This window comes from Desmodus rotundus, chromosome 3, assembly GCF_022682495.2.
Source record: "Desmodus rotundus isolate HL8 chromosome 3, HLdesRot8A.1, whole genome shotgun sequence".
In the NCBI taxonomy this organism is placed as follows: domain Eukaryota; kingdom Metazoa; phylum Chordata; class Mammalia; order Chiroptera; family Phyllostomidae; genus Desmodus; species Desmodus rotundus.
This window is the reverse complement of record NC_071389.1, coordinates 115,979,506-116,103,655: the sequence shown is the minus strand read 5'-3', so window position 1 is coordinate 116,103,655 and position 124,150 is coordinate 115,979,506. Positions and strand designations below refer to the sequence as shown.

General features: G+C 37.7%; 2 protein-coding genes and 1 pseudogene across 3 annotated transcripts; 1 reads left to right on the top strand and 2 right to left on the bottom strand.

Annotated features, from left to right (window-relative positions):
- Positions 1-2,642: 2,642 nt before the first annotated feature.
- RAD51AP1 (RAD51 associated protein 1) lies at positions 2,643-33,676 on the bottom strand. Of its 2 annotated transcripts, XM_045191156.2 has the most exons (9): positions 33,547-33,676; positions 31,379-31,428; positions 30,083-30,224; positions 25,329-25,432; positions 21,359-21,445; positions 20,698-20,847; positions 10,043-10,201; positions 6,396-6,545; positions 2,643-3,831 (listed from the first exon to the last, which is right to left on the bottom strand). In XM_045191156.2, the coding sequence occupies exons 1-9, from the start codon at positions 33,561-33,563 to the stop codon at positions 3,695-3,697; spliced, it is 996 nt and encodes a 331-aa protein (XP_045047091.2). In that variant the 5' UTR covers positions 33,564-33,676; the 3' UTR covers positions 2,643-3,694. The 2 variants fall into 2 exon arrangements, with proteins under 2 accessions (XP_045047091.2, XP_045047042.2); XM_045191107.2 differs by lacking the exon at positions 33,547-33,676 and having other exon boundaries at positions 31,379-31,454.
- Positions 33,677-33,804: 128 nt separating this feature from the next.
- FERRY3 (FERRY endosomal RAB5 effector complex subunit 3) lies at positions 33,805-82,742 on the top strand. The gene is made up of 14 exons (XM_024569637.4): positions 33,805-34,093; positions 35,430-35,624; positions 37,008-37,153; positions 45,067-45,248; positions 49,599-49,698; positions 49,793-49,914; positions 56,811-56,917; positions 57,278-57,475; positions 58,540-58,668; positions 61,623-61,697; positions 65,557-65,759; positions 80,938-80,995; positions 81,574-81,641; positions 82,240-82,742. Exons 2-14 carry the CDS (start codon positions 35,447-35,449, stop codon positions 82,330-82,332), a joined length of 1,659 nt encoding a protein of 552 aa, XP_024425405.2. The 5' UTR covers positions 33,805-34,093; positions 35,430-35,446; the 3' UTR covers positions 82,333-82,742.
- A 37,226-nt stretch (positions 82,743-119,968) lies between these two features.
- Positions 119,969-121,137, bottom strand: LOC112306980 (large ribosomal subunit protein eL8-like; annotated as a pseudogene).
- Between the last annotated feature and the right edge of the window lie 3,013 nt (positions 121,138-124,150).

The following is a 124,150-nucleotide window of genomic DNA, read 5'->3' as shown; positions in this document are numbered from 1 at the left end:
ATTAAGGATTGGGCTCTGGTTGAGCTTGGAGGGGCAGCGTTACGGGCTGGGTGGGAACAGTTTAGTATCTACCAGACCATCAGCGGAAGGTCGGGGACGCACTTGGGGCCAAAAGGACGGGACAGGCAGTGAACACACACAAAGGAGGTGAGAGAGTTCTGTGCCCAAAGTTGCTGGGATCAGGGCTGTTAGCAGTTTCAGAGTAGGTCTTAGGAGTTCCTAATATCCACCTCTCCCCACCACACTCTGCGATGCAACGTTCCATTAACAGAAAGGTTATCAAGGTGGGGTTGTAGTATGCAGCCGCTCGGAACAAGATCTAATACTGTGTTTGCCTTCTTTCCGCACTCTCACCTACCCCTCTCTCTCCTCCGACCCGCACGCCCTCTTTTACTTTTTTGCATTCAGTACGCCCTTCATTCTCCCTGCTTACGCCACCTCCTTCCCCCATTGCCTCAAATGCCTCTTCCCTTCGAAAGGCGGGGCCGCTGGGACCTACCTGGCAGGCCCCCAGCGTGATCACGAGCCCCCGCGGGGCCTCTCACCCTTACTTTGCTCGGTGGGGGTCGGAGATGGGAAGAGCTGCTGGAGGCTGGTGCGGACCCGCAACCCCGAGTGCAGCTGGGGGGCCACACCCTCCTCTCGTCGCTATAGAAATTGCGTCCGCCCGTTTTATGACTCTGGAGCTGAACTTAAGGCTCTGGTCTAGTCCCCACCACCTTTCACATCAATCTGAAAAACTCATCTCTTTTTGTCTGCTCCCATTCTCTTGCCCCCGTTCTTTCAAGTTTGGGACAAGAATTGAAGGATTTCCGGAGGAAAGAGGTTAGAGTTGTCAGAACAGACCAGACTCATGAAATTATCCTTATCCTCTTCCTTTTCAGTGTGTGAGGTTACCAGAAGCTCATAGCTAAAGTTTGGATATAATGTGTTCATCAGATGAACACTTTTTGAGCACTTGCTCTGCACCAGGTTTTAAAAGGAAAACTAAGGAAAGTTCTAGTTGAATGACAGTATCATGGCCTGAAGGAATGAACAGTTTTGTCCATAGAAGAAATAGACATCCAAATAAAGCTTTTTTTAAAGAGACTTTATTTATTTAGAGAGAGAGGGGAAGGGAGGGAGGAAGAAGAGAGAAACATCAATGTGTGGTTGCCTCTCGCATGCCCCCTGACTGGGGACCCAGCCCAGAACCTAAGTATGTGCCCTGACTGGGAATCAAACCAGCAACCCTTTGGTTTGCAGGCTGGCACTCAATCCACTGAGCCACAGCAGCCAGGACCAAAGAAAGCTTTTTGAAAAGCTGAGTTGAATTTGAGGTTTCAAGGACAAGTAGGAATTAGCATGTAAAGATGGCAAATAAGAGCCAGTCTGAAGGCTCAGGGAGGCCGAAGGACCACACAGTACCATAGGTGTCGGTAGGGGTCACTGATTTGAATTATCTTGTGAGCTAAACAGGCTAAGGTGTATGTGTGTGGATTTGATTTTATTTATTTATTTTTAGATAAAGAAGGGAAGGAGAAAGAGAGGGAAACCCCCTACTGGGGACCCGGCCCATAACCCAGGCATGTGCCCTGACTGGGAATCAAACCAGTAACCCTTTGGTTTGCAGGTTGGCACTCAATCCACTGAGCCACACCAGCCAGGGCCTGGGTTTTAAGCAGAATGGTGTTCATGCTGACTTTATTTTAGAAAACTCTCTCTGGCAGTAATGGCATGGAGAGTAGGCTGGAGTAGGTTAAGAATCAAGGCAAGGATGCACAGGCAAGGGACAGCAAGAAGAAGGTGAAAGAGTTTTGAGCAGCTGAAAAAATGAAAATAGAGCTTGGCAAATGAAGGTGGTGACGATATCTTAGGCACCAGAGTTTGTGGTGGTGCCATTTACTAACAGAAAATGCAGGAGGGAAGACTTTGGGGCAGGGGGAGATAATATTTAGTGATGACTTAATGAACTATCAGTGGGCCAGGAAACAGGTCTTGTGCAGAGCAAGATACGGACTAAAGATCCTGACTTGACAGTCACTTGTCACATAGGTGATCACTGGAGCTTAAAATCACCTAAGCTTTTTTATCTCCTTTTTTTTTTTTAAGGGGCAGAATTAAAAAAATAGAATCACACACTATGACACTATGGTGGGAGGAATGGGGGTAGGTGACACAAAAGATTAGAAGCTGCAAAATAATGAAGAGTAAGCAGGGAGGTGGGGAGAAAATTATGGAAGAATATTGTTAGTGAGCCCACGAAATAAAATGTATTATGCAGAGTATGATGAATAAGGTCTATAAGATTAGATGAGAAAAACATGCACTGGATCTGTCGACAGGAAGCTCGTTAATGCTTTCTACAAGGCCAGTTTAATGCATTTTTGGGGTAATTTTCAATAGAAACTATGAATAACATGGACAAAACAGGTTCATCAAGCTGGTACCAGATGATTAATCAATGACTTCAGTACCTAATACAGGGTGGGCCCTTAATACGTGCTTATTGTTTAACTGTATCATAGAGGACATCTCAATACTGTATAACTGGAAAATGTTTTTTAAAAAGGAGTGAGGGAGTAGGTGAGGTGATATATGACAGTATAAAAATTTACACCAGATAATAAAAAAATGAACAATAGCCATAAGTAAATGCTCACTTTAATCATAATCTAAATTACTTATTTTCATATTAACACAGATGTTTCCATAATCCAAGAACGGAGCTACATATTATACATTTTGTAATGGTTAATGTGACTTGAAGAATTTTTATTAAAAAGTGATCAGGAGTTGGTTGAAATTCTTGCTATAAATATAAAATATCTATTGCTATTTTTATTCACAACAAATTCAGGTGTAAGTTTCCTGAAATGCTAAATTATCTAATATCACAATAGGGATGTCTAGGTAGGTACTTGACTGCTACCCTCTAATGCAATGACTTAACAAAAAGTGATTACCACCACTTATATTTACCACAAAATGCTCTTGTTTTTTGCTAAGCATTCATTTCATCATGAAATGCAGACAGAGACAGATGGAAACAATGGTGTAAAGGAAAGGAGTATATCAAAACTTTTTCATGTTTATTAAAGGTTTTGACAATGAGGGCTTCATAAAATGTCATGAATTCTATTTGCTATACAATAACCGTCTGTATCTAAGTAGGAGACATATGCCATATTATAGCAACTGTTTTAATGTGTAAAATCATTCTGAATTCTTTAAAAGTATTTGGCTAAAATAATAAACATCTTGGCAATAAAACTGACAATATAGTTTAAGTAACATACTTCAGAAATGTCTCCTACAAAAGATGGGGATGTTTGCTTTTGCCAGATAAACTCTGAACAAAGTTAAGGAGCCATAAACTAGTCAAAGCTAGAAAGAAACCTCATGTTGCTAGAAAAAAACAGCATGTAATGTGGACTTCCTCCATTTCAAAGAGACAACCACTTAATGACAATGACTTACTACACATAAGAATACAGAAGGAAATGACATTACAAGAGAATTCTTATAAACAAACTTGCTCTAATTGAAGTCTTGAATAGCTTTTCAGAGAACATAATCACAAACCGGGTAGAGATAATTTATGTTAAACGATTCATTTATAATACAATATCCCCTTCAAATATAAATACAAATCAAATATAAACACACTGTCAAACTGTGATTCTCTTAACCAAACATTTCTTTACCACCACATTCAGCTACTAGCGGCATTTGGATGAAGAGGTTTAACTCGTGCTAATCTGGACAAGCCAAGGCGGAGACTCTGATTTGGAGACTTAACAGACACCCCTGCCAGTGGACTGCTGCTGGTGCCGCTACTTCCAGATACCGCTGAAAGAAAACATATCACCGATGCTGATAATGTTAGAAATCTCTTAACAAAAATGAATTTATAAAATAAATGAAGCAATAAATGTAGTTAAGCATTATTCTGCTATACAGGTTCTATCAAGTTATAAACAAGATCAAAGTAATGGAAAGTACTAAAGGGTAGAAAAAATATAGTATCACCTATTTTCAAACATCCCCAGAAGGCAAGGTCATGACATCAAAATTTTAAGCGTAAAGGCTGAAGCAGATAAACTGGGAGCAAATAACATTGGTTGTAATGGGGAAAAAAATGAATGCAATCGTCATTTCTAAAATAGTAGAAAAATCTAATGTATTTTTTAAAATCCTGCAATTTTTACAAGTACTCCTTTCAAATAATCTATTTTTTCAAATACTATATGACTAAACATGACAAGTACTGTTTTTATTTATTTACACTGGCTTCATTTATACTACCACTCTAGCATAGCAATTATTTCCACTGAGTATTAAATTTCAAAATTTATCCACATAATGGCTCACGGTTCGTCAGGACCGTACACGAAGACTCACTGTGTGCACTTTACTCAAGTGAAGACTTGCACTCCCGTGTTGCTAACTGCCTGACTCATCAGTGCTAATTCACATATGTGCCATGGTTCCAATTTTTTGGAAAAACTTGCAGACTGTTTCATTTGTCACCATTTTTATATAGTTATACAAATCTGACCACTTACTACTTTTCTCTTCTTTTGAATTCTTTTTAAGGAATGAATTCCCAAAAGACAGGTTTATTTTTATGAATCCTGTCAAGCTGTCCTATACAGGGGTTATAAATTTGTAGTAAATAATTATATCTGCTACCCCAAAGCTCAGGGTGTCCTGGATTATACTGCTTTATTACTTTCTATTTTGATAGATATAAAATGGTATTTTATTTTTTTAATTTACATTTCCTTAATTACCAGTGAGACTGAAATTATTTTCACATTTATTTCTAGTTGTATTTCTTGGGAGCATTAGTATGTTCGTGTTCTTGGTTGATTTTCCTACTGGGATCCTGGTGGTCTTCTCACATTTAAATAAAACAGTAATTAACGAGCAACCTGATGGTAAAATCTAGCTCTCAGATATATTGTTTGGTCCACATGATGTAGAAAAAAAAGTTGAGTTTTAAAAACTAGATTTCACATTTTAAACAATCTAGATTTCTAGCTTCTCCTGAAGAAAAATCAGGTCTGGAAATAACAGGCCAATAATCCTGCACGTAAACAATTAGCTGGAGCCGAGCAATGGCTGCTCCCTTCCAAAGGGCATGGACCCTACTTACTCAGGTTTGCGACCCGGGCCCAATTCCTTCCCGTTAGTTGCCCTACCCTTTCACACAATGAGTCTATGAGCACTTTGTGCTTTATGATATTCACTCTTTATCCATCCATTCCATATCATTCCTTTATTTCCTTTTTATATTTTGGATTATGCTACCTTTGAGTTTCTAGTCATTTTTTCACTTCTTTTTAATTCCTTCTTTGGGGAATCACTGATTGTCCTCAGAAATACACTAAGGATCATCCTTTAAATGACACAGCATCATTAATTCACTAACAACCTTTCATTCTCCAAAACACTTTTAAGTCCCCATTAAAATCTTAGATTTTTTAAACCAGAAAAGACTTTAAAGATTATACAGTGCCTAGTATTTCTGATGAAATGAAGACTGAGAAATTAAATAATCATGTCTCAGGCCTAAATCTGTCTATTAATACCTAGTTATGACTAGGGGAGTTACCACTGTGCACCAATCAAGAAATGTCACTGGAAAGAAGTAAACCTGAGCAGCCATGGGATGACTCAGAGGAGAGGGGACAAATGAAGAAAAACATGCTAGAAAAGGAAAACTGGATGAAGAGAGGCTCTGTGTTTACGGAGCAATTAATGATTGACAAGGGAAAGTGGAGACAGAACTAGTTAGGAAGCAAGTCACCCACAGTTCAGGTAAAAAATGAACAGTGCTGGATTAGGGCTTTAGTAATGCCAAGTAGTGTGAGAATCAAAGAATCCTGGAAGCATCAGTGATACTTGGCTGTGAAACAAAAAGAAAACAAAAAGAGGTCAAGTTTGTATGAGCTGGAGGTTGAGTTTGCTAGGGCATTTGTTAAATGCTGGAATTCCCGTGTATAGGCCCTTATGCTCCAGCTAGACTATGGAGGTCAGCAGGTCGGGAACAAACAGATTTGCTGCCAAAAACACGAATCAGAAATCTTAAATGCTAACACTCTTTGACACTGTAATTTTCCTACCAGGAATTTATCTTAAAAAATAATCAGGATGTGACCACAGACTTCTAAAATAAGGTTGCTTGTGCTCATTGCAACCTTATTTATAACATTAAAAAACTAATAAACAATCTGAATGCTCAATATGAGGGAATGATAAAATGATGAGTAAAGGCAAGACCTTGGTTTTGAAGAAAAGGTAATAACATTACCTTATACATTATATATGTATAACATTTACAACTAGGAAAACAATCAACCAGTAATAATTTTCCAAGCACCTCCCCTTGATCAATAAATATACCATACCTGGTGGGACCCACTTAGGTCTCTTGATTTCAGCTGAAGGACTGCATATTTGCAATGGTTTCCTAGAAGCCTCTGAAGAACGAGAAACCTTTTTTGGTGAAGGCTGAGATTTTGATTTGACGGCAGCTGGGGCAGAGTCTACTGAAGTTGCTTAATTGAAAAATACAGATAAAATAGTTTGTCTTAGATGAAGATTAAACCTAGCATGAATACATAAAAGTTATATAATCTTATAAATATTAAAAAGGCAATATCATTTTGAAAAACTCTTATTAATCAATAAACATTTATTGAGAGCCTCAGAATAGCCATCTTTTATGAACATTTATGATAGGCAGTGCATCCAAAATATTATATACTTTATCTTTAATCCTTAGAGCAACTCTGATACAGAGATCACTATCTTCACTGTCAGAGAAGGAAACAGAGAGGTTAAGCAAAATGCCTGTAGTTTGATCTCTAGTAAATGTTATAACCAGGATTAGGAAACAGGTCTGACTCCAAAGTTTATCATTCTAAACATTACACAATGGTTACTCATCAGGATGGACCTGTGAGACAATGTATTAGGCTCCAGGGCCACAAAGAGCATAACTCGTGGATCCTGCTCCCAAGGGATTTCCATGGTCCAGTCACCGGACTCCAGGGAAAGGGCATCGAATAATGAGATGTGTATAATGCAGTGATAAGAGAGAGATGACAGACTCTGGAGATACGCACAGTCGGAGGGAACCTCTACTCTGTGTGTATATCTGCATAGGTTGAGAAGTCAGGGAGGTGGGTGAGGTTAACTTCAAACAAATCAAGGCTGGAAGGTTAGAGGAAGTTCTCCAGGCAGAAGGAGTAAGAACAAAGCCAGAGGATGCACCAAGTTCCAGGATCAGTTACTGGCTCAGTATGGCTGCAGCCAGAACGGCAAGGGCTGGGAAGGTGAGAGGTATAGAGAAGGTGCAGATTGTTGATGGAGAGCCTGCATACCAGTGAAGGAGTCATGCATTAATTTCTCTCAGGAATACTTGCATTTTGAAAACATCTTTCTAATGGTAGTGTATAACAAGTAGACCTCTGAGAAGGCTCTTATGGCAGTCCAGGTGAGAGGTGATAAGGGCCTGAACTAAGCGGGAGAAGGAGGGAAAAAAATAGCAGATTAGGCATCTTTTAGTAATTAGATGGGGGGAGGTGGTGATGGACATGAAATAATCATGACTTGAAAGCTCCTATCAGGGGTACACTGCTTGGTGGTGTATGACCCCAGAAAATAAACACAAGAATGGGAGTCAGCTTGCTTTTTTTTTGCGGGGGGTGGGGTGGAGAATAAAGGGAGGAAGACAGGTGAAATATAAATCTGCTTTCAGATTATGCTTGCTTTGAGTTACCTAAGGGGCATCCTAAATACGTATGAATGTGAAAATTTTCACTGTATAGTCTTCTTAATATTAACACATGTTCCCTAGATCAGCACTGTTCAACAGAACCTTTCTGTGATGATGGAAATGTATATTTTGTGCTGTCCAGTGTGATAGCCACTAGCCACATATTGTTACTGAGCACTTGAAATGTGACTAGCAAAACCAAAGAACTGATCTTTAATTTTACTTAACTTTAATTAACATAAATGTAATATAGCTACAAGTGGTCAGTGGCTACCACATTAAACAGTGCAAATCTTGAAATTTTCTCTACCAAGGAAAAAAACTGTAACATGTGCCAGATGGAAGACTCTCAAAGGTTACTCATTATTAGTAGAAAGAGAAATATAACCCATCTTTTCTCATTCTTTATCCCATTACTTGGGAGTTAAACTATACTTCTAATACTATATATTAAAATTCTTTGTGAAGCAACTTGTTCCAAAATATATAGAAAACTTTATAGAAAGTTTTTTTATTTACTTATAGAAAGTAAATTACAACTTGGAAACTAAAATTTTATTTTTAGTATTTAGTGTCTTGGGGAAGAACAGACATCTAAAAATATATAAAATAAATTCATACTGTTAATGATGTTTTTATAGTAGTTCCTGTAATCCCCTCTCCTCACTGTCCCCTCCCCACTCCCCCCTGACTATTGTTAGATTGTTCTTAACTTCAATGTCTCTTTGAGTTGGGGTGGAGGGATGGGGAGAAAAGGCACACAACTGTAACTGAATAACAATAAAAAATTAAAATTAAAAAAAATGATGTTTTTATATTAGCTTATGATAGGCAGAAAAACGGCCCTTCAAAAATGTGTATATCCTAATTCCCAGAACATGTGCATATGTTACCTTACACAGCAAAGGGTCTTAGCAGGTGCCTTTAAGTTAAGGATCTTGAGGTGGGGAGATTTTCCCGAATTATCTGCATGGGCCCAATGTTCTCACAAGGGCCCTTATAAGTGAGACTGAGAAGCAGGGATGAGAGTGAGCGCAATGTGAGGTGGAAAGGTCCCTGACATTGCTGGCTTCAGAGATGGAAGTGGGCATCTCATCAAAGCACGCAGGCAGCCAGCCTCTAGCAGCAGGAGAAGGCAGGAAGATGGAGTTCCCCTACAGCCTCCCCAGAGCACAGCTTACTGATAGCCTGACTTTACCCCAGCAAGAACAATTTTAACGTGTGATCTGCAGAACTGTAAAATAATACATTGTGGTACTTTCAGCCACTGAGTCTGTGGCAATCTTTTACAGTAGCAGTTGGAAACTAATACACAACTTTATCTCTAAAAACCCCTACACTGGAAATGTAATTTCTGGCTAACAAATCTATTAATTGAAAAAACAATAATTAAAACCTCATTAATTCAGAATACAGTGGACAGAAGACTGTAACTCAATCAGTATATAATTCTTATTTCTTAGCAAGTACTCAACACCATGGTATTTAAGGCAAGAACAATTCTCACCATTAATAAATGCAATCTGTATAATGGAAATTTTAGTTTCAAAAAGCATTTATATTGAGCAAATAGGACATCAATATATATATCAGTAAGTAAAACAAATCAAGTTAATGAAAGTTACATGTTATAATAATCTATCATATATTGTCAGTTAAAAACATCCTAACTTCTTTTACAGAGGAAGCAGGTGTTCTATGTTCAAATTATCACAAATCGCAAAAGTTTTCCTGTAAAAATGGTTTGTAACAGAATTTGTTTTGAAAAAAACAAAAAGGCCCTAAACATGTGGCAAAAGTGTTCTCAAATCAAATATTAATCAAGCATGAAAGCAAGAAGTTAGAATCATGCAAAGTTGCCTGTTTAATTGCCTGAAGAAAATGTTGTCCAGTAGATGGAGTTCTGGCCCTGAATGGACAAACCGGGATGCAAATCCCAGCCCCTCACTTATTAATTGTAAGAATTCCAACTAATTATTTAACCTCCCTGAGCCCCAGCCTTCTCACTGTAAAATGCAGGTGATAACAGCTATCTCAGAGGGTGGCTGTTAGTGCTAAAGGGAGGTAATTATAGAAAGTGCTAGACTTGGAGTGGAGCTTACTAGTCTTGTTTGTTGTTCTCCTTTCCCCACCCCACCCTGCTTTCTTCTATGTATTTTAACTACACAGAAATGACACTGGCAAACTTTTAAGGAGAACAAAGGCAAAGATAAGAAAAATCCATTAAATAAACCAAATACATTTTCTTTACAAAGTGTTTTGAACGAAGCTTACCTAATGCATTACATTTCGATTTAGGTTTCTTCTCTTTCCTTTCAACTGGGGATTTAACATTCACTTCTTTCTTTTTAATTTCTTTACTTTTTCTTACAGTGAAGTCTTCATCATTATCTTCACTCTCACTAATATCAGAATCATCCTCAGAATCTTCACCTAAAACAAAAGATAATATACTTTACCTTTGTTATAAAAAGTGAGGTTTCTATGGCCTTGACTTTATCTACAGCTCTTGCACCAGATTCTTTTTTTTCTTGTATTATTACTTATTAATTATTGTATTCTTTTCTTTTTTAAATTATACTTTATTGATTTTGCTATTATAGTTGTCCTGATTTTCCCCCTATGCCACCTCTACCCAGCAACCCCCACTCCCTCAAGCAATCCCCCCACCATTGTACATATCTATGGGTCCTGTGTATAAGTTTCTGGACTACTCCATTTCCTCTACTGTACTTTACATCCCCATGGCTATTCCGTAACTACCTATTTGTACTTCTTAATCCCCTCACCTCTTCACCCATTCCCTACACCACCATCCCAGCTGGCAACCATCAAAACGTTCTCTGTACCCATGATTCTGTCTATTCTTGTTTGCTTAGTTTATTTTTTAGATTCACCTGATGATAGACATGTATTTTTTGCCATTTTATTGCTCATAGTTTTGATCTTTTTCTTAAACAAGTACCTTTAACATTTCATATAACAATGGTTTGGTGATGATGGACTCCTTTAGTTTTCTCTTGTCTGGGAAGCTCTTTACTTGCCCTTCGGTTCTAAATGATAGCTTGTCTGGGTAGAGCAATCTTGGCTGTAGGTCTGTGCTTTTCATGACTTTGAATATTTCTTGCCAATCCCTTCCAGCCTGCAAAGTTTCTTTTGAGAAATCAGCTGACAGTCTTATGGGAACTCCCCTGTAGGTAACTAACTGCTTTTCTCTTGCTGCTTTTAAGATTCTCTCTTTGTATTTAACCTTCGGCATTTTAATTATGATGTGTCTTGGAGTGGACCTCTTTGTGTCCATCTTGTTTGGGACTCTCTGTGCTTCCTGGGCTTGCATGTCTATCTCCTTTACCAAGTTAGGGAAGTTTTCTTTCATTATTTTTCCAAATGGGTTTACAAATTCTTGCTCTTTCTCTTCTCCTTCTGGCACCCATATGATGCAAATGTTGCACTGCCTGAAGTTGTCTCAGAGGCTGCTTATACTATCCTCATTTTGGAGGATTCTTTTTTCTTCTTGTTGTTCTGTATTGATTGTTTTTTGTTTCCTTAAGTTCCAAATCATTGATTTGATTCTTGGCTTCATCCACTCTATTGTTTTTTCCTTGTAAATTGTTCTTTATTTCAATTAGTGTATCCTTCATTTCTGACTGGATCTTTTTTATGCTATTGAGGTCCTCACCAAGTTCCTTGAGCATCCTTATAACCAGTGTTTTTAACTCTGCATCTAGTACATTGCTTATCTCTATTTCATTTAGCTCTTTTGTGGAGTTTTGATCTGTTCTCTCATTTGGGCATGTTTGTCTCCTCATTTTGGCAGCCTCCCTGTGTTTGTTTCTCTGCATTAGACAGAGCTGTTTTGACTCTATGTCTTGATAGTGTGGTTTAATGTAGTAGGTGCCCCATGGGGTCCAGTGGCACAGCCTCCCCTATTACCCAAGCTAGGTACTCGAGGTGCACCCTATGTGTGGGCTGAGTACAACCTCCTCTTGTAGTTGAGCCTTGGTTGCTGTTGGCAGGTCGTTGGGCAGGATTTACCCAGGTCAAAGATTGGCAAAGATTGGCTGTGACCACTGACCACCAACCTCCGCCCTCCATAGAGGATCAGCAGTGCAGCGACAGGGTAGTGGTGCTCCAATGTGGTCTGTATCTGTCTACTGGGTGTTCAGGCCCTGGGGTTTCCCTGGATGGTGGAGGCTAAGGTCAACCCCCACCTATGTTTTGCCTGGAGTCACCCAGTCTGAGCTATAAAGCAATCTGAGATGGCTGCTACTTAGCTGGGTTTAGAGATTCCCATGCAAAACCAAGCTATGAATCTAGACTGGCTGCTGCTAGTGCCATGCCTAGGGCTAACTGAGGCCAACTGTTGCTTGTTTGAGAGGATTTAGGAAGTTATAAAGCTTGACTCAAGACCAGCCATTCATATGGAAAAGCAGCTTGGGTGGGCCTGTAAGTTGTGTGGGGCAAGTCTCTGGGGAACTCCAAAGAAGGTCAAACAGTGTTAGCCAGGTTGATGGAGTCTCAGTTATGGCACCAGTTTGCCAGCACTTTGGGGGGAGGGTTTAGAAAAGGGACAATGGCCTCTGCTCACCTTGAACTCAGAACTTCGGTTTTTCCCAGTATGCCTTTCAAGCTGCTACCCCGATGCTGGAGTTCAGAAGGAGTAAGTCTGAGTAGGTGAGTCCGTGTGTGGGTTCTTTAAGAGGAACTGCTTGGGGCTCCAGCAATTTCTTCCACAACTCAATACCTGCTGGTTTTTTCAGCCAGAAGTTGTGGGGACTTATCTTCCTAGCACTGGAACCCTGGGCTGGGGGCCTGTCATGGGGCTGACCTCCTCTCTCCCAAGATATCCCTCCTGAATTTTTATCCACCACATGTGAGTGTTGGACAAACCCATTCCATGTCTGTGCCCCTACTACCAGTCTGGATGGATGTGGTTTCTTTAGTTCCATAGCTGACTTCCATTCATCTCAATTTCTGGCATTTCTGAGTGATGGTTGTCCTATATTTTAGTTGTAATTTTGATGTGGTTTTTGGAAGAGGTGAACCATGTCTGCCTACGCTGCCATCCTGACCAGAAGTCTCACACCAAGTTCTTGTGTACCATTGTGCTAAGCTATTTCCCATGTGAAACAATGTAGTTATGGAGAACATGGTGCCTGGGTTTGAATCCTGGCCCCTCCATCTACATATTGTGTGACCTCTGACAAGTTGCTCACTCACTGCACTGTGCCTTAGTTTCCTATGTATAAAGAGGGGATAACCACAAAACCTACATCACAGGGTTGTTGTGTGGATTAAAAGAGTTAATACAGGTAAAACATGTGGAATAACATCTGTTATACGGCAAGTAAAATAGAATTGTTTGCCATTACTATTAGCATTATAATTTCCCATTAGTAATCTTTACTTCTGATTTTACCAGTTTAACTCAGTAACTTTTGGAAAGAATGTTATGATATAACATTAACTACATTTTCTACAATGACAACCTTGATGGTATCAATAACAGTACACCTTCCATAATCACATAAACTTCAACATTCTAGAACAGAAGTGCATTGGGAATTGAATGGAGATTAACCATACCACAACAATCTTAACAGATACTGCTTTATGATTTCATTTGGGACATACTTCTAATTCCCCACAAACTCTTTTCTCTGCTGCAGGGGATGATATAAGCCAGTGATAGAATGTTAAGTAGGCACAGCTGTTCTGGAAGAAGTATGGAGAATACCTGATAGGTAAGCAAAAAGAAGGTCCCCACCCTATCTCACCACTCAGAGATAACCACTGTTACAGCCACCATACATGACATCTACCTACCTGTCTATATGAAATATATTTTATATAAAAAGATAAAAATGTATGAAAACTTTCAAACATACATAACAGTAGGTAATAAACTCCTCAACAGTCCTCAATATTTTGGTGTATTTGTTTTATCTACCTCCCTTTTCTTCTTTTCTCTTCCCTTTCCTTCTTGGAATATATTACACCTGAGGCATCATGTCATTACATTCCTATATACTGCGGAACGCATCTCTAAATATCATGGACTTTTTAAAAAAACAAAACAATGTCATCATCATATCTAACAATGTTAATAATAATTTATTGGCATCATCTTCTATCCAGTTCATATTAATCACTTTTAATTTAGAACAACATCCCCTCCTTTTCCCCCAATGTATTTGACTTGTTGAAATAACCAAGTCAGTTGTCCTATAAAATGTCCCACATTCTGGATTTGTCCTATAAAATGTCCCACATTCTGGATTTGTCTATTTTCTTCCTCATGGTGTCATTTAATTTATTCTTGCATTTTCTGTGAGCTGGAATTTTCTCAGGACTCAATCAGAATCAGGCTCACATTATTATTTTTTGGTAAGAATACACCTCACAGGTGATGCTCTATACTTCGTTTTATATCAGAAAGCACACGTGTGGTTGTCCCACTCTTTGTTGGTTCAGTTGAGGCCAGCCTGAATTCTCCACTGTAAAGATCCTCAACAGCCTTCCATTGATGATCTTTGCCTAAATTAACAATGGTCATTATGATTTTCAAAGCATAATTTCCTTATTCCATCATTCTTTCCACACGAATATAATTTTTTTAAATATATGAGTAATTAACTCACATGTTTACCTAACGATTACTGTGTTATATAGAATTAGCCATCTAAGGTCAGCAGATGGCTTAAAGGCTGTTATAAATAGTACTTTGCAAAATCAAGTAATTATTGCTAGAGTCCCAAGAGCATCTAGGTTCAGGGAGATGGGAAGTAGGGGAGAAGTTTCTCCAAAAGTTTAGAATATAAAATATAGGAGGACAAAACTTGCTATGTATTCAATAGTTCTGGTATTACAAGTGTTCTTTTCTTGGCTGGAGAGAATAAATGGTAGGAGCTGGGTGTAACTCTACCGAGCAAGCTTACCTAAAGATGGGGTCAAACTGATCTTCATCAGTCAACTGAGAAAGTGGCTAAATAATTTGGAGGTGGAAAGATGGGGATCCCAGAATCCCAAGTAATTAGTATACCAGAGTAGAAAATCTGGAAGGCCCAAACACTTTATAGATTTTGGTTATGTTTGCTTCAATTTTCACTTTCATCTAGGGTGAGCCAATGCAGGAGGAAAACCCTGACATGTCACATAAAGAAAAGAATGCTGCTTCAAAAAACAAACAAACAGAAAACAAAAAGAAAAAAAAAAACCCTTCCAGTTGCCTGAAATGACACCAGTCGCACATTCAAGTATAATAAAAAGCAACTCCGAGGGGTTTGGAGAGTTGTTAGTCGTTCTGGGCTTAAGGTGAATGAAAATAAACTGACTGCATTGCAACTGAAAGTACACTAAGCAAAGAGGAATATGTTTATATTTCAACTTAAAGTAAAACAGGCTTGGCTAGAGTAGATTAAGGAGGCTTACAAGATAGCGTAAGACTCTTGTGTTCTTGGGTGGGGGGACAAAAGAGGAGTCAGAAAGTAAGAGAGGCGATGAAACAATTTTACTTAAAGCTTAATTTGTACATCCACACCACAGGCTAGATGGCAGTTATCATTCCCCAAGCTAATGAGCTAGCCTTCTGTAAGGGCTGAGGGCCTGCTTGTCAGGGCTGGATCACACGTCTTTTTAAAGGAAGAATAGCTGTACTTGTTGTTTGGTGGAAACCATAAAAATGAAGCAGGGAAAAAAACCAAATCAGCACACAAAGATCTAGAAAAGAAACAGTCATTTTAGTCTACAAGTGATGTGAGAGGATCAGAACTTTCACATCTTGCAAAACAGAACACAAGAATTTTTAAGCATCTATTACTACATAAACCACTAGCATCATTTTCTCCCAAAGTCTTAATCAGTCTAACATCCAGTAACTCAAACATTCCATTAACTGACAAATCAATTTTAACCACAATGGCTTCCCATTGTGATTATTGTCCTGGTTACAGTTAAAACAACCCTTATTACCAGAGCTAAAAGTAAAATCACCATTCGACAACCACATTTTCCCCAAACAACAGGTCTTGAATTTAAGGAAGAGTAATTTTCAGTTAGAAATATTCTTTGCATTCCTCATATCCAGCATAACTTCAGAAGCACTCATATTTCAACAAATGTTTTCTTTTCTACTTTCCTTGTTTTCTATATCCTAATTCACTGCTTACCTGTACAGAACTCAAAACCATGACTCATATTTCATCTAAAAAAGTACTTGCTTATGCAGATTTAAGTAAGAAAACAACCTGGAACCAAGCTATTTATTTATCTTTATTTTTTTATTGTTTCCTTAAATTTTTTTTAAATTGTGGTAAAAAACTGTAACGTAAAATTTCCTATCTTAACCATTTTTACGTGTGCAGATCAGTAATGTTAAGTACGTATATTCTTTGTATAACAGTCCTCCAGAATTTTTATATTTTGCAAAACAGATGCAGTACCACTGAACAACTCCCCATTCCCTCTTGCCCCAGTCTCTGCTAACCACCATCCCACTTTGTTTCTATGAACTGGACATTTTAGTTATCTCATATATAAGTGGAATCACAGTATTTGTCTTTTGAGACTGGCTTATTTCATTTATACAAAGTCTTCAAGGCTCATCCACGGTGTAGCATGTAACAGGACTTCCTTTTTAAGGTTGAACAATGTTCTACTGTATGTATATACTACATTTTGTTTGTGTATTCATCATCAATGGATATTTGGGTTGCTTGCACTTCTAGGCTACTGTTAATAAGGCAGCTAAGGGTGTGCAAATATTTGAGACCCAGCTTTCAATTCTTTTGCATATATACCCAGAAGTAGAAATGCTAGATTATATGGAGTTCTATTTTTTATTGAGTAACGCCATGCTGTTTTTCATAGCAGTTGATCATTTTACATTCCCACCAACACTGCACAAGAATTCTAATTTCTCCACATCTTCATCAATACTTGTTATTTTCTGCTTTTTAACATCCTAATGACTGTGAAGTGAAAGGTCATTGTGTTTTGATTTGTATTTCTCTGATTAGTGACATTGAGCCTTTTTTCATATGCTTTTTGGCCATTTATGTATCATCTTTGTAGAAATGTCTATTCAAGTCCTTAAATATTTACTTTAAGAGTAGAGGGGTGCTCTGGCCAGGTGGCTCAGTTGGTTGGAGAATCATCTCATACACCAAAAGTTTGCAGGTTCAATTCCCAGTCTGGGCATTTACCTAGATTGCATATTCGATCCCCTGATTGATGTTTCTCTCCCACATCAATGTTTCTCTCTCTCTTTATAAAATCACTAAAAATATCCTCAGGTAAGGATTAAAAAAAATATATATATATATATATATATATATTTTTTAAAGAGTAGAGGGGCAATTTTAAAGTCACTATCCAAATCATGATTTTCATAACTGAAGTTGGAACGCAAATAATATAATGGTACTCTTTTTAAGTATCTTCCTCTAGAAACATAACCCACAAAGCAAACCTAAAGCAAAGCCAATGATTTCAATTCCACACACATAGCAAACATCTTGATCACTTATTAATTTCATTAGTGTGCTAAGTAGTCTTGCAATTTATAACATCAGAATTGTTTACTGATTTTTCTCACAGGCATTCATAAAATAATGATAACAACATTCTGGGGTGCTACAATTATTACCCTTGGAAAAGACACTGAAACTGCCAAGGAGTTATTTTGATTATATTGGGTTTTGGGGGGGGGGGATGGGGGTTTGGTATCAAGCAACCTTAAGTTGGGAAGCATTTAGCCCATGTTCTGCTAGGCTTCTTGAGGTTATTTTCTTTCGCTGGCTCCTACTTTTTGGTGTGCCACTTATATTAGTGTTTCTCAAAGTAAGATCCATGGACCACTTGCCTTAGGATCACTGCTATGTGGAGGGGCAGGAATTGTTAATAAGAAAGATTTCTGGGCTCTTCCCAGTTTTCCTCTTCATCATAGTTCTTCCACAATGGCACCTAACACACTATATACAGCAGGTCCTCGAATAACATTGTTTTATTCATGTTCAATGTCATTTTGGTATAATGTTGAGGTGCAGTAGGAACTTAACTCGTATCACTTATCCTATGGTAAAATTGTTTTTTTATACATCATTTCACTTTAAGTGAGAACTTACCATATTTAATTATTGTCTGTGTCCCGTCACTCAAATTTAAGCTCCTTAAAGGATCTCTGCTCTATTCACTGCTGTATCCCCAATGTCTAGAATATAGTGCATATAATGGTACTCAAATATTTGTGGAATAAATGTTGATGAACAAATTTGTTATTGTTTGTTGATAGCATGTTAAAATCTATTAAAACATAGCATCTGATTTGGTATACATTTATGGAACTATTCATTTTAATTAATTTTTAATTAATGTTGTAATGTACTGTCAAAGTCACTATGCTTCCCATTTGCCCTAATTTCTGAATGAGTCTGAAAACAACTGTCACAATAAAATATAGATTTCATATAACTTTTTATTTTAACAATTAGTTTTATTTGTTTCTTTTTACTTTCTTACTGAAAATTTAAAATTACATGTGACTCACATTCATGGATTGCATTTTATTTATTCATTTATTTTTGTATATTTTATTGATTATGCTATTACAGTTGTTCCATTCCCCCCGCTTTATTCCCTTCTGCCTTGCACCGCCTCCTCCCTCCAGCATTTCCCTTATCTTACCTCGTGTCCGTGGGGCATATATATAAGTTGTTTGGCTTCTCCATTTCCTATACTATTCTTCACTCCACCGTCTATTTTGTACTTACAAATAATGCTTCTTATTCTCTGTACCTTTTCCCCCTATTCTCCCCCTCCCCCTATCCACTGATAACCCTACATGTGATCTCCACTTATGTGATTCTGTTCCTATTCTAGTTGTTTGCTTAGCTTTTTTTGTTTATTTGTTTTTTAGGTTCAGTTGTTGATGGTTGTTAGTTTATTTTCATTTTACTATTCACATTATTGATCTTCTTTTTCTTAGATAAGTCCCTTTGACATTTCATATAATAAGGGCTTGGTGATGATGAACTCCTTTAACTTGACCTTATCTGGGAAGCACTTTATCTGCCCTTCCATTCTAAACGATAGCTTTGCTGGATAGAATAATCTTGGATGTAGGTCCTTGCCTTTCATGACTTTGAATACTTCTTTCCAGCCCCTTCTTGCCTGCAAGGTTTCTTTTGAGAAATCAGCTAACAGCCTTATGGGAACTCCTTTGTAGGTAACTGTCTCCTTTTCTCTTGCTGCTTTTAAGATTCTTTCCTTATCTTTAATCTTGGGTAACTTAATTTTGATGTGTCTTGGTGTATTTCTTCTTGGATCTAACTTCTTTGGGACTCCCTAGACTTGCATGTTTAGATCCTTAGCCAGATTGGGGAAGTTCTCCTTCATCATGTTCTCAAGTAAGTTTTCAATTTCTTGGTCTTCCTGTTCTCTTTCTGGCACCCCTATGATTTGGATGTTGGAACATTTAAAGTTATCCTGGAGGTTCCTAAGCCTCTCCCATTTTTCTGAATTCTTGTTTCTTCATTCTGTTCCAGTTGGATGTTTATATCTTCCTTTTGTTCCAAATTGTTGATCTGAGTCCCAGTTTCCTTCCCTTCACTGTTGATTCCCTGTATATTTTTCTTTATTTCACTTTGCGTAGCCTACACTGTTTCCTCTATTTTGTGTCTGTACTCAATCTTTTCTATGAGCAACCTGATTACCAGTGTTTTGAACTCTGCATCTGATAGGTTGGCTATCTCCTCATTGCTTAGTTCCTCTGGAGTTATGATCTGTTCTTTCATTTGGCCCATATTTCTTTGTCTTGTGTACCTGTTATATTTATTATAAGGGGCAGAGCCTTAGGTATTCACCAGGGTGGGGCAACCCACGCCCCTGCACTTTGGCGCTGTATGTGGGGAAGGGGTCAGAGAGAGAACAGTGCTGATTGCTAGGCTCTCAGCCAGCTTTCAGTCACTTCCCTCACTACCCACATGCAAATTGGGCCCTTCTGTTGCTGATTCTGGGTTGATGGTTTTGTGTACATTCTAGGACCCTATGGGTCTCTCCAATGAAGGTCTCTCCTGTGAGGCTGGGAGTTTCTCCAGCCGCCGCAACCCCCACAGATTTTTACAGCCAGAGGTTTTTGAGACTTTAGTTTCCCCATGCTAGAACCCTGGCTTGTGTTGTCTGTCTCGCTTCCCAGTCGTCCCTCCTGGCTTATCTGCTCATGTACATGGGACCACCCGGTCTGTCAGTTGCCACTTGCCCAGCCTGGTCTGTCTCATTGCAGTGCATCCTCTCTGTGCCGGCTGCCTGTCTCCGTCCCTCCTACCAGTCTGGATGAATGTTTCTTCTTTAACTCCTTGGTTGTCAGAGTTCCATACAGTTCAATTTTCTGTCAGTTCTGGTTGTTTTTTGTTTTTAAATTTGCTGTTGTCCTTCTTTTGGTTGTGTGTGGAACCTAAGTGTACCTACCTGTGCCTCCATCTTAGCCAGAAGTTCAGATATCATATCACTTCTATCCAAAATATTTCATGAATTTCTACTACTCACAGAAAAAAGTCCACACTTCATAGAATGGGTCTGAGATGCTTCACGATCTAGTGCCTGCCTGCCTGCCTCTTGGGCCTTTTCTACAGCATTCTTCCCTACAGGCCTGAATGAACTCTGGTACATGTACTCATCTATCCCACTGTTTATGCCTATCAGTCAGAAATGCTATTTTACATCTGTAGTATGCCAAAATGCTACTTTTTTTGAACACATGGCTTACAGGTCATCTCCAGTTAAAGCTTTTCGCCCAAATGCGATAGCTGAATTTAACTGTGCCGTGCGTTCCTCAGGTTGCATTTAGCACAGCGCTTTGCATACATTAATGGTCTCTAAGAACATTTTACTGAATTTCCATAGAATTAATTTTGAGGTAGGATGTAACTTACCAGTGTCATAGTCTGGTTCGGAGTCGTTAGCACTGTCACCAACACTGCCTTCCAAAAGAATCTTCCTCTGTTGTACCACCGCTTTAGACGCTGCTCTTCTTTTCCCTTGAGCACCATGAGAATCCTCCTCCTCAGTAATCTTGTCCAAGTCTTCAGGGGAGGCATAAAATTCAATGGAAAACTTTTTGTGATGGTAACATTTAAAGAACTGAGAGTAGACTCCTATTGTATGTTGTTTTTATTTGCCCAGCTTCATCCTTCCCCTGCTTCTACTAACACACCACGCAGCCCAATCTGGGCCAATCGTAATACATCTGCCTCCTGGCAACACTGTCTGGTTTAAGAGTAAGTATAGGACCCAAAATGAGAGAGTCTTTCCCCATGAATTTTCAAACTAGAGCTGGGAAGGTATAACCCCTTTCTTCAGTGGCCAACTGCTATCGTTTAGAAGCCATGGATGGTCCTGACCTTCACCAGGAAACGAACTAGGTCTACAGTTAAAGAGAAGAAAGCCAAAACAGAGAGAAACCTAGAAGAGAGATTAAGAGAACTTTGACAAAATTTAAAAACCTGGTTCTAGCTAAAATTTCAGGAATTTAAATACAAGTTAGAAAAATAGCATTGTTGTAATAAATAAATATTATTACTATAAAAAACTTACCTAAATAATCACTGGCTACACTGCAATTGGAGATATGGGGAGACTTATCCACTCTTTCTGTTTCACTGTTGCCACGTTTCTCATTGCCTAAATATAAGGAAGATGTAAGAAAAAAACAGATGTACCTTAACCTACCAATGTCTAAAAGTAGGAAGATTAGTGCTAAATGTAATAGTGTCCAAGTATATATAGAAATGATCCAAACTCAAAATAGACCTTTACTTGGAGAGGCTAGCATAGTGTTATGAGTTTGGGCTCTGAAATCAGAGCTAATTAGATTGAAGTTCAAATTTAGGCTCTACCACTTCAATTGGCTATGTGACCAAAGGAAAGTTGCTTATCCTCTCCTCATATATAATATGGAGACGAAAATAGTGTGGAGTTTAAATGGGGTTATTATGGGGGATTAAATGTCAATCACATGTGGAAATTGCTTATTACAGTGCCCAGTACATAGGAAATAGTCACCAAATTTTAGCTGTTTTCTCTGTGTAGGCAGATTCATGTTTTCACTAGCATAGAGACTCTTCAATCATTGTAATAACCTCAAAATGATCTAAAGTGTTGTGAAAAACTTTAAGTTATTATAATCGGTACTGTTAAATCCCAGTTATAAAGTATATTATTCTATGAGAAGTGGTACTTCCAAAGAAATCCTGCTATACACTCTATAGTCTCTTATAGGAGAAAAGATGAACTTTACTTTTTTAATTTTGATATATAACAATTCACTTTTTAAAGTTTCCATGGTTCCTGATTACTAAAAGGCCCCCTAATCAACACTGTCTCATTTATTTTCATATAGGAAGCAATACTGATTTTAAAAAATCCATACCCCTACATGAACTAATGGACTAAAAATATCCTCCAACCAAAAGGAGGTTTAAAGCAAAACAGTTTAATCAAAAAAAACATTTTAAGACGAAGGTGTAGGTAAACATGGCTCACTTCCTTACACAACCACATCAAAATTACAACTAAACTACAGAACAACTATCATTCAAAAATCGAGGTAAATGGAAGTCCTACAACTACGGAATTGAAGAAAAACTACAACAAGGCTGGTAGGAGGGGCAAAGCTGTAGAATGGTCCCATACCCACAACTGGCAGATAAAATCGGGAGGGCTATCTCATGAGCGAGGGGTCCCAGCTCCGTATCAGGCCCCTCAGCTCAGGGTTCCAGCACCAGGAAAAGAAGTTGCCATAACTTTGGCTGTAAAAACCAGAGGGGATTGAGGCTGTGGAAGACAAACTGCTGGAGTCCCAGGCAGATCCACTCCCTCTGAGCTCCAGCGTGGGGACAGCAGACTAAAAGACATCAGAGACAAATGGGGAAGAATGGATCTAACTGTCTGGCACCAGGCAAGAGCTGGGCAGCAACTTTACCCAGAGAGTTTTGGCAGTGGTCACTGTTCCTTTTCTGAGACCTCCCACCACAGAGCCACAAAGCTGGGAGGCAGGCGCCATATCTGAGACTACATCAACCTGGCTCCTCTGTTTGCCCCACCCTGGTGACTCCCTGAGGCTCTGCTCCACCCAACTTCCGGACCATGCAAGTTGATTGCAGTGGCTTTTCCATATGAATAGCTTGTTTTGCCTCATGCTAAGATTTTCCTAAATTATCTCAAACAAGCAACATCTGGGTTCAGCAAGTTCCTGTACCTGGCACTAAGTTGCCCCTGGCTGAGCACTAGCAGCAGCCAGCCTTGGTTCACAGCGCACCTGGGGACCTCAGAGCCCAGCAAAAGTAGCAGCCATCTGCAGATCACTTTCCAGCTTATGTTGTGTGACCTCAAACAGAACATAGGCGGTGGCTGACCTTGGATGTACCAACAGCAATCAAGGCTCAATTACAACAGGAGGGTGTACATAGCCCATTCAGTGGGCACACCTCAAGTATCCAGCTTCGGTAATAGGGGAGGCTGTGCCACTGGACCCCAGGGGCCCCTACTATATTAGGCCATTCTACCAAGCCTGGGACATGTAGCAGCTCTACCTAATACATAGATACAAACAGGGAGGCTGACAAAATGAGGAGACAAAGAACCACAGCCAAAATGAAAGAACAGAACAAAACTCTAGGAAAGGAGCTAAAGAAAATGGAGACAAGCAAGCTACTAGATGCAAAGTTCAAAAGACTGGTTATAAGGACGCTCAGTGAACATAGTGACAACTTCAAGAGCATAAAAAAGGGCATGGAATTCATAAAAAATAATGAGTCAGGAATGAAGGAAACACTAATTAAAATAAAGAACAATTTACAGGGAATCAACAGTAGAGTGGATGAAGCTGAGAACCAATCAGTGATTTGGAATGTAAAAAAGCAGAGAACACCCAGCCAAAACAGCAAGAAGAACAAATAATCCAGATTTATGCAGTGGCTGTATCATATCCAATGAGGTTTATCAGAGGTGCAATTATTGCTAACTGAAAAAAGAATGCAGAAAAACGAAAGCAGTGTAAGGAGCCTCTGGGACAACTTCAAGCATTCTAACATTTGCATCATAGGGTGCTGGAAGAAGAGAAACAGCAAGAAATTGGAAACTTACTTGAAAAAATAATGAAAGAAAACTTCCCTAAACTGGTGAAGGAAACAGACATACAAATCCAGAAAGCACAGAGAGTCCCAAACAAGATGGATGCTAAATGGCCTCTCCAAGATACACCATCATTAAAATACCAAAGATTAAATACAAAGAGAGAATCTTAAAAGCAGCAAGAAAAAAGAAGTCGGTTACCCAGGAGGGAGTCCCATAAGACTATCAGCTGATTTCTCAGAAGAAACTTTTCAGGCTAGAAGGGATTGGCAAGAAATAGTCAAAGTGATGAAAAGCAAGGACCTACAACCAAGATTGCTTTACGCAGCAAAGCTATCACTTAGAATGGAAGGGCAGATATAAAGCTTCCCAGACAAGAAAAAACTAAAGGAGTACATCACCACCAAACCAACATTATATGAAATGTTAAAGGGTTTTCTTTAAGAAGATCAAAAATATGAACAATAAAATGGCAACAAATCCATATCTAACAATAATTGAATCTACAGGACAAAATAAATAAATAAGCAGAACAGAAACAGAATCATAGATACAGAGAACAGTTTAATGTTTGCCAGAGGGAGGGGGTAGGGAGAATAGGAGAAAAAGGTGAAGGGATTAAGGATTACCAATTAGTAGTTACAGAATAGTCATGGGGATGTAAAGTTCAGCGTAGGAAATAGAATAGCTAATGAGCACATATGAATGACCCATGGACATGGACTATGATGGGGGGATTGTCTGAGGGAGTGGGGTGGGGGGAGGAGTGAGGGGGCTGGAGAGGAGTAAAAGGGAAAAACTGGAACAACTGTAATAGCATAGTTAATAAAATATAATGTTACAAGCAAAAGCATTTTAGAAGTTCAAAGTGTCTTCCAGCAATAATGATTTCTGCCTCTCCAGAATATCAATATTGGCATCTGTGACAATTGCCAGAAAATCAAGAGAGAAAAATCCAGAGAAATCCAGTAACCCTAGATCCCTTAAGTCTACTGAGCTTGCTAACCACATTAATACCTCTAACCCTTGTAGATAATAAAAATTATCATCATTAGGTCATGTTTAACTGATTTGAATTTTGAGAGAAAGAGGCAGATTGTTAAGATTGTATAGATCAATTCATTTGATCAAAAAATGAAATTTTCATTGTATACAAGAATGTAATTTGAACATCACAGCTCATAGTCCATGTCCTCAAATTTACTTTGGGTGTCAAGCAGAGTTGTATGTATGTATGTATGTAAGTATGTATGAGATTTGTGCAACAGAATAAACAACTGAACCTAATTATACCCTGTTCAAATTGCACTGTTTATAGTCCAAAGTATTACAATATTACTTTTTCCTCTGTGAAGGCTCATCCAAAGAAATGATTAGAAAACCAATGAGAAGGTTACAGAGATAAGTATATAGAAAATAAAGTTACTTTTACCTTGAGATTCCTCCAAATCAATGGTTACTGTTGGAATTTCCTTCACTGATAATGCCAGTGCAACTTCTAAGTCTCTCTGATAGAGCTTGTCATCTAGAGCCATCCTAGAGGAGACACACAATAATAATAATGAGTTTTTTAAATGATCAATCTCAATTAAACAGAAAAATCTGAGAATTTCCTGAACTACTATTTAGGAACTGCTAACCTCACAAAAATGTTTTTTAAACAATAATCATAATCATAATTGGCCTTAAAGTATGACATCTAAAATGTCACAATGTCATGTTATATCTACTATAGGAGGTTTGAAACAGGAGCAGCATGTGCTGTTGCACTTGCTACTTCTGTTCACTGTAATGTTTGTCCTTATCGCCGGTTCCACCCAGGTGGGAAGCACCTGCTCGACCTAGAATAAAGGCTCGGCCCAAAGATCACCTCCACTTGCAATCATGCTTGATTTCACCCACACCTCCTCAGGCAGCTATCATAGGTCTTATATTTAATTTAAAAAATGTTTACATTTGTTCCTCCCAATCTAGACCTTAACAAATATTTTTCCAAGTACTTATTGTGTATGGGGTACTGCAGTAGATAGGATACAAAAATACCATCAAGGACTCTTCAATTAATGAGGAGGGTAGGGACATACTAATAATTATCCCACATAAGGAAATTATGTCCCCTACTCAAGGTGGTGAAAAGTGCTATGGTGTGCAAGAGGAAATCAAAAACAGATGAGGAAAGGTTGCAAAAAGGAACTGAGATGTACCTTGAATGATTTATTTTTTTATTTTTACTGTCATAAAAACAGACATATAGATCAATGGAACAGAATAGAGAGTGTAGAAATAAACTCATGATTTTATGGTCAATTAATATTTGACAGAGATAGCAAAAACATACAATGGAGTAAAGATAGTCTATTCAATAAATGGTGTTGGGAACACAGGACAGATACATGCAAAAAAATAAAACTAGACCACCTTACAGCAAACACAAGAATGAACTCAAAATGTATTAAAGAAGTAAATGTTTGACTTCAAACCATAAAAATCCTATAATAAAACGTAGGCAGTAAAGTCTCAGACATTTCTCGTAGCGATATTTTTTCCCCACTACATCTCCTTGGGCAAGGGAAACAAAAGAAAAAATAAAGAAATGAGACTGTATCAATCTAAAACGTTTTTGCACAGCAAAGGAAATCAAGAAAATGAAAAGACAACCCACTGAATGGGAGCACATATTCGCCAATAATACATCTGAAAAGAAGTTAATATCCAAAATTTATAAAGAACTTATACGACTCAAAAAACAAACAATCCAATTTAAAAATGGGCAAAAGACCTGAATAGACACTTCTCCAAAGAGGACATACACATGGCCAATAGACATATGAAAAGATGCTCAATGTCACTAATCAGAGAAATGGAAATTAAAACCACAATGAGATATCACCTCACACCTGTCAGAATGGCATCATCAATAAATTAACAAATAACAAGTAGTGAGGATGTGGAGAAAAGGGGATCATTGGTGCAATGTGGTGGGAGTGCAGACTGGCGCAGCCACCGTGTAAAGTAGTATGGAGTTATCTCCAAAAGTTGAAAATGGAACTGCCTTATGACTCAAGAACCACTTCCAGGAATTTATCTGAGGAAACCAACAACACTATTTCGAAAGAATACATGCACCTCTATGTTCATTGCAACGCTATTTATAATAGCCAAGATTTGGAAGCAGCCAAGTGTCCATTAGTGGATAAAAAAGCTGTGCTACATTTAAACAATGGAATATTAGTTAGCAGTAGGAAGGAAATTTTACCCTTTGCAACAGCATAAATGGAACTTGAGAGTATTATGCTAAGGGAAATAAGCCAGTCAGAGAAAGACAAATACCATATGATCTCAGTCATATGTGGAATTTAATGAACAAACTGAACTAACAAGAAAAATAGAGACAGTCTCATAGATAGAGAGCAGGCTGACAGCTGTCGGGGTTGGGGGGTCTATGTGTGGGAAAGGGGTGTTCGGATTGAGCAAAAAAGAGAAAAAACTCATGGACAAGAACAGCAGTACGGTGACTGCAGAGGTGGGGTTCAGGAAGGGGGCAATGATGAAGTAGGGTTGGCGGGGAACGGTTATAGATAAAGACTTAATTGGGGTGGTGAACATTGTAGATGATGTGTTGTAGAATTATGCACCTGAAATCTGTATAATCATCCCCCAAAAGAAACCCTGTATCCATTAGCATTCACTCCCCATTTACCACTACCCAGCATCTGGCAACCACTAACCTTTCTGTTCCTATGGACTTGACTATTGTGGACACTTTGTATTAATGGGATCACAAAACATGTGGCCTTTTGTACGTAGCTTCTTTCCATCAGCATGTTTTCAAGGTTCATCCATGCTACAGAAATCAGTACTTCACTTCCTTTTGTCACTAAATAGTCCCCCACTGCATGGATATATACCATGTTATCTTTTCATCGGTTGATAAGACATTTGGATTGCTTCCATTTCTTGGCTATTCTGAACAATGCTGCTATATTCATGTACAGGTTTTTTGTGTGGACATGGGTTTTCATTTCTCTTGGATATACAAGGGGGGTCCCCCACAAAAACCGGAACTTATTTATAAAAAATCATGTGTTATTCTTACCTGTTTAAACTTTAGTCACCTTCAAAATACTCTAGACTTGATGTAATACACCTAAGAGATGGTTTTTTCACTGCTCAAAACAATTTTTGAACTTGTCTGTTTTGATGCCTTTTACTGCTTCTGCCGTTTTTTGTTTTGCCTTTTCCACATGGGCAAAACAAAGTCACTTGGGGCAAGATCAGGTAAATAGGAAGGGTGGGGCACGGGGTGGGGTCATGTTGTTTTGGGTCAAAAACTGCTGAACCCTCAGCATAGTGTGAGCAGGTGCACTTATAAATCACCCATCATGAAATGGACACACACATGGAAAGAGTCTTCAAAAAACAAGTCACTGAAGCCGCACTCAGCCTCTCACAACGTCAGCTGGTGCACTGATACAGATGGGTTTCCAGAACATTCACCTAGCGAGGGAAGCCTATACTACAAGGGGCCCGCCCTCCAAAAGATAATTCCGTTTTTTGGGGGGGGTCCCCCCTCATATGTCTAGGCTGGATGATATAACTCTGTTTAACATTTTGAAGAAGTACTACTCTCTCTTCTTATGTAGCACCACTTTACATTCCTAGCCACAACATATGAAGTTTCTAACTTCTCCACATCTTTCTTAACACTTGTTATTGTCTATCTTTTTTAATTATGGCCATCCTAGTGGGTATGACATACTATCTCACTGTGGTTTTTGATTTGCATTTCCCTGATGGCTAAGGATTTTGAGCATCTTTTCATGTGCTTATTAGCCATTTGTGTATCCTTTTTTGGAGAAATATCTACTCAAGTCTTTGGCCCTATTTTTAAATTGGGTTATTATTCTTTTGGTTGTTGAGTTGTAAGAGTTCTTTAAATATTCTAAATACAAGTCCATCATCAATTATATGATTTGCAAATATCTTCTCCCATTTGTGGGTTTTTTTTCCCCCACTATATTTAAAATGTAGTCCAAGAAGCTCAAAAACAGAAACAAAAAAATGAGAGGAAGAAAAGAGAATGACATGAGCTAAGTGTCTCTTTTAAAAAAATATATTTTATTTATTTATTTTTAGAGAGGCGGGAGGGATAAAGAGAGGGAGAGAAACATCGATGCACAAGAGATACACTGATCGGTTGCCAACTGGGGATCTGGCCCGCAACCCAGGCATGTGCCCTGACCAGGATTCCAACCGCCAACCTTCTGATCCACAGGCCAGCGTTCAGTCCACTGAGCCACACCAGCCAGGGCAGGGTCTCATTGTTAATTAACTTTTCTCATACTTGTAGCAGTAAACCGTCACATGCCCCGTGTTCCACTTAATACTCTTCTGTCCATCTCCTCTCCGTACTGCAAGTTTTGCCCCTCTCAGGACTTCCCTCACCCTATTTTCTCTCTTGGTGCTAACTGATGGAATTCCAGGATTAGTCTAGACACTGCAGGATTTTCTCACTGCTGACAAGTCTTAGCAATATAAAGAGAAAATATCTTATTTGTCAAAAACACATGTTTTTAAACTTTATTAAACTTTCCTCACAAATGTAATTTTTAACAAAGTAGTAGCCTTGTAAGACTTGAGGGCTTCAGAGAGAGAGGGACAGGGTCCTGTAAAAGTAAGCTATAATCTCAAAACTTTGTAAGTATAATTGCCTTAATATTTAAATGGTATTTCCTTACATATTTGTGAATTTCTTTTTTAAGCCAGAAGGGGATAAATGGTCCAACCCTGTTCTCCTATAGGGTTGTACCATATAGGTTGTACCATATACCTATGACTGTACTTGAGCTCACATTTAAACCAAAAGTTTGAATCTGTTTCTTTTTATTTATTGTTTGTTTGTTTATTTTAAATCTTCACCCAAGGATATGTTTATTGATTTTTTTAGACAGAGGAGGGAGAGAGGGCGGGAAAGGGGGAAGAAAGGGGGAGAGAGAGGGAGAAAGAGAGATAGAGAGAGAAACATCCATTGGTTGCCTCCATATGTACCCTAACCAGGGATCAAACCCACAACCTTTTTGGTATAAGGGATAACGCTCCAACCAACTGAGCCACCCAGCCAGGGCTGTTTGTCTTTTAAATTAACACATATGATATCATATATTTACTGTATGTCTTACCTCTCACCTTTTTTTAGGCGTTTTCTCTTGTAATGGGATGTCTTCTTTCTGGAGATTCTTTAATTTAGGTTTTGGCCTTTCTAGTTTTAACTCCTTTGGTATTGTTCTGGATTTCTTATTTAAAGGTCCAGTTACAGAAACAAAATCATCTATTCGTGTGTGAATTAAAAATAAAAGAAGATATAAAATTGCTCTAAGTAAGAAATAAAATTATTTTCTTAGCAGTTAAAATTCATTACAGTGTGTTCAAGTTATAAGGTTAAGCAAATTATTTTTCACAATTTAAAAAATATTGTTGGTATATTGTTTTTATTCTCACTCATTTATTCTCACTAATTTTGTTTTAATGACCTTTATTTATTAAAATATCAATCTATCCAAAACCAATTCACTAAAAAGCTGATATATCTCTGTTGACACTCAACATAAAAGTGCTGCTGTAGCTTTTAAACTCGCACATGACACATGTATGAGTACCTTTAGGTTACCCGTAGTTTTAATCACATACATTAGCATTTACTAATACGTGTTATATGTATTATGCTTCCTCATATAGGAATATAATAACTTGTCACTTGTCTCCACCTCTACCCCATGATGTCTAGAATACAACTGGTAACTTATAAATATTTGGTGTGAGATTCATGACAGTGATAAAAAGCTACAAATTATATTCCATATTATTTTCTCCGATGTCTTAACACCCATTTAAGCCTGTGCCCAAGAGAAACAGCATTCCTTCAAACCTCAGAGTTACTAAGTATTTGACTTAAGAAAGCTCTGGTGGCTGAGAAATACAAAACCTGTTTCAAAGATAACATAACCTAGCCCCATATTTCTCAAACTTTTTGACCAAAGTTCCCTTAATAGCAGAGACAAGTAAACATATAACTGAATAGTATATAACTTAAGGCTAACTTTCTTCGGGGTCTTGTTTTATTGTATAATTAATGGAGATTTCACATTATATTCTGTAACATATTTGTGTCTCAAAAAAAAAAAAAAAAGAAAGAAAAAAAGCAGTCTCTACTCCAAAGTAAGGACTCAAACCTCACTTTGAGGTATAAGGACCCATAGACCTACTTTACCTGGCCCTCCAATTTCACCCACATAATTCTCGTTAGTGTAATTATCAGCACAATTGCACAATTATCCCAAGTGCTTAGAAAATTATTTTTCCAGACCTACGTCATATGCAATTGGGTACTACGTTCAGCACTATACACACACACACACACACACACACATATTTCTGAGCAAACGATTTCCAAATCTTTAAAACAAAATAAGAATCTCTACGTACCATCGTCATCAGAGTCCTCGAACTGTGAGTAATTGACTGGCTTCTTATTCCTATGACCAAGACAGAAAGTTTTCATTTACACAAAGGTGGAAAAAATCATGTCCTTCCTCCTTCCTCTAGGCACTAAATGAAACGGTATTCTAGTTTTCATTTCTGTCTTCTGCCAAATTCCCAACTGTGAATAATCTAATATGCTAGTTGTTCTATCCAGAAAAAATGGTTTTCTGTGAAAAAGAGGCTAGTTCAGCTCACAAATCACAAGTGTGCGTCCTTAAGACAACTGTAGAAGTGCTCTGAGCATACGTCTCCTTTCCTCATACAGAACATTGAAATGAAACATAGTCTCGTTACTGTCCTACTCTTTGGAATTAAGGAATTTGAAAGCTGAATATAGAAACCCCTTTGGAAATCCTGAGATTAAATAATAGTAAAATAAAATCAACACTTAAAAAAGTATGCTCATGGTTAAACTATGACAGTATAATTCTTCCTGCTTCATCAAGCACGTTCTTTAGTGAAACTGGCACTTTTTTTTTTTTTTTTTTTTTTTTACTCCGAGTGTGTAGCAGTAAGAATACAATGACTGCTCCTACAGTCTGGTGCCGCTGCCCTGACTTGTACTAAGGTACCAGCCATTTGATCACCACTGCAATGAAAACAACAGAAAATGAAAAACAGCAGTAATGACAGTATTATGAAAATAGCTTTGACCTCACAGACCTCCCGAGGTCTCAGGGACCTGAAAGGGTCTGCAAATCATACAACTGCTATTCCAGGCAAAGGGATTATGTCTTCGCTACTCTTACATTAAAACTTAGCACATTCAAAACAGAACTCTTGATGCCCCCTACCTCCTGAACCTGTTCCTTTTCATGATCTTCCCCAGCTCAGCTAGTGCAAAGATCAATCCTTTAGTAGCTCAGGCCAAAAATATGTAGTCATCTGTAATTCTTTTTTCCCCTTCCCTTCACATTCACTTCATCAGCAAATCCTGTGAGCAGTAACTCCAAAATGCAATATCCCAAATTCATCTGTCCCATTCCATGTCCATGATAACACTCCAACCCAAACAGTATCCAATGATATAATAGCCTCCTAACTGATTTTTCTGCTCCCCTTCTGGTTACCCAGTGTCCCATTCATTCTCCACCAGCAGCCAGTCATCTTTATAAAACCAAAGTTAGATTTCTCTCCTCTACTTAAAACTCTCTATCGACTTCCCATTGTACTTAGAATAAAATCCAAACTCTTTCTAAATCCTGCAAGGCCCTACCTATTCCTCTGACCTAATCCCCTACAATGCTCCCCACTATTAGCTAATGCTGCAGCTTTAGTGGCCTTCTTGCTGTCCCTCAAATATGGTCAAGCTCAGGGCTTTGGCTCTCGTTCCCTCTATCTGGATTGCCCCAGATTTTCATTGGCTATCATCTTCTTGTCATTCGTGCCTCAGCTCAGGGGTTATCTGCTCAGAGAGACACATCCCACATATCCTGTTTAAACTAGGGCTTTCCTCCTCACTCTCTCTCACATTGCAATGTTTATTTTTGCCCCCCCCCAACCTCACCTCTTCGTCAGAATGTAACCTTCTGCACCTAATGTATAAAAGTAAATATATTTCATAACTTTACTAAATGAATGGCAGACCATAGGCCTCAACTGTGGTTAAGTAGAAGAGTAGTTTCAAATAGTATAATGGAAAGCACACAGTATCTGGAGCCAGGTTGACTTAGGTTTGAGTATTACCCTGTCACTCACTAGCTTTGTGACCCGAGTAAACTGGTCTTTATGCCTAGAAGTTTAGCTCAATAGAACAGGGATGCCTAAACTGTCATATCCAAGGACTATAGTGATGAACAAATGAAATAGCACGTAAGTAGGAGCTCGGTGAAATGCAAAGGGCTGTTGGAATATTACCATAACAAGGACTTACTTGAGAGGAGTGGGTACAAGAAACGACAACTGCTGCGAAGGGAGGCAAGGAGATGGAAAGAGAGCAGTGGGTGGCCCTCAGCGGAGGCTGCAGTTTCCCAGTAACCGTCCACCCCACCCCACTATCGCTATCCTCGGTTCTACTTGGCCCTTTCCCCTTAGTCGTGTGTAGGTGAAGATACCTACAGCATCTTCCTGCTCTTTCTCCCCATCCCCGCCGTGTGTCCTGAACTACTCACCGCACTGGCCGCACCATCGTCACCTTCAAACCTGGATATTTGGAACTCTGAAGTTTTTGTAGGCAGCACAGGCAGTTTCAATTCCCGCCCAAACCCAGACACCAGAGCTCTCCGCCCCCTGACAACAGTCCTCCAATGATTACCAGCCATCCTTACGAACGCGCATGCGTCCTCAGAAGACCTCATTCGTTTTCACCCTCCTCAATTCAATGCCCTTCCGCTTCCGTTCTACCAGAGTCGAGTTTGTACTTCGCCGCTTCACTTTTGTCACTACGGTGGCTTTTGTGCATACTCTGAAATACGCAACATCAGTAGAAATACCCTTTCTTACACTTTAAATGGTTAAATTGAGACAGAATGGAACAAGGAGGCACTTAGATCGAAGAATTTTCTACGTGCTGCCGGGAAAGGAAAAGGTGTGGGCGAATCGGCCGAAGCGGATTTGCTGGCTGTAAAAACCAGTCGGTAAGTCAGCTGACGTTCCCTACGCCGCGGCTTCTTGACAGCTCCGAGGGTGCGGATCCCTGGGACTTCGGAACTTGGAGAGGTGAGTCCAGAACCCAGAGCTAGGCTGCCCCTTCAGAATGCAACCCGGTAATAGAGCGGTTGCCCCCTCCTGGATATTCGCAGCCCCGCAGTCTGCCCTCAGAATCTCCACTCCGTTGGAGGTGTAAGTTCGGTCCTGCTCTCGTCTTCTCATCCCATTTTTAAATGGGAACCCTTCTTTGATTTCACCCCTGCTTAAAAAAAAAAAAAAAATGGGAGAGAGAACTAAAGAATTAATTTGTTGAAACACACGTCTAAATGTTGAACCTATTGAAACAAAAGCTAATGGTTATTATTTACCAAAAATATTTAGCCAAGTAAAAAAGGGCAGTAAGTGTTCTAGGCAAAGGAGAAGCATTCAGAAAGGTTGGGAGTGGGAAAAGAGGTTTGGTATTGAAAGGAGTTCAGTACGGCTGGAAAATAAAGTTGGCAAATTTGTGCCTTGGGGAGGAGAGGTGCAGGTGCTGAAAAACAAAAGACCTGGAGATTTAAGCAGAGGCATTGTAAATTGGGTTAAGGAGTTTGAATTTTATCTTGAGACCAATGGAATGTTAAAAAAGTGTTTAAGCGGATGAATAAATGATCAGGCATCTGCTTTGGAAAGATTCCTATGGGTTCACTGTCCTGTTCTGACTCAGAATAGTGTTAAGAACTGCTTTGATGAGGAAAAAGCCTAGACATTGAATCTAGGAAGGAAGCTGATAAATAAACCTTTACTTCATGTTGATTCTTACTCTTTTTGACTAGATTTTCTTCTTTCTGAACAGCATCCTTGTGGGATATTTTGTCTGAACAGCATGCCTTGTGGGATATTTTGTCTGAACAGCATGCCTTGTGGGATATTTTGTACTTTCTATTTTCTGTGTATCTTTTTCCCAAATGGAAATCTTTCCAAAGCACATCTCCCTTCCCTGTACCCCCAGTCTGATCTCATACAACAGAAGATCTCCAAGATCACTTCTTGGTTCCTGATCTGTTACTTTGACTTTATAGTCACCAACTGTTTCACAAATTCTATTATCTGCCCACCCATGCATCTCTTCCTAAGAATCCTCTCTGCCCTTTTCTCCATGTTCTTTTCCTGTTCTTGAGACCCCTACCTAGGATTGCAAAGTACTCCGTGGGCACATTTTTTCCTTAAGTAAAACTTAAACTTTTCATTTTAAAAGGAAGCACTTCATTTTCCTCATGAAGATGAAAATGCAGGATAAAAGTAGGAAAACTAGAGTAATTGGCTCAGAGTCACTCAAAATCTGTGAATGGCAGAACATTGTCTTAGGTGTGTCATGTTTTTGATGGACTTATACCCCGCTGCTTATTTTTTGTTGGTTCTGTAGAGATCCTGGCAAAGAAGATGAAGAAAATCAGAGAAAGCTTCTGCAACAGAGAAAGGGAATTTGTGTATAAATTTAAAATAGGAAGTCAGTGCTTAGAACTGAGGGTGCCCCTCAAATTTCCTGTTCAAGAGAATGCCAGTGATTTACATGGACGTCTGATGCTGCTGCACAGTTTACCATGCTTTATAGAAAAAGGTGAGAACTGATGTTTTTTAATAACACTTTATTATTTTCCTAGAGTCTCTGTCATTAAAATTTTATGTTAGAAAGCATAAACCTAAGAAACATTGGAAAGAGCCATAAATGTAAAGTGTTTAACTTCTTTTAAGAACAAAAATGTTCCCCAGACCTGTGTTTTATTTAGTGCTTTTTCCTATAACTGTTGTAGTTGTTTATAAGGCAACTTAGTATAAAAATTAAGTTACATAATGAAAAATTAGTTACAAAGTCTGGAGTAAAACTTAACCTCTTAATTTAGTTGGGTGGATTCATAAGCACTGCAGCTATCACTTATTATATTATAGAATTATATTGCTAAGTGCATTGCCCCTTTATGATCTGGTTCTCAATTCCTGAGATGTCATGGAAGAGAAAGAATATAAATCTTTGAATAATTTTTGCTTACCTAAATTACTTCCATAATCTCATCTGTATTAAACCATTTTTAAAAGTCTATATTCCATCTCACAGATGAGAAAAAAATTTTAAATTGAGAATGTGTTGGGTTGTACACAGTTAGAGCTCAAGGAAATCTAGAAACTTTCTAGCACAGTATCATTGTGGAAATAAGGAAATCGGTACATAAAGAGGTTAAATTATTTGCCTACAGCACTGGTTCTCAGTATTTGTTCCCTGATGAGAAGCAGTAGCATCACCTGGAAACTTGTTAGAATAGCACATTCTTGAGCCCCACGCTGTTCTTGCTGAATCAGAAACTCGGGGGGTAGCATGCAGTAAGCTAGTACTGTGAGCCAGTTTAGGAAGCCCTCTAGGGAATTCTGATGCCTGCTGAAGACTGAGAACCACTGGTCTAATGTAACACTGTGGACAGAGCCAACACAGGAACACAAGTACCCTCACTTTTATCTCAGTGCTCTTTCCATTATATCAGTCTCTAAGTATTGTCTCTAAAAGTGGAATTATAGAGAATCTGAATTACATCAGTTTTAATATACTAATTGAATTTCTTCAAAATCAAAGAGAATAGCAGTGCATGTATAGGAAACGATTTCATTTATGTACAGTACCCTTCAAACTCTCAAAATCTGTAGAAGAGTTCTATATGTGACTTTACCTACTCAGTTTCAAACTGAAGCATCAGGCTTAAGAAATTCACAAATTATATCAAAGTTATGCGTAAGAGTTAAGAATTGTGACTATTCTTCAAGTAGTAACCTATAATAGTAAAGAAAAATGGTTGTTAGTGAAATGATCCCCTAAGCTTTTTTTATTTAGACATTTTATTAAGGGGATAAGCTTGTTGTAATGCGGTTTCACACTGGAATGCTTAATCAGGTAAAACATTCCCTGTTTATGTCTGGATTTTGCTGCTGATGGCATTTCTTGACCCTGTTACAGACTTAAAAGAAGCTTTGAGCCAGTTTATAGAAGAAGAATCCCTCCGAGATTATGATAGAGAGGCCGAAGCATCTCTGGAAGCTGTGAAATCAGGTGAAGTAGATTTACATCAACTGGCAAGTACATGGGCCAAAGCTTATGCTGAGGTAAGAAAATAGATCAGATTGTAAATTTCAAGAATATTTTGAACTTTGATGAGGATTTTTAAATTGCTAAGATAATACTAAAACAGTTGAAGAATCCTTTTTTCTCTAATTACAAAAATTTATCCCATAACATACGATATATATTGATGCTTGAATACTTCCTTTCTATATCAGGGTGAGTACCTAAGACTCAGTACTTTATGTAATGCCTTTATAACAAGAGGCTACTTTTGTGTCTAATAGCATAGGGTTGCCAGATTTAACAAGACACCAGTTAAATTAGAATTTCAGGTAAACAATAAATAATTTTTTAGTAAAAGTATATTCCACATATTCTACAGAACATATTTATAGTAAAAATTTATTCATTTTTTTATAAATGAATAAATGACCTGTGTTTTATCTAGCAACCCTACACTAGCAGTAGTAGCTTATTTTAATCTGGTTTACTTTGTCCTCTCACTTACCTTCACTGTCGTTAGATAGTTATGTAATGTCACCATTTTTCTATTAAAATATTATACCTTATTTCATAAAGTCTAAGATGCCATTGGTCATAGCACACCATTATTTTATTTACTACTAAGAACACCTCCACCTTTAAACTGTGATAGAATGCCAAGAGGCTATCAAATATAAGATATATTCTGATTGTTTGAGAGTTATAATATGAAAAAATATGTATCTTAGAATTGATGAAATACAGTATGTTGAGAACCTATTATATGCTAGGTACTATATTAGGTATTGGGTATAAAATAGTGAGCAAGACAAACACAAAATGAAATCTATATTTTAGTTAGAGAGGCAGATATAGCACTACGTAAACAAACAAATAAATTTAATACTTGCAAGCTATAATGAGTGAATTACATTCTACTTTAAGCAACTCAGTCTGTCAGAATAAAAAAGAAATCAATTTTATGGGATCACATTTGTCATTCCAAGGAGTTTGGTCTGTGCCAGAAAGTTTTCCTAGTTTATATAAAAGATAACACTACTTATACATATTATTTTAAATTCTAAAAACATAATTATTTTATTTTAAAAAGATCTGTCATAATTACAATTTAAAGAAACTAATCTTTTTGCCGATAAAAAGAAAGAAAGCTGTAAGATATATTAAAAGAATAATTTCACTGAATTTATTCAACCAATAGTTTTTGTACCTCTAAAATGGGTGGGGTATATTGCTGAGGCTAAATTTTTGCCCTCTGGAAGCATACAGTCTAGTAGGAAGACAAAGAAATCCAGAGACCGTTGCAACACTGTGCAATTGGTGTTAGGATCAGGGTAAAATACTGTGGGATCATTTAGAGAAGTTGGAGGAAGAAGGAGTGGTCAAGAAAGAGTTCTTGAAGAAAGCAGTTTCTCCTCTAGGATTGCTTGTTTTAATATAAAATCTGGAAGCAGAACCTCTCCCATCCCTGATTTTATGTAACCAAAGAAAGAACTTCCTGAATACTAATTCAATAAATGCTTCCTTATTTTCTTAATTATAAAAAATGATTACCATGTATACTAAATTTATGCTTTTGTGCTTACCCATTCTAAAAATAGGAATTTGACTATCTTTCAAATTAATGACCCTAACAATAGTAACAATAACAGTAACATCAATCTAACAAAATAATAACAGTTTATACTTATTAACTTAATCACAAGAGTACAGATTTGCCATGAATTAAAAATCATCAGTATCAATTGAGCAATGCTCTATTCTACCCTATACACATTTAGTAAGTACATAGCACTTTTTGTAGAGGTCAGATTTCTAGCAATGCCAGGATTAGAACTATAGTAGCTTGTTCATCTTTAAAGAATTAAGGAGAAAGAAAGGGCAAAGAAGTGATTTTTAACAGTAAAAAAGGAAATATTGACAGGAAAGTAAATGACAAGAACCAAGTATTGCTATACCCACTGGATATGTTTGAGTTCTCACTGGCTGTGAAAATTATACTATAAAAGCCACGCAGCTCAATACAAACTTAAGAAATATGGGAATTAGTGACCAAAAGGAAGGAATTAAAAAAGAAAAGGGAACTCTGTAGTAGGTTGCAAAAGGGCCTGCAGAGTTTAGAAGCCGCAGACTTTTGACGTTTAGAAGAATCCAAGTATAACTAGCAGCAGACTCTGATAGTGGAAGGAGAACGGAGCAGTCGAGACAGAAGAGCACTAAAGCATCTCTGCACCATATAGGTAAACAGTATTGCAGTAACCTAGAGACGAACAAGGAGCATTAATAAAGAGGTGAAATAACAGGATGTTTATAGTAATTCCAATTGCCTAGGGTTATAAGGGAATGAGCTCCATTTTTTATAAATGGATTTACTAGATATTTCAGATGTAACATACTTAAATCATGAAACTTTTATTTTAACTACCTTTCGATAAAGATCTTTTGAAAATGTAATACACATTTCCTTATTTTCTTAAGCATGGTACATCAAATTCAGTTCTAACTTCCTGTTGACCCCGATCATCATTATAAATATAAGTGATTATACCTTTATACAATGATACAGCGAGGCCCTGCTACAGAGGGAGGCCTGTCCCATCGCCGCAGAGATGTGCTGAGTATGCTGCTGTTATATAAGGATTTTTCATTAAAGAGGACCCGTGACCTTCATACACAGACCTGGGCTTTAATAGATGTGCTTTATAGTGTAAGGGAGTTTTTTTTGTTTTTGTTTTTTAATAAAGATTTAATTATTTATTTTTAGAGAGGTAAGAGAGGGACAAAGAGAAGGAGAGAAACATCAATGTGTGGTTGCCTCTCACGCATCCCCCACTGGGAACGTGGCCTGCAACCCAAGCACGTGGCCCAGACTAGGAATGAAACCGGTGACCCCTTGGTTCGCAGGCTGGCACTCGTTCCTTTGAGCCACACCATCCAGGGCCGTATAAGGAGGTTTTGATGGTTTACTAGAGTGTATGTGACTGTTAATTCCTACCTTGTAGGGTAATGCTGTTTTCTTCTGCATTTCCTTTTCTTGTCTACTGTCAGAGGATCTATTACTTGTCTTTTTCTGTTTCTAGTCCCTAAAAATCTAATTATACTGTTTCTTCTAGTCACTCCTGTATCATTTGTTATTACATTAGATTTCTTCTTTTTTAAGTAATGAGAAATAACCTTTGATAGGTAAGGAAAGGCAAACAGAGGAATCATTGACAAAATTGTGAAGTTTGCTGTCTGTTTTTGGTGGTGCCCTGTCTTCCATTTCAGCACTTAGTTCTCTTTGCATTCATTGATTCAGCAGATGGGTACTGAGCATCAGTTACATATCAATATTGTATTAGGCACTTGGGGTATAACCAAAACCAAATAGACACAGTTCTCACCCTCACAGAGTTTACAGTCTAACAGGGAGACATTACTCAAATTCAGTTCAGTGCAGTGTGGTAAGTGCTGTGAGAGGGGACTCCAGGGTGCTACGCGAGCACAAAGCTGGTACACATGTGCCAGTCTACAGCACTTTGGGAAAGCTTCCCAGAAGACAGAGAAATTTAGTTGAGACCTGAAAGATGACTGGAAGTAGGTGGGTGAAAGGTGTATGGTGGGGGAGTGGAGAAAGAATATCCTAGGCAGAGGATGTAACTTATATAAGGCCGGGAGGTGAGAGAGCCTGTGGCACATTAGAAAAATGGAAAGAAGTTCAGAATGACTAGAAAAGAGTCTTGCAAGCCATCTTAAATTTTGTCTTTATGCTGAAGGTAATGAGCAGCTTCGAAGGAGTTTAGCAGAGGAGTGAGAAGATCATGTTTACATTTTGGAAGAATCAGTTTAGTGTATTAGTGTGAAGAATATCTTGGAAGGGAGAAATTTGGAGTGACTTAAAAGACTTAACACTTTTAGGGAAGAAATGATGAAATCTTAGTCTAGATAGTAGGAGTGGGGATAAAAAGATAATAAATGTTTTTTTATTCATATATTTACTTATTCAACAAATACTGGATGTGGGTCCTGTGCTATGCATTAGGGGTATATCAGCAGAACAAATTTGGTTCTTATTCTTAGCGACTGATAGTGAAAAAGAAAGTTATTATACAAGTGCATGACTAATGAATGTGTAATTGTAAACATGTTATAAGGAAATAAACATGGTGCCAACAGAGAGAACTGGGAAGTGAGAGGCTAACTGATAAGGGGTTAGCGAACTCTTCTCTAAGGATGTAACATTTAAGCTGAAACTTAAATGATAAAAGATCCCTTGGCCCAGATTTCTGTTTTGGACTACTGGGTAAATGGTGGAATGGGGTCTCTGCTCATTTGAGGAGAGGCAAGTTTTGACATAAAAGTGATGGGTTCAGTTTTACACCTATTGAATGTGAACTGCCTATAAGACACCTAAGTAAAGATGTTTCATAAGGTCTTAACTATATAGATCTGGCACTCAGGAAAGATAATTGGACTAGAGACATGGGTGTGGAAGTCATTCATATACAGATGAATTTTGAAGTCATAGAATGAACGTAATTATGCAGGGTGTTTATGTGAAATGAGGAGATTAGATGCCTAGAAAGAACCCTGAGAAAACCCTGTATTATAATTGTGTATTGACTTACTTGTATCCTTTACTTGTGGATATCTACCTGGAATTGTCTCCTTTATTGTCTGTTATAACTCTGGTATGTAGCACAGAGCCTGCAAATACAGGGCTTTGGTATGTGCTGGGTAGATGGGATGGATGGATAGGAAAAAAAAAAAAGATGAATGAATATACAAACAAATGAACAGACAGTAGCACTTAAAGGATAAACAGAGGAAGAAGGACCTGCAAAGGAAAGAGAGGAACTGGCCAAAGATGTAGAGAGAAGGCAAAAGATTATAGTTTCATGGAAGTTAAGAAAAAGGCACCAAGAAGGAGAGAATAGTCAACAGTTTCAAATGCTGCAGAGAAGACCAAGCAAGGAAAAGACTCAATAATATTATTTATGGGGTTTACCAAGTTATCTTATCTGCAGAAAGATCAGTTCCAGTGGATTGGTGGGGGCAGAAATTAGATTTCAATGACATTAAGAATGTGTGGGAGTATGGGGATGGAATGAGTATAGACCATTCAAGGGCTGTATAAAGAAGAAGGATGAGGCACTTTCAAAATGGCAACACAAGGTCAGACGTTTGTTTTTTTAAGATGGTAGAGATGAAGACTAGAAGGGATAGAATCCAGAACTCAGGTAGAGAATTAGTCTTTACTGGGAGGAGGGACACTTCTTTCACTATAGCAGAAAGGGTGGATATAAATTAAGAAAATGTTACTTCTTTGATAGCAGAACTTGAGGATATTCTCTTCTAACTGCTTCTACTTTATGGAGAACTAATAAAGATGGGCGATGTTTTTGGATGCGGTGGGGGACCAATGAGATAGCGAGATATTTGAGAAGAGAACTAACCAGAGGAAAATAGATTGCCAGGCATCGAGGGGAAGGGTTAGAGTCACACAAATCTGCCACTGTAAACGTTAGAGTTTTTGTAATTTTTCTGCTTCAGCTCTCTACAGCCTAGCTGTAAGATTTAGAGTTTTATTAGGTGAGCAAGAGAAAGAATATCAATCAGGGGAGTTGAGGATTTTGACAAGACAGTGGTTGAATGCTGGACCATGGAATGTAAACTACAAAGTGAAGAAAGTAAAGTTAGGTGGGAGCTAATGGCTGGCTGATAAAAAAGAGAGAGAGAGAGAGAAAGTGGAAGGGCCTATGGAGTAGAGGTCCTGATGAGGTTGGAAACCAATAGCTTGGGAGTAATTGAATGAGGTCTTGATTGGAGGTTATACTCAGAGACTGAATGTGTGAATTTTCAAGGTTGAGTTGTTCTTAGTAATGATATAGAATGGGTGACTGAGGTGGGCAGGCAGATGTATTAAAGACAAGGAATTCAGAGAAGAAAGAAGGCAAGGCATAGGATGGGTTGTCTATGAGACATCCAAGTGATCAGGGCTGGTGACAGGATGTGGGTCAGAGAAGTATTTGAATGAGGGTGAGGGACAGGTAGGTTGTTAGGTAACCGTGGCTGCTAAAGATAAGGGATGCCTAATGGTTTGAGTCTCAGAGAAGCTGAGCTTTATTTTGTGGAATGTGGAGGTAGAGAAATAATAGCCTGGACATTGAGTACTTTTCTCTCAGCAGGCCTTCACTCAGTGCCCCATTCCTCTCAGCTTCCACAGTCTCCTTTCTCGTATCCTCTCTCCTGAGGCAATGGAAGGGTTATGTCAAGGGAAAACTATTTAAATAGTGCTTCTCGTGTAGGCAGTTTCTACCTATTCTAAAGCTTGCTATAGGCTGAGTTTTCAATTGATGCTGCAAATTGTTAGTTAGCTGATATGGCTAGTGGGGGACTGCATGTCTGGTGTTATGTACGCCAGACAGATCCCTATGATCTTGCACTTGTTTCTTCCTACAAAATTTTAGCCTGAACCTGACGTGAATTCTGAACTGAGTTTAAGTCACATGGGCTGATTATATATAATTCCTAGAGGAGTGCCAGGTCTAAAGATACAGAGCAGCTATCAGAATGTGGTTTCAGGTTTTTAGAGGCATAGAGTAGGTGAAATCTGTGTTCTAGATTTGAGTGCATCATCTTAAACCCTTCCCTCCTGATCTGCCAAATTGATTGAAGTCTAAGTGAAAGAAAACCAGGGGGAAAGTTCCCCTACTGATTGACCAAGTTCAAAATACCTGTTGCTGTGATTTATCCATTTGTTTTCTTTTTAAAGTAAATTATTTCTGTAGTAAGGTTATAGATTAGGGGTACCAGGTCCATGGCCTGTTAGGAACTGGGCCACACAGCAGGGGGTGAGTGGTGGGCAAGCCAGTGAACCAGTCCCTGGTGGCAAAAACTTGGGGACTGCTATCATAGATTATGGTGTTTAATTTTTTCTTTGGTAAGAAAAGGGAAGCATTCAGATTTTTCTTTTTTTTTACAATTGTGTGTCTACAAAGATCAATAATGGAAAACATTGAAATCTTTTTGTTATTTCCACTTTCGCCATTAAATTGTATGATCCTTGACAAGGGATGTCTCAGCACATTAGTTTCCTCACTTGTAAAGCACTGTGTCTGTCTGATGTGTCGATAATGACATGTCTGTGGGACAGGCTTCTGTACCTGCCTGGGTGGATTTGTGTGTTGTGCTGAGCGTATTCTATTTTGCCTCTCCCCGGGTTTCTATTTTTGTTGTTTATCAGTATTTACTCAGTTGCTTTATCATTTGATAGCTGCTGTTTTCAAGTACCTATAAGCGTGCTTACATTTTAAGAAGAAAGCAGAATACTAGAAAGGATCGAAATAAGAAAATTATACATATTTATCTTGATATAAAATTCTATGCATGAATTGGGTTTTCAAAGTCATTGCATCACCACACTGTGGACCACACCGGTAACCTCATTTTCTAAATGGATAGCCTACAAACACTTGCAGCAGTATGTTTCTTAATAATGGAAAGTTTTTTCTAATTATGTAATAATACATGCAAATTATTCTTCTATACAATACCTTACAATGTAAAGAAAGCAAAGGACATGAGCAGTCCCACTGTCCTGAAATAGCCGTCATTAGCATTTTGTTGATCTTCCTTTTGTGTACATATTGCTATTTTACAGAAATTGGATATAGCATACTTAGCCCCACCATCGACACTTTCTGTCTTTCCTCCACATTAGCCCCTCCCCATCCCTGCTTCCGGGTAACCCATATTAACAATTTAGTTTACATCTTTTCATTTTTTTATGTGTACTCAGAATCCCAGATAAGCAATATATACACATAAATAAATAGATGGTCTTTCTGTCCTTGCCTGAGGTACAAAAGTAAAATCATAATATACTTTTCTAGTAGTGTATTAAATAAAAATCCTACATCATCATTTTAAAATGTCTGTGTATCATTTACAAGTGTCTGTGTATTATTTGTAGACCACACTAGAGCATGCAAGGCCTGAAGAACCAAGCTGGGATGAAGATTTTGCAGACGTGTACCATGACCTAATCCATTCTCCTGCCTCTGAAACGCTCCTAAATTTGGAACATAATTACTTTGTTAGTATCTCAGAACTGATTGGTGAAAGAGATGTGGAGCTGAAAAAATTACGAGAGAGGTATTTCAAATTTCTTGCATTATCATAATAAATGTTACATTGTCAAATAGGTGGCCTGCAAAACTTGTTTTTATTTTGTTATGAATAAAATAGAAAAAGTTTTTAATATTAGAAATTAATTATTTTTGCATGTCAAAATCTGTAATTTCAACTGGGAAATCCTCATAGGTTTATAAAACTGCTCAAGTGATTTACCTAAATAAGTTATGGCACTTTAAATATTCATATTTTCCATAAGGGGAATACCTTACTTCTGTTGAAGATTTGCTTTGTTCCAGGCACTGTACAAAGTGCTTTGAATGCTGTCTTAGTTCAGGCTGCTGTAGCAAAGTGCCATAGACTGGGTGGCGTAAACAGCAGAAATTTACTTCTCTCTCCTGGCTTATAGACACTGTACCTTCTTGATGTGTGCTCACATGGCCTTTCCTCAGTGTGTGTTCCTACTATGTCTCTTCTGGAAAGAGAACTCTAGCTTCTTTTCCTCTAGGCACTAATCCATTACAAGGACTTCAACTTTCTAAACCTAATTATCTCCCAAAAGCCCTACCTTCAAATTCTATCACATTAGGGTCTTAGGTTTCAACATGAATTTGGAGAGGATGCAAACATGCAGTTCATAACAGATGCCCTATTTCATTTGATCCTAGCCACAACCCTACTATTATACCCATTGTGCAGATGAAGAAACTGAGGTTTGAATATGTCTAAGGACTTGCTAGAATTTGAAGCCAGGAAACTTCTGACTCTAAACCCCTTAAGGACTATGCCATACTGCCTCCGTGTTTAGAACCTTTTTAAAACCTTGCTGTGACTAAGTCCATAGTCTCTTTCAGTTCATTTTGTAAGCTTATTTACATTATGAAAAAAAAACACATTGAAAGAAATTTTAATTAGATTTGAATTTATTTTGTATGGATTACCTGATACAGTATGCAAACTGTTTTTATGGTCCATTTTTTTTCTTCAGAGTAAGTTAAATTGCTAACATTGCTTATTTTAAGTAATGACTTTCTAGACTGCTTCCTGGTAATTCCATAAATGCAGTAATAAATCAGGACAAACTTCTTCTAGATAATCCATTTTGATCTAGTTGATTCTAATAACACCTATTGCCTTAAGAAACATTTACTTAAGACTTTAGGTTTTTGTGGCATTAAGATAATTTTTTTAGTGTGACTGATATAAAATTTCTCTGATTGTGAAATTATATTAGGAACAAATTACATCTTATGAAATCAGTCCCAAATAAGTAAATTTAAAATGATGGACTCGTTTGCTTCTGTCCTTCATTAGCTCCGCATTAGAAAACTTGGGCTAGCAAAATGAGAATAATGTGTTATTTTTGAGGGTTGTCATAGTTAAGAAAACTTAAAAACAAAAATCTTAAGCAAATGGATATAATCACTTTTCCTGTGGGCTGCTGTCTTTTGTATAGCAGATCAGTGTTCTTCTTATATTGCATAGATTTGTAAACTTCCACAATAATTCCACTCCTCTGGACCTTTGATTCTCATGTCCAATAAGGTATTGGAATTGTCCCTGTGTCCAAAAAGAACATGATGTTTTCTGACATTTGTCACTCTTTATGGATTTGGGTTTGCTGATTAGCTCTTTTGAAGCAGCTTATTTTTTTCTAGATGGGATACTTACAGTATGAGTAGTTGCCACCGGGTAAATAGTTGAAGCTGTGTCCATGGGGGATACAAAAATTTAATTTTTTTCTAGTTCTTTATTATGTAACCAATAAAATTGTGAATATATTTTTAAAATAACAAAATAAAGGTTAGATTTTTAAGAATATATAAAAATAGAATTACCTCATACTAATTAATTACCTTCAGTTGAACTTCATTCATTTGTTTTTCTCCTACCAGGGCTTCAAATAATATAACTCATTCTGCATCTGTTCTTGGATATCAGGTTTTTGGGGACTACAGTCATTCTGCCCATTTAGGTATATTTAAAAAAATTCGCAACTTGACCATTTATACATAGTTCATATCAATAGCCTTTACTAGTCCTTTTATTCAGTCTGGTGAACTGCTCTGAAGTGTGGCCCACTTTGCTGCCTACTCACTGCACTGCCCAGAAAATTACATATGCGGCCATCAATATTCTGTGACCATTCACCTCTTGAGAAACTGAATTAACTTACTAATTTTCTGCATTTACTGGAAATTTACACTTTTTTTTTCTATCATGGAATAGTTTTTAGTAAGGGTTTGTTTTAATTTATGTTATTTTTTGAAATGTCCTTTGGCCAAACTTATTGTTGAGACTTTGCTTTTTTTTCTTTCTAAAATATAAACAATATTTGAATACATTTATGTTAAAAAACAGTTTTGTAGTTTATCTTTCACATAGCCACACCATTTGCTTGAAAAGGAAAAATAAGCTATGTTCCTCTTAAAGTACATAATACTTATTGCAAAGGTGAACAGTATATTTAAGGTAACTTGGAATTCACTGGTATCTGTGGAATTTCACCCAAAATTTTGGTGTGTAATTCATTTATCCAATTCATGAGCAGAAGAGACACATTTTCCTATTTCTTTTATTTTAATTTCATTGTACATCTTTAAAAGACAGCTTCTAAATACAGCATCAATACAGTTATAATGATTTTTTTTCCAAAACACATTCAAGATAATATATAGGTTGTCAGACTTATCATACCTGACATACTGAACCAATACGTAGTAGTTCATCTGAAATACAATAACATTCCTTTGATCTTAATCATAGAAAATATATACTGTGTTATTAATACAGGGTGGGACAAAAGTAGGTTCACAGTTATGAGTATGCAAAAGTTTATTCTTGTATTATTTATTAATTATTGTATTATTTGCCATATGAACAACTGTAAACCTACTTTTGCCCCACCATGGGTATCATTAGCTACTTGTGTTTCTGACATACATTTAGGGTAAAATAAATGTTCATGAAATTTTATTTGTTGAGTTCTTATTTATTAGTCTTTCTTTTTCCTCACTGGAAATTAGCTGCTTTTGGCAAACCATATTCAAGTTATTTTTTATAACTCGAAAATAACAGTGATTTTTTTATCCACTAGAGGGAACATGTGTAATGTAAAATATTAATATATTCATATGGAAGTTTGTTTTTATAAATATTTAGCAGTTATTTCTGTTTTAAATAAAAACCTTACTTGCCAGCATAATCTTCTCCTGACCTGTAGTAGTTAGTACAACAATGTAGTCCCCACTCCATTAGAACTAAGTGGGGACTAAATGGCATTGAATGTTTAATAGTAGAAGGTATATATAGAAATGTGTAAATGTATAACATATGAATGAGTTTCATTTATCATATACATATAATTATCTTAATCAGTTGTTATAAAGAAGTATAAACTTTTCTAAGAGCAATTTACTTAAATTATCTAGAATGATGCAAAATTCTTTAGTTGGTGTCTATTTCACTCTTTCCAAGTTTGTTTGAAATATGTTTTAGAACAAACTTTTTAACACATTTATATTAGAAGATAATTTTTTGATTTGAAAATTTTAATGAACTTATTAATTAAAATATAACATTACAGAATAGGCAAGAAACTGTAGGTGTGCAGCTCACTAAACTTTCACAAAGTAATTACACCCATGTAATCATCACCCAACTCAAGAAAAAAAATATCTCCAGCACTGCAGAGGCTCCTTTATGCCCATCTAATCACTAATATCTCTCCTGTACATAACCGTTATAGGAACTTATAATGCCATCGATTAGCTTTGCCTTCAGGGGAAACCATTTTTAATTTCTGTATGTTATTTATTTGGGTAAATGAAGAAGGTAAGACTAAAACATATCTTCAGAAGTATTTTATATTCCTCTGTAAAGGGAACTTGTAATTTATATCAGTTCAAATTCTTAGAACCTAAGTGGCAGCTTCTGGTTATAATATAAACTAACTTCCAAAGGTTGACGGTGCTTTAACTCGTATACAAATCAATAGAAAATGTATTTAAGCTGGAATTGCAGAGTATCTTCCTTGAGGAAACGTGCAGATGAAAAGGGGTCTGGACTTTTAAATATTAGCCATGGAAATTGAAAGATGACCTAGATTTCGACTGCTTTCCTTTATGCATTAAATTTGGATTAAAATTTAGGTGCACAAATGATATTTATATAAAATTATATGAAATTATCATCATAATTTCCACACTCTACTTCTAATGTTTCAAAATGCTTTCCAGTTGCCATTCTTGGACATATTCCTATAAAAGAAAAATTTTATTGTCACTTTGCAGAGATTGTACATTGAATCTGGAGTGTGCGTATACCTTCAGATTCTGATGAATATGTCTGATCTTCTTATTTATGTTTTAGACAAGGTATTGAAATGGAAAAAGTGATGCAGGAATTGGGAAAATCACTGACAGATCAAGATGTAAATTCACTGGCTGCTCAGCATTTTGAATCCCAGCAAGTAAGTGAAGTACAATGACATTTAGGTATGCAGTTATTCTTTTTTACTTACTTATTTTTGTAAAAAGATTATTTAGTCAATATACTCTTTTTAGGATTTAGAAAATAAGTGGTCAAATGAATTAAAACAATCAACTGCCATCCAAAAGCAAGAGTATCAGGAATGGGTGATAAAACTTCATCAAGACCTAAAAAATCCAAACAACAGCTCTCTCAGGTATGAATCATGTATTATTCTTATTAGATTGAAGTTTATTGTTAGTAATAATTTGTGTTTATTGTAAAATTGAACCTTTTTAGTTGTTGATATTTTTTAAGTTACCAATGAAAATTTAAGATGATTTTATACTTTAAAAATATCTTTCACAGATTTTATGTGGATTGAGAGGGGGATTAATTGGATGATTTAAAATAGGGATTTCTCCTCTAGAACTTAGCCTTGTAAGTCTCTTAGATGTGTATACCTAAATACCCCAAGTACTATCTCTTGTTTCTTTAAATTGGTTTCCTTTAGTTCAGTAAACATCAGTTGAATACATCTTAAATACTAAACATTCTCTAAGCAGAAAATAAAAACAATAACTGCCCATATGGAACTTATATTCTAGAGAGACTGATCTGTAAATAAAACAATACTGTATAGAGTGATACACGCAGTAGTAGAAGCATGTACAAGGTACAATAATAGTACAGAGGACTTTTTGTAATTCATAATTTGTATGGTACCTTGTGGCCTAAGTACGTTGTGTTTCGTATATACCGTATTTTTCGGACTATAGGACACACTTTTTTCCCCCAAATTTGGGAGGAAAATGGGGGTGCGTCTTATAGTCTGAATGTAACTTACCTGGCTGGAGGAGGGGGGTGGCGGTAGAGCAGGGGTTTTTTCCTGTTTTTCCTCCTCTGGAACCTCGGTGCATCTTATGGTCCGGTGCGTCTTATAGTCTGAAAAATACGGCAACCCTAGACCCTGACAGTGCCTATGTTATTTCCTGGCCATACATTCATATATTTGAGAATGTCTTCTTCCATGTCCTAAAGTATGTTCAATTGGAAATATACTTAGTATGGTATAGTAATCCTATTCCTAGCATTAGCTGATATATACTATAAACATTTAGAAATAGCATTTTATTTGTATAATGTCAGTTTCCCCCATTAGTCTTACCTTGAAGACAAAAACCACGTTTGTTTTTTCTGCTGTATACCAGATCCTTGTCAAGTGTCTAACTCTTGGCACTGGTACATAAGACATACTCAGTAAGTATTTATGGGCTGGGGGCAAACAGGCAGACATACAGGCAAACTGTTTACCTGATACTTATATCTCCTCTTATCTAGGTATCATAATCTTTCATTTGCCGTATTGTTTCCCCCAAGACAACACCTTAGAAATATTTAAACAATTGTTACGATTAGAAATGGGATAATATTCTTGACACTAACATATTTGTGCTCATTTCAAATGAAAATAATGATGAATAGAGTAAAAAGGGAAAGGCGGGGGGAAGCTGGCCTGGGGACATCTGTGTGCCACAACATTACAATGACGTTTCTCAGACTGCTAGTTGCACTCTGCTAGGGACCATTCTAGATTCTTTACTTTCTAATCAGACTTTTAAAATAACAGTAAGATGAAATGGAATGGAACAGAGTACAGTAGAATAGGGGAAAAAAATCAACATGCATCATGCATGAAACTTTCTATAAATGAATGTATGTATTGAGCCAAAATGTAAAATATATACTGTATATTATCAAAAATGTGGAAGTCACTAATTTACTTAGGGAAGCTATGAAAACTCCATTCTGCAAAAATTATCTCTCACTTTATTGCTGTAGTTACAGAAATTCAATATATAGGATCAATTATATTGTGTAAGTATTGACCTCTGGCTGCTGCTCCTTTTAAAAACCAAATATTCCTAGGAAAGGGTATTTTTACCATGACTTTGTTAATTTGCTTTCCCTGTTTTGGTAGAGGTTTTCTTGGGCAACAGAAATATGTTTTCAATACAACTATGTACAGGATAGGGCAAAAGTAGGTTTATAGTTGAGTGCACAAAACTATAGTTTATTTGTGCATCATTATTTAGTAATTCTTACATTATTTTTCATACAAAAAAAACTGTAACTTTAACCCCAACTTCAACCTCACTCAGTATAGACTCCTATGAGCTTGATAAAAAATGTATTTTATTTTTATTCATTTATTTTCACCTTTTTTCCCTTTTTATTAAATTTATTGGGGTGACACTGGTTAATAAAACTATATAGGTTTCAGGTGTGCAATTCTATAACACATTATCTGTGTTTTGTATTGTATGTTCCTCACCCCAAGTCAAGGCTCCATCCATCATCATTCATCCCCGCTATACTCTCCTACACCTCCCTTCATCCCCCTCCACCAGCAGTCACCAATTACCACACCGTTGTCCCTTTCTTGAGTTTTTTCTCTTTTTTCTTTTTTTCTCAATCCCTCTACCACCCCCTCACCGAACCCCCCAGTCCCATCTCAACAGCTGTCATCCTGCTCTCTATACGTCTGTCATTCTTTTGCTTGTTAGCTCATTTTGCTCATTAGATTTCCCATTAGAGTGAAATCATGGCACTTGTCTTTCTCTGACTGGCTTACTCACTTACCATAATACTCTTCAGGTCCATCTATGCTGTTGCAAAGGGTAAGATTTTCTTCTGTTTTTACAGCCAAGTAATATTCAATTGTGTAAATGTACCACAGCTTTTTTATCCACTCATCTACTGATGGGCACTTGGCTGCTTCCAGACCTTGGCGATTGTAAATAATGCTGCAAAGAACATAGGGGTGCATACATTCTTTTGATCTAGTGTTTCTGGTTTCTTTAGGTAAATTCCCAGAAGTGGAATCCCTGGGACATAAGACAGTTCCATTTTATTTTTCTCCTTACCCAAGGACATCTTTTCATTGCTCTTTAGAGAGAGATGAAAAGAGAGAGGGCTTAGAGGGAGGGGAAGGAAGGGAGAAAGAGAGGGAGAGAAACATTGACTTGAGAGAGAAACATCAATTGGTTGCCTTTTTGTATGCGCCAAAAAGCGCCCCAACCAAGGACTGAACCTGCAACCCAGGCATGTGCCCTGATGGTGAATTGAACCCGCAACCTTTTGGTTTGTGGGACAACACCCAACAAACTGAGCCATGTGAGCCAGGGACCATTTTTTTATCTTTTTGAAGTAACTCCCTACTGCTTTCCACAGCTGCAGCGCCAATCTGCACTTCCACCAACAGTATGTGGGGATTCTCTTTTCTCCACATCCTTACCAACACTTGTTTGTTGGTTTATTGATGATAGCCATTCTGACAGGTGTGAAGTGATATCTCATTGTGGTTTTAATTTGCATTTCTCTGATGATTAGTGACATTGAGCATCTTTTCATATGTCTATTGGCCATCAGTATGTCCTCTTTGGAGAAGTGTCTATTTAGGTCCTCTGCCCATTTTTTAGTGAGATTGTTTGTTTTTTGATGTTGAGTTGTGTAAGTTCTTTATAAATTTATTATTTTAACCCTTTAACAGATGTATCCTTGGCAACTATGTTCTCCCATTCAGTGGGTTGAGTTTTCATTTTGTTAATGATTTACTTTGTAAAAACATTTTAATTTGATGTAGTGCCATTTATTATTTTGTTGTTTCCCTTGCCTGAGGAGATATATCAGAAAAAATATTGCTATGAGAATTGTCCAAGATTTTACTGCTCATGTTTTCTTTGAGGATTTTTATGGTTTTGAGACTAACATTTAAGTCTTTAATATATTTTGAGTTTATTCTTGTGTATGGTATAACAAGGTGGTCTAGTTTCATTTTTTTGCATGTATCTGTCCGATTTTCTCAATACTATTTACTAAAGAGACTATCTTTACCCCATTGTATGTTTTTGCCTCCTTTGTCAAATATTAATTGACCGTAAAGACTTGAGTTTATTTCTGGGCTCTCTGTTCAGTTCCATTGATCTATATGTCTGTTATTATGCCAGTACCATGCTGTTTTGATTACTATGGCTTTGTAGTATAGTTTGATATCAGGTGTGTGATTCCTCCAACTTTGTTTTTCTTTCTCAAGATAACTGTTGCTATTTGGGGTCTTTTGAAGTTCCATATAAATTTTTATAATATTTGTTCTAGTTCTGTGCAGTACACCATTGGTATCTTTGTGCTGAATCTGTCTATTGCTTTGGGTAGTATGGACATTTTAATGATGTTATGTCTTCCTATTCATGAAGACAATATATGCTTCCACTTATTTGTATCTTCTTCAGTTTTTTTCTTCAGTGTCTTATAATATTCCAAGTACAGGTCTTTTACATCCTTGGTTGAATTTATTCTTAGGTGCTTTATTCTTTTTGAAACAGTTGTGAATGGGATTGATTTCTTAGTTTCCCTTTCTGATAGTTTATTATTGGTGTATAAAAATGCAACCAATTTCTGGACATTTATTTTGTATCCTGCTACTTTATTCAATTCATTATTAGTTCTAGTAGTTTTTTTATGGAATCTAGGGTTTTCTTTTTTTTAATTTATAAAAAAATCTATTAAAATTTTTTTAATTTATAAAAATTGTGTATTCTTTGTTTTATTTTTTTATTATTGTTTAGTTACAGTTGTCCCTCCTTTTTCCCCATTGCCCACCCCAATCCTGTCCCTCCCATATACAGTATCATGTCATCTACAAATAATGACAAGTTTTACTTCCTTTCTAATTTGGATGCCTTTTATTTCTTCTTGTCTAAAGCTATGACTAGGACTTCATCATAAGTCATGATGTATATCATATTATATATAAATACTAATAAATAATTTGCTATAAAATAATGAATAAATATATCTGTATATGTTGGTCTGTAGTTTTTTTCTTATAATATCTTCATTTGGTTTTTATATTGGGGGAATGGTGGCATCATAATATGATGGTTGGTCTACTGACGAGCCTGTCAAAGGAGCTGATATCTGTTATCATTGATCTGATACCATGTTTTATTTCTAGTACTTTCATTTGCTTTCTCTTTTTGCTTAAATTCCTTATCTGCCCTTGTGTGTTGTTTTACACTAGATCTTTTAGCATTTTATTTATAGTTATTTGAAAATCTTTTAGTCCCAAACTCTGGGTCATCTCTGTTTTTGTTGATTGCTTTATCTCTTTACAGTGATTTTTTGTTTGCTTATTTGTCTGCTTTTTGGGGGGGGGTGTGTCTCTCTCTCTCTGAATGTTGAATTTTGTATGTATTAGAAAAGAGACCAAGGTAAATAATATTTATATCCAAAATGAACAAGCCATTAATGTGAAGGTCATGCAAATGTAGTTAGCAGTTGAGCTGAGTTTGGTTCTTGCTCCCTCAGGACATCACGAGCTTCATTTTCTATAGTAGTAAGCTGCCACCACTTTGTGTTTAGAGTGGGGCTTTGGGTTTTAGAGGGTTTTTCTCTGTCATTCTACTCCATCCTTAGCTTATGGTAGTCTGTGCAGGCCTTGCCACAGCATGAGGTCTCCTCTGTGCAGTTGCTTGATTCCCCCAGCAATGGACTGTTGTTTGTTACCTGGTGTTAGGCGTAGAGTTGGGGGTGGGAGACAGATCTCTGTTGTCTTTGTCCAGCTTCAGTCTTGGGCAAGCCTTGTATACTTGGGCCTTGGGCTTAGGGCATTCTCAGCACTTCTACCTGTGCCACCAAGGTGGCGCTCTTGTCTCCTGACCTGCCCCCATTGTTTTCTTGGAAGCACCTCATGGAGTCCAAAGAAGAGTTTGCACATGCATGCAAACCTCCCTTATGCTTGGGATACATAGCTATTATAAATTTACATGCTAGCCTATACTTGACTTTTAAGAATTTGTTAAAATTTTAGCTGCTTTCCTCTTACCCACTTATATTACAGCAACACATTTCTGTCATGCTCTACCAAAAATGAAATGTGTCCTGTTTCTCCTTGGAGGGTGTGCCACACTTTACAATTAGTTATGTGGTTGCATTGTTATCTCAAGTATCTGATGAGCTCCAGAAAAGTTATTTTATATGCAGGGTCCAGCAGAAGTAACACCATTGAGTGTAATTGGGAGGGTACATGAATGTCTTGCACAAGGTGGATAGCAATTTGAATATGTCACCTAAAACATCACACGGTGTGCTTGAGTGTGATATTGTTATGTTACAGAATCATATGATTGTGATTTTGTAATAAGATTTTTATGTAATAAAAGAGGGGCATTATTTGTGCTGGACCCAGTATTTGACTTTTTTTTGAGTGGGAACAACCTCCTTTTGTGGCTTTTTGTATCCTAAAATGATATTTTATTAATAAAATTTATGTTTAGGTTTATATTTGCCATATACTAATGAAGTCAGTGAGACTAATGAGACTGGATTAACTCCACAGTGTAGGCAGGGGAATAGATGACTATCATAGGCTTATATTATTTTCAGTGCACTACGAAATTTGAATTGAACAGTTGCACATTTCTAATGCTTCACGGAAACCTTTTCAGGAAATCCAAGAGCAGAGTAGAGCAAAGAGAGAAGTATTTTTAATGGAAGGAAAATGTTGATTGGAGAGGGGAACAAAACAGGAAATGGTAAAAAAAAGAGGATGTGAATACATCCAAATGAATTTCATTTTTTTCTGTTATTCCTTATTTGATGTGTTAAGTTTTAATTTTAATTTCTATCACTTTGCCTATTTTCTAGTTGCCTACAGCCAACCCTAGTAAGGGTATATTTGTACATACCCTTATTACATAAGGGTATGATTTGTATATTTTTAAATGTGCCATTTTAAAGTAATGTTAGTCACTTCTTTTAATCATTCTCTTCGGCTATTAAGAAATATTAAATGATACTATATGAATCGATATTATAGCAACTGAAAATGAATGACATGCATTACTAACTGAGGAAATGAAAGAATAAGTGCAAATTTTAGAACCTCTTGGTAGTTATTATCTTACTTGTCATTATAGATTAAGGATAAGTTTAGCAATAAATGAAGTGCTACTTTAAGCTGTTAGTCTTGTGTCATTTCATTAGAAAGCTTTCTTTAAGAAAAGTTCTTGACAAACATGCCTAAAAAATCAATAATTTTGTTAATTTCAGTGAAGAAATTAAAGTTCAACCGAGTCAGTTCAGAGAATCAGTAGAAGCAAATGGAAGGATTTATGAGGAACAGAGAAAGTTAGAAGAAAGTTTTACCATTCACTTAGGTAAGTGTATTAATTTTTTGTAGTCATAATTTATTGTAACTTGTGAAACCTTTTATGATGTAAGAAAAATTCTTAGCATATGAGTAAAACATACCTATGTTATTTATAATTATGAAGTATATCCTGTTCTATGAAAGCCTATAGATTGTTGGCTATAAGTTTTCTATTTTAGCTTATATGTTATTTTTTGCAAATAGCAAGATGAAATATTAATAGTTATTAAAATGGGAAATTGCAAGGCCCATTTTTTAATTATTTGTAGCACAGATTTATATGAATTCTTGTCATAGAGAGCTGTATCCTGTTATACTGGAGTTTGCAGCTAAATATCTTTCTGGGGTTGTTGCCTATACCCCCCAGGAGCTCAGCTGAAGACCATGCATAATTTGAGACTGCTGAGAGCAGATATGCTTGATTTCTGTAAGCACAAAAGAAATCATCGAAGTGGCGTGAAACTCCATCGACTCCAGACAGCTCTGTCTCTCTATTCCACATCTCTCTGTGGCCTGGTTTTATTAGTAGATAATCGAATCAATTCCTACAGTGGTATTAAAAGAGGTAAGTTAACATTATATGCATTTATTTCATTAAATACCATTCTTACAAAGAAAGATTAAATTATGGAAAATTTGAAAAAAAATTTTTAGTTACCCCAGTGTTCAAGTAGACTAAACAATAACATGCCCAGCAACAGCTATTTTATATTTGTTTAATACTTTAGCATGGGTAGGGTGCTTCAGAATGTCTGATTTTTCTTCTTAACAGTGTCTTTGTTTCAAGGTATTAAAAAAGAATAATCAGCCCTGGCTGGTGTAGCTCAGTGGATTGAGTGTGGGCTGCAAACAAAAGGGTTGCCGGTTCGATTCTCAGTCAGGGCACATGCCTGGGTTGCAGGCCAGGTCCCCAGTGGGGACTCATGAGAGGCAACCACATATTGATGTTTCTCTCCCTCTCTTTCTGTCTCCCTTCCCCTTTCTCTAAAAATAAATAAATAAAATCTTTTAAAAAAATAATCAAGATATAAATGTAGTTTTCAATTTAGAAACAGATCCTGGCTCAGTGAATTTTAATTATTCCATTTGTCCTTTTTTTGTTTTTTTTTTTAAACACCCTACTTCTTAAATGTGCTTGATAAAATTCTTACCTTCCCTCATACTGCAACTCACTATTTATTATTATTTTTAAAATTCTAAATATGTAAAATATTTTAAAATGAATAACTTTTTAAAAGAAGCTTGAATAGAGTTTATTTGGTATCATAAATATAAGGACCTTATATATATTTGGGGATTTTTTTGTTTTTTTCTTTATTTTTATTGTTGACACTTTTTTAGCACTCTTTGGGACTAGATTATGATCAAAGTATCTGTTATTTAAAGAAGGCTTGGAATTACATTAAAGTTTCCTTGTCTATTAAGTGTTTACTCTTTTGAGTGATTGAGAGATTGTTTCTGATCAAAATTTCTGTACCCTAACTTCATAAGACACAATCATTGAAAAGACAAGTATAAGAAATACTTGTAAATTTTATATTCTCTTTTACCAGATCTCCTTGTCTGTAAGTAAATACTAAATATTTGATAGTTCACCTTTAAAGTTTGTAAATGTTTTGGGTTCCTTAGATTTTGCCACAGTTTGTCAAGAATGCACAGACTTCCATTTTCCCCGAATTGAAGAGCAATTGGAAGTTGTCCAGCAGGTGGTACTTTATGCTAGAACCCAGCGCAGGAGTAAGTTGAAAGAATCACATGGTCAGTAAAACTCAAATTTTTTAAAATTTCACTTGCAGTATTTTCTGTCCCTACACACTTTAATAGCATATGGGCCATCACTAAAATATAGAAAATTGTATTGGTGGAGAAGTGGAAGAAAAGAATGAAGAATAAAATTCAAGGTCTTTAGGAGCTTAGATTCTGTTCTTAATTCTTTTTTTGCATGATTTTTTCCAAGATCCTTAGCAACAACTGTTTTTAAATTTCAGTTCTGTAGTTACATTTGAAATAGGCACTTAGTGGAAAGCAGCTTATCTTTAACCTAAGTTCTGTATCTAAAATGAATATAATTATCACTGCAGATGGCATTGAGATCATAGAGTAAATAGTAGCACAAAATACATACTTTTTATATATTTCACCCACTTAGGTAGCATGATGTCAATAACAAGAATTATTTTCAGTTGTTCTTTTAAAAAATTGCTATATCCAGAACTATGTCTTGCTTTTTCTCTGTCTTTTTACAATATGAACATCCTTTCTAACTATTTAGGAAATTTACTAGAAAATGATTTCAAAGCTATGGAAATGTTCATGGCTTCTCTCTTCAGATTTCTATGTATACAGAGAGACTTAAGGGAAGACATAGGTAAAAGAAAAATCTCTGACTCAAATTACAGAGTAATTCTGCTTTTTTTCACTGAGTAATTTATCTTGGATATCATTTCATATCAGTACATAAAAAGCATCCTCATGCCTTTTTAATGGTGTATAGTAGTCCATTGCAGGATATCTCATTATTAATCATTTCCATATGGATAGACATTTAATCTGCTCCAAAGTTTTTGCTCTGGTAAGTAATAATGCATGAATAACCTTGCACGTGTATCATTGCACATATGACTACGTCTATAGAATAGGTTGCTAAAGAGAAATTCCTGGATTAAAGGGAACATACATTTATAATTTTGATAGTGTTAGCAGTCACTCTCCAAAGTGGCTCTACCATTTTATGTTCTCACTATAGGTAACTGTGGCTTTGCTGGGACAGTACCTGTTATATATGGCAGAGCCAGGCTGAGTACTAGGAAATCAATGTGAAGTCACATCCTAACAGAAGATCATTCGGAAAATTTCAGGAGGTCCCCTTACTCATCTACCATCTTCTTCCTCCATCTCAGCCAGACTAGCAGTGATGCGATCAGTAACATTTTAATATTATTCTTAGTGGTGACTAAAACGTGAAGATTGAGATCATGACAGGTGTGGGAGAAGGAGGATTCTAAGTATATTTGTGAGTGATAGAAAGTGTGCAGTAAATGACAGGAAGTTTTTAAACCACGTACAGTTAAGGCAGTGTGTGTACATCATGGTATTATTTTGTTCTTGTTCAAGCAGCTATTTTGTGGTTTAAATGAGTCAGTGAAACAAGTAGGTTTGTAAAAGACAACTTTCTTAAAGGAAGCATCGTGTTGTTACAGAAGAGTTTTGTGAAAATACCACCTTTTCATTTTCTGTGCGTGCTCACGTATTTGTTCTACACGTTCATATCCTGATACACAAGTACCTGTTTATTCTAAGACATGCCATTGTTTTCTTTACTGTGTTTGTATGAGCATCTTTATATTCCTATAAAAACAATTTTGTTTTTTGTGTACATTTCATATACATTTTTTAAAACTGAAAAATAGCCATTTTTTTTACTATTACAAGGTGTTGCCATTAGGACATGGAAAGGGAAATGGACTGTGAACTGTCTCTTGTTTACTTAATAGTGATTCTATTCATAACCCATACGAACAAAATTAGTCCTTATTTATTGTTTTTTGTTTTCTGTACTATGATCAGATATTTATTCAGAGCCTATCAATTACATGGCTCTGTGTGAGAAATATTATGTTAAATATGAATTCTGGCAACACAGAACCCTCTCTTTGTGCCTCTCTCTCCTTCTGTCTATAAAATATGTGCATTAACAAGGTGCAGTGTTATAAATCTATTTATCAAAGTGGTCCTTAGATAAAGATATTGTTACTTTTCTTGAAACCATAATATTTCCTTAGTATTTGCAGTTCACTCATTTGAAGTTCTGACTCTTTTCAAATGATTTTCTGATGTTGAAGGCCATTCCAAATAGTTTTGTATTAGAATAAATATATAGTTTCTTAAAGAGAGTTACTTTGAATGCTAATACTAAGTCTGCATTTTTTGAGTTCTGATAGAGCTATTATAAAATTCATATGTATCTTCTATTAAAATTACATGTATGTATGTAAAATAATTAGTATTCAACAGCAGTAATGTGTGGTCAGTTGTGATGTATCTTATTTTTACCAACATTTACCAACATTTTTACCAAGCTTTGAATTAATATCATGCCTTCTACAAAGAACAACTATTGACTATTTGAAAAGAAATGCTCCATTTGAAACAATCTTACCTATATATTTGAAATGAATTGTATATGATGTCAGATAAGTAACAAAGTGATTCCTGGTGGTACTAACAATTTGTTTTTAGATCTGAACAAGTTATATCAAAAAGAGTGACTCAGATCCTAAAAATAAATATGGCCACATGACAGCTATCCAATGAAGTTATTTTATATGCTGTTAAGTTAGTGCCTTGAAACTCTTAGATGAAAAATAGGGTATTGGCAAGTCTAATGTGGTTAAGATACTAGAATTTGGAATCTATGTAGTTTCAAGACCTGGTTCCACCATTTACCTGTGCATTCTTGGTTAAGTTAATTAACCTAATTAAGCTTCTGTTTCCTCATATGTAAATGAAGAAGTAAAAATACCTCATAAGATTGTGGTTTTAGGCGTTTTGTAAGAATTAAATGAGGCCATCCATGTAAAGCATCCATCAGAATGCCTGCCACCTGGAGATTCTTAGTTAACGTTTGCTGTTATGATTGCTTGAGAAGTAGTAGCATTGATGTGCTGTCACATGTTGTGATGTTCTTTCATGTTGCATTATCTTATGCATAGATTCTGGGAGCCAAAACGGAGAAAGTGATGATAAGACTAAAAATGCTGATAGGAACTATTTAAATATTTTACCTGGTAAGTATTATTTTAAATTGCAATTTTCTTATAGTCATATGCATTGAAATCAGATTTGAAACATAAGTTCTTATGGTGTAGTTTATAAAGTTTGTCAGAACATTGTATCTGTATAATAAATTTTCACAGAAGGTCTGCTATTTAAATTTTATACTAGTATTGACTTTTCTAGATCCATAAAAGAAAACCTGGTCAAGCAATGCATGCACTTTATTGTTATTTGCTATTTCACATTTCCTCTTTTATACATTGTTTCTTTGTTTCTTAAATAAACCAATAAGTAATTTTTACTCTGAAATGCAAACAGTGGTATGTGAGATGTAAACATTTGAACTTGTAGAAAGAGCATAGGTCATCTGATTTAGAATCTTATTTCCATTTCCCCATCAATTTTTTTTACTTTTTATTTCTTTAATTTCCTTATTATTCTTGAATATATAGTATGTAAACTGGAAATGCAGTCTCTTTGTCCTCCTCCAGACTGAGCTCACTCTGATGATCCTTAGTCGTGCTTGGGTGACAGGGCGTACAAGGCAAGGGAGGCCTATTGGTTTACTGTGTAAGTGTAAAGTCTTTTAAACTAAATGGTAAATTTTGTAGCTTCATAAATAACCAAGACTTTTTTCTTCACGTTTCCTTTCCTGTGTTTTCTACATGTAGGTCACATCCCTTTTAATCTAAGGAAATAGCATAACTATTTCTGGTATTATCTTGTCAGTCCCTGTCAGTTAACTTGTGGTCATCAGCTTCCGAATTTCCTTCCACCTTCAGATATCCTACCTTAGTGGATAATGTTAGAGGCAGGATTGTCTTACCACATGCTGTTTCCTTCACTTTGTGGAACAGGAAACTGTCCTCCTCTCCATCTAAAAATACCTTCATTGAGGCAGGATTCATTGTATTTCTCATCATAGATCCATAATTTAAATCATCCGTATTTTGTGGCTTTCTTAAAGCTTGACAATCTTATTATCTATTCTGGAAGTACCGGCGTCTTTAAAAAAAAAAACAACTTAACTCCTTATTGCTATACTTATTTCCTTCCTTGTTCCTTTTTGGAAAAAGCCTTTAGGTTAGTATCTTGTTATCACTACCAAATCAGGAAGTTATGTTATAAGTCTGCATTAAACAAAGGAATATTAAGCTACTCAGTTAGATATGCTGATAACATCTGGGTTTCCATTTAGTTAAAGGATGCCTTACACAGCTAGGAAGTAGACAGGAGAAAGAAAGGATCCAAATCACAAATGCTTTAAAATTTTTAAATTGCAAAGAAAAACAGTTTTAGTTCTATAATTTTTAACCTGTAGTTTTGCTTTGTTGGCATCTGAGTATTTACAGTGTATATGATCTAATTTTCACAACTACTTTGGAGGGAAAGCAGTCAGGCAGTATTTTTTCATTTCTTACACAAAGTACAAAGAATCCATAAAGTGAACTGATTTATCCGAGGTCACTTATCCAATAAGTGCTACAGACCAGATCTTCTTATCACCCAATCTAGTCCTTTTTCTACTATGTTATAGTACTTTGATACTGCCAGCTCCATGACCCTCATTTTACCAATGGGTAAAATGAGGCCAAGAGACAAGTCATCTAAGGTCAAATGAAGCCGTGCAGTTTGGGGATTAGCAGCACCTGACTGATTCACTAAGTCATCTGCCTCACTACTGGACCATAGCCTATATTTAATGCTACGACTTCTATCACCTAAATTATCAGTAGTTGGACACAGAAGAGTATTCTCTCTGAGGGAGTTTACTAGGTTCCTGATAAGCTGTCTCTGTTTTGTGTTGCCTTCCAAGAAATAGTAATCAAACTATCAATATATTTCATCAATTTTTTTAACTTTTTATTTGACTAGTTTATTTTGATACTATGTCATTGTCCTTTCTTCAATTTATTTTTCTGTTTAATTAATTCTTTTATCTTAGTTAGAAAAAAAAGACCCTTTCCTGGGGCCTATGAGCAGCATCCTTGGGTATAGCTTATGTACACTGGTAACTAGTAATGGTTAAACATTTTGCTAAAGTACATTAAGTACTTTTAACTGTGTTATGTATTTATAAGTAAATGTAAGTAAAATCCACCCTCGCTGATGTAGCTTAGTGGATTGAGTGCAGGCCTATGAACCAAAGGGTCACCGGTTCAGTTCCCAGTCAGGGCACATGCCTGGGTTTTGTGGGCTAGGTCCCCAGTAGGGGACATGTGAGAAGCAACCACACGTTGATATTTCTTTCCCTCTCTTTCTCCCTCCCTTCCCCTCTGTCTAAAAATAAATAAATAAAATCTTTAAAAAAAAGTAAATATAAATAAAATCTGAGATAATGACTTTGAAGCCAAGGTGGAAAGATTTTGTAAGGGCAGGCATTAGTGGTAGAAATGTATTTCTTAGAAGAGAAAAAGCTTTCCTAGAAGGACATATCAGAATTTCCAGGGAACAATGTGATTTTTAAAAACATATTCTTTATATGTTTTCTATTTTATTTATATCGACAGAAACTGCAGAATATAAAAGCTGGTGTAGCTAATGTGGCTACGTAGACAGTGGAAAAATGATTATAGGAAGCATGGATTTTAAGGTTCAATAACTATTGCTCCAACATTCAGTCTAAAATATTTGTTCATTTATTCAATAAATATTTATTGACCACATTCAATGAACAAGGTACTGTCCTATGTGCTAGAGATAGAATGTTAAACAAAATAAACAAAATTCCTATAGTTATAGAGTGTAAACAATGGTCTCTTTAAAATAATCTCACAAACAGTAAAAGAATTTCAGTGCTAAGAATAAAACAGAACAATGTGAAATAGAATAAGTGAGGGGTGAGAGAGTCATCCAGCAGCTGGGACAGTCAGGAAGACCTCTCTGAGAAGGTGACCTTTGATCTGAGACATGATTAATGAAAAGTCAGCCGTACAAGAATCTTGGGGCAGCCTTTTATGAAGCAGCCTTGAGTTGGGAACAAGCTCTGCATGTTTGCAGAACTGAACAAAAGCCATTGTGGCTGGACAGGAAGAGGGAGGTTGAGACAAGAGGATGCCAAACAGAGAGGCAATTTTCAGATCATACAGGCCTTGCAGACCACAGTGGAGTTTAGATTATTTTCTGTATGTGGCATATGCATGTTGGATGATTTTAAGGGAGTGATATTATTTGATTTATATATGAATCATTTTGCTTGCAATGTGGAAATGGTTTGTAGGTGGGCAAGAATGGGAGCAGAGAGATTCATTAGGAGGCTATTGCAAAAAGCTATGTGGGAGATGGTGGTAGCATGAACTAGAGTGATGGCAGCAAAAATGGAGCTCTCAGATTTGAGATATTTGTTGGAGATATTACTGAAAATATTTGCTGGTGAGTTGGTTGGATTAGGGATTGGGAAGAGGCATTGAGAGAAAAAAGTAGTGAAGGGCAACTGCTATCTTCCTGTCCTGAGCAAATAACTGGACAGAAATTGGACCCATAAACTGAGATGGAGAAGAAGAGATTTAGGGTGTGGGGATGACAGGTAATCAAGTAACCTGTTTTTACATATTAAGTTTGAGTCAAGTAGGACATTTTGAGCATTTACATCAACATAGAGATGACAAAGACTCTTTTGATATACTTACTAGTTGTTGGTCACTTCATACCAATTTATGAACCTAATGCAAAATTAGCTATTGCCTCTTTTTTCATCACCTCTTTCCAAGAATTTAGAAGCAGTACTTACATTTGCTTGCTGAGCCCAACGTAAGTTGCTGATACACCTCTACTAGTTTAATACATCAATTGCCCATTACAGTCATTTATACAGTCCATTGAGGGCGGTGATTTATCTGTTGGAAAATCATGATTGTTTGTTGTTCACAGGAGAATTTTACATTACACGGCATTCTAATCTCTCAGAAATCCATGTTGCTTTCCATCTTTGTGTGGATGACAATGTGAAATCTGGAAACATCACTGCTCGTGATCCTGCCATTATGGGACTCCGAAACATACTCAAGGTTTGCTGTACCCATGACATCACAACAATAAGTATTCCTCTCTTGCTGGTGCACGATATGTCAGAGGTGAGCAGATATGAAAATGCCATAATTTTATGAATATCTTAACCCTTAATGTTGTATACTAATAATTACTTTACATTTTAAAAGCATTTTTTTTCCTAATCCACCTTTGTATTCCTTCTGGTTAATAGAATTGAGTGGCATATAATACAAAACAATGAGTAATTCTTAACCATTTACTTTCAGAGAATTATAGCATTATTCTATAGAAGGTAAACAAGAAAATCAAAATTATTTTTAGCTTTGAATAGGGCATATGTTCCTACTCCTCCTCTACTTCCCCCCCTCCTTCTATTTCTTCTCCATTTTTTTCCTAAGTAGCATTAGATTTGCCTCCACATTTATATTTGGCTTTGGTTAACATTAAAATTAGTTCGTATTCTCTGAGTTTGCATTAATAGACAAGGGAAAGAGATGCTAGGTGACAGGGAGAAGCCAGCTTCACTTCAATATTTTGTCAAGGATGCTCTTTGGATAATAGAAATACTGACTCTAAAATTAAAATGTGGTATAAGAAAATATTCATTTTATTAAGTATTGTACTTTATATTTAAAAAAAGTCTCTAAGACTCTGCTTTCTCTCCTGCTGTCTTCCCTCACTCACATAAAAACTGTCCAGAGGAGCTAAGTTGTAAAAATAATATAAGGACTAAACATTCAGCTTCAGATGGTCTGGAGGAACAAAGCAGTCTCAAAACAAATGGATGCAGGCAAGTCCTTCTAGGAGAGCCAGGGGTCAGCCTGGTGATGAAGGGCCCATAGCAGCAGGTTGGTGCTTGCCTGTCTTGAGGTGCAATTTTTAATTGAATTTATTAGGTTGACACTAGCTAACATTATACAGGTTTCAGGCGCACAATTCTACACCACATTATCTGTATATTGTATTGTGTGTTCACCACCCCAATCAAGTCTCTGTCCATCACCATTTATCACCCCTGTACCTTCCTCCACCTCCCCCTCCCACCTCCCTGGGCAGTGACCACACTGTTGTCGTGTACATGAATTCTGTCTCCTTTTTCTTTTTTTGCTCAATTGCTCTACCACCACACCCAGCTCCCACCTCCAATAGCTGTCAGCATGCTCTCTACTGATGAGTCTGTCTCTATTTGGCTTGTTAGTTTTATTCATTATATTCCACATGTGAGTAAAATTATGTTGTACTTACCTTTCCCTGACTGGCTTATTTCACTTAGCATAGTGTTTTACAGTTCAAGCCATGCTGTTGCAAAGGGTAAAACTTTCTTCTTTTTATGGCCAAGTAGTATTCCATTATGTAAATGTACCACAGCTTTTTTCCACTCATCTACTGATGGACACTTGGACTGCTTTCAAATCTTGGCTATTGTAAATAACACTGCAATGAACATAGAGGTGCATATATTCTTTCAAATTAGTGTTTCAGACTTCTTCAGATAAATTCCCAGAATTGGAATTGCTAGGTCATAAGGCAGTCCCATTTTTAATTTTTTGAGGAAATTCCATACTTTTTTCCACAGTGTCTGCCAATAGTCTGCATTCCCACCAATAATTCATGAGGGTTCCCTTTTCTCCACATCTTCACCAGCACTTGTCTTTTGTAGATTTATTGATAATAGCCATTCTGACAGATGTCAGGTGATATCTTACTCTGGTTTTAATTTGCATTTCTCTGATGATTAGTGATATCGAGCATCTTTTTATATGTCTATTGGCCATCAGTATATCCACTTTGGAGGAGTGTCTTTTCAGGTCCTTTGTCCATTTTTAATTGGATTATTTGTTTATTTGGTGTTGAGTTTCTTTATAAATTTTGGATATTAACCTCATATCAGATGTATCAGTGAATATGTTCTCCCATTCGATGGGTTGTCTTTTCATTGTGTTGATGATTTCCTTTGCTGTGCAAAAACTTTTTATTTTGATATAGTCCCATTTGTTTATTTTGTCTTTCCATTGCCCGAGGAGATATATCAGAAAAAAATGTGGCTACAAGAAAAGTCCAAGATTTTACTGCCTGTGTTTTCCTTTAAGATTTTCAAGGTTTCAAGTCTAACATTTGGGTCTTCAGTCCATTTTGAGTTTATTCTTGTGTGTGGTATAAGAAGGTGGTCTAATCTGTCTATAGATCTGGCCAAAATGGAGGAATATAATGAAACACTTTGTTTCACACAACCAAAAAAAGGATAACAACCAATTTAAAAACAAACAACCAGGACTGCCAGAAAATCATTTGCATGGATGTCCAACAACCAAGGAGTTAAAGAAACATTCATTCAGACCGGTAGGAGGAGCGTAGTTGGGCAGCGGAGGTGGAGAGGATGCGCAGTAAGATGGCAGCTGGAAGACCAAGCAGTCCCACATTCGCGTGCAGATAAACCAGGAGGAACACGGGGGAGTGAGACAGACCATGAAACCAAGGGTTTTGGGGCAGGAAACTAAAGTCTCAAAACCCCTGGCTGTAAAAAAGCTGTGGGGGTTGCGGCAGTGGGGGAAACTCCCAGCCTCACATGAGAGTTTGTTGCAGAGACCCACAGGGCCCTAAAACATACACAAACCCACCCACCTGCATATCAGCACCTGAAAGGACACAATCTACTTGTGGAAAGCAAGGGAAGTGACGGAAAGTGGGCCGAGAGCAGAGCAAGCAGCCTCATTCCCTCTCTGACTCCTCCCCCACAGACAGCACCACAAGGCAGTAAAGAGGGTTTCCCCACCCTGGCAAATGCCTAAGGCTCCACCCCTTACCACATAACAAGTGTGCTGAGGCAAAGAAATATGGCCCAAATGAAAGAACAGATAAAACAAAACTCCAGAAAAAGAACCAAGTGATGAGGAGATAGCCAACCCATCTGATGCAGAATTCAAAACACTGATAATCAGGATGCTCACAGAATTGATTGAGCTTGATCTCAAAATGAAGAAAGAAAGAGGCTACACAAAGTGAAATAAAGGAAAGTATACAGGGAACCAACAGTCAAGGGAATGAAACTGGGACTCAAATCAACAGTTTGAAACAAAAGGAAGAAATAAACATCCAATCGGGACAGAATGAAGAAACAAGAATGCAAAAATATGAGGAGAGGCTTAGGAACCTCTGGGACAGTTTTAAGTGTCCCAACATTCAGATAATGGGGCTGCCAGAAGGAGAAGAGGAAGAGCAAAATACTGAAAACTTATTTGAACAAATAATGAAGGAAAACTTTGCCAATTTGGCAAAGGAAATAGACTTCCAGGAAGTCCAGGAAGCTCAGAGAATCCAAAGAAATTGGACCCAAGGAAGAACACACCATAATTAAATTACCCAAGATTAAATATAAACAGAGAATCTTAAAAGCAGCAAGAGAAAAGGAGACAGTTAGTGTACAAAGGAGTTGCTATAAGACTCTCAGCTGATTTCTCAAAAGAAACCTTGCAGGCCAGAAGGGACTGGAAAGAAGTTTTGAAGTCATGAGAGGCAAGGACCTACATCCAAGATTACTCTATCCAGCAAAGCTTTCATTTAGAATGGAAGGGCAGATAAAATGCTTCCCAGATAAGGTCAAGTTAAAGGAGTTCACCATCATCTAGCCCTTATTATATGAAATGTTAAAGGGACCTACTAAGAAAAAGAAGATGATCAAAACTATGAACAGTAAAATGACAACAAACTCACAACTATGAACAACTGAACCTAAAAAACAAAAACTAAGCAAACAACTATAACAGCAGCAGAATCACAGAAATGGAGATCACGAGGAGGATTATCAGTGGGGAGGGAGGGGGGAGAATGGAGGGAAAAGGTACAGGGAATAAGAAGCATAAATGGTAGGCACAAAATAAACAAGGGGAGGGTAAGAATAGTATAGGAAATGTAGAAGCCAAAGAACTTATTTGTATGACCCATGGCCATGAACTAACGGGGGGTGCGGGGAGATGCTGGAGAGGGGGTGGTACAGGGAGGAAGGGGAGAAAGGGGAGAAAAAAATGGGACAACTTTAATAGCATAATCAATAAAATATACTTAAAAAAATTTAATCAGCCAATAAGAAAAAGAAGTGTAGTATAAACACAGGCAAAGCATGAATTAGAGGCCTAAATCCCCCCCAGAAAAGGTGGTCTAGTTTCTTTATTTTCTTTTTTTTTTTTTTTTTTGCACATATCTGTCCTATGTTCCCCACATGAATAGACTCTCTACTTCATTGTATATTTTTGTCTCCTTTGTCAAATATTAATTGACTATAATGGCATTGGTTTATTTCTGGGCTCTCTATACTGTTTCATTGATCTATCTGTATGTTTTTATACCAGTACCATGCTGTTTTGATTACTATGGCCTTGAAGTATATGTGGTTTGATATCAGGTAGTGTGATTTCTCCAATACTCTTCTTCTTTCTCAAAATAACTGTTGCTATTGTGGTTCCATACATGTTTTTGTAATATTTTCTCTAGTTCTATGAATTATGCCATTGGTATCTTGATAGGCATTGTGTTGAATCTATGGATTGCTTTGGATGGAATGGTCAATTTAACAATGTTAATTCTTCCTACCCATGAGCACAGTATATACTTCTACCTATTCGTGTCTTCTTCAGTGTCTTATAATTTTTTGAGTACAGGTCATTTTACATCCTTGGTTAAATGTATTCCTAGGTATTTTATTCATTTCGAAGCAATTGTGAATGGGATTGTTTTCTTAGTTTCCCTTTTTGATAGCTCATTATTGATGTATAAAAGTGAAGCTGATTTCTGAATATTTATTTTGTATCTTGCTACTTTACTGAATTCATTTATCAGTGCTAGTAGTTTTGGGGTGGAATCTTTAGGGTTCTTTATATGAGGGGAGGGGAGAACCCAAAAAAAACAGAATTATCTTCTGGAGAGCTGGCCCCATGTAGTATAGGCTTCTCCAGCTGGATGAGTGTTTTAGGAGCCCATCTGTTTCGGTGTACCAGCTGGTGGTGTTGTGAGAGGTTGTGTTTGGCTTCAGTGAATTTTTTTTTTAAGATTCTTTCAACACATTTGCCCATTTCATGATGGGTAATATACAAGCGCATCTGCCCACACCATGCTGAGTGTTCAGCAGTTTTTGACCAAAAATGACATGACCCCTGTGCCCCACCCATCCTTCCTGTTCACCTGAACAACTTTTTTTGTTTCCCTGGATGAAAAAAATTCCTCAAAGGGAAACGTTTTGCTGATATGGAAGAAGTGAAATAAAAAATAGCAGAAGCACAAAAAGGCATCAAAATCAACAGGTTCAAGAACTATTTTGAGCAGTGGAAAAATGTCTGAATAGGTGTATTGCATCACATGGAGGGTACTTTGAAGGTGACTAAAGTTTAAACATGTAAAATAAATACACAATTTTTTATAAATTCCTTCTCTTTTTGGTCCCCCCCTCATATACAGTATAATGTCATCTGCAAATAATGACAGTTTTACTTTCTTTCCAATTTGGATGCCCTTTATTCCTTCTTGTTGATTGCTGTGGCTCAGACTTCTTAGTACTATTTTAAGTACGAATAGTAAAAGCAGACACCCCTGTCTTGTTCCCTATCTTAAGGGAAACACTTGTAGTTTTTGCCCATTGATGTTGGCTGTGGGTCTGTAACATACGGCCTTTATTATGCTGAGGTATGTTCTCTCTATTCCCACTTTGCTGAGAGTTTTTGTCATAAATGGGTGCTGGATTTTATCAGTTGCTTTTTCTGCATCTATTGATATGATCCTGTGGTTTTTATCCTTCATTTTGTTTATGTGGTGTATCATATTTATTGATTTGTGGATATTGTACCAACCTTGCATCCCCAGAATAAATCTCACTTGATCATGGTATGTGATTTGTTTAATATATTGCTGGATCCAGTTTGCTAATATTTTGTTGAGGATTTTAGCGTCTGTGTTCATCAGGGATATTGGCCTATAATACTCTTTTTTTGTAGTGTCTTTCTCTGATTTGGGGATTAGGATAATGCTGGCCTTGTAAAACTAGCTTGGGAGTGGTCCCTCCTCTTGAATTTTTTGAAATAGTTTGAGAAGAATAGGTGTTAGTTTTTTGAACATTTGGTAAAATTCACCTATGAAGCTGTCTGACCCAAGACTTTTGTTTGTTGGGAGTTTTTTGATTACGGTTTCAATTTCATTAGTTGTAGAGGTAGCATTAAAAAAAAAAAAAAAAGGAGAGTGCCAACCTGGTAAGTGCATATTGTGAATGTCAGAAGGAAATTTGATCATTGATTATTAAAAAGTATTTACCAAAATGAAAGATGTGTGTTAATGCTATATGGTAAAGTGCTGTATGCAGTGTAAAAGATTTTGGGTTTGCTTTTAGAGTGACTGAGTCTCCACTTAGTCTGATTATGAGAGGCCTCTTTTTTAAATGCAATCCCTATGTAAACACACACACACACACAAATCAATGCCATATAATACAAGATGATTTTGAATGGTTTTCCATTTATAGTGCATTTGTATTTTCACCAGAGCCATCATTTTGATTAAGAGAATCCTGGCTCCATCCTGAAAGTTGCCTCATACTTCCTAATCTCTCCTTCCATTCGCTTCTGTAGAGATCAGTCATACCTAATGTGGTATCAGGGAAGAATAACATAAACATGGTTTTTTTCCTCCCCATTGTAGCTTTACAAAGTCTTAGTTCCATCTTGAATTTTTAGCCATTGTTATTATCACTTACTAGTACATCTATAAAAGTATCTTCGGGGAGTAACAAAGAAAGTTTGTGATGAATCCCAGCCACAAGGAAACATCTAAACATTCCTGCAGCTGGACTCCTGGTTAACCAGTTTATAAAAATGGTCTTATGTAGGTGGGAAACATCCTCAAAAACTGTGTTTCCAAAAGTCACTAAGTTCAGATTTACTTCCAGACATCTGATAGTACCAGCATTCCTTCTCCCACAAGGTTACAAAAGTTACATGTTTTAAATTGGGACAGCCAGCTGCAGAACATTAAGTTTGTTTCAAAGTATCCATTTTAATTCACAAAAGTATATTGAGCCATGATCTTACCATTTGTTGTATTTAAACATCTGTTCAGGTCAAGAAGTTTATTCTGTAAACTCAGACAGCACTTCCCAGGATATGGTAGTAATATTTGTCTCGGGCTTCCTCAAGGATCCAAAGCATTTTGAGGTGTTGTTTTCTTCTAACTCACACATTGAGTTAGAAGACACCAGTTACCACATTTTAGTGTGTGTGTGATGATAATGTCTAGAACAGTCAATATCTGGTGGTAAATAAAAAGAGCTGTAGAAACTAATTGCAGTTTTTTTAAAACAAAAGAAAGGAGACAATAATCTTATCAGCAAGAAGAAAGACATACTGATACCACTAGCTTTATCTGTGCAGGTCTCTGTGATTTGAAGATAGTGTTACACTGGAGTCTAACCTGATGGATGTGGAATGAACCTGCACGTCAAGCACCTTGCGTTCTTGACTTTCCTTTATTTTTACTATTGAATAATTTGAGTCTTAGGGAATTTTAGTTGTAATTCTTGTGGTTGGCAATGTTTGTTTTTAACTTTTTATTACAGTATAATACACAAATAGAAAATACATGTCATAAATGTATATCTCAAATTTTCACAAATGGAACACCAATGCACCCGGACCCAGATCATTTAAGAGAACGTTACCTGCACCCCGGAAGCCGCCCTTGTGCTCCCTCCCAGCCCCCCCCCATGCTGCCTGGCAGTCACATAAACCACAGTCCCTCCAAAGGGGCAGCCACTATTTTCACTTTGAAAGGCATGGATTAGTTAAGTGTGTTTTTTTAGTTTGTGTAAGTGAAATGAATTATATAGTACATACTCCCGTATCTGGCTTCTTTCACTTAATATTTTGCGAAATTTATTTATATTACTGCTTGTGGTTGTAGACTTCATTCACATTGTTGTATATCATTCCACTGTGTGACTAGAACACAATTATTTAGCCTTCTTACTATTTATGGACATTCGGGTAGTCTCCAGGTTTTGATTATTATGACGAATATTGCCATGAACATTCTAATACATACGTGTTGGCATTGCTATTGGGTATATACTTATGGATAGAATTGTTAGGTGTCAGGGTGTGCATATGTTTCACTTTGGTAGATACAGCCAAATACTTTCCCAAAGTATTTGGGAATACTTACACCATTGTTTTTTAATGTGAAAAATGAGAAAGCCAGACTAGTTCTCACCTTTTGATAATGGCTGTGAAGCGAATTAATACATGCACTTCAGGTACCTCAGCAGCACATACTTGAGAGTAAAGAATAGTCTTGCAGTTTCCTTCATGGATGATAAACTCAGAAAATAATTCTGATATCTAACTTCCCAGACATACAGTCAAGACCTAAAAGTATTATACCATTTAAATCTGAATTACCTCTGCAGTGTAGCCTTACCCTAATCAGAAGATGCAAGTTAAGTAGTCAAAGTGTGGCCATGAACTTTAGGTAGATGGTACTGTCTGCAGTTATAAGCAGAATCGACACTTTAATTTTAATTTCACAAGTTTAGAATTTATTCTGTGTATTCAGTTCCCATTTACCATCTACAGTATAGCCATAGTGTTATCTAACAAAAAAAACCGAGATTCAGCTGCCTTTCGCCACAAAAAGCCAAACTCGTGAGGCAGGTGCAAAAAGGAAAGAAAGAGGCTCATTCAGGTGCCACACAATCTGGGAGAATGGTGGACTCCCCTCTCAGAGACCATCTCAATCCTCCTGCTCAAGCCTGCAGTTCTTACAGGGATGGGGAGAGGACGGCTTTTTTCCTATCCAGTTGTCTTCCTAGCTTTCCACGGGCTCAGTGTAAGAACCTCCCCCTGCTGCCATCTTGGCCAATGGGCAGTGACTCCCCTGCCGCTTGACTGACTGTTTTACAGTAACAATAGGGCCCGATTTTCTGCCTTAATTCCAAAGTCTGAAGGGTTTCACATGATCTGTTCTACTTTTTTCAATGGATTTCTTTCATAATGTGTTCTCACAAGTGTGACAGTATGATTGTCACTTTGCCACTACTTAGAACTCATGATCCAAAACTTTCTACACTGTTACCTGACCCACTATGTTGTATACCCCATCTCCTGTGTAATGTATACTAAGATTTGTTTCCAGAAGAAAGCTCCATGTGAGACTGCAGGCCATATCCCATGATGACATCCAATAAACGATGTCTTTTCATGACCTTGCAGATTTAAAGCCTGCTTTACCTCTTCCAAGTACTCAAAGCCATTCTTTCTGGTGCTGGTTTTAATCAGAGAAAAACTGCAAAGATGCTCGGGATGGAGTCTCTATGTAGACAAATGGGAGATTTAAAAACGATGAGGGTTATATATGTACAGATGTACGTGTGTGTAACTCTAACATTTCCTTTCAAATTCATGTGCTGCTAAGCAGAATTAAAGTAAATGGAATATGAGAGTTTATATCATCTAAAAATTAAATGTCTCTTCAAAAAGGGGCTGGGATCCTGTCATGAATTAGTATTTTGCTGTGTTCTCTATGTAACACTGATGAAATTATGCATTAATTCACACCATTCTGTAGAGTGTCAAGTTCTTAATTTCATCTCATAGGTATTTACTGTGCAGCCCATGCTATTAACCACACATACAGAATAGCCAGAAAGCATGGTATAATTGAGTAAAAGGTGATGATGATCTTTGGAGAATGGAGGCATTGAAAGGACTTCATTATCTTTTCTCATCTACTTTTGGTCAGACCTTTAGAACCCTCCCTGATCTAACTTGTGCTTCAGTCTTTCATCATTATCATTTTTATTCTTATTTTAAAACATTGGAGTAATGTATTCTGTATGTTGGTGTTCAAAGCTAGCCCTACTGAAGCTCTGGGCGTAGATTCACATTAGTTATACTCATGTGAGTAGTGATGCTTAGGCTCAACCTTAGCCTGAAATAATTCAGAGGCTAATCATAAATGTCAATAAGTTACAGATTATAAAATAAGTTACTGTCAGATAATGCTTTGTTATATATAAAAATGAGTACCTTGTTTATAGTAGTATAAAGAGTAATAATTCTATTACTAGTAGTAATAGTAGTAATAATTGCTTCTGATTCTTTTCATGGTATTCTGAAAAATGGTATGTGTTTCAGTAATATTTTAAGGTGATGCAAATATTCAGCTATACTTTTAGTATTTGTTCCTTAATAAGATCCTTCAATAGAGCATTTAACATAAGTGAAAGATAAGTAAGCCCTTAAGGAAATAAAACAACATGATTGAAAACCAGCAAAAACAACCAAACATATAAACAGATACACAAAGATTTGAGGCACTGGAGTTGTGAGACACATACCATAAAATAGTTGACAACTGCCTTTAAAAAACTTGAAGATAAGCTTAAAATGTCTTCAAGTAAAAAGATGCAAAAATAGAAATAAAAAATAAATAAATTTTTTAAAAGATGCTATGAAAAGTGACCTAGCAACTACAGAACTGGGCTTTTGGTTGCTGAAAGAAATTTTAAAAGACCTAAATAATTGGAGAGATATACTGTGTTCATTGGTTGGAAGGCTCAATACTGTTAAGATACCAGTTATCCTCAAAGTGATCTATACAGACTTAAATATTCCTCAAAATCCTTCAAAGGCAATTTGGAAAATATTAACAAGGTGATTCTAAAGTTTATATGAAATACTTAGGACCTAAAGCAGCCAAAACAATTTTGAAAAAGAACAAAGTTGGGGAGCTTACACCAATTGATTTCAAAACGTGCTATAAAGCTATAATAAGCGATACAGTGTGACATTGGCAGAAGAATTGGCTGTGGATCAAAGGAACAGACTAGAAAATCCTGAAATACATCCATGCATAATACGGTCATTTGATTTCCAGCAAAGATGCCAAGGCAGTTCAATGGGAGATAGATAGTATTTTCAACCACTAGTGTTGAAGAGTTGGATATTGATATAGAAAAAAATAAGCTTGACTTTTACCTCACATCATGCATAAACATCAACTTCAAATGGGTCATAGACCTAAACCATAAAAGATAATACTATAAAACTTCTAGAGGAAAACATAAAAGAAAACCTTGGTGACATCAGGTTAAGCAAAGATTCGTTAGGACACAAAACAACATAAGCCGTAAAAGAAAAATAAGAAATTGTACTTAATTAAAATTTAAAACCTTTGTTCATCAGAAGGTACTGTTAAGAAAATGAAAACACAGGTCTCAGACCATCCCATGACCTTGGGTGGTTCACCGTACCTTTCTCAGTGTCTTTTTTTTTTTTTAAATTTAGAAAGGTTTCTTGTGAAATGCAAATTATGTATATTGTAAAATTCCATGAAAACGTAAAATATTATTGTAGTTGTAAGAGCTATCAGCATTTCTTCTTAGCTGTAGGTGGATATTTCTCAATCACCTTGTTCTCTCCATACATTTTTTTTTTTTTAACTAGGGAGCAGCAAACCAGAAGACAAAACCTTGCCACTCTGTGCATATGTGTACTCCTATAAAGCTGTTCCTCTTTGTGAAATTTGAAGCTTTAAACATCAGAAAATTCTACTAGTCATTTTTATAAGTTTCCAGAACTTGGGAAAAGAGGATTCTTTACTTTTTAGCCCTGTCAGCAACTAGACCCTTTTATTATCAATCTTAAAATATCTTGGTCACAAACAGTAGTTTCCTGTCAAAGTTTTTTTTCTATAGAGTAACTCACTTTCTTTTTAAATTTCCATAAATGAAACAATGATTCACTCACCCTTAAGTTTAGAGCATCTACATGCTCAGTATTAAGAAGTATTGTAAAGGTAATAAAGATGAATAAGAAGTGGTTCCTGCCTTTAGAGAGCACACAACTTAAGAAAACGTAAATCCCGTCTCCCTACCTATTATTCCTTCTCCACACACACACACACACACACACACACACACACACACCCAAAAAGGACAGAATAAACTGTGATTGTTGAGATAAAAGAAAAACAAGTACTTTTGGAGTTCAGAGAGCAGCAACACCATGTGTAGCTGGGGGAACACTTTATGAGGGAGAAGGAAGTTAAGCTGGACATTGGAGAATGAAGATCAGATTTCAACAGATGGAAATAACAGGAAGGGCACTCTAGGCAGAAGAAATGGCTTAAGGCAGAGTGGGAGGAGGTGAGGTGGGGGACAGGCACTACAGATCATGTTCAAGCAAAGGAGACACATGCTTGAGTGAAACAGTTTTTTAATGTAAAAGTCTAGAAGCTGTGGTAGTTTTGGTCCCAATGTAAATAGCCTTGAACACTGAAAGAAAGTCTTAGATATTATTCATGAGACAACAGGAGGCAGTTGTAAGTTATTAAACAGGAATATAATATCATAAATGTACTTAAGATAAAGTAGCCAAATTCATGGTTTGAGGGCGGGGAGTATTGGCATCCAGGAAACTAGATAGGAAGCCATAGCAGTAATTGGCATGAGGTCCAAAGACCTTTAGAGTTTGGTGAAGAACCAGGATAATTTAATGACACGTCAGTCCCCAAGAGGGGTCGGCAAGTTTCATGAAAAAAGGGAATGGTCACTAACGTGAATTATGTCAGAAAGGTCAATTAGAATAAGATTGAGAAACAGTTTGGTAATTGCTAATCATTGAATTACAACCCAACATCTAAAGAAAAGATCCTTGAGTCCATACTGATTAAACAGATGATTGAATGAATGAATGAGAATGAACAAATCTCCCATATAGAAGAATTTCAAATACTTTTTGTACCTACTCCATTCTTAAGGAGGAGGCCAAAAAAAATCCTCACCTGTAAAGTGTGTGCTGCTCACAGTGGATGACTTCTTTCCAAAGAGTATAGTGTGAAAATGTCAGGGGGTGGGGGAAGTAAATTTACAGTGGAGAAATGTGAAAACCACTACCTTCAACCACGTGATCCTGGTCAATAGCAACAGTCATAAATCATGATGATAGTGTGTTTCCCTGGTATGATGTATTGAAAATGACACTTTACCCCTGTAGTCTTCCTACCAAAATCCATACCTCAAATCTAATCACCAAAAAAAAATCAGACAAATTCCAAAAGAAGCCATCCTGCAAAATACCTGACCAGCATTCCTCAAAACTCTCAAAGTCATCAAAAATAAGTCTGAGAAGCTCATAGGCAAGGTGGCATAATGATCACATCCAGGATACTATATGACATAATATCGTATAGTATCCTGGATGTGATCCTGGAACAGAAAAAGTCATTAGGTAAAAACTAAGGAAATCTGCATGAACTGTGGATTTTAGTTAATAATAATGTGTCGATAGTGCTTTTCTTTTTGGCTGTGAATGATTTCTTCATTGTACTGCATTTACAAAGAAAACAATACACTCAGTACAAAGAATAAAAATGTATTCGGGGCTTTATTTTTCATTGACAGCAAATAGAAACCCTTTAGTGAGATCACGACAATTTGACAGTGTTATGATTATATTCTGTAAAGGTACATAGGGTACTTGGAAGATCAGATTCTACAGCTGCTTCTTTCTGTGGCTTCTTAATTCTCTCTGGCTCTTCAAATAATAGGGAGACCTTACTTGTTTAGAAACATTTCCTAAATGAAATTATAGGTTCTTTCATTAAAATTTCTTTTTAGTTAGTTGTTAAAATGGGGCCTTGTGTGTGTGTGTGTGTGTTTGCTATTTCACCTTAAGATCATGACCAGAAGAATTTCTGTAATTCCACAACTATTATTTTACAGTGTAGAAAAGAATTTATTGAAAGCCTATAGTGAATTAGAATTGCTGAAGGATTTCCCTGTCATTATGTGATACAGTCTGTTCTCTTTATTCTTGATAGGTAGCTAGAGGCCTCACTTTTGGTAATAAACTAATGTATATAATAGGGGAAACTGAGTATGGGAGTATATAATTTTTTTGTAAACCTAAAACTATTTCAAAAAATAAAGTCTCTTTTTTAAAACTATCAGCTAATGCCATTTTGAATCTATTAAATTACTAATAATGTTGAATAATATTTTAAGCAATAATTAAATGTCCAGATGCTGGTAAACATATGGTGAGATTTGATGATTCACACATTACTAATGGCTAATGTAAATTGATAAAACCTTTTAGGGAAGAACATAAATTTTATTTCACTAATCTGTAGAAATCAGGATCCCAAGAAATTACTCAAAAACAAGATATAAATAGATGTACATTTACAGATGCATATACATCAATATGTTCACTGCAATGTTATTAACAAAAATGGAAATCTAGCTATAAAGTACTGTTTAAATAAATTATGGCATATTAATTCAATAAAACAAATTTTTAAATTGTGTTCTGGAGATTCCCCAGAATCCTGGCCTCTTCTGGGTGTCAGCAAGACTTTTATCAGTTTTAGTTTCTAATGCAATAAATATCAGGAAATATAATCCACATGAACAAAAGCTCACTGGAGTACTCAGTGATTTTTAAGAGTGTAAAAGAATTCTGAGGCCCAGAAAGACTGAGAATCACTGTGATGAAATAATAAACATTTTATTGTTATAATTATGAAGACATGGAACATGAGGAAATAATTCTGATAATAGTGAAAAGAAATAGAATTAAAAATGGTATAATCACTCATCATAACTGTGGGAAGGTATAAATGTATTGGTTAGAGTCTGGCGCTGGTATTTATGTGCTTACTTGGCCAAAGATTATTAGACAGAAACATAGAAAAATGAATGCATTTGGTTTGTTAGGTGGCTGGGATGGGATGTTTGTTTATTTTTATTATTTCTGTAATGACATAATAAAAATGTTTAATGTATTGCTTTTTCAAATCCTGTATAATTTAATAGACTTACATTAATATATTGAGAGTAGTAGGTGGAGTTTCTACATCATTTATATTTAGAATTATCTAGAAAGATTTTTTAATCATTTTTTGTTATTCTATTACAGTTGTACCAGTTTTTCCCCCTTTGCCCCCCTCTGCCCATCCCTCACCCCCATTCCCACAGTCGAGTCCTACAATGTTGTTTTAAAAATTATACTTATTAGGCTAATTAGCATTTTACAAGTACAGCATAACAGTATAACAGATGGAAGAAGTCATATGCCTAAAAAGTCAAAAGAAATCCAGCTGAAATTAACTGAGTTACCTAAATCTGTTCACAAACTGGATGATCAACCTTATGTATTAAGTCTGACTGTATATTTTTTTACAGAGTTCTTTTAGAAACAAGACTCGCTTTGTTTCTTTTCTTAGGAAATGACTATACCATGGTGCTTAAAGAGAGCAGAACTTGTGTTTAAGTGCGTCAAAGGTGAGCGTAACCTTTTATTTTATGAGGACCTGCATTTCTTCCTCCCAAATACTGAAAGGAAAGCAACCCAGGAGAAAGAATGTGAAAGTTTCCTGTCATCTAGCGCCTCAGTTAAATGGTTTAACAAGCAAATATCTCATGACGTGCTTTTTTTACTTATCTTTTTGTAGTCACAAAATAAATATTCAACCCTCTTATAATACAGGATATTTGGATGTTAATTATAGTTTGCCCTGATTATAGCTTGTTCTTTATTGCCTTTTATTTTCTTTTAAAAAATTAGAGCCACATGTTGAATTAGGCCTCAATACCTGTTTTGACTGTGTTGTATGGAGAGTAAATAAGACTTGAGAAATCCTAAGTAAGAGTGTGTTGACACAGTGACAGTAAACCTCTCTGGCATAGAAAATTCAGGATTGCAGAAGTTTGTCCTTTAGGCTTAGCCTCTCTTACAGTGAGTGACTACCTAAAAAGTCAATACATGAAGCCCCACAATGAAAATTCAGTTTATTTCATAAGGACTTTTAGGTTTGAAGACCAGGACTCATAATTCAGCAAAGTCTATTGTTCTGTTTTAGGTTTCATGATGGAAATGGCTTCATGGGATGGAGGAATTTCTAGGACAGTGCAATTTCTGGTACCACAGGTGTGTTATCTTAATATAGCTCACCCCAATTTAATCTCTGTTACACTACTTTTCTCAGATACAGTGAGCACACTGCCCTAAACTCAGTATAACATAACAAAATGCTAACAGATTCCTCTTTCTTATGGGGAAAGTGTTTGGATGCCATAAACACACTTAGTTTATTGTCAATGATGTTAGTTTAGCATCTACCACTCCTGGGATCTTTTTAGTTACCCCCAAAACCAAACTTATCTTTCCTTTTTTTTTCCACATTTATGTTACATAGATTTTGAAGAGTTCATAAATAAAGGCATTAACAGAGAATGGTTCTGTATTCTGTGCAGACCATAGCAAATTAGTGGTATTTTTATTATTGATTACACTAGTGTTATGTAGGGGTCTTTCTGGTCATCAGACCTGTCATCTGATAGAACAACATAGGTTCTTTGAGGACAGAGTCAGGAAATCACCCCCAGCCCCTAGCTGTGCAATAGCAGTCATGAAAGATAATTTTTACATATTGTCCTCCATACCTAGAATTAGTTCCATAATTTAAAATACTTTAAAATTTTAAAAAATCAGCAATGATTTAACAAATTTTTTAAACCTCTTACAGAGTATTTCTGAAGAAATGTTTTATCAACTTAGTAACATGCTTCCTCAGATCTTCCGAGTATCATCAACACTGACTCTGACATCCAAGCACTGAAGCTCCGTGGATCAACGTGCTGGCGGGAGAGGATTGTCACGCTCTCCCTCCAGGACCTTGAGCTATGCTGGGACTCTGTCAAGCAAAAGATGCCCAGAAAGAGAACTTACAACCCAAGCTACAAATCAAATCATGATAGATGTCTGCTAAACCCTCCAAAAATTCTTCTACCATACAGGCTAGTGATCAGCCCCTTACGTATTTGTTTATTGTTGAAGTCTCTTTATGAAAAAAGTGTCTCTTTTTTCCTGTTGTCATATCCTATCTGCAGATATTAATAGGATAAAGCTTCCTATATATCACTCACGGACACTTGATGTAGGAGAGTGTTCACTGCATTTTATGAAGACACTTGTCTTTTCCCAAAGGTATGAATCCTGTCAGGTACAAGGGTTAATTAAGCATACAAATAAAATCTTTCCTCTATCTTATTTGTCAAATAAAAATTAAAAAGCACTTAAATATACATTGCAAGTATGGATGTCTTATGAAAATCATTTTGTAGAAACACAAATATAGGAGATATACTTTTTAAAATTATCCTATTTCGACTTGCTTTTAATGTACTCTTTGTAAGGTTTTATAAGTTCGTAGTGAGAAAAAGACATTGATTCTTTACCTCTGACTCATTTTCCCCATGTGACTTGTCCTTGTCTGTTAGTAACATTTCATGATCTGGGAAGATAATGTCCTTATTTGTAAGCCCAAAGGAAAGTTGGTCTAAACCAGCACCTGGCAGTATTTCAGCGCCCATCAACATTGTGACAGTCAGACAATTAGGATTATTTTTATTTCTCCATCTGCTTTCTGCATTTTCAGCTTCCTTAACCATTCTTCTGTTTGCATTTTTTTGCTGATAATTATGTCCCTATTTCTGTCTCTGCTCTGGTTCCTCTTTTCCATTGTCTTTCCTTATAGAAATACTTCTTCAAATGCAGCTTATCACTTCTGTGTCCCATCTATAGCATTTGCAATGAGGAGTGACTACATTGACAAAGGCATTTACAAAAGTAATAGTTTCATCAAATTCTAATTGTATGGATGTTGTAACCATCCAATGGAATGATATAGAGGACTTTTGACATGATAAAATGGCATATCTTGATTCCAAGAAACAAAAAGAACTCTGTTCATGTGCCTAAATATAATAACTTGGAAAAACTTTTGGCATGCAAAATGCTTCCCCATAACGTACAATGTGTCTTGATTTTTTACTCAAGGAAATGACTATTACTGCCTGTCCAAGTAACAACACTATGGAGTACACCCACTCCAGACTGTATCCATTACACACTAACACTTTCCAAATTCTTTTCCAAGGAAGCTGATGATCCCATCAGGAAAAAGGTAGGTATTCTGCCATTAGAGCAAGAAATCATCTTCTAGGCACTACTGTTACCATTAAGACTGATTAGATTGCAAAGGAAAGTACACAGAGGTAAAAAATAGGGCTGCACTGGAGCAGCGTCAGAGACCGTATGAGTTTATAATGTGACAGGTTATGTTAGAGGTGGGTGTAGTAGGGTCAATCAATAAAAGGCATTGAAAAAGAGGTGTTGAGAATCTTTGCACGGATTTCTGTGACTAAGTGTGTAGTCAGCAGCTTCAAGGATGCATCCAGGGTCACGGTGTAGGAATTAGGGTCCATTCACAGAAGCTTGGTGACAGCAGCTGCCCAACGCTTCCTTTGTGTTGTCAAGGATGTTTTATTAAATTATTTATAAAGTGGTGGCTTTCACTCCAGGGCAATTTAAAGTTTCTATTTGGCCTTTAAATGAAGATGTGGTTTACATATCCATTACTCACATGGTCCTACATTATGAGACATACAGAAATGGTGAGATTAGAATAATGCTTATGATGTTACCACTGATATGAAGGCACACCAAACACTAAGCTAATAACAAATACATAAGTTAAGGCACTAATTATATACATTTATTTTTTATTAAATATTTTATTATTGTTTTATTACAGTTGTCACAACTTTCCCCCTTTGCTCTCCACCCATGCCCTGCTCCCACAGTCAGTCCTCACCCTTGTCCATGTCCATGGGTCATTCATACATGTTCCTTGACTAGTCTCTTCACCTTCTTTCCACCCTTAGTACCCTCCCCCTGCCCCTCTGGCCGCTATCAGCCTGTTCCTTGGGTTCCATGCCTTGGGTTCTATTTTGCTCATTTGTTTCTTTTGTTCATCAGGTTCCTCGCACAGGTGAGATCATATAGTATTTGTCTTTCATCACCTGGCTTATTTCACTTAGCATAATACTCTCCATTTCCATTCATGCTGTCACAAAAGGTAGGAGTTCTCCTTTCTTTTTGCTGCATAGTATTCCATTGTGTATATGTACAAGTTTTTTTGATCCACTCATTTACCGATGGTCACTTACACTGTTTCTAGCACTTGGCTATTATAAATAATGCTGCTGTGAACATATGGGTGTATAGGTTATTTTGAATTGTGTTTCAAAAGAAACAGTGGAATTGCTGGGTCACAAGGCAGTTCCATTTTTAGTTTTATGAGGAAATTCCATATTGTCTTCCACAGTGGCTGCACCAGTCTGCATTCCTGCCAACAATGCACTAGGGTTCCCTTTTCTCCACATCCTCACCAGCACTGTTTGTTGATTTGTTTATGATGGCCGTTCTGACTGGTGTGAAGTGGTATCTCATTGTAGTTTTAATTTGTTTCTACAAATTTGTTGTTTGTGCCCAGGTTGTCCAATTTCTTGGCATATGTTGTTCATAGTAATTTCTTACTATCCTTTTTATTTCTGTGGTATCAGTTGTAACTTTTCTTTCGTTTCTGATTTTATATTTATTTGAGTCCTCTCTCTTTTTTTCTTGATGAGTCTGATTAAAGGCTTGTCAATTTTGTGTAACTTTTCAAAGAACCAGCTGCTGGATTTATTGATCTTCTGAATTGTTTCTTTAGTCTCTATGTCATTTAATTCTGCTCTGATCTTGATTATTTCCTTCCTTCCACCCACTCAGGGCTTTGTTTGTTGCTGTTTCTCTAGTTCTTCTTGATGTAGGGTTAGATTATTTATTAGAGATTTTTCTATCTTCTTTAGGTAGGCCTGTATTGCTATGAACTTCTCCAGGACAGCCTTCACTGTGTCCCATAGATTTGGGGCTCTTGTGTGTTCATTTTCATTTGTTTCAGATACTTTTTGATTTCTTCCTTGATCTCATTGTGAAGCCATTCATTATTCAATAGTATGTTAATCAGTCTCCATGTGTTTTAATGTTTTTGAGTTTTTTCCTTGAGGTTGGTTTCTAGTTTCAAATTATTGTGATCCAGAGGATGCTTGACTTGATTCGACTTTCTTGAATTTGTTGAGGCTTGTTCTGTGTCCTACCATGTGGTCTATCTTTGAAAATGTTCCATGTGCATTTGAAAAGAATGTATATTATGCTTCTTTGGGGTGAAAGGTTCTGTGTATATCAGTTAAGTCCATTTGATTTAGAGTGTTGTTCCATGCTATAATATCTTTGTTGATTCTTTGCTTGAAAGATCTGTACACTGTTGACAATAGAATGTAAAACCCCTTTGATGAGTGTGTTGCTGTCAATGTCTTTCTTGAAGTCCTCCAAGATTTTCTTTATATATTTTAGTATATTTCCAACATACTCCTATGTTGGATGCATATATGTTTACAAGGGTTATATATTCTTGATGGACTACTCCCTTAAGTATTATGTAGTGACATTCTTTGTCTCTTTTTATAGCTTTTGTTTTGAAGTCTATTTTGTCTGATATAAGTATTGCTACCCTTGTTTATTTTTCCTGTCCATTTGCTTGCAGTAGTTTTTACCATCCCTTTACTTCAGTCTGTATGGATCTTTTGTTCTGAGGTGGGTCTCTTGTAGACAGCATATATGCAGGTCATGTTTTCTTATCCATTCTTATCCATTCAACTACCCTATGCCTTTTGATCAGAGTATTTAATCCATTTACATTTAAGGTTATTAATGTTAGGTACTTATTTATTGCCTTTCCCTTTGTACTTGTGTTTTCTCTCTCCCTTCCTCTCTCTCCCTCTCGCTCCCTCTCTCTCCCTCTCTCTCTCTGTCTCTCTCTCTTTCTCTCTCTTTCCCCCTCTCTCTTTCTTCATTTTTAAAAAGTAGCCCCTTTAGCATCTCTTGCAATGCTGGTTTAGTGGAGGTGTATTCTTTCAGCCTTTTTTTTGTCTGGGATGCTCCTTATTTCACCTTCCTTTTTAAATGAAAGCCTTTACATGGATGGAGTAGTCTTGGTAGCAGACCTTTGCTTTTCTTTTTTTTTTTTTTTTTTAAATTTTTTTTATTGTTATGCAATTACAGTTGTATGCCTTTTCTCCCCATCCCTCTACCCCACCCCAGGTGAACCCACCTCCCTCCCCCCTCTCCACCCTCCCCCTTGGTTTTGTCCATGTGTCCTTTATAGTAGTTCCTGTAATACCCTCTTCCCACTATCCCCGCCCCCACCCCCCACCCCCGCCCTGGCTATTGTTAGATTGTTCTTAACTTCAATGTCTCTGGTTATATTTTGTTTGCTTTTTTCTTCTATTGCTTATGTTCCAGTTAAAGGTGAGATCATATGGTACTTGTCCCTCACTTCCTGGCTTATTTCACTTAGCATAATGCTCTCCAGTTTCATCCATGCTGTTGCAAAGGGTATAAGCTCCTTCTTTCTCTCTGCTGCGTAGAATTCCATTGTGTAAATATACCATAGTTTTTGGATCCACTCGTTTGCTGATGGGCACTTCGGTTGCTTCCAGTACTTGGCTATTGTAAATTGTGCTGCTATGAACATTGGGGTGCACAGATTCTTTTGGATTGGTGTTTCAGTGTTCTTAGGGTATAATCCCAGCAGCGGAATTACTGGGTCAAAGGGCAGTTCCATTTTTAGTTTTCTGAGGAAATTCCATATTGTTTTCCACAGTGGCCTCACCAGTCTGCATTCCCACCAACAGTGCACAAGGGTTCCCTTTTCTCCACATCCTCTCCAACATTTGTTTGTGGATTTGTTTATGTTGGCCATTCTGACTGGTGTGAGATGATACCTCATTGTGGTTTTAATTTGCATCTCTCTGATGGCTAGTGATGCTGAGCATCTTTTCATATGTCTCTGGGCCCTCTGTATGTCTTCCTTGGAGAAGTGTCTGTTCAAGTCCTTTGCCCATTTTTTAATTGGGTTGTTTGTCTTCCTGGAGTGGAGTCGAGTGAGTTCTTTATATATTTTGGAGATCAGGCCCTTGTCTGAGGTATCGTTGGCAAATATGTTTTCCCATACTGTTGGTACTCTTTGTAATTTGGTTTCTTGCCATTCCCTTCTAGCTAGTAGTGTTTCTGTTGAGAAATCAGTAGCTAGCCTTATTGGAGTGCCCTTGTATGTTACTGTTTCTCCCTTGCTGCCTTTAAGATTCTTTCTCTGTCTTTAAATTTTTCTATTTTAATTATGATAGGTCTTGGAGTAGACTTCTTTGGGTTCTTCTTGATTGGGACTCTCTGTCCTTCCTGGATTTGTGTGACTTTTTAACATAAATGAAAGGATCAGCTGTGCAGGGGCTGGGTGGCAGTGCTCCAACATGGTCTGTAAGTTGTCCACTGGGTATGCAGGCCCTGGGGTTTCCACCGGTAGTGCAGGCCAAGCTCACCCCCCACCTGTGTTTTGCCTGGGGCCCACCCGGTCTGAGCTATAAAGCAATCTCAGATGGCTACCAGTCGTGCTGGGATTGGAGATTCCCAGACAAGGCCAAGCTGCAAATTTACACTGGTTGTAGCCAGTGCCATGCCTGGGGCTCACAGGCTAGTTGTTGCTTGTTTGAGAGGATTTAGGAAGTTATTCAGCCTGAGCCAAGACCAGCCCTTCATGTGGAAAAGCAGTTTGGGTGGGCCTGTAAGTTGGGTGGGGCAGAGTCTCTGGGATTCTCTAAGGCAGGTCAGACTTAGCCAGGTTGAGGGAGTCTCAGCTTTGCCTCTAGCTTGCTGGTTCTGTAGGAAAAAGGTTTAGAAAAAGGGACAATGGCCTCTCCTCATCTTGATGCCAGACAATTCAGTTTCTTCCTGTATATCACTGGTGCCTTTCAAGTTGCTACCCCTGTAGCAGCTCAGAGAGAGTGAGTCCGAGTAGGTGAGTCCGTGTGTGGGTTCCTTAGGAGGAACTACTTGGGGCTCCAGAATTTTCTTCCACTGACTCAATCCCCTCTGGTTGTTGGAGCTAGAAGTTGTGGGGACTTATCTTCCTGGCACTGGAACCCTGGGCTGGGAAGCCTGGTGTGAGGCTGGGACTCCTCACTCCCAAGGTATCCCTCCCCAATTTTTATCTACCTCACATGGGTGGACCAGCCTGTTCTGCATCTTTACCCCTTCTTCCAGTCTGTATAGATGTACTTTGTTAATTCTGTAATTGTCAGACTTCCATTCAATTCGATTTCTGATGGTTCCGACTGATGGTTGTTTTACATTTTAGTTGTAATTTTGAGGGGTTGAGCGAAGAGGTGAGCCATGTCTGCCTGTGCCGGCCTCTTGACCAGGGTTTCTGTCCATGTCATTACTTTTCACACAGGTTTTTTATACCTTCCTCATCTTCTCCTTCTGGTATCCCTATGATATGAATATTATTGCATTTCATGTTGTCCCGCAGCTCCCTTAAATCCTCTTTGTTCTTTTTGTGTCTTTTTTCACTTTTTTGCTTTGTCTGGGAGTTGTTTTCTACCTTGTCCTCCAGCTTGCTGATTTGGTCCTCTGCTTCATCTAGCCTGCTTTTAATTCCTTCCAGGGTATTCTTCATTTCCATCTGACTCTTCCTGATAGTTTATGTCCTTTTTCATGCTAGTGTAGTTTGCCGTAAGTTCCTTGTAGCTTCCGTAGAATTCTGTGTGGTTCTAACTGAGCTCATTGATCATCCTTATAACCATTATTTTGAACTCAATGTCTGATTGATTGCTTGCCGCAACTTCATTTCACACTCTTTCTGAGGATTCCTCCTTTCCTTTCGATTGAGGGTTCTCTGTCTTCCCATTTTAGGTGACTCTTCTAGTTTGTTTCTGCCTATTAGATTGAATTGCTTTGACTTCCTGTCTTCATGGTGTGACCTTCTATGGTAGGAGACCTGTGGGACTCAGTGGGCAGTCTCCTGATTGCCTGAGCTGGATGCTTTTGGAATGCCCTTTATGTTTTTCATGTGGACTCTCTGTTGTAATTGAGTTTTGGTTGTTGGGTCATTCTTTAATGGGTTCTTCCTTCCAGTGGCTCTCTGAGAGTCATACCGCCCACCACATCTTGTATGCTGTTATTCAGGTGCTGATAGAAAACAAGCCAGGAACAAAACCCACACCTGCTATAATAACCCCCACCCATAGTTACACTATCAACAGCAAATGAGCCACTATTAATAAAGGTATAAAGAGATTAAGACTACTCTATGAAAGGAAAAATGAATAGGAGATGACTAACTGAAAGGAAAATGATTTTGAGAGGGTAGAGGGAGGAGAAATAGTAAGACTGGAGAAGTAACAAGGTGAAGAAAGAAAAGGGAAGAGTATAGAATGAGGTTTAAAAGGTTTTTTTTTTAAATAATAGTGAAAAAAATTGGAACCAAATTGGGGGAAAAGATCCACCACAGCAATATCAACAACAAATGAACAAAGATTAATACCAATGGAATAGGAATAAGAAGGAAAATAAAAAAGTCCTTTTGCGATGTCTATAAGAAAGAAAAGTGATTTTGAGAGGATAGAGGGAATAGAAATCCTAAGAGTGAGGATTAAAACCACACTAAGACAGGGGAAAAGTAAAATTTAAAACAAAAAAAAGAAAGGGCAGAAGGAAGGCAAAATGGAGTAGGTGAGGGAAACAATAAAATTTGATATTGGAAATACAAAAACAGTGAAGATCTAGGAATAAAATTGATGTCAGATGGTGTCCTAGTCTGGTCCTAAGCAGCCTGTTCAAGACTTCAAGTGATCCACAGCCTGTCTCCTTCAGATTTGGCTGGTCCCCACTATTCTGCCTTGCCAGCTTTCCATCAGCCCAGGGTCCAGGAGTGGTTCATTCAGTGACCTAAGAGGACTGCCAGTACCTTCTCTACCTGTCTTCAGAGGGGGCCTCTGGTATGATTGGTAGGGTAGGAACGCACCCTGGGTCACCCCCAGGGGGTGGTGTTCCGTCTTCAGGGAAGATGGTAGGAGTTTCTCCCAACCCCCTTGGCACATGTCTTGGCGATTCTTTCCAATAACGTATGGTTTCTGGTGAATTAGCTGTCCATTTCCTGTCAGGGGCCAATCTGTGTAAAAGTGGCAACTCTTTTCTGCTTGGTGCAGACAACAGCTCTATCTAGGTGCCAAGGCTGTGTGTGGTTCTAAACACCTCTCATTGTACCTGTCTCTAATTTCTTTACTGGTTTCAGTGGATCAGGGCCCAAGGAACAGTGTAGCTTGTAGTGTCTGGTAGAAAGGGCCCTTTCAGAGCTTTTTCTTCTTTCTCCTACATATATGCGCCCAGCAGGGGATGCTAGAGCCTGGCCTCACTGGTCTACAGAACCTGTAATCCCACGGGTGCAGTTGGACATGAGTGCCTGGGTGGGGACCTGCCTGAGTGCAGTGAATCTCAGGCGTTCAGTTCCTGGCCATCCAGTCCCCAGCCTGTTGCTCTTTCAGTAGACTCAGTCCCAAAATCTCCACTCTGCACTGTCCCCTGCTCGCCAGCTCTTGGGTTGGTTCCCACAGTCCCTTCAGCATGACTCTGTCACTCTGAGTTCTTTGATGGCAAAACCGTTGCACGTGTGCACACACACACGTGAGCACAAGGTCCCTGCCAAGTTTTGAGTCTCGCCTCAGCTCCTCTTTTAAAAGAGTTTCTGTGTGGCCCCCACACTGCAGCACCAACCCTGGGAGGCCTGTTCTCCCTGTGCTTCCCTTCCCAGAAAGCACAAAGTCTCTCTCAGTCAGGGCTCACCACAGCCTGCCAGAGCCTCTGACAGTTTTAAATATTCTCTCTGGATCGCTCCCGGATGACGCTAGGAAGAGTCCTGCAGCCATACTCTAACACAGGCGATGGAGGGGTGCTCTCACCGCTCCCTCCAGTGAGTTTCAGCCTTGGGCAGGCCTGCTCCCGCCTTGCTGTTTCTGCAGCCAGCACCTCCGTGGCCATATCTCTGCCTGGGGAGCTCAGAGTTCCTGAGGTGATCCACAGCCTCCTCAGTCAGATTCTGTCCAGTCTGTGATTTCTGCGGTTCCTGGAGTTAGGGAGGCAACAGTCCCTTCCCCCATAAGTACCTCAGTCCCTGGCTCCTGGCAGTCATGGGGTGCACAGCTCTGCCCAGGGCAAAGAGCACAGAGACATGTCTGGATGCAGAGGTTTGAGCACTCCAGAGGCTTCTTCCTGAGGAGGATATTTTAAATTCCTCAGAATGTCTCCCGCCCCAAATCTACACAGCCAAAAGTGCCAGGTTGGGCAGCGGTGGTGGCAGCTGCTCTGCTAGGAGAGCCCAGGCCACCCGCTCCCAAGTGTCCTAATTAGATACATTTAAATAGTGGGGATTTTAGTGAGGCAATAGATGAGGACATCTGTAGTTCTGTATTTGCACCAGGAAGGATGAGATTGTGACCTTTTTTTGAGTGTTCTAGAGGACATCTTGGAGGGAAGTGTTCAGACCCTTGTGAAAGATGTGAAGAAGGAACTCTAGTAGGCTGAGACTAGAAGGGGCATTCTAGGTACACAGAGCAGAAATAGAATGAAGGGCCTTTTGGGGTGAGGGTGGAGCGCCCTGGACTTTAACACAAATAATGGAGAAGAGTCTGTCAGCCAGCATGAATTTTTCTATTTATATAAACAAATATTCCCAAAACAAATGACAGTCTGGTCCTCAAGTCCTTAAAAATATGCTCTGGAAATCAAGCGAGGGCATTGAACTTGAAGTCTGCGTGCCGTACTGCGCTCTCCTCCCTGCCGCCACCGCCCCCCACCCCCATTTCTGTTCTCAAAGTATTGTACACACCAAGCAAGGCTATAACCGTGCCATTGAGTGGGAAGTGTGGCACAGCTGTTCTCAGCTTGACACTGACTGGAATGGAAGAAATGCATGAAAAAGGATTTCAACGGAAACAGCTTGCCTGGGAGTTGGCAGATCACTTACTGGCACAGGACACACTACCTTTCGTGTCACTTCAGTTGTGTCCTGGCTAATTCCCACAAGAAGGAAAAATGTCCCACAAAGGAAAGATGAATTTACAGCAACATTCCTTGCCTGGGCCTTAAGGATAACCAGCAGAGCTGTGTTGAAAGAATGGCCAAAGATTAAAGAGTGAATCCTCAGGGGCAGTTTTTCAGTTTCTAGGTGAAAATGGCTTATTCTCTTACTTAGTTTTCCCATTTAGATGAAATCAGACTGCTTTGCTCAAAAGAAGTTACAGCAGTATAAAAAAGCATTATCATAACTTTGAAATAATAAAAAATTCTTACAACACCTATTTAAATTAAGTACCATGTATTTAGAACCATTTCGATTAATGTTTTTTCTATCCTTTAATCATCAAAGAACATTTCCATTATCTTCCCTATATTTCCCTGAAATGTTTTGAAAACCTAATAAACAATTGAAATCATTTGAGCAATGGTCTGTTTTTTGTTAATCAAAGACACATCTGTGGATTTGAGTGATAGTATTAGCAGCAATACATAGTATCACATAAAATTATAGTATGATCCAGGAAAATTTACAAAAAAAACAAAATCTTGCCATTTCATTTAATCTATGGGGTCTCATCCTACTGAAATGTGTTTCCAGAATGATTTTTAAAACAGCTCAATCACATATTTAAGACACCGTTAAGGACCACTAATTCCAGGAACCCCAAGCTAGGGGCCACCGTTTTAGAAGGAAATATTTGTGTGAGAGTATATTACAGAGGGAGGGCCCAGATAAGGACAACATAAGCAACAGATTGACCCTGTGGGATCCTGATCCCATTCAATAAACAGCAAGTGTTTGCCGGGTGTCTTCCATGTACAAAAGTACAATGCAAGCAAGATTCAGCCCCTTGAAGGCTACACAAAGGTGATGGGACTTGAGGAACTATTTGATTAAGTGAGAAGGCTCAGTAAGCTTTTCTGTGATCTGTGATGTTGACAATCTCTAGTGAACAGGTTAAGATCCCAACTAAAGCAGAGGAATGGGTGAGTAGCCTCCTGAGGTTTCCCTCAGGACTAGGAGGTGTTTGTGATGTCCTATTCAGTATACTAAGTTTAAATTATTGTGATATACAGCACATCTCTCTTCCTGGGTTCCTGACATATTAAAGCCTAAAGTATATCAAGCGTTCTAATAGATCCATATCTAAGACTTGTAGAGCTTATGCTTTATGTAGCCAATCCTCATTAGTCATGAACTCTGTATTTGCAAATTCCCCTGATGGCTAGAAGTTAAAATTCAAGTTTTGTGGCTGTTGTAACCAGCCCACAGGATGAATTGGTGGACCTTTGGCAGCACATTCAGCATCATCTGTGGACATGTGCAGAGCAGTGAAAAATTTGGCCCAACACATACTCCCAGCTGAGAGGAGCAAGGTGACCTTCAGCTCCCAATATGAACAGGTGTCCTTTAGTAAATAGACTGTGAAAGTCTATTTACTGCCACATTTTTTCCATTTTTCTTTTTGTTGGTGATTTTGTTATTATAAATGGTCCCCAAGTTGTAATGCTGAAGTACTGTCTAGCGTCCTAAGTGCAAGAAGGCTGTGATGTGCCTCATGGAGAAGATACGTGTGTTGGACAAGCTTTGTCCAGGCCTGAGTCATACTGCTGCTGGTCATGAACTCTATGGTAATGAGTCAACAACCTGTTAAATAAGGTGTCTTTAAAGAGAAACACACATTTTTTACAAAAGGTTATACATTGATTGGCTGGTGATAAGTGCTGAGAGGCTTGCTGGAACCTAGCCCTGTATTTCTCCTAGGAGTAATAATCCAGTACCTGCTAATTCAGTGTTTGCAGTGCAAGAATCAGCTGTATCTGTGTCTCCTCTCCCAGGCAAGAGAGTGTAGAGAGCTAACTGGACATCTTTGGCACATGGAGAATGAAGCCTGGAACACATTAGCAGAGAGGCAAACAGATCCTTCCTGGAGATGTTTAGGAATTAAGCGGGAACCGTGCTGTCACAGGTTAGGTATGGCATCTGCAGGAGAAAGTATTGGTGGGTCTCTCCCTCCCTCTCTTATTCTCCTGCTTTCTATCCTCTCCTTTTTCTTTCTTTATAATGAATTCTGGCTTCTTGTTATCAGCAAATCTGTGCTCAAAACTCTCTACTCAGAGGGACAGTATAGCATCAGAGGGGAGCAGAGTCTCTAGAGTTAAACAAACTTGGTTCAAGTATGTGGCCTCCCTGGTTTTCTCACTGTGGCTTGTCACACTGGGCATATTCCTAACATTCCTAATATGTTTCCTCAACTGTAAGCTAGGAAAATTAGTAATAGTGTCTACCTCACTGAGTAGTTGGAAGGATTTAAATAAGAAAGTTCACACTACCTGGCACATAGTCATTCTATAAATACTTGCCACTATTATCCGTCCTTCCCTCATTGCTTCCTGTCTCTCCTTCCTTCCTTCCTTCCTTCCTGTCTGACCTTTTTCCTTCTTTCCTTCCTTTCACTAGATATGGGGATACTAAGTCACTTAATATGCCATGTCCTCAAGCAGTTTACAGCCTGCCTGAGCTAGGAAAAGAACACTTCGTACACATAATGTGTTCCCAGTACCAGCCAGCATGTAGTAAGGGTGTACGGTCAGTGCAGAACAAGGTGTACATGGAATGCTGGGGAAGTCAAAATAGGAATGTGAGCAGTGCAGTGGGCCAAGAAGCATGGGAACCCCTCAAAGCAGACTGCTTAGCCTTGCCTTTCTCTGGCATTGTGTGGGCATCCTCTGGGAGCCCTTGTCACTCTCAATAGGTCAAGCACAAATTATCCTGGCAGACAGACAATGTCACCTGTGCCAGTGGCAGCCACAACTTCAGACACAAAAGACATGGTAGGTTAGAATGTCAGGAGGAAGTCACAAGATAGGTGACTAACTTTGAGTGGATCAGGAAAGACTGTCACATTTTTATCAGTCAAATCTAGATTTTAGACATAACAGTAGTATAAAGTACTTAAAAAAATGTAAAGTCTCCTACCCAAGAGGCAGCTATATAGAATTAACCCCTATAATGCTTCATGTCTTGTGACTCTCTTGTCTGTGAACTGATCAGATGTTTACTGTCTTACAAATGACTAGCTGGGGCCAGAGAATTAAATTCTGGCAAAAAGGATTAAATGCTAGGAAGGTACAGGGAAGATATCCTGGAGATGAGAGGAGAGGATTACAACTCAGAAATCACTAGTCTACTTAGTCTGCTTTGTGTGTGTGCGGCAGAGAGGGGAAAGGAGGCAAAGGAAAAGTACATCCTTTTTTTGTTTTTTATAACCATGGCATCTCATGTAGTATATCACATTTACTCTTCCACATAAATTTTCTTTTATTGTGAAATACTTCAAACATATATGATTATATAACAAATATTCCTATATCTACTACTACCTATATTTGTTAAATTTTAATATTTTGCTACATTTGTTTCAAGTCTTTCCTTTTTTAAGATATAACACATCGAAGATACAGTTGAACCCTCACCTCTTTTGCCCCTCCCCAATTCTCTTCTCCCTCCTTGTGCCAGCTATTTCTGAGTAACAAACTACTTTAAAACTGGCTGAAACATTATTTATTATTTTTCATGACTCTATGGGTCACCTCAACAGTTCTGGTCTTACCTGTGCTCAGTCATTAGTTTTCAGACCAGCTTCAGTAAGTCAAAGGGCAGCTCCTACAATCTTGGCTAGACTCTCTTACCTGGTTGGAACAGGATGGCCTCAGCTGGGACACCTGCACTTTCCGTCCTGGGTCTCATCCTCCAGGAAGCTAGCCCAGACTTGTTTACATGGTGGTGGCAGGGTTGGAAAGGGAGAGTGGAATCATCGGGGACTCTTGAAGCCTGGACTCAAATGACACACCATCAGTTCCGCCACATTCTACTAGTTAAGGCAAGTCGCAAAGCTACCCTGTATTCAAGAAGTGTGTGCGTAGACTGCACACTTTGATGAGAAGTGCTACAAGTGTCACGTTGCAAAAGGCACGACTACAGTGTGGGGAGAAACACTGGGAATATTTTTGTGATTATCGTGTCGTACTCTATCCCATCAGCAGTAACCACTACCTTAATTTTGTTCTTCATTCTCACTGGTTTATTTACAGTTTCAGGGCAGGTCTGTATAGCGTATATCCATATAGTATCACCATAAAATGTGTCAGACTGAAAGGTGCCAGAAGTGTCATATTGAAAACACTATTTTCTACATGTCATTCAATAACTTGCTCTTTAAAAACTCAATATCATGCTTTTAAGATTTAACCATGTTGATATTGATAGAGATAATTCAATAATTTTAATTGTTCTATATTATTTTTGAATACTCTGAATTATGTGCTTGTAGTCCGCTTTACTTATTCTATTCACAAACAATGCCGTTACTTTCATTTTTGTGCCATTTTATACTGTGCTACAACCATATGCTATGCATACGTGTTAGGGTTTCTCTCTAGGGTGTATCTGTGAATAGAGTTTGATAGTTCCAAACTTAACTGCGAAGTGGTTGTACCAAATTCCCTGTCTAATGGCAGAGTTGATCACAGATTTTTCTCCACACCCTCACTAGGAAAGTACTTTCAGGAGTCTTTATTTTTGCCATTCTGATAAGTATGAAATAGTATTTCACTGCTGCTTTGTTCCACATTTCTGTTGTTACTTGTGATGTTGAAAAGCACAGAATGTATTTGTTGGCCATTTTGATTTCTCTTTTCATGAATTGTCTGAATCCTTAGTCCATTTTTTCAGTTTGGTCATTTGTCTTTTTTTATATCAATTTGTAGACATCCTTTCTATACTCTGAACATTAAACCTTTGTAAGTTATTCCTACACATCTCTTTTCCCAGTTTATTTTCTTTCACTTTTTTAACAGAAGTGTTAAATATTAATGTAGTATAATTTATCACTCTGAGATCTGAGAAGGTAAGCAAAAATAAATCTACATTAAACCCTGGCTGGGTAGCTCAGTTGGTTAGAGAATCATCCCTATATGCCAAGGTCTCAGGTTTGATCCCCCCGTCAGGGCCCATACAAGAATCAGTCAATGAATGCATAAGTAAGTGATAAAATAAATCAGTGTTTCTCTTTTCTCTCTCTCTCTCCCCCTTTGTCTTTCTCTCTCTAAAGTCAATAAATTAAACATAAATAAATAATAAAAAACAAATCTACATTAAGACCCTTTATGATAAAACTGCAGGACACCCAAAACAAAGATGAAAATCTAAGTCTTTTAAAAATGTATTTTAGTTCAGAAAAAAGAGATTTGAATGACAATTTTTAAATACATCAGAATTCTCAATGGCAACAACATATGCCAAAAAAAGTAGCAAAGTGCTAAGAGAAAATAGCTGCCAACTTAAATTTTATAGCCAACTAAAGTATCATTCGAACCATCCACACACACACACACACACAGACCCTTAAGTTAAAGGAGTTTTTCACTAACAGAGCTCACTGCTCATCCCAAAGATTCTCTTTACTTCAGGAAGAACACCTAACCTCAAAGGAAGAATGTCTCAAATTCGAGAGATCATGTGGTTTATTCATGTTAAACAGCAAATGGCCAAAAGAAAGTTGATGAGGTTATCAACAAAAATACTTAGATGTTTATGGCTTTTCTGAAATACCTGAAGAATGTGGCCACAGAGCATGTAATGTCTGTTAATGCCCTTCTGTTGGCACATCCATGTTAGTTAAATCGAGATTGTATCATTTCCTTCATCAGAATTTCTTGCTCTCTAAACCTTTATTTTGTATTTTCCATCTATGCTACATTCTATTTTTTATTTTTATTTTTGTTGTCCAATTACAGTTGTCCCCATTTTTCCCCCACTACTCTCCCCAGCCCTACCCACTCCCCACCTCCCCCATTCAATGCCCCCACCCCGTTGTCTTTGTCCATGGGTCATTTATACGTTTTCCTGACTTAACCCATTCCCTTCTTTCCCCCGTCACCCCCCTACCCTGCCTCTGATGTCACTGTCAGTTTGTTCTTTATTTCCATGTCTCTGATTCTATTTTGCTCGCTTGTTTGTTTTTGTTAATTAGATTCCATTGTAAGTGTCTTTTCTTTCTTCAGTTCACTGTTTCTTTTAACTTGGATGCAATTTGTTATTTAATTATCACAATTCCATTTAACTTCATTGTCAAGGACCATAATATCTTTTTTTGTCTAGAAATTCTATTATAGAAATTCTACACTACTTTCACTCCTAAAAATTCTTTTTACATATGTCTGGTCTTTTTCCAAGGTGTCTTTTTTCCCCCTTATATTTTATATTCCTTTGACTTTAATAATTTAAGATATATTTATTATGTATCTCTATTAAACCACTACATTATCTTTTTTATTTTTTGGTGATAACATTTACATTCTACCCTCTTAACAAATTTAAATTACATAGTAATTATGTAATTACAGTGTCATCAACTATAGTCACCATGTTTTATATTACACCCTCATATGTATTCATTTTATAGCTGTTTGTACCCTTTTAACTTTATCCTATTTCTCCCAACCCCCAACCCCTGGCAGCCACTTTTCTATTCTATGTTTCTATGAGTTTTACTTTTTCATTTTTTTAAAGATTTTATTTATTTATTTTTAGACAGAGGCAAAGGGATGCAGAAAGAGAGAAACATCCATGTGAGGTTGCCTCTCACACACCCCCAACAGGGGACCTGGCCTGCAACCCAGGCATGTGCCCTGACCGGGAATCAAACCAGTGACCCCTTGGTTTGCAGGCCAGTGCTCAGTCCACTGAGCCACACCAGCCAGGGCAAGTTTTACCTTTTTTAAAAAGATTTCACATATAAGTGATACCATGCAGTATTTTCGCTTCTCTCTCTGGCTTATTTTACTTAGCGTAATGCCTTTAAGATCCATCCATGTTGTCACAATAGCAGGATTTTATTCTTCCTCATGACTTAAATATATTTCATTGTGTGTGTGTATATATACGCACATTATATATACATGAGATTGCAGATATCTCTTCAATATTCTGTTTTCATTTCCTTTGGATATATACCCAGAAGTGGGATTCCTGGGTTATACGGTAGTGCTATTTTTAATTTTTTGAGAATCTTTATACTGTTTTGCATAGTGGCTGCACTAATTTACATTCCTAGTAACAGTGTGCAGACTCTCCTTTTTCCACATTCTCACCAACATTAATCTCTTGTCTTTTTGAGGACAGTCATTCTAAGAGGTGTGAGGTGTTACATCATTGTGGTTTTGATTTGCATTTTCCTAATGATTCATGATGTGGAGAACATTTTCATGTACCTGTTGGCCAGCTGCATGTCTTCTTTGGAAAAAATGTTCGGGTACTCTACTCATTTTTGAATTAGATTGTTTTGTTGTTGTTGCTGCTGCTGCTGCTGTTATTGAGTTGTATGAGTTCTTCAGGTATTTTGGATATTAACCCCTTATAGAATATATGATTAACAAATATTTTCTCCCCTTTGGTAGGTAGCCTTTTCATTTTGTCTATGGCTTCCTTTGCTCTAAAGAAGCTTTTTAGTTTGATTTAATCTCACTTATTTATTTTTGTTGTTGTTGTTAACTTTGCTTCTGGTATCAAATCTAGAAACTCATTGCCCAGACCAATGTCGAGGAGCTCATATCCTGTGCTTTCCTGCAGGAGAGTTACATTCAAGTCTTTAATGCATTTTGAGTTGATTTTTGTGACTGGTGTAAGACAAGGGTATACTTTAATTATTTTGCATGTAGTGGTCCAGTTTTCCCAACACTATTTATTGAAGAGACAGTTCTTTCATATACTCTTGGCACCTTGGTCATAAATTAATTGACCATTTAAGCCTTGTTCTATTCTGTTCCATTGGCCTACATGTTTTTATGCCAATGCCATCATGTTTTGATTACTGTTGCTTTGAAATACAGTTTGAAATTAGGAAGTGTGGTGCCTCCAGCTTTGTTCTTCTCTCTCAAGGTTGCTTTTGCTATTTAGAGACTTTTGTGGTTTCACACAAATTTTAGGATTATTTTTTCTATTTCTGTGAAAAATGCCATTGGAATTTTGATAGGAATTTCACTGAATCTGTAGACTACTTTCAGCAGTAAAAACATTTTCACAATATCAATTCTTCAATCCATGAGCATGGAATATCCTTCCATTTATTTGTTTTTCTTCAATGTCTTCCATCAGTGTCTTATAATTTTCAGTGTAGAGATCTTTCATCTCCTTGGTTAAATTTATTCTTGGGTATTTTAATTTTTTGATGAAATTGTAAATAAATCATTTTCTTAATTTCTCTTTCTGATAATGTTATATAGAGTTGTAACTGTGTATAGAGAGGCAATTGATTTTATTTATTTGTTGTTAAATCCTCACCCAAAGGTATGTCCATTGATTTCAAAGAGAGAGAGAGAACATTAATGTGAGAGAGAAACATCGATCAGCTGCCTCCTCTATGTGCCTTGAGCAGGAATGAAACCTGTAGCCTAGGTATGTTCCCTGACTGGGACTCAAACAAACAACCTTTTGGTATATGGGATGACACTCCAACCAACTTGCGCCAACTGGCCAGAACCTGCAACTGATTTTTTAAAGTATTTTTTATTGACTATGCTATTATAGTTTTCCTAATATTTCCCCTTTATTCCTCCTCCAACCTGCCCTCCCAACCCTCCAGCATTACCCCCTCAGTTCACATCCATGGGTTGTACATATAAGTTATTTCAGTCCTCTGTTTCCTATACCATTTTTTTTGTCTCTCTCCGTCTATTTTATGCCTACAGATTATGCTTCTTCTTTCCTGTACCTTTCTCCCCCTATTCCTCCCTTCCCCCTCCCCATGGAAATCCTTCCGTGTGATCTCCATTTCTCTGATTCTGTTCCTGTTTTGGTTGCTTGCTTAGTTTTTGTTTTTGTTTGTTTTTTTTTTTTCTTGTAGGTTCATTTATTGATAGTTGTGAGCTTCTTGTCATTTTACTGTTCATATTTTTTATCTTTTTTTCTTAGATAAATCCCTTTAACATTTCATATAATAAGGGCTTGGTGATGATGAACTCCTTTAACTTGACCTTATCTGGGAAGCACTTTATCTGCCCTTCCATTCTAAATGAGAGCTTTGCTGGATAGAGTAATCTTAGATGTAGGTCCTTGCCTCTCATGACTTCAAATACTTCTTTCCAGCCCCTTCTTGCCTGCAAGGTTTCTTTTGAGAAATCAGCTAACAGCCTTATGGGCACTCCTTTGTAGGTAACTCTCTCCTTTCCTCTTGCTTATTTTAGGGTTCTCTCTTTACATTTAATCTTGGGTAACTTAATGATGATGTGCCTTGGTGTGCTCCTCTTTGGGTCCAACTTCTTTGGGACTCTCTGAGCTTCCTGGACTTCCTGGAAGTCTATTTCCTTTGCCAAATTGGGGAAGTTTTCCTTCATTATTTATTCAAATAAGTTTTCAATTTCTTGGTCATCCTCTTCTCCTGGCACCCCTATAATGCAGACATTGGAACATTTCAAATTGTCCCAGAGGTTTGTAAGAGTCTCTTTTTTGAATTCTTGTTTCTTCATTTTGTTTCAGTTGGATGTTTATTTTCTCCTTTTGTTCCAAATCGTTGCTTTGAGTCCTGGTTTCCTTCCTGTTTCTGTTGGTTCCCTGACTATTTTGCTTTATTTCACTTTGGGTAGCCTTCATTTGTTTTTTCATTACTCAACCAAGCTCAATCAGTTCTGTGAGCATTTTGATTACCAGGGCTTTAAATTCTCCATCAGATAGGTTGGCAATCTCCTCATTGCTTAGTTCTGAGGGTTTTTCTGTTCTTTCATTTGGACCATATTTCTTTGTGTTGGTGCAGCTGATAAGTTGTAAGGGAGTGAGGCCTTAGGTATTCACAGAGGCAGGGCAACCCTCCTGGGGCCAGAGAGAGAACAGTACAACTCACCTGCTTGTCTCTAGCACACTTTCCAAGGCACTCCATGTGAGACTGTGAGTTTCTCCCTCAGCCACAACCACTGTAGTCCACAGCCACCTCTGACTCTGTTTTTCCCTTAAGTCAGCCCCTCCCTCACAACCCCGTAGCTTGGCAGCCAGCCCTGCCCCCACGGCCTGCTGCCTCAACCTGGTTTTTCTGAGTCTGCCCATACAGTCTACTGCCTTACTGGTCTGGTTGTTCTGGTTGATTTTTTTTCTTTAATTCCTTGGTTGTCAGTGTTCCATGCAGTTTGATTTTCTGGCACTTTTGGTTGTTTATTGATTTTAGATTGGTTGTTATCCTCCTTTTGGTTGTCCGAGGAAGTGAAAGGTTTCTACCTACACCTCCATCTGGGCCAGAACTATATATACTGATTTTATATCCTGCAACTTTAGTGAATTAGTTAGTTCTAACAGTTATTTGATGGGCTCTTCATGGTTTTCTATGTATAATACCATGTCATCTGGAAATAAAAACAATTTTAATTCCTCCTTTCTGATTTAGATATTTTTTATTTCTTTTTCTTGCCTAATTTTTATGACTATGACTTCCAGTACTATTTTGAATAAAAATGGCAAGAGTGGACATCTTTGTCTTGCTCTGATCTTAGAGAAAAAGCTTTCAGCTTTTCACCATTGAGTGTGATGTTAGCTATGCACTTGTCATGTATGGCCTTTATTATGTTGATGGATATTGTCTCTATACCCAAGCGCTCTGTTGTATTTTAGCCTCTATGTCATTTATATTCACTCTAGTCTGTAATTCCTTTCTTCTACTAACTTTGGGCTTAGTTTGTCCTTATTTTTCTAGTTCCTTGAGGAGTAAATTTCAATTGTTTGGGCTCTTTCCTTTTTCTTAACATAGACATTTAAGACAATTCAGTTATCTTAAGTTCAGGGGAATCTCTTCTATTTCTGGGATCTACACATTCTCATAAACAGTGGATTGTGTTCTTGTTTACTTGTAATTTTTGATTATGAGGTTACCTTCACTTAATCTTTGCAATTAGTCTATATAATCTCAGTTGAATGTATGTTTCTCTGGAAAGGTTTAACACGTTTCTTTTAGGCTATCCAAGGGCATAGGACCAAATTTTATGTTAATTTATCAAAATTAGTCATTTCTAAAACATACGTATAATATGAATTTGAACTGTAAACTTACTCGTGGTATGGACTCCCCCGACCCCACACACACATTGAGCTCAAGTTATATCTATGTTAATGAATGAGGTTTTATCAGAGACATGCAGATGGATACTTACCAATATGTTACCAATTATTAAATATTTACTTTCTTCTAACTCCTATGCTGCTTTACACACTGCATAAATTTAGGATATAAGTTCAACTTCTGTGACTTAAAATTACATTGGTGAAGGCAAGATAAAAATGTAAAATTCAAGTCTGACTTAAAATGCCAGCTCTGCTCTGGATAGGTACTAGGGTTTCAGGATTCTGTCCTGTGTTCAGTCATCACTGGGGTGTTACTATCATTTCATGACCCAATGTGACCTGCCACTATGTCTGCATTCTAGTCAATAACAAGGGAGGAAGTGAGAATGGGACACAATTCAAAATTTGTGCACATCAGTACCACTCACTCCCATTGGTTAGAACAAAGTTATATGCTCACACCTACCTGCAAAAGAGGCTGAGAAATGGAGTTCCTTTTCAGGTGTACCATGTTCCAGATAAAAATGGTGTTCCTATGTCTGTAGAAAAAGAGGTGAACAAATATTAATGGCAACCACCAGACTGCTATGCCTACATTATATCATTTAATCTTTACAGCAAGCCTATGAAATACACATTGTATCTAAGGAAAAATTATTTGCCCAAGGTAATAGTTAGTAGAAAGTAGTTGTGACTCAAAGTCAGATTATCTGTCACTTCAAAATTTATCATAACACTGTTGAAGGTGATATCTAAATGTATAGGTGGTTACATTTGTTTAGTACTCTCTGTCAAAATATCGAAGTAGACTTTGACCCATCAGCAGGACCAAGACTAATATGAGGCAAATGAGATGCCAAGCATATGACATTTAAAAAGGAACTCATGGCCCTGGACATTGTGGGTCAGTTGGTTGGAGCATCATCCTGTGAACCAAAAGGTCACAGGTTTGAATCCTGGTTAAGGTACCTGCCTATGCTGCAGGTTCGGTCCCCAGTCAGGACACATATGGGAGGCAACCAATTGATGTTTCTCTCATATCAATGTCTCTCTCTCTCTCTTTCTCTATCTCTCTCTTTCCCTATCCCTCCCTCCTTTTCTCCCCTTCCTCTCTCTCTCTGGAATAAAAAAATGGAGAGTTTTCTTTTAAAACAATAAAAATAAATTAAAAGGCATTCACTTTCAGGGTTGTGCAAACATCCACAATCCTGAAGGTAAGTACCCCCTTAAATTTTGTTCCCTAGGAAATTAACTTGCCTTACCCTAGTACAAGCCCTACCCATCATTTCCATAACTAACTAGCTGTGACCTTGGACAGATTATTTTATTCCTTTGATTCTCAGCTTACTTTTCTATATAGTATGATCAATACCACTTTTATCTTGACTTTATAGAATCAGGCAAGAAAAAAATGAGATGTATGAATGCTTTACAAATTATAAAGTTGCAAAACTAATATTGAATTAGATCCTTAGAGTCAGGGCCATATTTGGATATGAGGATGTTCATATATTTTGGGGAATGGGATAAGACATGGGTGGGTAGGTGGGTAGATGGAAGGTAGAATTATCCACTAAAAATATTATGAGTGTGTTGTGCATCACACACTGTTTTAGATACTAGAAATTTGCATGGTGAACAAGACAGATATGATCCCATCTTCTGCGTACTAGGAGAGATATATTAATAATAAACAATTACATATGTAATTATAAAGTATGGTGCCTCCTCTGGGGAAATAACATGGGGAATATAATTGATATGAGCATAAGGGAAGGCTTTTAAGAGTAAATTACATTTGAGGTGAGATCAGAAAAATTAATTGTAATTAAGAAGAGAAATAGTTGAGGAAGATGTTTTTCCAGGCTGAGGAAGTAAAACAAAACAAATAAACAAAATGTTTAAAATATCAGTTTCAGGAAGTACACAACCCAGAGGAGGATCTAAAGCCCCAGATTTCTAGCTAGAAGACTAAAAATTTCTTGTTATTAATATAAAGAATTCTTAGAAAGGATTATATATAAAGAAGAACCATACAGAAATTTTACAGATAAAAAAATCCAATTACCAAAATAAAAAAAAAATTACTAAGTAGGATCAGAAGCAGAATAGAGATGACAAAGAGAAGAGTCGGTGAATATAAAGATAGATCCATAGAAAGCTAAACAATAGAGAGGGAAAAGCTCAAAAAATATTAATGTGGTGCTGACCAGTGTGGCTTCATTGGGTGGGCATCATCCCACAAAGTGAAGGGTCACCAGTTTGATTCTTGGTCAGGGCACATGCCCGAATTGCAGGTTCAGTTCTCAGTCGGGGCACATATGAGAGGCTACTGATCAATGTTTCTCTCTCACATCAATGTTTCTCTTCCTCTCCTTCTTCCTCCATTCCCCTCTCTCTCTAAAGAAATACTATTGATCTGAGCCTTAGGGGTCAGTGGGAAAATACCAATAGGTCTGACATTCATATCATTGGATTTCCAATAGGAGAAAGAATGGGGTACAGAAACAAATTTAGTGAGTGATATAAACTACCAGATTCAAGAAGCTCAACAAATCCTAAAGAGGATAAATCAATGAAACCTACACCCATACACATTATAATCAGAATGCTGAAAACTAAAGACAAAGAAAAAAACCTTGAAAGCAACTAGAGAAAACCAATTCATTACCGATAGGGGGCAGCAAGTTGAATGACAGCAGATTTCTTATCAGGACTCATGGAAATCAAAAGGAAGTGGAACAACTTATTTAAAAGTGTTAAAAAGAAAAAGAAAAAAGTGAGACCCAGAATTGTATATCAAATATCGTGAAAATATCTTCAGGAATGAAGGTGAAATAAAGACATTCTCTGATGAAGGAAGACTAAAGAACTTGTTACCAGCAGCCATGTTTTAAAAGTATTGCTAAAGAAAGTTATTCAGACACTAGGAAAATATCTTTCAGAAGGAAACTTTGAATATCAGGAATGAAGGAAGAGCAACAGAAATGGTAACTGTCTGAGAAAATATAACAGACTATTCTTCTCTTGAGTTCTTTAAGGCATATTTGACAGTTGAAAGCAAAAATTATAACAGTGTAATGAGGTTTTCAATGTATGTAGATGGAATGCACAAAACAACTACAACATAAAGGAAGGAGAGTAAAGGGCTCTGTCTGGTGTAGGCTTCTACATCCCACTGAAGTGGTAATACTGAGTCTGTGATACTGGGAAAACAGGCCAACAAGCAAACACACAAAAATACTGAGACAAGAAATTTGATACATTCAAGTAAATAAGAAATCAAATTGTACCAAAAGGTTATTGGGTCATGACTGCTTTCTCCTTATCTTAGAAAAATTCCAAATGAAAACTTATCTCATACATTTCTATATCTAAAAAAATTACCAAATCCTCCTCATTTATTTCACATCTGTTCATGTCTTCACCCTAATGGCGCCTTCACAGTCCCAGGGCATCATTTCTTGTCTACGTACAATCCCTCCAGCTGGTCTCCCTAACTCCAGTTTTGCCTCTTCTACTTTCTTCATCCCACTCCAGTAATCTAAAATGAAATATAATCATGCTGTGTTCCTGCTTAAAACACAACAGTTGTTCCCTTATTGCTTTTTAAATAGTTAACTTTTTAGCCTGGTTATAAGACCTTCCATATTATGGTTCTTGATCACCTCTGTAGCCTCATTTTTGCCACTTTCCAGTCCCTCCCCACCCAAAGTGTGTTCTTTATATGAGCATAGTGAATATTTTAGGCTATGAGGGCTGTATGTCCTGTTGCAACTGCTCAACTTGTAGTTGTGGCACAAAGCAAACAGATGATATGTAATAAATGGGTGGGACTATATGCAAATACAGCTTTAATTACAAAAGCAAGTGGCTGGGTGTAGATGGCCCATGGGCCATTGTGTGGTAACCTGTGCTTGCTTTTTCTTACATCTCCTTTTTCTTACAGTCCACTTTCTGTTTGGAAATCCTCTCTCCTTTGCCTGGCTGCCTTCAGTTTCTCACCTGGCCTCTCCTGATTTGGATGCAACTACTTCAGACCTTTTCCTTAGACTCCCTATTCCTATACCTCTATTGTTGCACTTACCACACCAATTCACCTACTTATGTATTTGCCTGTTTGTCTACCTTCTCCCACTTGTCTATAAGCTTCTGGCAGGCAAAAACTATTTCATGTCCGCATTTTAATCCCTAGTGCCTAGCAGAGTACTTGGCACATATAAGCATGCAATAAAACTTTTATTTGTTCCATTGAGTGAATGGAAGGCCAGTAGCCTTCTGGCTAGCCCAGCCCTAGTCTTAAAAGTTTAGGACTGGGAAAACAATGCCTGACTAGGTGTTTGTATCTCCATGGAAGCTGTGATCTGTTTTGGGGCAAGCCATCTCTTTCCTTTGGCCTGGCTTATTCTTCTAGGGAAGTAAAAGTCCAAAATTAAGGACCAACCACTGTATCTTCTCTCAGGCAGCACCCACCCCATCCACCAGGCAGCTCAGAGCTGTCTGACCCCACTTCCGACAGGCATTCTGAGCCACTGGTTTTAAAAATAAGCCCTGAGAGGAAAATTGCTACATCTCTTTCCAAAGGCTGTTGTAGTGCCAAAGGCAGTGGACAATGAAACATTTGTGGCTAAGGGTGGAGCAACCACCATTCAGCCAGGCATCCTGGGGACTCTCCCTGCCTATTCAGTGTACTCACTTTCTAGCCCATCACCAATAAAGTGGGAAAAGGGCAACTTTTCTGCCAAGCCATCAGGTAATTAAGTAGCAGAAGGATCAACCATGTGTCTTTTTCTGAACTAGTGTGAATCTTCCTTCAAGACCTTACAATCTAGTTGCAAAACACACATATGAACCATTTAGATTAGCAAAATGCATTTATTTATCCACTCCTGTACTTTTTAAAGAGCTTACTCAATGCTGTCCCACTGTGGGATGTTGAGTCACAAAGGTGGACAGTTTGCTCAAGGAACTGTCACCCTACTAAAATTTATGCCAAAGTAAGAATTTATAATAAGGAAGCTTAGAGTTGAAGATACCAATAAAAGCTAAAGTTGTCAGAGAAAGTTCCACCGAGAAGGTAGAACTTGAACTGGTCTTGAGAAAGGTATGGGAGAGAGATTAGTAAATGGAAAAGGAAGGATTTTGGTCAGAGGAAATGATATGACCAGAAGTGTGGAGAACCAAGTCTGGAGAGTGGATAAGTGATTAGTGGGAAATAAGGCCGGAGAGAAAAGAAGGAGCATGTGTGGAAGACCTTGAAGATTGGGCATTTAATTGCAAGGGGAAAATGAAAATACCCTTTTCTTTTTTACTGAGCTATGTAATTCACATACCATAAAACCCACCCTTTGAAATATCAAATTTAGTGATTTTTAGTATATTCACAAAATTATGCAACCATCACCAAGATCTAACTCCAGGACAGACAATATGTGTTTGAATATTTCTGAACAGAGATTACATGGGATAAAATAGTATTTCAAGCACATTACCACAGCTGCAAAAGCAGGAGTGATTATGTGGGAAGAAACTGGACACAGAGGCAAGCTAAGAGGCTCAGAGGCTTGGAGATCTGGACAGGAGTAGAGTTTAGTAGCACCTCCTGTCTATGGTCTTCTCAATTCATCTGTGGTAATGGGATTTTTGGCAGGAGGACTTATTGAGATAATAATCTTATGTATTTTTTTCCTTGGATTTTTGTTCCCTCATTCCAAGATGGTGGCAGACATTTTTCTTCCTAGCATAAGCAGTTTTGGGAGCTAGGCTATAAGCAAAGTGCCTGTGGACAACCACCCTTTCTGACTTCTGCTTTAGGAATTCTGAGCTCCATGTTGGGATAATGCTGTGGGAGGGGAGAAAAAAGACAGTTTGGGGCCAATGGGAGCTGAAGCTGAGAGAGCAGAGAGAAGAGAACAGGGAGGAAGATTCCCCAACATTTTGAAGAGCCAGTGATTTCTGGTCCTGAAAGTGATAGAGGCCTGAAATGAGGCGGCAGCTTGACCCCAGGCTGCCGAGCTCAAAGGCTCCAATCCCCTAAAAGGACTCCTGCACCCAAGTGTGGCACAGTGAGCGTATCAACTCTAAATAGACAATAGACCAGAAGAACCTTTTGCCTGAGCATTGTATTCTGCATAAAACTCCTGGGATTTGGCCCCATTTTAGGGGATGGGCAGCCTCTGTAATATTGAAACTGCATTAACCACCAGCTTGGCAGTCTCAGAATCACATTTAAAGAAGCTGGAATACTGTGGACCTTCTTGAAAGGTTAAAGCATAAATACTAGAGACCGACTGTCTTGGACTGAGCCTTGGCTCTGCTATCAGCTGTAGGACCTTGGGCTTGCTGCTTAACTTCTCTGTACCTAGATTTCCTCAAAACAGGGATAATGAGAATCAACTATCTCATAGTGTTGTTGGGAGGATTAAATGAATGAACATACATAAAACAGTTATAACACTGCTTCGCACATAAGAGGTGCTTATATAAGTGTTGGCTTGTTATCATTGATTAATGAGAGGAAAACAAATATTTGGGGGAGGAAGAATTGTTGCCCCGTAAAGAAAGAGAACTATTGGGTGGAAATAAGGGTGGGAAAAAGAGCAGAGGGAGTGAAGAAGATGGAATATTAAGAATGAAAGACATGATAAATAACCATTTAGACATGAAGAAGAAAGGAGAGTAAAATAAAAGCAAGTAGATGAAGATATATAGGGACAGAGAACTAGATAATTGAGTAACAATAGATAGATGGATGGATAGATAGGAAATAAAAGGTTGAGAAATAAATAGATTACATAATGAAAACATCATAGAGGTAGACAAATGGTAGCAGAGAATAATTGACAAAATGATATGTGAGAAAGATCAACTGATAAAGATAGAGGGTAAACTCAGAATGAAATGTAGAAAGTAATGTCAGATGCTAAATTAAAAACACAAAGGGAAGAGGAATGGAAGGCTGCTGGAGAATGCTAGGTCAGGATGGACTGAATGACTCCTGGTCCATGGGATAGAGGGCACCGCCTCCCTGCTGGCCAGCCCTGACCCCTCCTCTCCACTCACCCCATTCCCACATGGCTTAGCTCCATCTTCCCTGACTTTCACACATGTTCCTCCACTTGGGAACTCTCTTCTCCGTTCTATACAGTCCAGAAATGTATTTTTTTTTCTATCTGGTTTTCTAATTGCTTTGTGTATGCAATTCTTGTCTACATTTCAGAAGACTGTGTCCCCAGTGCGAGTGGGTATACCACTCTCTTTACTTTCTCAATATCACACCCAGTGTGGGGCTGAGAGAATATGTGTTGAAGGACAGTCCTGGTATAGATGTGGGAATAGTTAGGGACACTCCAGTCTCCAACTACCACCATCACCACCTAGGGGACATCGCCAATCATTCCTGGAAGGTTCATTGCTAAAAGCAACCTAGAAGGAACAGAAACAAATGTATGTAGTATCTGATTATTCCTCTGGACCCCTAAAGGGTCCAGACTGTTGTGACTCAGCATTTTTCTGAAGTGATTGATCTCACCTACAAAATCATGAGCTTCCAGAGGGCAGAGGTTATGTGGATAGGGTTGCACAAACATTACAGGATAACCAAGAATTTATATTCTGTATCTCTCCCTTTCAAGCATCTGAAAATTTCTACCCCCTTATGGTTGGTGTGCTTGGTTCTAAGGACAGAAATTATATGGTAGGAAGAAGGGAAATTTGGTATAGGAAAAGAGACCTAAGAATCTCTGTTTACACAGGTCCTGAATATAGGACCAGGCCCTCTTAGGATCCAGAGAGAGTTCTGGTTATCTCTGCCAAATGAAACTCCCCCGGACTGATCTAAACCTGTTCCTTTCCTCCTAGACAAGAGGAAGGAAAAGTCCCATTCATAACCACGGAGAAATAAAAGTCTTCCTCACTGATTATATACAATTTACAGCAGTGTTTCATTTGGTGCCCAGGAGACTGTAATAGCTGGAATTACCATTGTTCCTCTTCCTCTGTGAAGTGCCAGAGCTGAGAAGTGCTCTGTGATTATAGGTCAGGGTATGACATCTCCATGCCAAACTTGCTTGGCCTGGTTTGGTGTGTATGTGTGTGTGAGTCTGCTTCCAGGACAAAAATTTCCCATCTCCTTGCATGGGTTTTTAATGAATTAAAATGTTTTTGCCATTTCAGACACCATCACCAGAGGGAAAGAAGAGGAAGGGAAGGGAGGGAAGGAAAAAGAAGGGAAATAACCATTCCCCCACCCCACAACTTCACATATGGATCAAAAACTTCAGTATCAACAAAGGAGAGAACTGAAATGGGCTTGGCTGGGATATACTGCTGTTTACAGTACAAGAGGTGAAGGAAATGACTCCCCAAGAGTAACAGACCCCCTAGATTTTGAAGGGGAATGCTGCCTCCTGAAGATATGTTGTGACTGGTTCTTCCCTGGAGTTTTTCAACACAGAAGCCCTTGAAAGAAACAATACAAAATATTAGGAACCCTAAGTCTGGGGTTGCAAACTTTTTCTGTAAAGAGTCAAATAGTAAATATTTTAGGCTTTGTGAGCCATATGGTTTCTGTTACAACTACTCAATTCTATAGTGCTAAAGTAGACATAGACAAATGGACATGGCTGTGTTTCAATAAAACTTTATTTACAAAAACAGGCAGCAGGTCTGATTTGACCCATGGAATGTAGTTTGCTTACTCCTGCTCTGAGTGATTTTATACTATGAGGAAGAGGTTTTAAAAATCTTGACTGTTTTACAGTAATGACTAAAAGACAGACTTAGAAAGAATGGGGAAGAAAAGAAAAAGGTGAAGAATAGGTAAAAGTTGTTTTTAGAATAGGGACACCTGAGAGTATCTAAATTTAAGAGCTGAGTACAAAGAGAAGAAAAACCTCAGTTTGAGGCATTTATGGGTGAAATTTAGCAAATCATTGGCGGGGGGGGGGGATGAGTACTTGCAAGGGAAAGCAGTTGTGACCAAGTACCAAGTACTGAGGAGTAGAATTTGGGTCCTAACATAAAAAGGCTTTCTTCCTGTATCACTTATCTGTTTCTATATAACAAATCAACCCAAAACTTACTGACCTGAAACAAAAAAAAATATTACCTCTCATAGTTTCTGTGGATCAAAAATCAAGAATGGCCTGGCCAGGTGTTCTGGCTCATGGCTTCTCATAGATAAATCGGAGGTCAGCCAGAGCTGCAGTCATCTGAAGACCTAACTGGGGCCAGTGGACCTGTTCCACTCACAAGCCTGACAGGTTGGTGCTGGCTATTGGTGAGAAGCCTCAATGTTTCTCCACGTGGACTTCTCCACGGGGCCACTTGCCTGTCCTCACAACATGCAGCTGGCTTACCCCCGGGTAAGGAAAGCAAGAGGCCAAGATGGAAGCTTTAATCTTTCTTTGACCCAGCATTGAAAACCACACACCATCACATCTACCATACTGTGTTAGTCACAGTGACCAGCCCTGATTCAATATGGGGAGAGGCTAGCAGGGAAGCTAAGCACCAGGAAGTAAGGATCAATGGGACCCATCCCAGAGGTGGGCTACCTACCACCTAAATACCAAGAGCACTAAAAGATGTGCTTTAGTCTCAGTCTAGGACCTGCATATTAGGATAGGCTAGGAATTTGTATTAGGTACAATGCACCTGTCTAGAGAAAGACCAAAACACAATACCCAACTTAAGGTTGCTTTAGGATTTATTTCAATTATGAAAGAGTCTAGAGATAGGAGGTTTCAGGGTTGGTTAACTCAGCAGCTCAACAACATCAGATTCTTCTTCAACCTTCTGCAGTTTTCATGCTTGCCCAGACGCATGCCATAGCAGTATAAAAGGTATATCTGTTGGGTAAATGGCTAATAGCACTTGCCACACATACCTCGTCTATATGGACATGTGTAACACTGTGAATTTAGTAATATGAATGGTGTCCTTGTAACTTTCCTAGAACCACAGGATCTTACAGATTACTAAGACCCACTCCCACTCCCACTTTTGTAGCATCCCTGCTACAAAATGCAGGGAACATAGCTGTACACCAAGATTCTCTCCCACTCTAGGTAGTAAATCAGCTTGAGCACCATTGATATGCAACAGAGCCTTTTGGTCAAAGTGCAAAATTTTAAGAAATATAAAAAGTTGAGGTCATGGTATTTGAGAGACTACCCTTGCCCCCCTCTGATGAGTAGGAGGAACTATAGAAGCACCAGTGGGGTCTTTTATGAGGAACTTTCTTTAGCACTCTCAGACCACCATGTGTGTGGGTATCTCTTCTGCCCTTAAAATGACTTTCCAGAGAGGCCCATTCTCCCAAATGACTTCTGCTCATAACAGTAAAACCTGCGATGGTGACTAAAGCCCAAAAATAAAAGCTGGGAGAGAGATGTCCAGTTCAATATTAGCAAGAATGTTTTTCAACAAGTGGAATAGTCCAAAAATGGATTTGCTTTGCAGGGTGATGTCTGCAAACAGAGTCTCTGTGACAAACTATAGGAGATTCTATAATGGGGATTCCTATAGAGGGTAAAAGCTGCCTAAGATGACCACTAATTTCCCTTCTGACTCCAAAATCAATTATTCTTCTGTTTACTGCTTAGAATTCCTTCCTGATGTCAAACCTAAACCTCCCTTGTTGAGCTTTCAACTTACTTCATAAAGTCATAGAATATGGGAGACGATGTGACCTCAGACACGGTCTTCCAGTATTTCTCCAATATCTTGAGTCAGTGCTCCTATTCAATAAGAATCAGTATTTCATGACCTTTCTTTTATTATTTGAAATTGCAAAGTCATAATTTAATCAACTTTCTTAAAACACAATTCACATAGAATAAAATATAATCATTTTAAGTATACTGTTCCATAAGTTTTGAAAAATATGCAACCTCTACTACCACAGTCAAGATGGAGAACATTTGCATCACCTCAAAATGTTCCCTCAAGGCCCTTTGCAGTCAGCCTCCATCACTCCTGGCTCATGACACGACCAACCTGCCTTCTGTCATTAGAGGTTGTTATTTGTGTCTATTCTAGCCTTTCCTTTAAAATATAGAATCATAAAGTGTGTGTAAAGTGTCTGCCTACCACACCCATGGATTATTCCAGCACCATTTGTTGAATTGCCTTGGCATTTTGCTGAAATCGGTTGTTTATATGTGTGTGAATCTATTTCTTGTCTCTATTCAGCTCCATTAATCTGTATATCTGTCTTATACCAATACCACATCCTTTTGATTTCCATAGCTTTATACAAGTCTTGAAATCAGATACTGTCAGTTTCCAACTTCATTTTTTTCTTTCAAAAATTTTGGCTATACTAGGAACTTTAAATTTCCTTTAAATTTTAGAGGCAAATCATTAATTTCTATGAAAAGTACTCTTGTTCTTTAACAGCTGTATTGAGATAAAATTTGCATAGCATAAAATTAACTCGTTTAAAATTAAAAGAATTTTAGTAATTTATGGCATTGTGCGACAATCGTAATTCAATTTTAGAAATTTCCATCATCCCCCCAAATCCCTCATATACATTTGCAGTAACTTCCTTTTCCCACTTCCCAGCCAAAGGCAAAAACTAATCTACTTTCTGTGTCTATAGATTTGCCTTTTAGAGACACTTTAGGGAAATAGAAAAGTATAATACGTGATCTCTTGTGTCTGGCTTCTTCCCGTTAGCATGTTTCTGAGGTTCTATCTTATAGCCCACATCAGTACTTTGTTAACTCCTTGTAATACTAGTGACAAATAGCATTCCATTGTAAGAATAGACCACGGTTTGTTTATGCATTCACCAGTTGATGGATATTTGATTATTTCTACATTGGGGTTACTATGAATGATGCTGCTATGAACATTCACTCAGATACAAGTGCTTGTATGGACATATGTTTTCATTTCTCTTTATGTTTAAACAAGTTAAACATAAAGAGATCTGCCAAACCATTTTTTTTAAAGGCTGCATTAGTTTATATTCCCACCAGCAGCATATGAGCCTAATTCTGGTCACAAATTCCAATGTATGAAGGGAGCTTGTTTCCCCACACCAAGAAATTCTAAGACACCAGCTAGCTGTCCTACAATTCAACTCAATTCTGACACTATCTACCTAAGGTAGGATCAGATCCCATAGGTTAAGTCCTGCAAGACTGTCTCCCCAACTTCCCCAAGACATACACATACACTTTAGTCACCGATCGCAAGTCTAGGTTCTCACCTGGGCTTCTGACTGAATGGTTACAAATCAGAGTTCCAATTAATTTGCTAGAGTGACTCACAGAACTCTAAGAAACCTTTCATTTACTAGATTACTGGGTCCTTATAAAAGGACATAGCTCAGGAACAGCCAGATGGAAGCGATGCACAGGGCACAATAGGGGATAGGGTGTGCAGGGCTTCCATGCCCACTCAAGTGAGCCACTCTTCCCAAATCTCCAAGTATTCACTGACTTGGAAGCTCCCTTGGATTTTATGGAATCTTCAGTACCTACACATAATTGATTAAATCATGTGGCCATTGGTGATTGAACTCCATCAATAGCCCCTCTCCACTCTCCAGAGGTCATATGGTTATCACATGATTGGCTGTACTGGCAACCAGCCTCAATCCTTTGGCTGCATCCACAACTCACCTCATTCACATAACAAAGACACCATTACTGCTCTCTTCACTCAGGAATTCAAAAGGCTTTAGGAACTGTGCCAGAAACAAGGCGAAAACCAAATATATAGTTCTTATTTTAAATGGCAATATCACAATGAGGGCTCCAGTTTCTCCATAATCTCACAAACGCTTGTTATTGTTTGTCCTTTTTATTATAGTATTATCCTGGTGGATGTGAGTGGACATCTCACTGTAGTTTTAATTTGTGTTTTCCTAATGACTAATAATCTTGAGCATGAATTTCTAAAAGATTTTATTTATTTATTTTTAGATAGAGGGGGAGGAAGGGAGAGGGTCAGGAACATTGGTGTGCAAGAGAAGCATTGATTGGTTGCCTCTCACATGCCCCCAACCAGGAACCAGAGCCTGCAACCAAGGCTTGTGCTTTGACTGGGAATCAAACTGGAGACTTTGGTTTGCAGGATATTGCCCAACCCTCTGAGCCACACCAGTCAGGGCTTGAGCATGTTTTCATTAGTTTATTGGATATTCCTAAGTTCTTTGATAACAGTCTGCCAATATCTTTTGCCCATTTTTTTAATTTTAGAAATACTGCTTGAGGCTTCTGGTTAAGATGGAAGCGTAGGTAAACACGGTTCACCTACTTGCACAACCACATCAAAATTACAACTAAACTGTAGAACAACTCAGAACCATCAGAAATCAAGTTAAATGGAAGTCTGACGACTATGGAATTAAAGAAACCACATCCATCCAGACTGGTAGGAGAGGCAGAGAGGTGGAATGGACTGGTTCCACAACCAGGTGTGGTGGATAAAAATTCAGGATGGATATCTCAGGAGCAAGGAGTCCCAACTCTACACCAGGCCCCCCAACCCAGGGTTCTAGTGCCAAGAAAATAAGTCCCCATAACTTCTAGCGGCAAAAATTAGCAGGGATTCAGTCAGTGAAAGAAATTTCTGTAGTCCTAAGCAGTTCATCTTAAAAAACCCACACACAGATTTACTCAGACGCACTCCCTCTGAGCTCTGGCAATGGGGTAGCACCTTGAAAGGCACCGGTGGCATAAGGGGAGGAACTGAAGTGTCTCGTATCAAGGAAAAAGCTGGGGGACAGCTTTCTTCCAGACTGAAAGACCAGCAAAGACCTTTCTGAACCCTCCCCCACACAGCCAGAGAGCTGGCAGGCTGGTGCGATATCTGAGATTCCATCAACCTGGCTAACACCATGTGCCCCCATCCTGGAAATCCCCTGAAGCTGTACCCCACCCAACTTAAGAGCCCACCCAAGCTGTTAACAGAGGCTTTTCCATATGAATGGCTGGTCTTGGCTCATGCTTCACAACTTCCTAAATTTTCTCAAACAAGTGACAACTGGTCTCAGTCAGTCCCTAGTCCCTTACCACTTGCTAAATTGTTCCTGGCCCAGAACTAGCAGCAGCCAGCCTAAGCTCACAGATCGACTTCCCCTGGGAACCTCCAAGCCCAGCACAAGTAGCAGCCATCTCAGATTGCTTTGTAGCTCATGCAAGCTGACCCCGGTCAGACCACAGGGGGGTGCTGACCTTGGCCTGCACCATCCAGAAAACCCAAGAGCCAGCGCACCCAGTGGACAGCTACAGACAATATCAGAGCACCACCACTGTGCCCCTGCATAACTGATCCTCCACAGAGGGTGGAGGTTGGTGGCCAGCTGACTGGCATGGGTAAATCCCTCCCATTGATCTGATGACAGAAATCAAGGCTCAGTTACAAAAGGAAGGTGTACGCAGACCACATGAAGGGCATACCTCAAATACCCAGCTTAGGTGATAGGGGAGGCTGTGCCACTGGATCCTACAGGACACCTACTATATCAGGCCATGCTACCAAGAGAGGGAGTCAAAGCAGCTCTACCTAATACATACAAACAAGTACAGGGAGGCTGCTAAAATAAGGAGACAAAGAAACATGGCCCAAGTGAAAGAACAGATCAAAACTCCAGAAAAAGAACTAAATAAAATGAAGATAAGCAATCTATCAAATGCACAGTTCAAAACACTGGCTATAAAAATGTTCCAAGAACTGATTGAAGACCTCAACAGCATGAAAAGATCCAGTCAGAAATGAAGAATACACTAATTGAAATAACAATTTACAGGGACACAACAGTAGAGTGGATGAAGCCAAGAATCAAATCAATGATTTGGAACATAAGGAAGCAAAAGACAACCAGTGAGAACAACAAGAAGAAAAAAGAATTCTAAATAACAAGGATAGTGTAAGGAACCTCTGAGACAACTTCAAACATTCCAACATTTGCATCATCACGGTGCCAGAAAGAGAAGAGGCAGAACAAGAAATTAGAAATACACTTGAAAAAATAATGAAAGAAAACTTCCCTAATTTGGAGAAGGAAATAGACATGTCCAGGAAGCATAGAGAGTCCTAAACAAGTTGGACCCAAAGAGGCCCACTCCAGTATATGTCATAATTAAAACACCAAAGGTTAAAGATAAAGAGAGAATCTTAAAAGCAGCAAGAGAAAAGAAGTTAAGTTACCTACAGGGAAGATCCCATAAGACTGTCAGCTGATTTCCCAAAAGAAACTTTGCAGGCTAGAAGGGATTGGCAAGAAATATTCGAAGTCATGAAAAGCAGGGACTTTACAGCCAAGATTGTTCTACCCAACCAAGCTAGCATTTAGAATCAAAGAGCAGATAAAGAGGTTCCCAGACTAGAGAAAATAAAGGAGTTCGTCATCACCAAACCATTATTATATGAAATATTAAAAGAACTTATTTAAGAAAAAGATCAAAACTATGAACAATAAAATGGCAAAAATACATATCCATCAACAACTTAATCTAAAAAAAACAAACTAGGCAAACAAAAAGAACAGAGACAGAATCATGGATATGGGGAACATTTTGATGGTTGCCAGGCAGGAGCAGCATACGGGGGAATGGGTGAAGAGGGGAGGGGATTAAGAAGTACAAATTGGTGGTTACAGAATACCCATGGGAATGTAAAGTACAGTATAGGAAATGGAGTAGCCAAAGAACTTATATGCATGACCCATGGACATGAACAAAGGTGTGTATATTGCCCGAAGGAGTGCAGGGTGCTAGGTCGAGGGGGGGTGGGCAAAGGGTATAACTATAATAGCATAATTAATAAAATATAATTTAAAAAAGAAATTGTGCTTGTTTTTTAAATTGTGTTATTTGTATTCTTATTGGGTTATTTGTCTTTGACTTTGTAAGAGTTCCTTATATTCTGGGTATAAGTCCTTTATCAGAGATATGATTGGTGAATATTTTCTCCCAGTCTGTGGCTCCTTTTACTTTCTTAATAATGTCTTTTGAAGCACAATATTAATTTTGATGTAGCTCAGTTAATCAATTTTTAAAAGTTATTTTTTTACGTATGATGTGAGGTAACAGCCGAAATCCATATACTTTTTTATGGATGTCGAATTGTCTCAGAACCATTTGTTGAAAAGACAGTCCCTTCCCCCCTTGAATTTCTTCAGCACCTTTCTCTAAAATCAACTGGCCATAAATGTATAAATGATATTTCTAGACTCTCAATTCTATTCTATTGATCTATATTTCTATGCTGATGTAAAATATCTAGAAAAAAAAACTTACTAAAAAACATCTTATAATCAAGATGGTAAGTTTTATTCTTATTTTTTAAAAGGGAATTGTTATTACTTTTATGTAGAGAAAACATTGTACACTTAGCCCAGTTTGGTGGCTACTTCTTTAGCTTTGGTCTTTTCCAGCCTGGTAATATGAGCCTGCGACTTTGGGACAAGGATGTTTCCTCCCCAATGGCGGCCAATCTCATCACCTCTGTCATTGTAATTGGTTTGGATAGCTTCCACCAGCTTAGCCAGAGATCCTTTGTCTTCTGAATTAATCCTGTGTGAAGGCTATGGTAGTACTGGTCTTCCTATGGACTAGACCACAAGTGGCAAACACAAAGCCTGAGGGCCAGATCTGGCTCTCCACCTTGTTTTATCTGGCCCCACACCTAGTTTCTACTCAGCAGCAGTGCTGAGCTCCTTGCCCCTAGTTAAGGAGTAGTTACATTTATACAGTCCTAAAATTACATTCGGCCCTTTGAAGGCAACCGTGAGGCTGATGTGGTCCCCGGTGAAAACAAGTTTGACACCCCTGGACTAGACGCTCCAGCCCCACCTTCCCCCTGATAATGGAGTAGGGAACCCCCATCACACGGCACAGGACAGGCAGGAAGATGACCAGCTTGATGGGATCCACATCGTGTGCAATCACTACTAGTTGAGCCTTCTTGATCTCCACAAAGCTGGTGACAGTGTGAACCCCTGCTCGAAGGACAGGTGGCCTCTTGGGGGGGACATCTCCTCTGCCAGCAGCTTTTTTCTCAGCCTGGACCAACAATCTCTGCTTCTTCTTTTGCTTTCTCTCTGGTGTGTCCTAGTGGGCCAGCTTTAGCAGCTGAGTAGCTGTCTGGTGGTCCAACACCTGGGTTGACTGGTTAATGGCAGGAGGCACTTTCACATGCTTGTGGAGAATAGCCCTTTGCCACTGTAGCTGAATGTAGCTGAATCTGACAAGGTGGGGGAGGTCTCTTTGAGCTGGATGTCCTGTCCAATGCCAAAATTCTTGGGCCTTTTTTCTTCTTTTTTAAAACGTTTTAAAATTGTTGTTCAAGTACAGTTGTCTCCATTTTCCCCCACCCCAGCCATCCCTACTTCCCACCCTTGATCCTACCCACCTTTGGTTTTCTCCATGTGTCCTTCATAGATGTTCCTGAAATGCGGGACTTTTTTCAAAGAGGATGTACCATCTTCTTGGCCTCCTGCTTCTTCACAACAGCAGGGACCAGTGCCACCTTCTTCCCCTTAGCCTTTCTTTTTGGCATGTTGGGCAGCAGGAAGGATGGTAAGTCTTAAAGTCAAGAAGTCCTCCTATTTTAAAACATCTTACAGTTTCTTTTTTTTTAATTTTTATTGTTTTTCAATTACAGTTGTATGCCTTTTCTCCCCATCCCTCCACCCCACCCCAGCTGAACCCACCTCCCTCCCCCACCTGTTCAAATTCAGGTCATCTGTGAGCAGCTCTATAGTTATGAATCCTTGGATTACTATGAGTATTGTCTCAAGGAAAATAGTAAAGTGTAGACATTAATAACAAAAAAAAAGAAGTCCTTCAGTTTTGTTCTTTGTCAATTTTTTTTTTTTTTTTTTTGGCTATTTGAGTCCTTTGGATTTCATTCAGTCCAAAGTACATTTTAATTTCCCTTTGGATTTACTCTTCTACACATGGATTATTTGATTATTTAGTTTTCAAACATTTGGGGAATTTTCTGCATATTTTCTGTTATTGATTTCTAATTATATGGTGGTCAAAGAAGATACTTTTTTTTTTTTTTTTTTGGCTTTCCAGCAAAGTGGGGAAATACAGAATGCAAAGATTAAGAGTGGCCTTAAGGCAAAAGGTACTGGAGTCTGGACTTACCTTTGAGCAAAGGCAGAGAAAAACAGCTTCCCTGTCGTCCAAACCACCTGGCACTAAGAAGAGCACGTTGAACTATCTTAGTCAATGTATACAAGCCACAGAAGTGACAGTGAAGAGAGGAATACAAGCCATTCCAGATAAATGTGCTATAAATGGTTGTGAAAATTGGCCCCTACAAATTTGAGTCTCCTGCCCCAGTTTCTTGATTCCCTAAGTATTAGGTAGCTTAAAAGAATGGAAGTTGGGAGAACTCTGCTTTTCCGCATACTTTCACATCCTCATTGGAACAAAACTAACACCAATATCCCCATGACTTCTGTCTCACTTGCCAAGCATCCAGTAACTAAAGCTCAAACTCCATTTGGGTGGCATGTAGGAAAGACGGCCCTCAGCAGGAAAGCTGTGCTGAGCACGCTCATGTATAAGACCAGGCCAGAGACTGCAAAAGATAGTCAAGTCCGTAAAGCCACTGGGTGTGGAAGACTTAGAAACACACTACCAGATCCCAGTCAAAGGAAACAGTATACTTCATATCACTGAAATCCTGTCAAGATTTGTTTTCTGGTCCCTAATATAATCTGTCTTGGTATATGTATCATGTGCCATTGAAAATAATGGTATTCTGCTATTTTTGGATGGATAGTTTTATAAATGTCAGCTAGGTCAGGTTGATTGAAAGTGTTGTTCAGGTCTTCTCGAGTCTTACTGATTTTCAGTTTACTTGTTCCATAATTGTTAAGAGAGAGTATTGAAATCTATTACTGTAATTATAGATTTGTCTATTTGTAATTGTAGTTATGTCAATTTTGCTCATGTTTTGTGAAATTCTAATTTCAAGTGCATACTTATTTATGATTGTTACATCCTCTTAATTAGTTGTCCTTTTTCCATTATTAAATAAAGTGTTCTTTATTATTTATTCCTTCCTCTGGAATTTATTTTTTCTGGTATCAATATAGACATTCCAGGTTTACTTTGATTTATTTTTATTGTACTTGTATTTTTATATTTACAGTGGTTTTCTTCCAGGTAGTATACATTGAGTCATGCTTTTTAATCCAATATGACAATCTCTACCTGCTAATGGACATATTTAGAATATTTGTATTTAATAATCACATTAAACAGGTTTAAATCCAGCATCTTGCTATTTGTTTGCTTTGCTATATTTTCCCCTTTTCTGCCTTCCTTTGGGCTGAGCATTTTTTAGGATTCCATTTAACTCATTGTTAGCTTGTTAGGTAAAACTTCTTGATTTTTTTTTTTTTTTTTTAGTGATTGCTTTAGAGTTTATAGGGTACATTTTTAATTTAACATCCTCTACCTTCCAGTGATGTTATACTACTTTACGTATAGTATAAGAACTTTGCAACATTTCTCTCCTCCTAGGTTTTATGCTATTGTTGTCATACATATTATTTCTACATATATTGTTATAAACTCTACACTACATTGTTATTGTGTTTAATCAGTCAATTATCTTTTAAAAATTTTAAACAAGTTAATAATCATATATTTACCAACACATTTACCATTTCTGGTGCTCTTCATTTCTTTAGGTAGATTTATATTACTCTATGATACCATTTTTCTTCTCCCCAAAAGACTTACTTTAACATTTCTTGTAGTGTGGGTCTGTTAGGGATAAATTCTTTCAGCTCTTGTTGACTGAAAATGATATTATTTTGCCTTTTTGTCTAAAATATATACTTTACTTATTATATAGAATTCTGTATCAATAGTGTTTTATTTCAGTATTTTAAAGATGTTGATTCACTGTCCTCTCATTTGCAATATTTTTCTAGGAAGAAAATCTGCTCTCATTCTTACCTCTTTGTTCCTCTGTATATGTGCCCCTCCCCCTCCCCCTTTGGCTGCTTTGTTTTTCTTGCTGCGGTCTTCAATTTTTTAATTTAAAGTATTTTTAAATTACAGTTCACATTCAGTGTTATTTTGTATCAGTGTCAGTTGTACAGTATAGTGACTAGCCAATCATATACTTTACGAAGTGTTTCCCATGAAATTTCCAGTACCCAATGGGCATTTCTTTGGTTGCTTTTAAGATTTTCTGTTTGACGCTGTTTTCCAGTTATTTCATTAGGATTTCCTTGTAGTTTTCTTTATATTTGGATTTATTGAGCTTCTTGGACTTGTGACTTTATAGTTTTCCTCAAATTTGGAAAAATCTCAGCCATTATTTTCACAATTCTTTTTTCCTGTTCCTTCACCTCCATCAAAGACTCCAAATACACATATACTAGGTTACTTGGATGGTTCTGTTTGTTTTTTAAATTGTTTTCTCTCCCTGTGATTCATTTTGGATAGTTTCCATTTTATGTCTGCAATTTTATTCAGCTTTTCTTCTTCAATATCTAATCTGTTGTTAACCCCATCCAGTATTTTTCGTTTCAGCCAGT

Excerpts from the sequence above, each read along its gene's own strand:
- RAD51AP1 (XM_045191107.2), bottom strand. The coding sequence starts at position 31,454 with ATGAAAACTTTCTGTCTTGGTCATAGGAATAAGAAGCCAGTCAATTAC. Across the intron at positions 30,225-31,378 it reads CGAGGACTCTGATGACGATG|ATGATTTTGTTTCTGTAACT; the intron begins GTACGTAGAGAT and ends ACACACGAATAG. Across the intron at positions 6,546-10,042 it reads ATCGAAATGTAATGCATTAG|CAACTTCAGTAGACTCTGCC; the intron begins GTAAGCTTCGTT and ends TTTTCAATTAAG.
- FERRY3 (XM_024569637.4), top strand. The coding sequence starts at position 35,447 with ATGAAGAAAATCAGAGAAAGCTTCTGCAACAGAGAAAGGGAATTTGTG. Across the intron at positions 37,154-45,066 it reads GGGCCAAAGCTTATGCTGAG|ACCACACTAGAGCATGCAAG; the intron begins GTAAGAAAATAG and ends TATTATTTGTAG. Across the intron at positions 81,642-82,239 it reads TGCAATTTCTGGTACCACAG|AGTATTTCTGAAGAAATGTT; the intron begins GTGTGTTATCTT and ends AACCTCTTACAG.